Source organism: Spea bombifrons, chromosome 10 (assembly GCF_027358695.1).
Source record: "Spea bombifrons isolate aSpeBom1 chromosome 10, aSpeBom1.2.pri, whole genome shotgun sequence".
NCBI lineage: Eukaryota > Metazoa > Chordata > Amphibia > Anura > Pelobatidae > Spea > Spea bombifrons.
In genome coordinates this window covers 649,591-791,811 of record NC_071096.1, presented here as the reverse complement: position 1 = coordinate 791,811, position 142,221 = coordinate 649,591, and the positions used below count along the sequence as shown (strand labels likewise).

Sequence of the window (142,221 nt, the reverse complement as noted above, 5' to 3'; positions counted from 1 at the left end):
GTAATACGAAGGATTTTCTTGCAGTTCCCATTGTTCTTTCCGCTCGGTTACATCACATCCATTTCTGGCACTCTGGGTAACAAAGAAATTATTCGACTTTCTGCCAATATATTTAAATCCAACGACCAAGCCCCGTTTCAGAGTATCTGCGATCAGGCCGGGAGTCCCCCGAGGGTCCGCAGAATGTCATGTAGCCGGCCCTTTAATAACACCCCCTGCTCTCTGGGTACACGGGGGTCCCGACAGAAAATAATGTAAAATCGTTTAGCCATTTTCTGGAAGATTAATCAAATTACAGCATTTAATAGAAGTATCAGAAGAAAACGAATGGACTTTGATATCACGCCGACGTAGCCAGACGCGTTTCTCGGATAGCCTCGGTTATCCATGGATTTGATGTTATTCAGGTTCCCTGACGCATGATGTCATTCACAGAGTTTGTGGCTCCATATCTCGGGTCAGGGGACAGGAAAGTATCCCTGCCACGTTATCTTCTCCTTGGGACCACATTTTATTTTCCTGCGATAAGGAAATTGGCCGCTTTTTCTGTTCATGCATTTCAGACGTAATCTCCTGGCTGCCATCGGCCTCGCCGTCTCCTGGCGGCTTTTTCGGAATCACCAACCTGATCACGTCTTCTAACACGTCAAACCTTCACGTCCTTTGCTCCGGACCCCAGCTGGGCACGATGACAATGTGTGTTAATTATTGTGTAGTTCAGATAGGAACACAATTCCCAATAATAAGTGCGAGAATCCGTATGTCTCCTGTCGGTGACCTCTAGATGCTACAGAAGTAAAAATACTGGCCTGGGGCTGTTTCTTTTGGGCTTCAGCCCTTTTATTCTTCGGGTTTCAATCTATCTCTATTTGTTTTTGACTTTGTGGGATGAGTTTAGGCGGTCGGCACACTCATATCCTGAACGCTGAGCTGGGTTTTGATAGATGACGCTCATTCTTCACGAGCGGACCTCCTAAGAAGTTGAATCATGTTTCTATCTTTTGAAGATTTGTACAAAGTGGCATTAGTGAGGAGCAGAGAACATCCTCGCTAAACTCCTGTTTGCTTTGACTGCGTTAGATATTTAAGCAGCTGCTGTTCATGTGGGATTCCAGGTTGGATCGGATCCAGACAGCGCTCGCCCCTCGTCCTCCGAATGCTCTGCTGTCCTACAGAAGACCCCGTTACCATCGGCTATATACACTTCATATAGAATACGCGGTTTGCCACGTTTATTTGCCGCAATAACTAATAATTAAAATAATTCACGTTATTCACAAAGAGATGACGGTTCAGGTCTGTTGCTCGGTGGCACGATCCACGTCTGGGCAAGAATCCCAGAGAGGTTTAAGTGAAGCCCGACTGCCATCGCCCCTGCATATAACCAGGCGGCTTAAAACGCAACCTTAGAGCGAGAGGCGACGTTCTTTAATCCGCCTGACACGCAGACATCTTATCCTCTTGGGTGAATTTTATCAGCCAAGAGATAATGCGCGCCCGATAATCATTACATCACGTTCACGAAAAAGCAGGGTTTTCTGTAAAAGTGCGGCTCATAGAATGAGTGCAGGATCTGTTTTATATCAGCCCAACGTATAAACCCAGGAATATGTGGAATTTAAAGGGTCTTTAAGCCTCTACAAGCTCCTAGCGCTGGGGCTGAGTAAAATTCCCCAGACTGCCGATCCGATACGCGCTGTCGGCCCCCGGCCCTCCGAAGCCGTCACTGGTTGGATGCTCTGCTAGATGTTTTCTCTTGTTCCGTGGAAAGCATTTCCGCCGCTTCCGTTGTGTTGGTTTCAAGCCGCTTTCTCCAGGATCTATAAACGCGGAGTCTAGCACGCCGTGTTCTGCGTCTTCTGCGTTTTCCGGGCCAGTTCTCTGTGTTTCTCGGAGAATTTGTTCTATGAGGCAGGACGGTGGGATCAGAATTTCCGCGGCGTGTCCGAGCTTTGCCAGAAAGCCAACTCTTTACTAAAATGCGACTTGGAAAACTCTGCAGATGTTTTCATTTTTTGTTTGTTTTTTTGGCCAAAGTGATTTTTTTTTCAGTGTAAACAAAGAATCTGAAATAAAACTTTACCAAACGTCTTATTAAGAAGAGGGAAGCCGTTTTGCGGTAGGGTTTGGCAGATCACGCGATCGATATACTTTATTGTAAACTAACGAGGAGAGAGAAAGCCCTGAATACAGAAGCATTCTCAGTGAACTCTAAAACCACAAATGAAACTTGTTTGCAACAATATATCAGCCGTGGAATCTGCGCTAAAGTGATTAGAACTCTGCTTTATGGATGGGACAGCGTCACGTCTCCTAGTCTGCAGGCAGTGGGGATTCTGATACAGAAAAACATTAGCTGTCACAATGTTCTGCTGCATATTATTCACTTACTTAGTTCCATTTGGGGATTGTAACTATTCCTCCGGGGAGAAATTCTTCAGACCTTTCATTACTTCTGTCTTTTTTTTTTTAGCTTTTCAATGTTTTTGGATAAATAGGCCACAAGCTGACCTTGTGATCACCTTCCTGGATATGCCGTCGGCAGGACTCTGTATAATTATATACTGATAACGGGTTCCGTCTCGCTGTACAATCAATGCTTTGATGCGAGAAATAAAAGAGTGTGAAGGCCTTGACTCGATGAACGTCTAAAAACTAAAATGCCAGGGAATTTCTTGTAAAAAAGACATTAAAATGCTTAAAAGTCTTGCACAGTCTCCTGTTATGATGCACCCGTAAGGAACAATGCACCGGGGTGGCGTGAACTCTAATGCCCGGAATAATTGCCCTCCCTGGCAGCGTGTAACAAGCTGGCGCGCTCGTGTCTGAACATAATGTCTCCGTATCAGAGCGACCTCGCTTCTGCACATAACATCTGGAGTAGATTTGGGTTTTGTGGCGCATGTTTTGTAAAAGGAATGGCATTTCTTCTGTGATTTTGGGACGGGAAATGTATTCTCGGGAATGAGTAATCCTGTCTGCAGAACAAGGGGAAAGTATGAGGAAATCGCTAGATTCAGCTTATGACCAATTTCTCAAAATGTTATTTTTAAACACAGCGTCTCCCGCCGTTGACGCCGGCGCAGACGGGTTGCTGGGTTTTAAACATCCTGTCCTGAGTATTAGGACTCGGATCTATACCGATACACCGCCTGGCGGGGTTTAGTGAGCGCTTGGGGCAGATGGGTGGTTTTTACATCAGGGCCGGGGTGAATATGATCCGCTCCATCGCTTTGTGGCCTCATTACCTGATCCGTGATTTTTGTCCCGGGACTATTGCGAGTCCTGTATGAAGCCAGGGAGCTTGTGGAGCGGCTCAGTCTCTGTGACAGGAGTGTGAATAGACCGTGAGCCGCGCAGGAATAATCCTCATTCTCCTGTCACTTTAATGCATATTATATGGATGGAGGGTTCACTGGGTGTTAGGCAATAATCGTGATCAACGTGGAGTTCAGAAGGTGTCCAAAAAGCTCTGGTGCACAAAGGGTTAAAATTCCTGGCCCAGCCAGCCCCTTAATTAACCCCTTCAGTTTTATGAATCTAAATAATAAGTACTGTTGACCAAATCTTGTAAGTCGCCTGAACCAGAAGATTTTGATCCGTGGAAGTCTTTTTTTTGATGTCGTGCTTGCCGTGGTTTCTACGGATACATTGTATTTCATTGTCCCCTCTTTTCTCTAGTGTTTAATAATCGGAGGGGGTCCTTGCGGCCTGCGGACTGCCATAGAACTTGCCTGCCTCGGAGCCAAAGTGGTCGTGGTAGAAAAAAGAGACACGTTTTCCAGAAACAATGTCCTCCATCTGTGGCCGTACACCATCCACGACCTCAGGAGCCTCGGCGCCAAGAAATTCTACGGCAAATTCTGTGCCGGGGCCATCGATCACATCAGTAAGTACCCGCTGTTAAAGGGAACGACCCCCCCCTGTACCCAGCCGCGAGCTGATGGGTTCAACGAACATGGAAAGCGCTGAGTTCAACTACAAACTGCCGAGTTCAGTATTGTGAGCCACTGAGTCCTCTGTATTGCGAGCTGCTGAGTCCTCTGTATTGTGAGCTGCTGAGCCCTCTGTATTGTGAGCCGCTAAGCCCTCTGTATTGTGAGCCGCTTAGTCTTCTGTATTGTGAGCTGCTGGGTCCTCTGTATTTTGAGCTGCTGGGTCTTCTGTATGGGTGAGCTGCTGAGTCTTCTGTATTGTGAGCTGCTGAGTCCTCTGTATTGTGAGCTGCTGAGTCCTCTGTATGGGTGAGCTGCTGAGTCCTCTGTATTGTGAGCTGCTGAGTCCTCTGTATTGTGAGCCGCTGAGTCTTCTGTATTGTGATCTGCTGAGTCCCCTGTATTGTGAGCTGCTGAGTCCTCTGTATTGTGAGCTGCCGAGTCCTCTGTATTGTGAGCTGCTGAGTCCCCTGTATTGTGAGCCGCTGAGTCCCCTGCTATTACAAGTTGCCATATTCATTGTTTAGACTTTGCGCTGCTCTGAAAAGCTTTGAGGAACTGGGCACACGAATTCACTGAGTGTTGGATCTCCTGTTTAGGAAGCTCCCGGGTTCAGGGAACTGCACAGCGAGTTGCAGACGCGTTTTACTCTCACTGATGGCAAACATCCTTTGTCTAAGTTATAAAAACAATCCTGTATTTAGTTTTGACGGGTACGTGGAGTGACTTGGAACGCGTTCTTTAATTTAGCAGCAAACCGTACATTTCCCATCCGCCGAAGAACATGAAGTCATCGCTCCATCAGCTCCAACCCTAACATTATTACCACTTCAAATAACCGCGTGCCTCGTTTATCCCGGAGACTTTATAAACATGAAAGATTCATCTTTACAAACCCGTTTAACCGGTTTGGCGGAGAAACACGGAGCTCTGCAACACAACGGGCGTCTCTACGAAACATGCGCGAGAGCCATTCCCCATCCCGGACGCTGTGCCAATTACAATAATGATTTTATTTCGGTTTTTGTATATTATTTGAATATTTCCGGGAAGTGTTTTGTTCTTCTGATGAAGTGTTTTCTGGGTTCCAGGTATCTGGCAGCTGCAGCTCATGCTGTTTAAGATCGCCCTCCTGTACGGGATAGAAATTCACGTCAACGTTGAATTTACGAAGTTAGTGGAGCCGCCGGGAGATCAAGAAAACCAAAGTAATTACATGTTTCATCTGTCTAAAGGCAAACGCCGGTAGCGCCGGTATGAGCATAAAATCCAAAGTACACGAGTTCGTCCGGCGATGATTACAGAGGGAGACGGCACAAAAAGTGTATTTATCCGCAGCCGCCGGCCGCCAGCACGTCACCAAAAGTTTAAGAAACACAGAAACCGACCCCGTAACGTTAGCGAGGAGGCCGTCCATCTAAACATAAAAATAGATAAACGCTAGAATCTCCTTAAATTAACAAGAAGTTCCCAGGAAGCCCAAAGACCTTCTCTCCAGAATTAAAAACTCTAGAAAACACTTTTTATGTCCATAAAGATTATTGGTTATTCTTGTTGATGTTATTTTTGTTTTGGGGTAAAATCCAGGTTTAGTTTAGCATTTAGGGCACACGAGGTCCGGCACAGAAGAGGTTAATGAGGCCGGGAGGTTCCTCGGAGGCTTTGGCCTCCTTTCGGAACAATCTTGCAGGCTTCGGGGAGAGCAGTTTTGACAGTTGCCGGTGATTATGCTAACCGGTTGCGTCAGCGGGCTGATAAGCGTGCAGGGTTTGGCGCGGACGGACGGCCCGTGTCTCGGTGTATGTGCCAGCGTGACGCCAGGACCAGCATTCTCGTCACACGCTGTCCCGCTCACATGAGATAATTTTAGATGGGAGCCGATGGAAAGCGGTTCTAAGGTTTCCCGAGGATCAGAAAGCGATGACAAAATGGAATTTCGGAACATTTTCAAGGATGCAGATTACCGAGAAAATGTAAATGACCCGGCGGGCCACCAGGGGATAAATCGTAGACTGCTAACTGGCAACGCGCAGCATGACCGGCTTCCTCAGAGAAAGCCGTAACGTAGTATTATACGGTGCGTAGAATCGCAATAAATAAAAAAGCAATAAATAAATGATAATAAACAAATACTAAAGACTGGCTTATACATTCTCGATTCATGCAAAAAAATTCCTGCTTGTATATCGGCGTCCCCGGGGTTATTTAAACAAAGGTTTTTAAATTGTGTGTTCGGGGAACAGCCCCCCCCCGATAATTTCTCTGATAATCAAATAAACTATAATAAAACTTGACGTTTTCTTTTGTTTAGAAATTGGATGGAGAGCCGAGTTCACCCCCCACGATCACCCGTTGTCCGCGTTTGAGTTTGACGTCATCATCGGTGCAGACGGACGCAGGAACACCCTGGAGGGTAACAACCTTTAACTATTTAAAGGGACGACAGATACAAACGATTTATTTTACTCATCGGGTGCGGATTTGGAAATCGTGCTTCTTGTTTACTTTCCTTCAACAAAAGCAGGCAGAGGGGGGTATCTGTATCAGAATTAAGAAGGTCTGCCCTGTGGTTAGCACCTGACGGGCCGTCAGCCAGTTGTTTTTCTATTGCTGCCGATCTGTGTTATTTAACAAGGTGTAGCCGGGTGCGGTAAACCTGGGGGTGGATACTCTGCCCAGACATATCCAGCCGCACGGACCGGGTAATGAACCCAAGCAGGCAGATCAAACACTAACGTGGAGAGAGCTCACTGAACTATTGTTGACATAAAGGTTTAACTCTTCGAGTGACGCGGGTTTATTTTCCTGCCATAAACGCTTTTTCTGTAATTTCACTCAAATGCCTCTTCAAAAAAATAGAACATTTTTCAAACTTTGAGTCGAGGGAACGCTTCGTATCGCTGCCAGTCACCCCAAATCGATCAGACAGGCTTGGCTCCCCAGCGGCTCAGAACCAGACTTGATTTTAGTTGTATAAGCGAGCCTTTAGGGGGTCTCTGCTCCCACCACTGATGTCAATTCTGTTTTCAGGGTTTCGAAGGAAGGAATTTCGGGGGAAATTGGCCATCGCTATAACGGCCAACTTCATCAACAGAAACACGACGGCCGAGGCCAAAGTGGAGGAAATCAGCGGCGTGGCCTTTATCTTCAATCAGAAATTCTTCCAGGACCTGAAAGAGGAGACAGGTCTGCCTCCCGCGTAACACCGGGTGCCACATGCGTGTTATATACGGCCAGCCGTGCGACGCACAGAGCAATACACGTCCATGACAGGGACCCCGGTCCGGTGGCTTGCCTGTGGCCCTTTGCAATTCTAACGCGGTCCTGTAAGCTTTGACGTGGCGCCCGTCTGCCACGGTGCCATTTGGTTTAAAGATCCGGGTTGTGTGGGAACGTTATTATTAGCGCTCCGTGCGTTCCCGCGGTATAAACCCATGTTATTACGACTCTGTTATTACAATAAACGTCCTGTAATCACCCGATTCCTCCCTAAAATAAACTTTACTCGCGGCTGCCTTTCATATCTGCAGAGGGGAAGCGGGGACGGGAAATAAGCTTCTCTCCTCACTGTTTTCTCTTCTGTTTCCAGGGATTGATCTTGAAAACATCGTGTATTATAAGGACAGCACTCACTACTTCGTCATGACTGCCAAGAAGCAGAGTCTTCTGGACAAAGGCGTCATTATTAACGTAGGTGTATCCGGAGCCGGCGGCTTCTTCTTATAATGTAAAGCAGTCGGTTAAACATCAGGTTTTCTGCATTTTTACATACATTTGGGACGTTTAAATAGTAGGGCAGGGAGGGCAGCACCCAGCGCCCCTGGCTTTATCTCTGTGCCCTGAGCGGATGGGGATAAACCAGGATTAAAGGAGTTGTGAATGCCAGACCCCGACTCCAAACGACTTCCTTCGGCCGGGGATGGTCAGCTTCTTGGTTCCAAGTCTTTTTATCCAGTTTTAGGTTAGTCGGGGTGACGCCGGTGGGATTTTGCCCTAACCCCTGGGCCAGCGCCTGGCATCCGGCGGATTCTTCTGACTAAAGGTTTTGTGAATAGCACTCTGCCTTTCTTCAGATGCTGAGATTTTTGTTGACGTTATAATTCATGAATCTTTAAATCTTTCTTAATTCTTTGTAATATCATAAAGCCCTCGGTCAGGCTGGAGCGCACGGAAAGTCCTTTGTGCCTCTCTTCTGGCCCATTTGGACAGCTCTGCACGGCACGTTTATGGTCGGAAGGCGCAGGCAGCCCGTTAAGGAACGTAACATTCAGGGTACTTCTCCTCCGCATAACCCGCGTGTCTCGCCTGCAGGATTACGTCGATGCGGAGATGCTCCTCGGCTCCGAGAACGTCGACCAGGATAACCTGCAGAATTACGCACGGGAGGCTGCCGACTTTGCCACCAATTACCAGCTGCCGTCTCTGGATTTCGCGATTAATCACTACGGGCAGCCGGACGTGGCCATGTTTGACTTCACGTCGATGTATGCGTCGGAAAACGCGGCACTGGTGCGGGAGCGCCACGGACACCTCCTGCTGGTCGCTCTGGTCGGTGACAGTCTGTTAGAGGTGAGTAGATCTCGGTGAGAGCGCGTGGACTGCGCGTGACGGGAGAGAGCGCCTCTCCCCACGTAATCTCTGTGTTCTCGAGAAAGCTCAGAATTTTTAGACAGATCAGGTATGTAAACCGCGTCGCGGCATCTGAGATATTCGTGGCAGAGCGGAGAATGCTGCTCGTCGGGTCACGTTTACCTGATGACATCAACGCTGCCGGTCCTGGGCCAGATACATTGTATCTACCAGCAGCGAACGTTCCGATGATCGCTACAGAAGGTTTCTTTAGTGAATACGGAGCAATCGCTTGGCCTCCGTTTGCAGCGGTATCAGGAGGTATTGATTAATCTCTGGAATAATCTCAATGATTATTGGCTTGAGAGAGAAAAAGATGTCCATTTTATTCAAATAAAAAATAGAACAGAACGCTCTTTATAATCATTTAGCGATCAAACCAGAAAAAGACTAAATTACCCCCAAAGAGAAGCCAGGGGTATCGGCTCATCTTGTAAGGTACCCCACATGTTGACTCTCTGTTTTGCAGCCGTTCTGGCCAATGGGGACGGGCTGCGCCCGTGGTTTTTTGGCGGCGTTTGACACGGCTTGGATGGTGAAAAGCTGGGCCCACGGCACCCCTCCGCTTGAGATTATCGCAGAACGGTAAGTGTTGGGTTGTTGGCTTTTTTAGTAATTAAGCCCAAAAGTTATGTAATTCATCGATACCCAGAACATCGCAGACATAGAGACTCTGTTAGCGGATCCCGCGGCTCTCCAAAGACTTAGTTTCACCTTTTTGCATAATCTGTGAATCTGGAGTCACACGGAATGCTAACATACTCCACAGCGCAGTACAATAATTGATCTATTGATATTGAACGTAGAGAACGCAGACCGAGTTAGCAGGGACTCCAGAAGATGGTGAGACGTCTAGAACGTGTGTATTTGGATGGGGTCCTGATGCCGGAGGCGTATATGAAATATATCACCTGATGTATATCACAAGCCGATAATAACATGCATTAAGTTAATGTGCGCTGAACGCAGGGTGGTTCTGGACGCCGGATTTGGAGATGTGAGATGTTCCCAGAGGGCCGGCGAGAGGATTATGAGAGAGTTTGATTCATTCCTGAATCGCTTGTCTGTGGTTATGAAAATCACATGTCAAATATCAAAGGGAAAAAAAGAGAGGTTTGGGATAATATATGTGATTACGGGTTACATCACCGCTTTGTGGTGAAGGAGTAGATTAAAGTTGAGGGAAAATTAAGTGAAAACACAAAGCGATGACATCATGTAATGGACCTCGTGCCGTGTCTGACTCATCAGGACCTCTGAGTCCGGTTAACGCCGGCGTAAAAGCAGACATCAAACGGCGAGCGCATCGCGTGCGTCGAGTAACGCTCTGTTCTCCCACCAGAGAGAGTCTGTACCGGCTGCTGCCCCAGACGACCCCCGAAAATATCAGCAAGAACTTTGAGCAGTACACCATCGACCCCGCGACCCGCTACCCCAACCTCAACTCCAGCTGCGTCCGACCCCACCAGGTCTGTATTCCCGTCCGTCTGCGTCTGGAAGCGTCGCGTCTTTTGAGACATTTAACGGGGATCTTCTGAGTATCTTTACATAAAACCGGAAACATGTCTCGGAATTATAGGGGAACCCTACAAACGTACCATTTACCAGCAGGGTTCTAGAGCCCACTCCAAAGGCACCGAAACATGGTGGACCCGCAGATTAGGGACTCCTAATTTCAGCATATTTGGGTTATTTTTGTAGGCAGATTACCCTCAAATCGTTAACGCTCAGGACTCCCGGAACCTCAAGCCTTGCAGTCACCCTCAGTATTACCGAAGCAGTGACGTTGCCGTCATATTAGGGTTATTGGCGCGTTTATGACGTTCGTGCTCACACCACGGACTCTGCTAGGTCCGGATTTAGGGAACTGCTTCTCCTTCCTGACTCTTTCCAAATAAAGCCCCCCGTTCCCCGGGATGGGTTTCCCATCTGGCCGAGGGTATATTTAACCCCGTCTGAAATCTTCTGCTCATGTTGAAAGGCGCTCCTCGCCCGTACGTCACAAACAACACCTCGGATCAGCAGGAGCTCCGGACACGCTATCTGGACAGCTGCCGCCTGCCATTAATAGCCTTCAATTAACCCTTTAAGTGATTAGGGGGCAAGGATCACGTCGCAAGGTTTAAAAGGGAATCTCAAGGAAGCCGTGTCCAGAAATGTGTCTGTTTCCGCGTTTTAGCCGCTTTCCTGGCCGCTTGCTTAAAGATTGTAAACCCCGCATTCCCAGTCTGAGGCGCTGGTGACACCCATCACACCAAGCCGTATCCCAGTTAAAACGGTCTAAAAATAAGCCTCGGCTTCTGCTTAGCAGTCAAAAAACCTCTGCAGTCAACGGAACTCGAGCCGGACAATTCCAACAATATGAAGTATTCTTAATCTGGAGCAATCACCATGGAAACGAATGGAAGCTTTTTGCTGATTGCCCCTGATTATCACTGATAATGTGTGATGTGTCAGCCATTAACCCTTTTATCACTGTTGTTACTTTTTGCCCAGGTGAAGCACCTATTTCTCACCAGCGAGTTACAGTTGTGCCCCCTGCTGAGGAATAATTCCGTCAGGCGATCGGTGGGCCTGACCAGACACGGTACGTGGGGGCCGTATCCACGCCGGGTCCCGCTCGGTCTCCCCGAGTCCTGTTACTGAGAACCATTTCCGTTTCTGTCCCCCCCCCAGAGTCAGACATCAGACCCAACAAGCTGCTGACCTGGTGTCAGAGGCAGACGGAGGGGTACCGCGGCGTCACCGTGACCGACCTCACCAAGTCATGGAGGAACGGGCTGGCTCTGTGCGCCCTGATACACAGCTTCCGGCCGGATCTCATGTAAGACGTCACGGGAGATCCCCCAGTCTCACTTCAGTCTAATAGGGGGTTGGGGGGTGAGAAGAAGAAGAGGGGCAGATCGAAGGGCATGACTAGGAGAGTACCTGAAGATAGGGGCAAAGGGGCTATTAAGGTCAGAGTGGAGGGACTGGCACCGGGGGCAGCAGATGGAGACGGTGGGGTAAGAAGTCCTGGCAGAGGTGTTCAGGATTAATTGGAGGGGTGAAAGGCAGTGCTGGGGGTAGTTAGCAGGGAGTTGCAATGATGCAGAAGGGTTGGTATTTAAGTAACGAGGCGCATGCGAGTGACGGTTCGCCGGTGAGGGGGTAGCCATTATTGCGATGCAGCAGCGTGACACTTCCGTGTTGTTAGTTAAGTCACGTTAAGTGCAGTAACGAGTCTCTACAGGAGGCAGCGGGGGCAATTCACATTAAAGTGTTGGAACGCGGTGGCAGAAGTGAGCGGATCCCATGCGCACCCGTCATGTGCGTCTGAGGCTAAGCTGAGGAGAGTTACCTCTTAAGACTCGTAACGGGGGGGGTTCTCTTGGGGCCGCTTACGCCTCCATAGGGAATTGCTCCAGGATCGGGGGTATATAATTAACACATTGAATGATTCGGGGTCCGGCTTGTTGTGTGATCTCGGGATTATATCTGGTTTATCCAGTCGCCGAGATCCTTCGCTTAAACCGAGTCACCTCGCCGGCCCCGTTGCCTCCGTCCATCACAGAAAGTATTCCCAGCGCTCGTTTAGAAAGCAGAGCCTTTAAAAAACCCTCCGTTATTAAACACGTAAAAGCCGTCAGTCCTGAGACCTCTAGCCAGCACATTAAGGGTTAATATTTAAGCGTTTGGCCTTCTTGCTATCTTGTAATGTTTTCTGCAGTCTCTCCGGTGTCTCCATGCGCGGACTCCGTGTCCCCCGCGCCCCCTTTCATGTGTTAAACGCTTCCTTCTTGCCACGTGATCTTTTGATCGCGAGCTCCTCGGGGTCCCGTTCCTCCTCTGAATAATTTTGTCCCCTCAGCGATTTCGGCTCTTTGAACGAGGAAGACGCCGTCGGGAACAACCAGCTGGCGTTTGATGTCGCCGAGAGGGAGTTTGGGATTTCTCCCATAACCACGGGGAAGGAGATGGCGGCCACCGAGGAGCCGGACAAGCTCAGCATGGTGCTGTACCTCTCCAAGTTCTATGAATTATTCCGGGTGACGCCGCTGAGACCTGCCGGTGAGCGGCCCTTCTGGGGCAAATCGTTTACATTTCAATGACACGGCCTGAGATCCCCTTCATAACCACGGGGGCCACACAAGAGTATATGTAAGAAGATGCCTGAGTGCCCCGGAAGTCGCGGGTTTCGCCTGGGACAGAGCTGATACAAAGGGGACCGGGCCACAGGAAGGGGCCACAAAACCCATCAAATGGCTAACGAGAGTCTGACATAGAAACATAGACTCTAGATGGCTGAACGGTTCTTATCCGCGTCAGTCGGCCATTTTTCCTGATGTAAGGAGTTTAAACCCCTAGCAGTGTTTGGTCAGGTCAGATAGTGAGGAAACTTTATGTCCAATGTTCCATCTAATTTTTCTTAGGTGGCGTGCGCAGAAAATTTCTCTTGTGCAAAAATTTTCCCAGAGCCAAAGTTATATGCGCACAATATCCGCACCGCATAAAGTATCAAAAAAATATATATATTTTTTTTTTATTGGGAAAAAGTGTTGTGCGCACAACTTTTGGACGTGTGCGCTCTCTAAAAATGCTATGCGCGCGCACAGCTTAGAGGGAACACTGTTTATGTCTATCGCATGTCTGTTTAATTGCTCTCACTGTATTACCCTCCACCACTGCTGCTGGGAGACTGTTCACTTTATCTACTACTCTCTGAGTAAAGTAGAAAATATATGTATATACACTGATCCAGCTCCTACCTGCAGAGTATCTCTCTCCCTGTAGCTCCTCCCTGCAGAGTAGCTCCTCCCTGCAGAGTATCTCTCTTCCTGTAGCTCCTCCCTGCAGAGTATCTCTCTTCCTGTAGCTCCTCCCTGCAGAGTATCTCTCTTCCGGTAGTTGCAGGCTGTGGAGCCTCACGCAGTAATCATTGTAATCCGCACATCTTCCCCTCTGACTAACTGCATCATGTGACCAATAAAGCTGCTTCATACCGGCAGATCCTGTCACATGACAGGAAACAGGAAGCTGGCTCTCTCCTCACTAATAGTGAGTCCAAAATGGAGTCAGTGTTTCTGCAAGTACCCCTTCTACAGGAGAGGGGCCCCATGCAGCAAGTGGGCCCTATCTGGGCTCCCAGATTACCTTGCACAAGCCCAGTATTCCTGCCACTAGGGCCCTTTGGGCAAACACCACCTTGTTAATCCAACCCCGGCCTACAATTAGAATTCCATACATTGACCACATGCACTCTATATATTGACCACGCCCACTCCATACGCTGACCACACCCACTCTATACTGACTGCACCCACTCCATATATTGACCACACCCACTCTATATACTGTATACTCTACTATATATCACATGACCGCAAAGTGTAAGAAAGCCTCATTTTTATTTTTTTATTTCTCACAGACTCCTCGAGTAAAGAAAACGGAAAGAATGAGGACAGATATTTCTCCAAACCATCAAACTTGATCTTGAATAATTACCTCAATTTAACGTTACCACGGAAACGGGTCCCGAAGGTAAGAGCGCAGGCCGAAAGCCGAGTCGGCAGCGGAGATATCAGTCTGTAAAAATAATCCCAGAAATGAGATTTAGCCAAAAACGATGACATTTCTGAAGGCTTTCTTCCCATCCTGAAGCCTTGGGCTGGCTCGTCTTAGTGGGAGTGAGGATGCTGTCATTGCCGTATAATGTTATCCAGCTTGCGGGACTCGTGCCAAACCCCTAATCTGTGTATAAAGACGTATGGATCTGGCAGCCGCCGGCTCGGGCCGGCACGTCGGGGTCGTTCATGTTTATTTATCGCGTTAATGAAGAGTTTGGGAAAGAAATCAGCGGACAGGAGGCAGCCGGGCGCTTTGATCTGACATCATGTGTAAAATAACAGGAAAAGGCACCTAATTCCGCTGTTTGCCGGCCGTTTCCATAGCAACCAAACACTGGAGCCATATCCCTGTATAAGGAAGCGGGCCGTGACCTGTATACATTGTGTCTGAGTGATGTCATGATGCTTTCATGATGTCGGTTATACCGGACGCATTCCACAAGCTGCCGGTAATCAGACCCTCAGACCCGCAGTCTGATTGCGATCGCATTGCATGCACCTCCGCTCAGCCCCAGATAAATCACGCAACGCTTATCTCATGGGGCATTAGTAATGCGAGGCTGTCTCCTCCGCGGCGGGCTCTGTCTCTCGGTGTAGCGGTGGGAGAGCGCGTGTGGTTTTGGTGAAGGATTACTCATCCCTCTGGCATTTAAAGGGTGAATCTGGTTAATCTCATCACGCAGAGTACATGTAATAACTCGAGCCATGTGTGTGTGAAACGCGGGGAGAGCTAATTAAACGCAGGAGACCCTCCGCCGCTGACAGATACAGATGCCACTCGCTGTCCCCCCATTACACTTCTAGTTCTTAATGGTTTGCGGGTGGCCTGGAACTGGTTTAACCCTTTGGGTGACAGTGTGGGGGGGTGCGATACGTTGCTAAGGGTTACTGAAATAATGAAAACACTTCAATTCTCCCAAATCCGAATCGTGAGCAGAGCTCAGAGTGAATTTACTTTTTTTAAACGTTTCTTGTTACTTTTTAGGCTGAAAACAAACCAGAAGAAAGTGATTTGAATAAGAGGAGGCGGAGGGGGCTGCAGTACGCCGATGAGGTGGGTCCCGCATTAATGTGAATTAAGAGACGCTCACATCCCCTCAGCGCTGCACATAGCGTGACCTGGGGGCATTAGCGGGGGCAGCTGGGGTAAATCAATCCCTGTGACTTCATCCTCCCACCCTCCGTATCGCGAGTGGTTGACATGGTGGGTTCTCGGTTTGTCTTCCAGCCGACGAGCTCCTCAGGCGGGGGTCTCAATTTGGGGAGCGAGTGCAGCGACACCAAGGAGGTCATCAATCAGAACAAAGTGAAGTCTATGGCCACGCAGCTATTAGCCAAGTTCGAGGAAAATGCACCCAGTAGCTCCCTCCGCAGACAGGTGAGTCCCGGGGGGTGCAGGCGATGCCCGCAGGACACGTCCGGATGTTTCTAGAATGTGCCGACGGCGCTTTATTACAGGCTACGCGCTTTCCGTACGCGGACTCTTCATACATTCCGGATAGTCATTAAATGAGTAAATAATATCCCTTTGTACAGCGCTGCGGAACCTGATGGCGCTCTATAAACCAATAAATAATAATAATAGGGAGGAGCATTCGTATTATCTGCCCTCTAATGGTTACACAGCGCCGCGGACTATGTTGGTGCTCCATAAATACTTTATTTGGACATTACGGGTAACTGCGTCGCGATTCGCCCCCTGGTTGCCGTTTAGCGGTTAATGTTTTCGTTTTGCTGAGAGCCGACGCTCTAACACAAAGAGTCTCACCCGGCCGCCGTCACTAATGCGCTCTCTGTCTGCTCCTTTTATTGCGACGCATCCATGTAGAATGCTTTAGCGCTTCCTGATAACGCCGCGCCAGACCTCCCTCCTTATGATCCTCCTGTTAACCCTCGCTTTGCTAAACCCACGGATCCAACTCCCCGCCAACCTCAGCCCGAACCCCGAAGGCAGGTACGACTTTTTGCACGAGTGGCGTGAATCGCAGTGACTGCGCGGTGTTCCCGGTGCATGGATCGGCCCTTTGGGCTTCACAATGATTTGCAGTCTGGAGGTAGGAAGGACTTTATTGTTACCCCCTCTGCCAGGAGATCGTTTTCGGCTCCTGTCCTCGCCGAGGGGTTTAGCTTCTGCCCCCCCCCCTGTTTGAGTGAATATTTGTGCATTTGGAGAGTTTGAGATGTAGGAGTCTCTCTCGGGCATAAATGTTCCCTCTAAGGTGAGCTCCTGGGCTGAGCACTTTGCACGCTGCGGTTGGCGAAGCTTTAAAAGTGGGTTCACTCTGATGTTTTTAACGTTCGGGAAGCATTGGTGGGGCGCAGGTCCCCCCCCCGAGACCTCTGTAAGGAATATGTATTTTTTAACGGTGGTAAAGAAACAAGACGTTGACCGTTGGAGTTAGGCCTTCACCCCACTGGTAGTTAAAGGGTTAAAAGATCATCCGTCTCCCAGGGCGATCCTATCCGCTTAAAAACACTTTGCGCAGAGTGAACTCAGTTTTGAAGTGAAACACGGAGTGGCACGAGTGGCACGTTCACCAGCCTGGTGCGAGGAGCCGTTCATTTCCAGTGTTTCCCAGTTTCAGACGTTAGCCCGGAGTCAGTCGGTACTCAAAGTGTCCACTCAGCCCCCCCATGGACCATCTCCTGTGAGCAGGGACCCGAAGCCTACAGCTAAAGCAGACGGCGGTTCCGTGTGTGCAGACGGCGCAGACTCTGTAGCGTCCGTCTATCCCGCCGCGCTTGCCCTGTCTGGTATCCTAGAACGTCTCCAGCACATTGAGGAGAAAGCCCAGCAGGTGACCGGCGCGCTCCGCTCTCCTTCATACTGTACTAACTCGCCGGCCCCCCGTACACCCTCGGACCCTAATTCCACATAAACCCCCAGTGCACCCCGACGCACCAATATATATATATAATAATATAATATTATACCCCGAGGGGCTTCCCACATCCGACAATCACTTATTTATTAAAACCAAACCTCCGCTCTCCTTCATACTATACTAACTCTCCCGCCCCCCCGTACACCGTCGGACCCCCAGGGCAGCCCCGACGCACCAATATATATATATAATATAGCTTTATACCCCGAGGGGCTTCCCACATCCGCCAATCGTTTATTTATTAAAACCAAACCTCCGCTCTCCTTTATAACTGAAGAAGCCAACGGCGGGGATTCTGCTGCTGATCCACACTTTAACCCTTTGCTGCTCGCTCACACTTTGCAGGCTTTGTCTCATGTCTCTCCATTTACTGCACTGTTATTTCCCCTCCCTCCCTCTCTCTCTCTCTCCCGTCTCTCTCGCTATTCTGCTCTCTCTCTATATATTCCTCTCCCCCCTCTCTTTCTCTCTCTCCCTCTCTCTCTCCCTCTCTCCCCCTCTCTTTCTCTCTCTCCCCCTCCCCCTCTTTCTCTCTCTCTCCCCCTCTTTCTCTCTCTCTCCCTCTCTCTCCCTCTCTCTCCCTCCCTCTCTCTCTCTCTCTCCCTCCCTCTCTCTTTTTCGTTCTTTCCTTCTCACTACAGAAAAGATCTCAGTCTTTAGCAAATAGAGAATTTCATAAAAAGAACATTAAGGAGAAGGCCGCTCACCTCGCGTCGCTCTTCGGATGCTCGGATTTGCCGCAGGTGAATATTCGCTGTTACATGAAAATAAAAGTAAGCGGAGAAACATCGGAGCTCCTGCTTCAAATAATCAATATTCTCCTGCGATGATAGGATGTTACTAATGGTAAATTTACCCGGTTTTGGTACAAATAAATCCCATTTGTTATTATAATACTTTCTACGTACGCAGCATTGTGACATCGTGACATCACCCGTACATTGCTATAAGTTAATAATTCTTTAATACAATCAATAATAGCTTTATGTTTCTATCGATACGATGTATGGAGAGAATGTTAATGTTTGTGCGTTTTTCATTGGATGGAAATCATTGGAATGATCTTAGTTTCGTTAAAGGTTTGGATATATTTAAATGTATATATGTTCGAATGACACAAAATGCTTGAATTTTGGGCTTTTTTCTGTAATATTGATGCAGTTTGTAATTATTTTAACGAATCGCCTCCATTATCTGCTTCCACTCCATGTCATAACATTCTCTATACTTTTGCTCTGTACAGAATAAGCTCCCTTCCCCCGACTTGCCCCCTTCTCCAGCTACAATCCCCTACTTTGACCCCAGCGCTCCTGACTCTTCTCCTTCGCTCTCTCCACCCGCCGCTCCCCACGGCTCTCTGTCTAAGAAGGTACTTCTCCTTTAAACGTCTCGCTCGTTGTGATACCGCCGTCTACCTAACCCGAGGCTTGTGACGCGCCGTCCCGGTCCCTCCAAGGGTTAATCTCACTACCCTTCTATTACTTGGAAGTATTGCCCCCGTTCCCGTGAAGCCGGGGTAATGGGGTAAAACGTCTTGCCCCCCGGTTCCCAGCGCGTTATTGTTTGCGACCCACGCGCAGCTGTGGAAAATCATCTGGAAACGCTAAATACAAATGAAATAAAAAGTGTCATTCTTAGCGGGCTGCGGGGGGGGGTACGACCCCCGCATTTACTTATCCTGCAGCTGATATTGGACCTTCATTTTAACCCTTTGTTCCCTGTCTCTTCCCACGTCTCTGGGAGATGGGAGAGCGGCGATCTCTGTGTCTGCGCAGGCTCACAATCTCGTCCGTCTGTTGGTGGGTCACGGGGTTGCGCATGGCTGCCGGCATGGATGGAGTGGATCCCGTTGGGTGACTCTACGGCAGGTCTCTCCGCCTGTCCCTTTAAACGCCCGCTGCACGCTCTTTTTACAGATGATTATAATCCGAACACGTGGGCGATCCGTGTGCTTCCAGAAAGTTCTGGATAAATCCGATTATCTCGGCTCTGGTTATAGACACAAGAGATCGTCATCCTCCGCAGCTCCATCTAACAAACCGCGACACCCCCCCCCCGTGCGATTTCCGTGTCGTGTAACGCGTGTTGGTGTGTCACGCACACGGCTCCTCACCCGGTTTTGTTGCGTTGTCAGGTTCTAGCGCTGAGTGCTGCCTCCGGTGACGCCGTGACTAAGCTAAAGATTGGCTTCCCTGACCCTCGGCAGGTATTGATCGCCGTCGATTGGTTTTGAGAGTTTTTCACGCCTGTTACTGATCAGTTTGTTTTTTATAACATCGCCTGAGTTTGTGGACATCGCGTGTGCAGTTCGCTAACCTTCACTAATTCATGTCCCGGCTGGTTTGTTGGACATGCGCAGCGCGGTTTATATGAACCTGGCTTGGTATTTGGTGTGTGCCGGCCGGCGGCGTGTTTGTTACGTCATTGTGCACACACAGTGGCCGGTGTGTGATACTGTATCTTTCCGCTGATACATGATTAGTCTGCATGCCTCTTGGAACTGCTTTGGAAAGTGGGGAGGGTCCCGCGGCGTGCGGAGGGTCCCGTGGCGTGCGGAGGGTCCCGTGACGTGCGGAGGGTCCCGTGACGTGCGGAGGGTCCCGTGGCGTGTGCAGGGTCCCGCGGCGTGCGGAGGGTCCCGTGGCGTGCGGAGGGTCCCGCGGCGTGCGGAGGGTCCCGTGACGTGCGGAGGGCACGGTGCATCCTGTGGGTAGAGCGGATTACGTCGCGGTGTCTGCGTTCCTCCGCCGTGTTTACCCGGCTCCCGGTCTCATTGTTTGATCAGGAAGCGATTTCTTCCTCCATCGCTCAGCGCTCATCCTGGATGCAAAGAGGAATCGGAGCGGATCAGACGTCCGGCCTCTGCAGACATCGCGCAGGATTATTATGTCATCGCAAAGAGGGGCTTCCTGCATGGAATTATTGGGGTACCCGGCCTTCCGCGGCGTCGCTCGCTTTCAGAATCTCGCTGAATGTTTGCACTCTTCTGGTCGAATGAAATTGGGGGGCGTTGGGATTTATTTGGGGGCTTCGGGTGATACAGAAGGAGATGCTTGTGATGGGGAAATGGATTTTACGGCGGTCCTTTGATGTTTTGCGGGGGATTTAGTGCCGGCCGGACATTATTCTCCGGGGGTCTCGGATTGAATGAATATTTTCTTGGCCCCGTGCAGCGTGTGATCGGCCCCTGCAGGTTCTCCCACCCGTACCGGGCAGCCTTCCCATTATCTGATGAGCCAAGGACCCCCGGACCCCGACGCTCGACTCCTAAATGGTTAAACTCCCTTAGAGACAGCAGCCACACCACAAGAACCCCTTCCTATAAATAATAATGATTAATTATTTTATATTATTATTTTTAGTATTATTATTAATACCAAGCGCTGCCCGCTCCGTGTGACCGCCGCCGGATCTCTGCACCACGTTTCTCACCCCTTAGTGAATCGGACCCGTAGCGGTTGGTGCCGGCGGGATGCGCATGCCGGGGGCTTTTACCACCTAGTTTGTACGTGTGTACGTCTATATGTGCGCACGCGTGGATCGCTTCCTCTGCATGACACTCACACGCATGTGCGCTCGTGGCGTGTTTCACGGCGTGGACTGTATGTCTGTGGAGGGTCTGTTTAGAGGTGGATCTAAGTATAAATAAAGAGCTACTCCAGGGATCCACTAAACCCCCCTTAGAGGTAAGTAATCTTGTGTAGGGGTGGTCTGCCATTGTGTAGGCGTGGCACAGACTGGGTGAGGTGCTTAATGGCTGGATATGGGTGTAGCTGGATATGGGTGGGGAATGGGCGTGGCTAGGAATGTCTGGGTGTGGCTAGGAATGACTGGTTATGGATGTGGCTGGATATGGATGGAGAAAAGGTGTGGCTAGGAATGACTGGGTGTGGCTGAATATGAGTGGGGGAGTGGGTGTGGTTAGGAATGAATGCATATGGGTGTGGCTAAATATGCGTGGGGTGGGGTGGCTAGCAATGACTGGGTGTGGATATGGGTGGGGAAAGGGTGTGGCTAGGAATGACTGGACATTGGTGTGGCTGGATAGGGATGGGGAATAGGTGTGGCTAGGAATGACTGGGTGTGGCTGTATGGGTGGGGAAGGGGTGTGGCTAGGAATGACTGGGTGTGGGTAGATATTTGGGGGCTGGGAATGACCGGATACAGTTTTGCAGAATGACCGCTGCCCCTCAGTCTACACGAATGCTGCGTTGCCCTTTGTACAGCACCGTGGAATATGTTGGCGCTTTGTAGTACATCCGCTGTATCTGGACATTTATATAGAAGAGAACCAACAGAGCCCCGGACCCTGGAGCCGCTTCTGTATTTTGGTCCCATTAACCTGTTCATTCCTGGGTTACTCATTTCCACCTCTAACTGATCATCCACATTCTACGTAAGGAGCGGACAACCTGCAGACTACAACTCCCATGATCCTCCTCAGACAGGTGGATCTGATAAGTCTCTTCTTTCCTTCACCTGTCTTGTCTCTGGGTAGCTGACTGTGGGGAAGGTGTCTCGTGGCGTAGGAGCCGTGGCTGAGGTCCTTGTCAATCTTTATATGAATGATCACCGACCCAAAGCAAAGCCTACGGAGACGGTAAGATCTCGGCGTGTTACGGTAACCTACGGCACACGCTAATTACCCCGACGACGTAGAGACAGCGGGGGGAAACCGGGAGCCGGAGCGGCGACCGAGAATCCTAACGAAAACTGACTTTGTGTTTCATTCAGAAGCCCCCAGATGAGTCTGCGTCGTCTCCTCTTACCGAGTCTCCTACCTCTCCTGCCTCTCTCTCTCTTCCAAAGGTACTTTGTGATTCCACGTGCCACGTCGTCTCGGAGTTAGGCGCATGTCTTCATAGTGGCGCTTTGTAATATTTTCCGTTTGTTATACTCGATATTCGGGTTCACTCTTTGGTTCTGCTTCAGAATGTGCTTTGGTTGTAATAAAGTCATGTTTGCGATTGCGCTCTCTTTAGGGGTCTTCAGACCGCGCTCGGCGTGGTCCGTCGGTTTGTTGTCGGGTTATATTACTGCAGAGTATCTCCCCAGCGGTGCGATTGCTGTGGATTTGTGGCGTTCCCCGCCGTGTGACGTGGAGGACGTGGATTAATTCCGCTCTTTCCTTTTCAGGGGTCTCTGCGGAAGGAATTTCCCGCGGGGATCGGCGGCAGCGACACGTGCTATTTCTGCAAGAAGCGCGTCTACGTGGTGGAGCGTCTGAGCGCCGAGGGCCACTTCTTCCACAGAGAGTGTTTCAAGTGTGCCTTCTGCTCCACGAGCCTGCGGCTGGGGGGCTACGTGTTCAGCGCGGAGGAAGGTGCGTACGCGGCCCGCGCGGGAAGGACAGGGGTCCCGCACTAAACTCCCCGCTATCTGTTCTTACGAGAGCCGGGGAGACGGAGTCGCCATCTTTGGGTTTTATCCCAGCGTCGATCTCATTCCCCTCCCTCTCACCTTTACAGGTAAATTCTACTGCCAGCCTCATTTCACTCACTCGTTACTAAGCAACAAGCAGCGGAAAAGACGGCCTGACTCAAAGACTCAGGTGAGACGGAACCGCCGGTGCTAGAGATAATATCATTAATATTACGATTATTATTATTATCTATTATTATTATCAATATCATTATTATTATTTATTATTATCAATATCATTATTATTGTTATTAGTATTATTAATAGTATTATTATTATTGGTATTATTATTAATATTATTGGTATCATTAGCATTATTATTAATAGTATTATTATTATTATCATTAGTATTATTAATAGTATTATTATTATTGGTATTATTATTATTATTATTAATATTATTGGTATCATTAGCATTATTATTAATAGTATTATTATTATTATCATTAGAATTATTAATAGTATTATTATTAGTATTATTATTATGCCTGGTTCTCATAGCGTCATAAAAAAACACAGCGCGGCCGAATATTCTCCCAAATACAGGAGGTCGCTGGGAGCCGCTGGATGGGGAGGCCGTCTGCGTTGCCCGGAATGATCCGGCGCTTCTTTTTAATACACAATGTTTTTTATTTTTCCAAAACAACGGTTGCTGTGCGCGGACCTCCGGTCCCCCCCCCCCCGCGGTGTCCCACCCAGCAGAGATTTATCTGCTGCTTCCCTGGGTTCTGCGGCACAAAGAGTTTCCGGTCTGGCCGGCAGCCGTTTCCCGCAATTAACGGTTATTTAGGGAAATCTTCCATTCAGACGACGTTTTACAGAAAGTCGTCCCCCGGGTTGGCCCTTCATAGTGCAGAAGGAAGTCGGGGGGCATGAAATGTTTTGCTTCACCTCAGTCTACTGAATCAACGTATTCCTGCTCCTACAAGTGCCAAGACACCTGTGATTTGCAAAACAAGTCCCTAGGTCTTCCCCATGTAATATCCCAAGCTGAGAAAATCTCCATTTCTGCCCCCGACGCCCCGTTATTTTGCGCTTCTTTCCACTTTTGACGCCCGTGTTTCTGCAGGAGGATAAGACATGGAGGAGAGAGCAGGCCACGGCGGCAGAGGTCACCACCGACAGCCCGTACAGCGGCTGCAGCGCTTCAGGCGAGAGCTCACCAGGTACCATGACTTCCTTGTTTCGGAAATCTCTAAGCTGGCCTCTTATGGTGACCAGGGATCTGCTGGCCGCTCCACGCCGCCTGTCTACCTGGACACACGGTGTTCTACACGGTGCCAAGCGCCATATCAGGGACAACGAGCAGAGCTACACGTACATGTATGAGCTGATGAGCGTGGGTCTGCCCTTCCTGTACATGCTGCTCGAGACCCTCGCCCTCATGTACCAGGAAGCCGACCCCTCGCTGCAGCTGATCCTCCAGCAGGTACAAGACACCCTGTGGTCAAAAAACATTTAAATCGCCCCCCGCGGGGCAGATGTAGCCAAGACGCTGATTGATTGAAGAAAATACTGTAGATTTGCACTTTTGCCAAATTTTCTAGTTTACATTTTGCATACATTGGTGCAAACAGAAGTGTGGGGGGCTTAGTGCTTCAGGGGTCCCGCTATAAAGGGCAGGATGTCTCGTTATTCCTGATTGATACCCCATCGCGACATCTCCCTGACTACACAAAGACACGCAGCCGACACAATCCTTTCAATTTCCGCTTTTTCCGCATATTTCCTGAAACGTGAAAATTCATTCGAGGCGACGGGATAAATGTTTACAAAGGCCCAGAAAAAAATGGACGACGTTATCCTTATTCAGAGAATAATGCGGAACAAATACGGCAAAAAATATCTGAAAACGTCGTATTTCTTTCCAAAAATCTCCGAAATCTGAAATATTCCAAATTTACCCCCAAAAGTCGCAAATGCCTTAAAATGAATTTCGCGGACGGGAAATATGTGAATTTACTGCCTGCTTTTTGCTTGCGTTTATTTACTGCCGTAACTCGACTGCCGCTTTTATTATCTCTGTAAATGTTTGATTATGAACTGTGGCGGAATTTTTTAAGGCCAAATCCCGGGATTCCTGTGCCGCGGGTAAAAGCCCGTTTCGCCTCCTCGCATTTCAGCTTAAAGTGCCAAACACTTGCCGATGACATTTCACCCGACGCGTGGCGGTAATTTCATGGGGGGGGGTCTGATTACATTTCACGGAAAAGGCTTTATTTCAGGAAAGTTTAATTTGCACGGGATTATATTTCTCTGCAAAAATCCAGAGCCAGCGTGATAGGAGTTGTAGTTCTTGCTGGCCGCAGCTGACCTGATGTAAGTCACGGTATTCCAGTTCCAGGTTCCCGTTCTGGGCTCTTATTATTAATTTCGTGAATATGAAGGACGATAGTTTACATTTCCGAACTCTTTATACATTTCAACCTTCTTCTGCACAGCCGAGGATGATGGGAGTGTCAGTCCTAACAACAGCTGTGGCAGAGTATTTCTCAAACCCTCTGACTCTGGGAACTTTCATATTTGCTGATTTTGCACATATTTCTTAATTACGATCTTTAGGCAAACTTGAGATATTTAGATAAGGCCCAAACTGTCCGTTTATACATAAAAATAATGCCATTATTATCTTAATTCTGGTGTCGGTGAAACCCCCATGTAAGTTACCCCCGCGGCATTGTTCTGATTAAATCAATTCTGTAATAGAGTGATGTTTCCACCCCCTCCATTAAAGGGGCCCCGCCCACCCCCGCCTCCACCCTGTCCCACCCCGTCTCCATCCCACCCTTTCCCCGCCTCCATCCCGCCCGCTCCCCGCCTCCATCCCGCCTGCTCCCCGCCTCCACCCCGCCCTGCTCAGCAACGCTTTACCGCTTTTACGTTCAGGGTGCAGAACCCTCGCAGAGACCGACGAGGTGCGATTATAGCAGCCGCCAAAAAGTAAATATATACCGCCCGGGGATTTTCTCTGGGAACCGTAACCATTTCGTAATATTGTGCATTTTCTGCGTTTTTAATCCGTTTTTTACATTTTTTTATATGATATTTTCTGTAAAGCGTTATGTGCAGCATTTCACTGTATTATATGCACTGATTGTTAATTCCTCGCCCGGACGAAGGAAGCCACTTTTTATAACGTGCCTTTTACACTCACATTTTCACTTAACTTGTTTATTTTCTTGATCATTTTTGTGTTTTGTTTCGATGCTGAAGTTGTTATTTTGGGGATTTTGGAATGATTTCCTCTCGTTTTGCACTGGAGCAGAATAACCGTCATTCATTGGCAAAAAATAAATAAAAACACGGAAATCGCTGTGAATTTTACAGCAAAACCGGAGAGCAATAATCCGAGCCCCGAGCCGGAGAAGGCTGTAATATTTCTGAACGTTCTGCACATTTCAGGAAAAGGGAACCTAATTCCCGGAAAACTCCCAAATCCAGTCTGTTTCATTTCAAATCCCAGATATTTGTTTTAAAAAATGTGTATTTAGTCCTGAATATTTCAAACGGCGAGTTACCGAATTATTTTCTCTTAAAACGTTCATTTCCAGGATGATAATAAGGTTCATTTTTCCCGTTTCTTTGCGTTTCTGTGATAATGACCGTTTTCTTTGTGATTTTTCATATTTTTCTCCTCTTTTCCTTGGCGATCACTTCTGTCTTTTCTCCTTTTTTCCCCTCTTTTCCGTGCTGTCTTTAGCGTGTTTCCACATTCCAGTTCTAGATCCGCTGCTGGGCTGAAGCATCGCCCCCCGTAAGGTGATATCACCCCCCCCGTGTTATCGTTTAACCCTCTCCTGACCTAACCAGCTGTGCGCTGCCCCCCTAACAGTGTTGTGTTGAGTTTGGAGCAATTTGTGTGCGTCTGTGTGTGTTTATAACACGAATAACATCTACCTGCGGACGTCAGCGCTGCTTGTCTGCGAATCACGAGACCCCTCGTTAGCGCTGCTTGCCTGCTGATCACGAGACCCCTCGTTAGCGCTGCTTGCCTGCTGATCACGAGACCCCTCGTTAGCGCTGCTTGTTATTATTACTAATTATGCTTTCAAAATTCCAAAAAAAGGCCAAAGTTCCAGAATTTCGTTTGGATATCATTTGAGATTTGGGATAAAAAAGGTCTTTTCATAAAAAGTACTGACCGGTAGCTTCGCGCGCATGAGTTACTCACACGTTGTGAAGTCTGTGCCTCTTCCGTATTGCCCGTTAAGAAGGAGACCGCTGTGGTCTGTACGGTGAGTGGCAGGGCGGGAGGGATGTGAACTCCATGCCCCATGAGGTGTGAACGGCACCGAGGGTCCTGTTGCATGTCACGTGTCCTGTTACATGCGTGTAAAGGACCGCTGACACTCGAGCTGCTGAGGACTGCAACTCCCATGAGGCCGTGGGGGCATGCTGGGAATAGTTGTCTGATTTTCACCCCGATATCACTTCTGACTCTGTGTTCAGGAAGGCTTTTTCCATCCCTGCCAGATCCTTTCTTAACCGTAACCCGCGGTGGCAAATTAAACGGGTTTGGTGCCAGGAATTACGGGTCGGTATCAGCTATTGAGACTTAACCCTTTCAGAACCATTAGAGTAAACGGTCACAGTTGGTCACCGTTTGCGGGGCTCCGGGTGCCCAGCGTGCCCCTTATCCGCGTGTAACCGCCGCCGACTGACACTTTTCCCCAAAACACTTAAATACATTTTTGGGTTCGGTTTTCTGCAGCCGACTTCCAGTTAACCCAATCGCTGCCGGTGAGAGTAAAACTGGCTTTATTTCGATGTTTTGGGTGGTTTAGAGCAGATTCGGATATTATCAGACAGAGGCTGGCTTTGCGGGCGCGTAATCCGCTAATTCTCCGTGTTTTCCCCGTGTCCGCGTCTCTCCGCACGTTAATCTCCGCTTGTTGGTTAATTCTGCATGTTTGGGGTTAATAACGATCTCTCGTCCCCAGCCTGTCTCCCCGTCACATCTTCTGCCTCTTCTTCTGTTTCAGACTCAAAATGGACCTTTTCAGCTCATCTCTCTCTCTTTTTTTTTGCGTAAAATCTTAAAATCACGTATTTTGTCAAATGAAGTGATTTTTAAAAACCAGAGCTGATTTTCTGTATCAGACGCAGTGAATTCTGTTCAACTCAATGACCTTCGATCTGTAAAACAGAATAAATTTCACAGTTCAGAACTTTTGTGGTTTTCTTTTTTTTCCGGTTTTGTCTTCTGTTTTTTTTGTTTGTTTGTTATTTTTAACCCCAAAGCGTTAGAATTTATGGGGGAAACGGCGCAGCTTCTAGTAACTAAATTCATGAATTAAACCCCACTATAGTTTCTTCTTATTTGCCAATCACTCAAATTGCTTTGGAGATGTTGGGTTTCATAGTTAATATCTTGGAAGTGGCAGCCTGTGGCAGATCCAGCATTATCTCATCAATTTTCTCTGTCCTGAAGTTTTTCTTTGCAAAGGCTGCATGAACCAATCAACAACAACCAGCAATGGGGAGGAATAATCACGTAGATCCTGAGAAGATATGATACACATCATATTGCGCCCCCTTTGGGCCTGAAAAGGTTAAACGGCTGGACACGCACAGATTGATAAAAGTTACATTATTAAGTAAATTGATAAATCTGGACGCCGAGTATCTCCTTTGTAGCTCCTAAAACCTCTTTGTAAGCAAGGAAGCAGGTTGTGGTTTCCGCTGCGAAACGCATTGGGTGCGCTCCGGTCCTGGCTGTACTCGCCGGCGGTGTGCAGGGATATTGAGCTGCCGGTAAACCCCACGGTGGTTTCTGTCCCTCGGGTCCCGGCTGTACTCGCCGGCGGTGTGCAGGGATATTGAGCTGCCGGTAAACCCCACGGTGGTTTCTGTCCCTCCGGTCTCGGCTGTACTCGCCGGCGGTGTGCAGGGATATTGAGCTGCCGGTAAACCCCACGGTGGTTTCTGTCCCTCCGGTCCCGGCTGTACTCGCCGGCGGTGTGCAGGGATATTGAGTTGCCGGTAAACCCCTCCGTTGCTGGCTTTTGTTTGTCTTTATTGTGTTTTCTGTTATTTGGGGATTTCTGACACAGATTGCTCCGTGTTGTGCGATTGTTCGTTATGTGGAGTGTGTGGCGTCGTTGTGCACGTGGCCTCTGCCCTCCACCCTCTCTGTCTGTCTGTCTGTCTTCTAAGAATACGGATTGTCACGGAAGCTTCTTTTTATACGTTTGGTTCTCGGTGTCCCTCGGCTTTGTAGACGGTGTGCAGCAGGAGGGGATTTATGTCATCTCTACACCCGGAACGTACATTTACATGAAATGCCATCAAAAAGGGTCGTCAAATCACACATCACACAGTCACCCCAACAAGCATTTACAGTACCGGTCCCTGTGTTGGGGTCTGCGCTTTGCCCCGTCCCCTGCCAGATGTTGGGGTCTGCGCTTTGCCCCGTCCCCTGCCAGATGTTGGGGTCTGCGCTTTGCCCCGTCCCCTGCCAGATGTTGGGGTCTGCGCTTTGCCTCGTCCCCTGCCAGATGTTGGGGTCTGCGCTTTGCCCCGTCCCCTGCCAGATGTTGGGGTCTGCGCTTTGCCCCGTCTCCTGCCAGATGTTGGGGTCTGCGCTTTGCCCCGTCTCCTGCCATGTTGTTGCCCCTCACTGCCCTCGGCCCCTGACCTCTGGAAATGGACCGTTTCTGGGCGGCATGAGACGCCGCTTGGCCAACCGACCCACAACCTCTTTACTATACGGGCAACAATCCCAGCCGGGGCCGGGCTGGACGGACTCGCTGACCCCCATCAGATAACATCTTGAGGACCTGCGCAGAAGCAGAAGTGCGTTTCGCGTCTCCGCCGCTGAGGGTTAACGCCGCGGATTAAGAGAAATCTTTCATGTGTGGAAGGCGCCGGGCTGCGCAGGCAAAGAGCCCGAAATACGTCTGACCTTTCTGTTTTATAGAGCGGGAACTTCACTGACGCTGCAGATCTGGCTAATAAAACGGATCTGATGTTCGCTTTACGAGCCATGCGCGGCCCCCGGGACCTTCGCGGGCTTAATAAGGAAAAGCCATTTCATCCCGGCGGCCCCCGGCGGCCCGTCACCGGCCTGTCACCGGCAAGATAATTGTCCAAAAATGATGGAGATCCACGGCCAGCTCCATCGGGTTATTTTCCTACGGATCGCTGTTTACCTGGGGCTCGCCCGGCTTCTCCCGTGATAAGTGACCCCAAAAACCGCGCCCCCCCCCGACGGTTAGACAAAAAGTGTGATTTCACTAATTAGATGATCTTCCAGCGAGAGACCAACCGTGACGGTGATGTCAGAAATCTCTTTCCTCCCCAGTGATTAATCTCCCCCCCGGTAGAGACGCGTGTCCCGCGGGATATATATATATACATTTATTTCCATACCTCCTGTGTCTGTAAACCAGACGGAACCAGCCACGTGGAATTTAACCCCTTCAGCATCACAGCAGCGCAAGGGTTAATGATATCGATGTGTTTGTAACACAGCGATACAACCGGATACAGATTATCCATAAAGTACATTGTCATATTCTAACCACAAACGTGCCAAGTGTCCCTATTTAATCTGGCCAGTCCCTTCCCCCTCCCTTGATGCCCCTCTGTTGTAGGAGCTCAGAGTACTTGCCGGGTATTTTGGCCGTGCTGCTGCGTGTGTTTGGGGCAAGAAGGCATTTCTCAGGCGGTGACTGGTTAGATACGGCCGTATCGTGAAACAGGAGACCCAGAAGACGCTTTACTCGTTAATCAGGAGTCGTAATTCTGGCTGTCAGAGGATGCCGGCTGAGGATGCCGTGTGCTCTTGGCTAATGGAGAAACTCGCGGGGGTTTAGTGACCGGCATGTGAGGATTAACACCGCGCTCCGGGGACACAGCGAGCGCTCATTAGCTGGGCTCGTTGGCATCGCTCAAACAATCCGTCTGCTGTTTATCCCGCCCCGGAGATAATAATATAATATAATTTAATATAATATAATTTAATATAATATAATATAATATGATGATCCGTGGTGCCCAAAGTGTCCCTGCTTTACTTAGAGAGTCTGGGCTGAAACGCGCATGTTAGCCATTTAACTTCATCCCCTCCGCCTCGCTAAGGTTTGCTCTTTCGTGGCCCTGTTAATGGCGGAATCTGTATCGGGATCCATACAGCGGAGCCGATGAGCGGCTGGGGGGGGCTGACGGTATAACCAAACCCAGAGGGGTTCTGAAGAGTGTCATCGCTGTTTAGGAGACATGGGCCCACGAAAGCAACTCCTCGTTTTGGGAACGTTAATGAATATCGGTCGGGTGACGTCTCAGGACTGGGTCATAAGAACAGGGAGTTACTGCCCGCTGCTGCATCGAGGTGCGAGAGCGAGGGTCACCGCGGCAAATAACCCGCGTACCCCCGGAGAAAGCCGCGCTCGGGGAGCCACGGACATCCCGGCCGGAACGAAAGAGAAATCGTGCCGTTTAATTATTAGCATTCCGCGTCACGCGAAGGGTTAAAGCGCTCATCGTGGCGTTTTACGTTTGGGGGAAGCGTTAGACTTCCTGTTTGCGCCGGCTCCGTACAGGAAGCCAGACCCGCAGCGAGCGGCGTGTAAGAAACGTGTTCGCGCATGAAGGGATTAGCGCCGGACAGGAATAGCCCCGGAGATCCTGGAGGTGGTTTAAGGACGAAGCGTTTTATTGCTTTTCTAGGAATGATGAGTGAAGTTCTTATGGAATCTGATATGAGTGCGGCCGATCCGACACTCGAGAAGCTCTGCGGAGTCACTGAGAAAATACTTTATCTCGTAAATCACGGAATTTCCCCCACGTTCGGAATTCTCTATAGAAATCACATCATTTAAAAAGCCGCCGGCGCGACCTTCATGAAATACCCACTCGTGAGGGGCATATGTATGACTGTACGTGAGTGTGAGTGCCACTGTATGACTGCCGCCAGGTGTGAGCGTGAGTGCCGACGTGTTCTGCCGTATAAGTGACTGCGCCCAGGTATAAGCGTGTGTGAGTGACTGGCCCCTGTGTGAGTGCCGGTATGTTCTGCTGGATGAGTGACTGCTCCCCTGTGTGAGTGTGAGTGCCGGCGTGTTCTGCTATATGAGTGACTGCTCCCCTGTGTGAGTGCCGGTGTGTTCTGCCGTATAAGTGACTGTGCCCCTGTGTGAGTGCCGGTGTGTTCTGCCGTATAAGTGACTGCTCCCCTGTGTGAGTGTGAGTGCCGGCATGTTCTGCTATATGAGTGACTGCTCCCCTGTGTGAGCCGTAGAGTGAGATAACTCTTGTAACTCTCAGCATCTCTCCGGCATTCAGGTTCTCCGGGTCTTCGTGGCGATGGTTAGTGTTGCTGTATTAAGGTATCCTGTGGGCTTGATGCATGCTGTGTAACATATGTCACGCCATTGTCCGTGTGCACGACACGTCTCACCAGTCTCTAGTCTAACACGTGTTCAGATCACGTTCCTGTTCACTCCGTGTGTTCGGTAAATTGTCTCCAGCTGAGAAGAATGAGCGTTTCCCTCACTGAGTGTTTCTTGGGGATTTGGCAGATGAACCGACTTCACCTAAGAAATCCAGAAGCGCCGCCGAGCGCCGTAAGAGGAGAAGTTCTTCTGCGTCTACAGAGTGGAGATCTGTCCGGATCGCACCGGGGGAGGACGCCGCCGAGAACAACCTGCTGGCCGTACGCGTTATGGTCCTGAGTGACGAGAGCAGGTAACCGTATAAAACCCGCCTGCTCCTCAAACGATGGCGTGAAGAACCCGACGGTAAAAAATAAATGAGTGCAGCACGAAAACTGCACTTTTTTAGCCAGCAGAGAACCAGTTATAGATTTGGTTACCAAGATTTTAAAGATAGGAGATTAGGAATCAAGTAGAGGAAGTCTGGAGCCCCCTGCTAGAATTACGGCTTATGGTCTCGGTTGGTGGGATGAGGTCCTGTTGGTTGGATGAGTGGTGGGATGAGGTTCTGTTGGTCGGATGAGTGGAGGGATGAGGTCCTGTTGGTTGGATGAGTGGAGGGATGAGGTCCTGTTGGTCGGATGAGTGGAGGGTCCTGTTGGTCGGATGAGTGGAGGGATGAGGTCCTGTTGATCAGATGAGTGGAGGGATGAGGTCCTGTTGGTCGGATGAGTGGAGGGTCCTGTTGGTCGGATGAGTGGAGGGATGAGGTCCTGTTGGTCGGATGAGTGGAGGGATGAGGTCCTGTTGGTCGGATGAGTGGAGGGATGAGGTCCTGTTGGTCGGATGAGTGGAGGGATGAGGTCCTGTTGATCAGATGAGTGGTGGGATGAGGTTCTGTTGGTCGGATGAGTGGAGGAATGAGGTCCTGTTTGTCGGGTGAGTGGAGGGATGAGATCCTGTTGATCAGATGAGTGGAGGGATGAGATCCTGTTGATCAGATGAGTGGAGGGATGACTTCCTGTTGATCAGATGAGTGGAGGGATGAGGTTCTGTTGGTTGGATGAGTGGAGGGATGAGGTCCTGTTGGTCGGATGAGTGGAGGAATGAGGTCCTGTTTGTCGGGTGAGTGGTGGAATAAGGAATGTTAAGCTTGATGATGATGTAATATGTAAAGTCTCTGATTGGTTCCTGTACATATTCTCCAGCTCAGACACGGAAGACACGACTGATCCGGAAACACCGCGCACCGGACAGAAAACCACTCGGTCCAAGTCCTCTGTGAGTGAAAGTCGTCATGATCGTGGGCAAAGTAATGCGTCCAAAGCCACAGACGGTGAGTTGGGGGCCTGGCTGTTACTTCCTAGTTATGGGGCAAATCCTATTCTGTTTGGGATAGTTTTTGCTGCTGTCAGACCCGGTCTGTGACGGGGAAGTAATGCTAATAATGAATGCTCTCGCCGCCTTTATAATACCGGTAATACTAATTCCCCGGTCAGTGGAGCCCTCTGCTGACTGCTTTGGGGTATTACCAGTAGCAAGGAAGCTCATCAGTAACAGCGTACGGCCCCAATAGGCCCCTCCAGGAACCCCTGAGCCAGAGAGGATAGCTGAGCCCTAAACTTCAACTGAATGACCCGTTTATTACTCATAATGAAAAAACACGTGACGATCACGCTATATGTGGAGGGGTTTGGAAGTTTTAATAAATCTGTAATATTTCTCAGAATTGTTTAAGGACTTTTGGATTTTATGCCACGTTATGTCGGGTGATTTAACCGCCCGAGATCCTAACTCCAGACTCTTTTATTTCTAGACCGTGCGGCCGCATCAAACAAGCCGTGGCGATGGAAGAGGATCCAGTCCTGTAAGGAGGTTTATTCGTTTATTTATAAGAGATTTCCAGGCACGCCTGGCAGGGGGCGCTCTAACACAGCCATTCACCGGCTACAATGTGTCTGCAGCACGGAATCCTTTATATTGATAGAAATCAGAATCCTTTGCCTTCCGGCTGCTTAATTTAACCCAAACAGTGAATTAAGTGACATGCGTACTTGGTTATCTGTCCATTCGGTGACGCTTTGGGGTTCTCGACCTGCTGCTGCCCCTCACAGGGTTATTTATTGGCAGCAGACGTCTGTCTCCCTGGGTAATGCACTGAGCCCAAAGGGTTAACAGGGATGGGGTAGCATAATGGTAAAATCTGGGGGATGTTTCGGGATAAATGACCTGAGTTTGGGGATTCTCCACATTCAGATTTCGCGGTTAAACCAAATTTTGAATTATTCTTCTCATTCTTGCACCTTTTCAGCCGCTTCCAATCCTGACTTCCTGTTTAAAAATGTAGAATTATTTTGTATTTTTGGAATCTAAAACTTGTCTGGGGGTTAAATGTTTAACCCCCCCCAACCCTCTGCCTCCTGTCCCGGGTCAGATCGCGGAGCGGCCTCTAGGGGGAGCTCCCGTCTCTTCTGCCGTCGGACCCGCCGCGTTTCTACAATCGCTTTGAGCGAATTCCTGCAAAAGAATGCGAAAAATGTTGCAGCAAATAGTTTTCCTAACCCCAAAAAAGGTCATTTCTTAAGAAGGCACTCATGTGCCGAGCGGCTTCGGAGCGTCCCTGCCGAGCGGCTCCAGTGAAAAGCGGCGAGTCTTCAAAGCAGGTTTTCTCAGGGGCCAAAATGTGGCACTCGGAACGCGCTGCGCGGCGTGCCTTTTTCTGTTAAATCTGCGAAGATAATGGCGACGCTCGTCTGTGAGGAGAATTCCAATATAAATGATATCAGCCGCCGAATACCACCGAAAATCCGAAATATAATCCCTGCTGCGCTGCGGGAGACGACATACCCGGGGCCACTAATAAGAGAGGCGCCGCCACACCCGGGGCCCTTGGTTAGAGAGATGCCAACATGCTTGGGGTTCTTGGTCGAGGAGATCTGAAAAAGGGACCTCTGAGGTCTTGAAAGCCGCTACAAAGTATGCGAGATGTTTTTGAGGCCCGGTGGTGGACGCGCATCCCGCGCTCCGCCACCTTCAGTGCCTCCGCTCTCTTTAAGGTTATTAATGTGGTTAATGAGGTCTCTCCGCGGGGGGAAGCGGTCCGATTGACCCCGGTGTTTTTGGGGCAGGAGGCTATTAAATGTCATTCTTCCGCCACGTGACTCGTAAAGGTGGCCACTCAATTAGATGACGGAGTCCGCAGCTGGAGCTGTCAGTGCGGCCGATCCATAAATCTGCATACAGATAAAAGCCTTTATTCGGCGTCTCCATCACGACGGCCGTTAGGAAGGGATCGTCACCTCGCTGCAAGGAAGCCGGGCTTTGATCTCCAATAAGAGGCCGTCCTGTCAATACGACTTCATTTAAACGGCATCGGGAGAGACACGCGGCCCCCCGAGCCCACCGTGAAAATAATGATTGTGCCGGACCGCGTGGGGAACGTTATCCACACTTTACCCTGTGTTAGCGTGTATGTGTGTGTTTGGAGGGGTACAGCGTGTGTGCGTGTATGCATGTGTGTGTGGAGGGAGTATAGCGTGTATGTATGTGTGTGTTTGGAGGGGTACAGCGTGTATGCGTGTGTGTTTGGAGGGGTACAGCGTGTGTGTTTGGAGGGGTACAGTGTGTGTGTATGCGTGTGCGTGTATGTATCTGTGTGTGGAGGGAGTATAGTGTGTATGTATGTGTGTGTTTGGAGGGGTACAGCGTGTATGCGTGTGTGTTTGGAGGGGTACAGCGTGTGTGTTTGGAGGGGTACAGTGTGTGTGTATGCGTGTGCGTGTATGTATCTGTGTGTGGAGGGAGTATAGTGTGTATGTATGTGTGTGTTTGGAGGGGTACAGCGTGTATGCGTGTGTGTTTGGAGGGGTACAGCGTGTGTGTATGCGTGTGCGTGTATGTATGTGTGTGTTTGGAGGGGTACAGCGTGTATGCGTGTGCGTGTATGTATGTGTGTGTTTGGAGGGGTACAGCGTGTATGCGTGTGCGTGTATGTATGTGTGTGTTTGGAGGGGTACAGCGTGTATGCGTGTGCGTGTATGTATGTGTGTGTTTGGAGGGGTACAGCGTGTGTGTATGCGTGTGCGTGTATGTATGTGTGTGTTTGGAAGGGGGACAATTAAAGTTTTTTTCCCAGATTATAAGAAAAAGTTACCATTTGTTTCTATGACAGGAAATCACTTTTTTTTTCAGCTGAAATAAAGAATTCCGTGAAATTTCTATCAATTGATTAAAATGAGAATAAAATATGCAGAAAGTCTGGTGTAAAAAAAACATTATTTCTATCCGTTTCCGCATTTCAGCGTTTCCGGTCATTAGCGGCAGAAAATCTCACGTTTCCAGCGGCCCCCCGAGCTCCCCGGAGGACGAGGTACGTCGGAAATCTGCGCTTCATGCGTAGATTGTTGGCGCTGTATAAATAAAAGATAATAATAATGATAATTAATAATAATATTATTCCCTGGATGTCGCCCGAACTGCCATAAAGTCGTCTTCTTCCGTGGCGTTTCTGACAGCCGCGCATGCTCCTGTTTGTATATGGAAGGATTATCCGGGCTCGATAATTCCGGGTAATAAGGAACCTTTTGTTTCCCCCTTGTAGGTTTTCTGCAATCCCCCCGAATATTCCACGTCTCCTGCGATGAACGGCCAGGTTTTGGAAGTCCCTGCCTACGTACCCCATCACAAGGGGCTGCTGGACACGGACCCCCCCCACTCACACCACGAATACAGGGGTCATAAAACACGCTACCAGCATGACCCGGAGGGATTAGAGGACGTTACGCCTCGACGTGCCCCAGAGTCTCACGCTGGCCGCCCCGGAGCGTCTGAGGAGCTGCTGAGGAGCCCCTCGGAGGGAGCGGCGGGGAGCGGTCTCCCCAAAACTCAACCGCTCAAGAAGCTTGTCCTTTCCAACGAGGAAAAATCCAGCCTTCTCGATTGGAGCATCTCGAAGCAAGAGCGAGGGGCGGGGAAGAGAGGACCCCCGGCACCTCCCCAAGGGGAGCGGGACCCCCGGGGGGAGTCGGGGAGCAAAGGAAAATCTGCGTTTAGTATTTTGTCAAATGCCATAAAAAGGTCATTTAGCCGATCGTTAAGCTCGGTTCCCGAGAGCCCGAAGCCCCTCTCTGAGTGTAGAGACGGAGCGCTTTCCCCGAGCAGCAGCTACCTCGACGCCGCGTTATTCAGAAGAAGCCGCAGCGAATCGCAACGCCGAGGAAATCCCAGCGACACGGAAACGGACTTCACGTCAAATAATTCCAAACGTCTCAGCGACCCACAAAACGGGCATTTCAACGCAAATAACGGCCTCCTGAACCCCCAAACGTCCGGCCAGAACGCCAGAGCGGAAGACTTCATGCCCAGAATGATGGAAAACTGTACCCTGAAAGAGAACCGGCAGAGCGGCGCGAACCCAGATCCGCCCTTCCGGGGCAGAAGAAACTCCTTCTTCTCATCGTTACGGCTAAAAAAACCCGAAAATGCCTTAAATCCACCAAATGAAACGTGGAGCGTCTTCAGCAGCCTCAGGAGAAAGGTGAACGAAAGGGAGAGTGGAGAAAAGTCGCGCATGTCTAACGTCCCCGTTCCACCTCCTTCGCCCCACGCAGGTGAGGACGAGCCACGGTGTGAATGTGATGACATCATTAGGACTTTATTGGGGTAAAATGTAACACGAGGAACGGGCTGGCTTCCCGGTACAAACAAGCGCGGGGATAGTGGACGCCTTGTCGGGTTTGAGGTCGGGTTGCAGGTATTTATTTCTAACGTTTGGCAGCTTTAAGCGATTTGTTACCCGACCGATTCATTTATTAACGAGGCGTCGGGGTTCAGCAGCAGACCGCCTCTGAATTACCCCGCGACAAGCGCTTGAGAAGAGATGCCGATCGGGGAGATGCTGGCCGGGTCGGCTTTGGCTTTTCCCCCAGTAAACGCTCTCGGAGTACGGCCAGGCCGTTAACGGGCTCCGCTGGGGGGTTGGCGGCGGGTGGATGGCCTCTCTTAATATTTGCCGTCCCTCTAAAGCTCATGTAAGGAGGTCGCGTTCGTCTCGCATCCTCCGCCATCCAGTAGGTGAAGCTCAGCATGCGCAGCCATGTGCCGCATCCATTCCACTGTTGCCGGTACAATGAGGCACTTATCGGGGGCAAGGAGAAACCTTTGCCCCGAGTATACTGTCGCGCACGCGATGAATATCACAATGGCTTCCGGATAAATGCTCGTCCCAGACGCTTTCAGATTGTTCCGCTAAATGCTTTTAAAACAATGCCGGCGGCCTTAGCCTGTGGCCCCCGCGCTTGGAAGATGTTATTTACTTTAGCGAGTGAAAGCGGTGTTGTTCCCATGGCAATGGATATAAAAGGGATTGTAAACGCTGCTATGGTAACTGGAGGAGCCAGACATCGGTCTGCCTGTAACGCTCCGTTACCTTAATGCTGAACGGAACACGTTACACGTGTGTAGCGCCAGCAGATTCCGTAGCGCTGTTACAGTGGGGGACGATATCGAGCAGACGCTTTAAATACGGTGAACACGTTAAAACGATCAGGTAGAGACGGAGAGGAGGGCCCTGGTCTCGTGAGCTTACAATCTATGGTTAGTCCTCGTAAAACGTTAATATTGCAGCGTTTCCGGGGCGTTCTCCAAGCTCTGGGGTCGCTGAGAGGGTTAACGGGGGCATTGGTTAGCGGCGAGGTGGAAGCAGTTACAGAATGAGGGGGTCGGTTGGGGGAGAAGGGGTTAATTAGTGTAAGTGGCGCTCCGGAACGTATAAACGCGGCGTTTGTTTGGAGTGAAGGAAGTCCGGAGCCGCGGAGGGCGAGAACGCGATGGCCGCCGGCTTCTGATGGCACTTTGTGTTTTGCGATCGGCAGACTGCGTGACGCCGGCTTTTACAGCGAGCAGATGTCACGCGTTAAAGATCAGCGCCAGATGCCACGAGCCACACAGGGCTAATCTGTTTAAGAGCGGGCACACGGGGGCTTTTCTGCATTCAATTACCGCGGCGCGGCGAGCGTTACTCGCTGATCACCTGACGCGCGCACGGCTGCAGACCGCGTTTTTAAACAGGCAGCCTAATTAACGTTTACCGTTTACAAACTAAACGTGGCCTTTGCGGCCCCTGAAATGGCAGCCGGGGCCACAGATGTGGAGCATAGGAGACCACTCACCTGTCTGCGGCTTCTTCCCTGCAGGCAGCCGGTTTAAAGGGGGCCGGATGGCCAAGTCGGAGGACTTCGGGAGCTCATCCGATGACGAAGAACGAAAACGCTCCTCATCCTTCAAGGTAACCCTGCCTTCTGCAAATCACACCATCCTCAGCCATCCCAATACCCTGCCATCAGCAGGGCCGCCCCGGGGCCTCACCCCCAGATCACTGTATAGTGAATAAACCCCCGCCTGCAGCTACTAATGTCATACAAAGTGTGTCTGGTTTTACACACTGTGCCCAGGAGCTAGCACTCACTCTCAACCCCCCCCCCCCGCTATGTCTTTCTCCACAGTCCTCACGCACTTCAAAGCACCGGAAGAAAATGGAGAGGGAGGCGAGACAGAAAGCCAAGCAAGAGGAGCTGAAGCGGCTCCACAAAGCCCAGGTAACGCGCATTAACAGCAACGGGGTGAAAAAACAGCACCGAGCAGCCTGTCCCCCGTAACACAATAAATAATAATGCTAATAATAATACTAATAATACTAATAATAATAATAATACTAATAATAATAATACTAATAATAATACTAATAATACTAATAATAATAATACCACTAATAATAATAATACTAATAACAATACTACTACTACTAATAATGATAATAATAATAATACTAATAATAATAATACTAATAATAATAATACTAATAATAATACTAATAATAATAATACCACTAATAATAATACTACTACTAATAATAATACTAATACTACTACTAATAATAATAATACTAATAATAATACTAATAATAATAATACTAATAATAATACTAATAATACTAATACCACTAATAATAATAATACTACTACTACTAATAATAATAATACTAATAATACTAATACTAATAATAATAATACTACTAATAATACTAATAATAATAATACCACTAATAATAATACTACTACTAATAATAATACTACTACTACTACTACTAATAATAATAATAATACTAATAATAATACTAATAATAATAATACCACTAATAATAATACTACTACTAATAATAATACTACTACTACTACTACTACTAATAATAATAATACTAATAATAATACTAATAATAATAATACCACTAATAATAATAATAATACCGCTACTAATAATAATACTACTACTACTACTACTAATAATAATAATACTAATAATAATAATACTAATGCTAATAATAATACTACTAATAATAATAGAGCCTCCCCGCATCAAACGGTCCAGAATATGATGGATCCCAGGCCTAGCGAACAACACAGAACATTATCCACTATCTATAAATAATCTATATTCCTAATCTATACATAATCTATAAATAATCTCTATCACTTTCTATAAATAATCTATACATAATCTATATCACTGTCTATAAATAATCTATAAATAATCTCTATCACTTTCTATAAATAATCTATACATAATCTATATCACTGTCTATAAATAATCTATAAATAATCTCTATCACTATCTATAATCTATAAATAATCTCTATCACTATCTATAATCTATAAATAATCTCTATCACTATCTATAAATAATCTCTATCACTATCTATAAATAATCTATATCCCTAATCTATAAATAATCTATACATAATCTATAAATAATCTATACATAATCTATAAGTAATCATATTTATATAATCTATAATCAATAATCTATAAATATCACTATCTATACATAATCTATATTCTAAATCTAAATCCCGCGCGCTTTTTTATGTAAATTAGAAGGTATTTTTAAAAAGTGTTTCTCTGGGAATTTTCCTGAGTTTTACAGAATCCCCACTGAATTGCGGGGCAGAGATTGAGGGGGGAGATGGGGGGCAGCGATTTGGGGGCACAGAGATTGGGGGGGTTGGGGGGCAGGGATTGATAAATGAAACTCTGTACCGTTCCATGCGCAGACAATACAGCGGCAGCTCCAGGAGGTTGAGGAAAAGCAGCGGGCGCTCGAGATCCAAGGGGTTAAACTGGAGAAGGCGCTTCGAGGAGAAGCAGGTACGTCCGCCGCCGGGTTCTCGGGGCCGCCGCGCAGGATCTGGCCCCTTCCCCCGCAGGATCGCCCGGTGCCAGGACTGCTTCATGGTTTGTGGGACACCTGTGCTCATGCAGGGCGCCCCTTTCAACCTGTCCTGTCGCTGGAGAGATGGTTACACGCATGATTAAAGCCGCAGGTCCCCCTGGGGCCGGAAAGCCGAGGTTATAAGAATAACGCGGACAGCCTCGTCATTCACTCGCTTAACGAGCGAGAACAGCATACGAGAATTTATGTTTAATGCTTAAAACTGCGTTTAAGGAATGGATTTATTGGCTTCTGTTTGACTGAAATTGTTAAATAATGGATGGCTCTGACCTGCTGACCCCAAAGACCCTCTCTAATCCGACGTGCAAATAATGATGAGCCCCCCGGGGGCCAATTACGGCGCTCATGCGCTAAGAGAATTAGGGTTATTGGTTATGAGTTTAACGTTATTACCCCATCTGTATTCAGAGCAGCCGTCTGACACCGTGGCTGCTCTCCGTGGGGTCGCCCGGGGTCAGGCACCGCCACGTGCACACGGCTGGGGGCCGCTAGGCACCTTCCACCGCCTCCTGGGGTGTCCAACCCTGCCCTTGAGGGCCACAGACATCCCTGAGATTTAGGATTTTTTTATTATTGTCATTAAATTAACAGCGAAGGAGGTTTTAGAAATCGCTTGGAAAACCCGGAGACCGGATCGGCTCATTCCTTAACGGCCACAATCCCGATCCCTTCTGCTGAGGGGCTCCTGACTCTTTGGGGGGTCGTATGAAAGCGGTACTCAGTTTCGTTGGCCCCCGCGGGGTATTGGGCTCCAGCGGGCTCAGTTATGGCTCTTTGCTTCTCGAGGAAGGAGTCTGGGGGGGTGGCGGTGTTTGCCGGGAGCACAAGGTTCGCCGCCGGCCCCTCTGTAATATCGCAGCCCCGGCCCTGGTCATTAACCGGTTAAATCCCCGGGGGCAGATGCAGATGAGTCGACTAATTGCGAAATGCATCTTTCCGCTCAGATACAATCGCTTCGGTATAATTGCTGACGGACGACCCAATAAAGCCATCGAGATTCCCGTTAATGGCTTTTTCCTCCCCGGGTCGCTCAGCGATTACCTGTCAAATATTTCTGCTTCTAAATAAACCTTTCGAGTCTGAAAAACCCAACCAGAGAACCGACGACTCCTGGAGCTTCTGCGTCCCAATCTTCTGCAGACATAGAGTCCAAAAACCCACAGATGTGGCTCAATCAGATTCGGAGGGTGCTAGATAAGTGGAACAGCCTCCCAGCAGAAGTGGCAGAGGCTTAAACATGCATGAGATAGACATACGGCTCCTGAATCTAAGACGAGGCCAACGACTTATTAAGGTTTACAACAGGAGGCTAGATGGGCCGACGGGGGCCGATCTGCCTGCAGCTTGTGGGTTTCTGTATCCGTGCCGCCCGCTCGGGGTGACGTAGTACACAATGGGTTAATTTTCCGCTGTTTATTAGATCGGCGCCGGCGCTTCTTGTGATTCCTTTCACATTGCAGGCAGCGATGGCGTAATTATCCAATTACCCAGCTTCCCGAGCGGCACACAATCCACGCCACAATCACGGCCCGGCGCTCAATGGGGAGTCATTTACCGGGGTAATATCCCAGGGCGGGGGGCAAAGCCCAAATGCCACGGGCTCACCGGGTTACTCGTACCCCTCGCACTATTCCCCCAAATGCCACGGGCTCACCGGGTTACTCGTACCTCTCCGCACTATTCCCCCAAATGCCGCAGCAGAATACCGCGTGCTGTTCCCGTGTAACGTGTAACCTTCTCCTCCCTCCTGAGTCCTGCGCCGGTCCTAAAACCAACCTGGCAGCAGGTGATACGTCCTGAACCCCAACCCCAGCTCTGTGCCCCGGCTCACTGGGGCGAGGGGGGCTGATTAACTCCCTGTGGGGAGCGGGGGTATTTGTGCGGGTATTTAGGATGGTGGCGTAATGGGTTAATATCTTTTAATGTTATTTCCGATGATTTTGTTCTAGAGCAGCCACGATTTCACTTCATTCAAAGTTCCGTTTATCGGGGGGGGGCCTCCTTTCCCGTTTTCTTTGTTTTTTGGAGTAAATCATTTGCTGCCCCCCCCCCCCCCGGTTTTGCGACGGCCGCCGTGAAATGCATTATTCATACCTGCGCGGCAAACACCCGGCGAATGCGGCCCAGCGGCGGCCCGGCGGACGCTCATTACTCTCCTTTATTTCTGTAACAGATTCAGGGCCGCGGGGCGAGCCGCAGCTCCTCCACGCGTGGTTCCAGCTCGCCCTGGAAAAGCATAAATTGAGTCGCTACGAATCGGATCTGCTGTGCGTGTAAGTCGCTGGATGAAGGCGGGGGGGGGGCTGCGCAACGGCGGTCTCATTATGGAGTTAAATTGGCGACTTTCTTCTTGCATCGCGCTTTCTCGTTAGCATTCGGCGAGCGAGGAAACCGCCAATCACCGCTGATTGTTTGCTGATTCACGGGAGAAAGAAATAAATAAGAAAAAATAAACGTATTTTAATCTCCAGCCACGTTTACAGCGAATATTATACAAAAACCCAAAAATTCTAAAATTTATATCATTTCTCCTGAAACTCCTAGCCTTCCGATTCATGGCCACGAACGCCACAGAATACCCCCCGGAATATCCAAATTATTACCGGTAAATGTCACTATTTACGAGAGAGAATCGCCTAATTCTGCCCCCGCGGCGCCCTGGCTGCGCGGGGTTAATGAGTGGTAGTGGAGCGCGTGGCGGCGTGGCTGAGGTGGCGGCGTGGAGTGTCTGTCTCGCTCGTTACGAGGTCTCCTCTCCGATGTCTTTCTCAGGGCCAGAGAATTGGACCTCGAGGACCGGCAGAGCCGCCTGGAGCAGCAGCTGCGGGAGAGAATGCTCGTGGACCGTAAGTCTCCGTGACACCGCGCCGCGCACGCTCGCTCGCCCCGATGGCCGCTAAATTCACGTTTTGCACGGCTTTTTCCGCAGCGTCGCTGAAAGGCGAGAAGGACGTGGCTGAAGAGCAGGAAATCTTCGCCGAAATGATGCGAATCGTGGAGCAGAGAGACCGCCTGGTAACCCACGTGGAAGAGCAGAGACTCCGGCAAAACTCCGAGGAGGAGAAACTCCACGGCCTGCCGCTCCCCAGAGAGTGCCAGATGAGAGCGAGCGCACTCAGCAAACGGGTCATTTGATCCCACTCTGAAGGACACTTCCCGCGGGCCACGCACCGGGAAATGCCCTTCCACCCAGGGGCCCCGCGTGCTGCATTTCTCTGGGGACAGAGGGGTCGGGGTGGTATTTGTGGCGATTGGGCCGCTGCGGACGGGGCTAGGAATCGTGGGAATTGTAGTCCCCAGCAGCCAGGCGACGTCCACCGCCCGTTTCCGTAGCAGCGACTGTTTGCGGGTCTCTGTGGAGCCGTGGGACCCCGTGTAATCGCGGGGGGTCTCGGGGAAAATGGTTTTTGGGGTAAATTCTTCTCGTTTGGCGAAATGCGAGGGAAGTTTGAATTTTTAATTTAATCCCAAACGCTATCCTGATCCAGAAAGCATGAATCCGGCACCGGAATAACTCAGAACTCCGGATATCGGAGTGGTGATGTCACAGGTCTTAGTGACATCATCGCGCCTGCTTGAGGGGAGCAGCTACATTGTAAGTTTGCGTTATCGCTGCTGTAGAGCGGAGACAATGTGACGATGGCGTGAAGCTGTGCCTGGTCACGCGTGTCACGCTTCCTGTGCCGCAGGTCCACGTCCCGCCTACCTCACGCTGTTACCGATAGTATTACGTCTCACGTCTGGGCGCCGCTAATCATCTTTAATGTGACGGGAAGGCCTGGCAGGGGTCTGGGGTCTGTGCCCTCCGGCCCGTGGCAGTCAGACTCGGCATTGAAGAGATGCCCCGGGGGGGGGGGGATTGAATTTATTACCCTTACTATTAAAGGGTAAAGGGGCCGTTCTGTGAGCTGGGGGGCTGCTGCCCCCCCCCGCTGGTGACGGGATCTCTTATAACCGGGTTATACACGTCCCGCTCCGTTAGGCTGCAGCCGTGGTAGAGTCACACTCACTCTAACGCCATACACACACACACACACACAGTAACACACACTCACTCTAATGCCATACACACACACAGTAACACACACTCACTCTAACACCATACACACACACGCTCACTCTAACACCATACACACACAGTAACACACACTCACTCTAACACCATACACACACACGCTCACTCTAACACCATACACACACAGTAACACACACTCACTCTAACACCATACACACACACACAGTAACACACACTCACTCTAACGCCATACACACACACACACACAGTAACACACACTCACTCTAACGCCATACACACACACACACACACAGTAACACACACTCACTCTAATGCCATACACACACACAGTAACACACACTCACTCTAACACCATACACACACACGCTCACTCTAACACCATACACACACAGTAACACACACTCACTCTAACACCATACACACACACGCTCACTCTAACACCATACACACACAGTAACACACACTCACTCTAACACCATACACACACACACAGTAACACACACTCACTCTAACGCCATACACACACACACACACAGTAACACACACTCACTCTAATGCCATACACACACACAGTAACACACACTCTAACACCATACACACACACGCTCACTCTAACACCATACACACACAGTAACACACACTCACTCTAACACCATACACACACAGTAACACACACTCACTCTAACACCATACACACACACACAGTAACACACACTCACTCTAACACCATACACACACAGTAACACACACTCACTCTAATGCCACACACACAGTAACACACACTCACTCTAACACCATACACACACACGCTCACTCTAACACCATACACACACAGTAACACACACTCACTCTAACGCCATACACACACACACACAGTAACACACACTCACTCTAATGCCATACACACACACTAACACACACTCACTCTAACGCCATACACACACAGTAACACACTCACTCTAACGCCATACACACACACAGTAACACACACTCACTCTAACGCCCTCACACACACACAGTAACACACACTCACTCTAATGCCATACACACACACACACACAGTAACACACACTCACTCTAACACCATACACACACACAGTAACACACACTCACTCTAACGCCATACACACACACAGTAACACACTCACTCTAACGCCATACACACACACAGTAACACACACTCACTCTAACGCCATACACACACACAGTAACACACACTCACTCTAACGCCATACACACACACAGTAACACACACTCACTCTAACACCATACACTTACACACACACAGTAACACACACTCACTCTAACACCATACACTTACACACACACAGTAACACACACTCACTCTAACACCATACACACACACACACAGTAACACACACTCACTCTAACACCATACACTTACACACACACAGTAACACACACTCACTCTAACACCATACACTTACACACACACAGTAACACACACTCACTCTAACACCATACACTTACACACACACACAGTAACACACTCACTCTAACGCCATACACACACACAGTAACACACACTCACTCTAACGCCATACACACACACAGTAACACACACTCACTCTAACGCCATACACACACACAGTAACACACACTCACTCTAACACCATACACTTACACACACACAGTAACACACACTCAAACGCCATACACTTACACACACACACAGTTACACACAATCACTAACACCATACACTTACACACACACACAGTAACACACACTCACTAACACCATACACTTACACTTACACACACTCACACAGTAGCACCCACTCACTCTAACACCATACACTTACACATGAACGTTCACTCAACGAGGACATTTTAAGCTGAAATTGCATTTTTTATTCCCATAATGTGACTCCGGTGCCAGTAACGTCAGCGCTGGGGTGACAGAGATGTTTTTGCAATAAAATGGGGTGAGTTTGGGGCTTTTAAGGCGTATTTTTAGTCTGTGATTTTTAACTGAAGCTCACTTTTCTAACGCTTTTTCCTAATTCTACCTCTTTTATACATGCCCCCCCCATACACTCCTAGCTCCCCGCGGAGAGTCGGAAGCTGCTCATTGGCTAGCGGGACCATGTGTTATCGATGCTCCAGCGATATATATATATATAGTAATGATCGTTATTTATATTCCGTTTATTTATATAGCGCCGGCAGATTCTGTAGCGCTGTATTCATACCTGGGAACTTCTTCACTCCGGCTACCCGGAGCCTTCCCTGCGGGACGCGGCCAGGACTGCCCGGCGGTGGGCGGTACCATGCCGTCAATGGGCGGTCCTGCTGACGTCAGGGGCGTCCAATTAAAGGGCAAATGGGCGGGGAGCGGGGCATCTCAAGACCCCGCTCTGCGACCCAGAGGATTCAGGTGTTCACCCGGTGACCTCGGGAGAGTTGGCAGGTATGGCTGTATCGTATTATGGTGTGGAATGTATTTATTGGGTCCTGAGGAAGGTTCTGACGCGTTTCACTCCGGGGGGCTTCTGATTCTACATAAAGGTAGTAAAAGTTTAACCCGAAATGAACAGAAATAAATGTTATTCCTGATTATTGAATAAACGTGCAGCTGACGACCCGCTTCTCGTGATTATTCTCGTGTCTTTCCTTCCGTCGTGAAATAAACCTGGAATATCCAGTGGGATGGATCTGATAAAGGAGCCACGCTGAGGGAGATGCCGCGGACTCTGGGCCCCGCACCACTCCTTTCTAGAGAGCTTGGCCCGGCTTTTAGCTGCCGTTGGCCACCATGCAGTAGAGGCGTGGGGGGCATCTGTGTGGTGTGGGGGGCCATCTTGGTCAGCGGTTTAGAAGTCCGGAGAGTTCTCCTTACGGGTCATGGAAGCTCCGCGCTGGGAAAGTGCATTCCGGGGTCCCTTTAACAGAGCGGCGCATGCAGAGCTCCTTCTATCGCAGGACTCGGCGAGCCCCATTCACCCTGCGGTTTGCTCTGTATCTGGTAAAATGCCGGCGCCGAGACCGCAGCTTCCTCCCGCGAAACCCCAAATCCCACTTCCTCTATTACCAATTACCCAAACGCGTGTGCATGCGCAGTACGAGGAAGATTTACATTTTCCATAAGACGTTGAGGAACTGGACAAACATAATAGGGTCATTTGGCAGGTATGAAAGGACTGTCCAAACTAAACAGGGTCACTTGGCACATATGAAAGGACTGTCCAAACTAAACAGGGTCACTTGGCACATATGAAAGGACTGGCCAAAGCGAACTGAGAAACTTGGGAGGTATAGAAGGGCCGGCCAAAGTAAACAGAGACACTTGGCAGGTATGCTGTTGGCTCACAATGACCTCAGACTGTTTTCTGGCGACAATCAGGGGGCGGGGTGATTTTTGGCTATTGATTGACAAGCAAGGGGCGGGCTCTGCTTATTGATTGACACGCATTGAGCGTGTTCTGCTTAATGATGCACAAGCAAGAGGCGTGCTCTAGTTATTGATCGACAGCAGGGTTGATCCTGTTTCCGGCCCCTGGACCCGCCCCTTCCGTTCTCCATCAGTTTCACTCCCTGCCTTTTTCGTACGGTCCGCCGCTGCCATGGCAACGTCCCCTCAGAAATCGCCCTCCACCCCAAAATCCCCGACCCCCAAGTCGCCCCCTTCTCGGAAAAAGGATGACTCCTTCCTGGGGAAGCTCGGGGGGACCCTGGCCCGGAGGAAGAAGGCCAAAGAAGGTGAGGTGGGAAGCTCGGGAGATACCCCGGGGGTCCACAGACACTGCCTGCCCCCACTCTTACCCCACCCCGGTGCACATACACTGGGGCAGCACCCGGGTCACGCTTACACTACGGGTTGTATGGGGCAGCACTCGGGTTACACTATATGCCCCGCGGGGTGTATGGGGCAGCACTCGGGTGAGGGTTACATTATGTGCCCCGCGGGGTATATGAGACAGCACTAGGGTGAGGGTTACATTATTTGCCCCGCGGGGTGTATGGGGCAGCACTCGGGTGAGGGTTACATTATTTGCCCCGCGGGATGTATGGGGCAGCACTCGGGTGAGGGTTACATTATATGCCCCGCGGGATGTATGGGGCAGCACTCGGGTGAGGGTTACATTATATGCCCCGCGGGGTGTATGGGGCAGCACTCGGGTGAGGGTTACATTATATGCCCCGTGGGGTGTATGTGGCAGCACTCGGGTGAGGGTTACATTATATGCCCCGTGGGGTGTATGGGGCAGCACTCGGGTCACTCTTACACTATTTGCCCCGTGGGGTGTATGTGGCAGCACTCGGGTCACTCTTACGCTATTTGCCCCGTGGGGTGTATGTGGCAGCACTCGGGTGAGGGTTACATTATATGCCCCATGGGGTGTATGGGGCAGCACTCGGGTGAGGGTTACATTATATGCCCCATGGGGTGTATGGGGCAGCACTCGGGTGAGGGTTACATTATATGCCCCATGGGGTGTCACTCGGGTCACTCTTACGCTCGAGGGGTTTTTCTGGTTTTGAGGATGATTCTGATAATTCAGTAAATTTGCTCTCTGATGATTTCTTTATAATATTCAGTTACTGAGCTTGCAAGCTTTTTCCTCCCCAATTCTCCTCAATAAACAGGCAGTTTTACTGCTCTGAGGGGGCGTCTGTCTGGGGCGTCCGTCTCTCCTCAGCCGCCGGGCGTTCTAATCCGAGCAACCGGAACGTTCTCCGCGTTCTACAAATGATGTCATTTATTTCCACAGGACGGGAGATCCTGCTGCGCCAACGTCGTCTGTTCTCCATATTTAACATGCGCATTCCACCCCCCGGCGCACTCCCCCCATCCCCCCCCCGGGCGCACTCTCCCCAACCCCCCCCCCCCCGGGGCGCACTCTCCCCCGGTGCACCCCCCCTCACGCACTTTACCCCTGGCGCATTCCACCCGGCACGTTTTACCCGGTGCACATTTTACCTGGCACCCCCCCCCCCCGGCACTGGATAAATGAGTAGCGAGGATCACCCCGATATCGCTGCGCTGCCCCTGAAACGTCAGCCTCTGAGTGGGGCTATTCATGCCTTGAGGGCATTTAAAAGAATTCATGTATTAAGTTAGGAGATCTGAGCATCATGGGAGTTGTAGTCCCAGCGGGTGGTGCAGGGTTTTAGCTGCATCTGATTCTCTTTCGGAGCGTTTTTGGTGCTCTGTGTGGTAAATTCTGTACACTGGTGAGGTTGAGCCCCCCCCCTCGAGTCTCGCAGGTCACGCGAGGGGGCCCCCCCCCCCTCGAGTCTCGCAGGTCACGCGAGGGGGCCCCCCCCCCTCGAGTCTCGCAGGTCACGCGAGGGGCCCCCCCCCCTCGAGTCTCGCAGGTCACGCGAGGGGGCCCCCCCCCCTCGAGTCTCGCAGGTCACGCGAGGGGGCCCCCCCCCCCTCGAGTCTCGCAGGTCACGCGAGGGGCCCCCCCCCCCTCGAGTCTCGCAGGTCACGCGAGGGGGCCCCCCCCCCCTCGAGTCTCGCAGGTCACGCGAGGGGGCCCCCCCCCCTCGAGTCTCGCAGGTCACGCGAGGGGGCCCCCCCCCCCTCGAGTCTCGCAGGTCACGCGAGGGGGCCCCCCCCCTCGAGTCTCGCAGGTCACGCGAGGGGGCCCCCCCCCCCTCGAGTCTCGCAGGTCACGCGAGGGGGCCCCCCCCTCGAGTCTCGCAGGTCACGCGAGGGGGCCCCCCCCCTCGAGTCTCGCAGGTCACGCGAGGGGGCCCCCCCCTCGAGTCTCGCAGGTCACGCGAGGGGGCCCCCCCCCTCGAGTCTCGCAGGTGACGTGAGGGGGCCCCCCCCTGAGTCTCGCAGGTCACGCGAGGGCCCCCGTCTTCACGCCCCCCGACAGACTCAATGAGGAATGGGTGGGAGACGCTTCGGCGTTCAGGTGACAAGAAGTTGCCGGAGAATCTGGCCTCACGATCTCTGAGCCTGGGGCTTTTCTGGCTTTCCGTTGGATCCTTCAGTCCATTCCTTATATTCTGCATCACAGGAGAAGGACCTCCGAGGTCTCTTATTCAGATATAGTTATTGAATTCTATTTTCTGCAGGGCCAACTCAGTGCCTCCTATTGTTTAAGTAGCCAAGGGTGACCCTGTGCAATGCATGGTGAACTCTCCTGCCAACTCTCACCTTAGTGAATAAACCTTGACGAGAGCCTTGTGGACGCGGAAGCACCGGCCGGCAGAGAGGTTTCCCGAAAACTATTATTGGAGACCAGAAGTTTCCGGAGCCTCTGTGGCCCCGCGGAGTTATTATTTAAAGGCGCAGTTCACGTCACGGCCTGCTCAGGTTATGGGGGCGCTGTCTGCGGGAAGGGCCGGGGCCGCCGTGCAGCGCCCTCTGCGTTGTGTTAGTGGCAGCCACGCGCGGTGGAGCGGCTGTGAAGCGGCTGTGAAGGGGTTAAGCGTCTCCCAGTGACGGGCTGCACGTTGTTTGGATTACCGCCGCTGCCGCCGCCGCTGCCTCTTTTACCTTTTATGGAAGAAAGTCAGGAAAATTCACTCCAGATGTACGGAGGATTTCGGGCTGAAGCGGATCTTCCCAGAGCGTGTTCTGCGTCACGCGTGACTCTTCGCATGAAAATAAGAACCCATCGCATCTCTGATGTCAGGGGAAAAACCCGAATGAGTCGGCCCTTAACCGGCCCTTGAGTGGTGACCCTGACATTCAGCCTGCTGCCCGCACCATACTCTCTTCCGCTTCTTCCTATTCATTTCCAACATTTTGAGTCAGATTTTATTTCTTCTTCCCAGATCCGGCAGATGGTCTTCCTACAGTGTGCCGGCGGGCCGTACGGCGGCGTGTGCCGGCGGGCCGTACGGCGGCGTGTGCCGGCGGGTCGTACAGTGCCGTGTAGCGACGGCCCGTACAGTGCCGACAGCAGCCACTCACGTTCGTTGTGGCGCTAGCGGCTCGGTGTTACGGGGAACAATCCTTTTTTGTGATAACGGTAACTCTCTGTACCGGTCCTCGGCACGTGGGGGGGGGGACTTAGCCGTGATGGTCGCCTATCGGTGCCGTGGTGCATGTGGCTTTATCCTGGTGCCGTGGTGCATGTGGCTTTATCCTGGTACCCTGGCCCCGGTGCCTGCACCCCACGCTCTGCGCATGTTTTATTGTGGGGACAGTGGGCGACTCTGGGGTTATAAAGGAAATGCGGAGATAAATTTAGATTCCTCAAACCAGTAAAACCAGTAAATATGGGATTCCGGCTCCGTCAGCAGAACCGGGAATTTCTCACCTGGAAGGCAATTCGGCGAAAAGTCACTAAAAATAAAAAATGGTTTCAATGCAGAGAACGTTGGTAACGATCCGGAGCCTTCAATTCTTGGACTACAATGCCCATCATACTTCGCTTGCCAAACTATGATGTCCTAACCATCCCTAGCGTGTGAGCCGTCATTTTACCCCAATGCATTTAAATACCCCGCGCTATACCTGTAAAGAGGGGTAGCTACGGGGGAGACTGCTGAATGTGGCGCGGTCACCATGGAAACCAGTGAAATGAATGAAGAATACAATGGTCCAGGTTACGGGATCCGGGCATCGCTCGGTGGGAAGGGACCGGTACCGGGTAGCGGAGCGCGTTCGTGACGCCCGGGTGCTTTAAGGACGGGGCGTGAGCTCGGAGCGGCCGCTCGAAATCCGCTGACCGCGGCAGACTGAAGGAAATGGAAACTCTGCATTTTGCTGTTTGGTGTCAAATTCTAAGAAAATGTCTTTTCCAGAAGTCTGCTTGGCAGCGCGCGCCGTGACGTTCTAGACGAGCAGTTCCTGCGCTTTCAGAGTCATGAACTCCAGAGTCATGTGGAGCGTCCCCGAGGGCCCGGCCTCTGCCATGCGGAAGGGTATCTGGGTTTGTTAGATGCCCCTCGGCACCCACTTGAGGGGGTTTCAGGGCTCCTGTGACAGTCTGAGGGCCCAAACCCGACGGGGCAGGTCACATGATCACAGGTCACATGTTACGTGCCGAGATGTTCTTGTCACCATGGAGCTTACTAGATACGGCAACCAGGCTCCAGATTTCAAATTAACCTAAACCTTCTAAACCAATCACCAAGTAGCCGCGGATCCGCCGGACTCCCCGATATAAATCTCTGCGGAGCGGGGAACGCACCTCGTGGGGTCACAGACTCCTACGCCCCGCTGCTGTTAAAACGCGGCAGCGCCCCCTACAACCACGATGATGAATCGAGAAAGTGCTGCTGGCCTTTGTAGCAAACGATGAGTTAATTCTGAGGGCATCCTAAGGACTGAGACGTTGGACTTCAATTACTGCCATACATGCAAAGTGCATGATGGGACTTGTAGTCCCCCAGGTGTGGGGGGGCGTAGTGGATTCTTGTTCTGTGAGTTGAGGGTAAATGTCATTTCTTTGGTTTCCTGTAAAATTTGGGGCTGGGCGAGCCCCCCCCCACGGACGTTCTCTGTGCCTGCGCAGCTTCCCGGGAGCTGCTGCCTAATGAGGGATGACAGTGATGAGGACCGGAGCGGTAATTACGTTTCCTCCTTTTGTACGCGGAAAGCCTTTTAAGCGAGGATTGGGTTCTATTTATCCTCTCTGTTTGTGAAATGAGCTGATGTGAAGTAACAGTTACCGGGTGCCGCGCACGCGCTCTGCCGGGGGTAATGTGTGGGTCTGACGCCGGCGACGCGTGGGTGGCGTAAGGTGGACACAATGAGTGTCTGATGCCGTCCCCGGGGGCCAGACCCGCATCCCCCGCGCCCCACTAAATGGTGTAACTGAGCGGTTATGTAGCGAAAATCCCGCTGCAGGACTGCTCAGAGCCCAAACTTACTACAAAACCTCGGCGCTCTCTGCTTCATGAACTTCTTGGCGTCTCCGGAGGCCGCCGTGCGCTGTGGAAGAGACCGATGTGACCTGCAGGAAGCATCTGTCTCGCAGTGTGCCGGCGAGCGCGGTTCACAGGCGGAGATCTGATAGAGTGTGACGGCCGCCCCGGTAACCTGCGTTAATCTTGTTGTCTCGTTTCATGGCATTAATGTTTTCGCTGTCCCCGGAGTTACGGCCGCTGCTGGCGCTATATTATATATCTATTATACGCGGCCCCGGCTCGCTGCAGACGCGCGGGAGGCTGGGCTGGTCACGCAGTCTCCTGTGGCCCATATTAAATAATCCGGCAGCGACTGCGCGCTGCCGACGTCGGCTGCACTGTGGGATGTGCTGAAGCTTCGCTCGCCGGGATCTGCAGGCGCTCTGCGCGGTGCCTTCGCTGACGGTGAAAACCATGAGAGAGCCTCGGCTCGGGGACAATGGGCTGCGGTGCTTTGTGTTCTAAAGGTACGATACTGTGAACGGGGGGGGGCGGGGTATTATCGCGCATCGGGGGCATCTGTCTGGGGAATAATAAGATGCGTTTATCTTCAGCACCGGCACAGGTTAAAGTGAAGAGAAGACGGGGGGGTCGGTTCCTACTGTATTTATGAACTTGGTGACAATAAACGGCCTCCTTGGATTGCGTGTAACGCTTCCAAAAAAGCCGGTCCGTGTCCGGCCCCCGGGGCCATTTATTCAACGTTCGTTCCTTTTCTTTATTGTCGCAATCTTTATAAATTATTCATATCGATGGAAAAGCTGCCTCCCGATGTCGCCTGTTTCTGGTCCTTGGACGTTTTAATCTTCTCGGAAAATAAGCGCCCGCTCAGCGCGGTCTGAGGACATGACACGTAGGGTCAGCTTATTGTTTGGGGGTCTGTGGTGGTCTTCATGCTTTACGCAGACGATTAGCCCGAAGGTTTCACCTCTTACAGAAGGCAGAGACGGGGTCGGCGGCTCTAATCTGACAGCGGATTCTGGGTTTCTAGGATATTTGGAGCTTTTAAACACAGTTTGCTGCATTTAACCCCATAATTTCCAGGCTTCCGCATTGAATCTGCTCCTGGTGTCTCCATCCCATCCGGCGTTAACAATTATCTGATAATTCTCGCTGATTTCACCGTAATTCCCTGATACCGATGTCATTGGTACAGAAAGAGGGGAAGGATAATGCCCAGCGTGGGTGACGCTCTCTACAGTATTGCGTCGCTCTTATTAGCAGGAGGTCGAATTATTGGGAAATAGCAGAAGCAAACATCCCATTCCCCGAAACCAGCCGAGAATCGCCTCCGCGCGGCCCCTTCCGGCACCGTTACACCGCCGGCTCTTTCACCCGCACCGACGGCTTCTATCCGGAGTCTGATATCATTATGGGATATTTTGTTTCTCGGGAAACGAGCCGGTGGCCGCCATAATGGCTCCTCTCGGTTGTGTGGCGAGCTGGGAGCTGCCGTGCGGCGCTCTGCCTGTTGGCACCGAGTCAGCAGATAATGGACAAAATAAACCATTTCCTGAGATTCAGGTTAATGAGAATTTCTGCCGTTCTGCGACTTTCGGCTCGCCGGGGTCCCTGGGCTGCTGGAGGCGACTCGGGGAAAATCTTCCGTATACATGGAGGGCTGTCGATCTGTTTAAAGCCTTTATTCAGCTACGGTTTTCACAGCAATTACATTGCAAAGCATTACACGCCGACCGCACGGTAAGGAGAGAGTCATTGCGTGTCAGGAGCAACGCTCGTGGATGTCGGGCCGTCTCGTTAGCGCGGCTCCCCGGTGCTGATCGTCGTTACCGCGTGGCGCATGCGCCCGGTCCTGCTCTGCACGTTGGGTTCGTTCACGTCTAATTCTCCGTTACATTGTTTCTGTTCCGTAGTCTCTGAGCTGCAGGAGGAAGGAATAAATGCCATCAATTTACCCCTCAACCCAATACCCTTCGAACTGGACCCGGAGGACACCATGCTGGGTGAGTGAGCACTTCGGCACGACTCGCAGGGCCGCGTCTCTTTACAAAGCCGTTATGTGGATTTTCTTTCTTTTTTGTTGCGAAGAGGAGAATGAAGTCCGGACGATGATTGAGCCGTACTCGAGAAGCGACCCCAGACTGCAGGAGCTGATGAAGGTAATTCGCGAGGTTCTGTCATTCTGCTGACACGCATGAGAGGTGAAGCCTCGCACTCCGCGCATGGAGGCCCCATCTCAGCCCCCCAGCGCTGGCAGGCACAGGGCGACCGAGGGGGGGCTTCAAACTGATTAATAATCCATTGATGAAGTAATCATTAGGACCGGACACCGGCCCGGGTAACCCTCAGCTGCAAAGCTTGGGGCCGGGAACGATCATTATTCAAGCGCTAATCACCCAACAGAAACGCCCCGTTCGGGTAATCCGTCTTTAACGAGGGCATCTCTTACTGGAAAATCAATTCCGAGACCGTTCGGGAAAATCTCTCCTTCCAGGCTGTCTGTAAAACGTATTGTAGAAAGAATCAAACTTAAAAAGCTGTTTATTGGCACCCATATTGCCATGGGAGGGGCGCCAGTTGTAACCCTCTAGCTCTACTACAATACTCAGCATCCTCACCTAGGGTTAGAGGAGTGATAGTCTGAACAACAAATAAAACTACACAATAAACGTGTTCATTTTTGCCCAACTATATTCTGTGACCCCCCCCCCCGGGCTGCCCTTGTTTCTGCTGCTTCGCCTGTAGTGTATTAGCGTGAGTGTGTGTGCTAGCGTGAGTGTGTACTAGTGTGAGTGTGTACTAGTGTGAGTGTGCGTGTTCCTCCTCCTCTGCCCTGGGGGGGGCACCTTCTCTTTTTGGGGGGCAGTTGCCGACGGTTTTGCTTTGTATCCCCGCGCAGGTCCTGATTGACTGGATTAACGATGTGCTGGTGGGAGAGCGAATCATCGTGAAGGACCTCGCCGAGGATCTGTACGACGGGCAGGTGCTGCAGAAACTTTTCGGTAAGAGAAGACTCCACGAGGCTTCGCGTTGTGTTATATAAGCTGTGCGTCGGTGTCACGTATGTCTGTGCGTGTGTTACTGTCTCTGGTGTCCGTCCGCTCCGTGTGTCACGCCACTCTCTGGTAAACGTTATCTGACCCTGGCTATGTCGGCCCCCGGCAGCCAGGCTCGGAGGTTCATCTATTAATCCCTTTGTTGAAAAGCCTCAAACATTTGATCGGAGCGGCCCGGTCTGCCCTAAATACGCGGTTCATTGATTTCCAGACCAGGAGAATAATGCATCCGGGCTCTCAGCCTCTCCGGCCCAAATGGCTCTTTGGCTGCGCTCTCCCCTTTCATCTTCCTATCTGCGAGCCGAGCGCTCGGATCCACGGCACTTCTGTGCTCTCTATGCTGCGCGTCTGGCTACTGGTCTATTCTGGGACCGTGGCCTTTGTGTAGCTCTTATGAATCAGATGGTACGGAAGGACATTCCGTGACACGGAACCGGCGCGGAGCGAGCACTCAGAACGGCTGTGCTCGGGTCCATCGCTCAGCTTTAAATCCACAACTATTTGATTTAAAAAAGTATGTTTTTCATTGAGTTGGATGGAAATTCTCGTTTTTATTCCGTTCCGCAGAAAAGCTGGAAGGCGAGAAGCTCAACGTCGCAGAAGTGACGCAGTCAGAAATCGCGCAGAAACAAAAACTCCAGACGGTGCTGGAAAAGATCAACGAGACGCTGAAACTGCCCCCCAGGAACATCAAGTGGAACGTGGACTGTGAGTAACCCCACAGAACGAACCCCCGCTGCATCGTGCCGGAGCTCCTCGTCCACGCGGGGGCTCATTACCAGTCTCTTTATTTCAGCTGTTCACGCCAAGTCCATCGTGGCCATCCTCCATCTCCTGGTCGCCTTGTCCCAGTACTTCAGGGCTCCGATTCGGCTCCCGGACCACGTCTCCATCCAAGTGGTTGTTGTGCAGGTACAGGAACTTTCTTCTAGATGAATAATAATGATTAATGATATATTGGGGGGTGACGATGTCGGGCGCCATCCTGTCAGGACCTCGGTAAATGAATTCTCATTAACGATTGGCCCTCGGAGACTGACGGATAACGCTGATTAACCGGACGGTGACCGAGCACCTGAGAGGGGTGCGTGCGTTAAATGATACTCGGGGGGCCAGAGGTCAGAGCCGTTCCCGTATTTAAGCAAATACACAAAGCACGTAAGAGGCCGATTACATGGCGGGACTTGTTGGTAAGACTGATGATTTGCGATGATTTTGATATTGAATGCCCTTTAGCTGCTGTGGCTGTAATATTAAACCCAATATGGCTGCCCCCCCCCCCCGGGTACCGTGTTTGGTAGATTGAATTCATTCGCTGAGGCTTTTCCCGTTTGTTTGGTGGCAGAAGCTGGACGGGATGCTGCAGTCGCGGCAGATCCAGGAGGAGATCACAGGAGACACAGAGTATGTGATCGGTAGAAGGCGCATGTTTGGGGGGAGCACGGACATTAACGGGGTTCCGGGGGCTTCTTCCTCCACCTATTTACACGTATCTTCTTATATATATCCGCCGAAACGTTCCCGATTTCACGCTCTTCATCCCTTTTTGTCTTCGCAGAGCCTTATCAGGAAGACACGGTGAGTTCACTAACAGCCCCCGACTTTGTTCAGATAATATAATAACGGGGCAATGGATGGTTTATCTTCCGGCACTTTCCGGACACGGATATCGGGCACTGCAAATCTGGGGGGAACGATGGAACGTCCATGAAGAATTCTAATGGTTTTTGTAAAGGGACTCTGTCACCTAAATATGTAAACGGAAAATAAATCTCCATCGTTCGAACGGACTACTAAACAAATATAAAACCTAAAGAAAAACGGCTTTGATTTGTGCCGCCGCCTTAGTGACATCAGAGTTCTGCCGCATATGCAAATTAGCTCTACTCCAGTACCAGCTTTTATTCGGGTAGAGGGTTAATGTCTGTTGTTTCTGTCTTTAAGAGCGTGATGCGTTTGACACCCTCTTTGACCACGCTCCAGACAAACTCAACGTAGTGAAAAAGGTATTTATTTTGGTGCTAAAACCTGTCATTGAACCGTTAACCCTTTACTCAAACTGAAATGCCCCTCGTGCGTTTCCTTGTTTCAGACGCTCATCACATTTGTTAACAAACACCTAAATAAGCTGAACCTGGAGGTGACGGAGCTGGAGACCCAGGTGCGACCTTACATTTCACTTGGGGTCCCGATTTAGTGGATAAGCCCCTTTTGTAGCTTTATCGCCCCCATAAACTGCTGTGTGGATAACGTGTCTTGCAGTTCGCGGATGGGGTGTACCTCGTGCTGCTGATGGGGCTCCTGGAGGGCTATTTTGTGCCGCTGTACAGCTTCTTCTTGACTCCAGACAGTTTTGAACAAAAGGTAACTGTTCCGTTTGCCGGTTCCCGGGCCGGGCGAGGGGACGTGTGCCACGCGGTGACACGGCTGCTTTTACACGCTACGGGGGGGGGGGGGCTATCCTGGACCTGTGGCTGACTGATGTTTCTCTAATCGCCAGGTCATCAACGTCTCGTTCTCGTTTGAGCTGATGCAGGACGGGGGGTTGGAGAAGCCGAAACCTCGTCCGGAAGGTGATTATCTCTGTAACTTACGGCTTTTATACGAAGAAATACCGCGGTCCGTCCTGTGACCGTTGGGGGGATTTTAATGAGAAATTTGTTCTTTTTCTAGATATTGTGAACTGTGATCTGAAGTCCACGCTGAGGGTCCTCTACAATCTATTTACCAAATACCGGAGCGTGGACTAGGGGGGCCATGCAGGGCCGACGTTCCACGAAACACAATTCCATCCTTACTGCGGACATGAAGGGAACATTTAAATGTCTAAATTCCTCCATATTTAAGTATTTATCCTGAGCTAAAACATGTAACTCCTACTTAGTTTATGTAACATTGAGCACTTAACAGAATCCCGAGGTTTTATGAGCAGTCGGTTTGGGGCTAAATGTTGAGATTTGTTTCATTGGAATATTTATTTATAAGAAATAACCGTGAATAATCTCCTGCTGGCACCGGTTCTGCCCCTTGAGAGGTTAATTGTTAAAACATTTGATTTTTCTGAATCTTTTTGGAAGATTAAAAACTTGCAGGCGCCGTTCCTTCGGGGAAATCGTCACCTGTGCCAGAACGGGGGGGGGGGGTCAGCCTAATTGGGAGCGCCCCCTCCACGTCGTGAAGGGTTGGTGATTGGCAGGTCCCGGCGTAAATCATGATTTTTAACTCCTTCTTTTAACTTTTAGAACTTTCCTTCTCCAAAGTTGGTTAATATTTAATTTATTTTAATGTAACCAGTGGTTTCCATTCCGTTTCTTCCATTCCATGTAGATCCAGGACAGATATTAATTGGAGCAGCGCGGGGGCCGCAGAGGTCCAACGGTACGGTTACTGATCCGGTAATTCTAGAGTAAAGTGCTAAAAGTTTACCTGTCTGTCCCAGAACTTCCCGTTATACGATATATATAATATAAAATATATATAATATACGATATATATAATATAAAATATATATAGGCCGCCAGCTGCAATCTGTGACCCAAACAGTACATTGCGAGCCCCCGGGGGTCCCGTCTCTTCGCTATGGTCCCGAATCCTAATATGTTTCTGTCGGCGTGTTCTGCCTGCGCTGCACACGGTACTGTTTTACACGGATACAGTTGCAAAGTATCTTATTTATTTACACAATTAGCCTGTAATATGATCACAAATGACTGCATTTCCCATCATCCGGGAATGTTTTAACCAGTAAAAAGCAGTGACTTTTTAAAAATCCCATTTGTTGTCAAACGGAGGACTCTTTCCTCAAAATAAAAATGCTATTTTGGTTTATAAAAACCCCAATTGCCAAACAGCTCTGACTTTGCAACACAGCATCTTACCTGTTCCAGGTAATGAAAGTTAACCCCTTCTAATTGTTAATGAGTAGTAGATGCAGTGCTTCGTACCCTGTAATTGTGGGTTTATCCCGGGCTTGTATCGTTTTCACCCGTGACATTGTCCTCTGATTCCCTGTATTGTGTAAATGTGTGCGTCGCTGCACTTTTAGTATTCACTGCCGCCAACTCCACGTCTTACTCACCTCGTTTCATGCAGTTTAATCGCCAAAATATCCGCCTGCCCTGTGATTCAGAATCTGTAACGGAAGTTTGGAAAGGACACAGTTTGGGAAGCAAACGTACTATTCTGTAACCGAAATCCGCTGAATCGAGCAAAAAAGGGATTTAAAAAGTAATAATGATATAAATCCACCGCTTTTTAATCCCTTCAAACGTAACATGTTATATTTACACGGGGGGGGGGGGGATTTCCATAAACCTCCCACTACAGAAAATACCCCAACCCCCCCCAGCAGATGTTTTAACAGGAATTCTGGTCCAACTTCATTTCATTCCCAGCTTCCACAACGAGTGGTCTCTGGAGAGTCTGGGGCGCGGACCCCCAACTGTCTTAAAATGCTTTGCTTGTCTGCATATTTTTATACCGTCCGATCTGTATTTACGAATATTTCTGAATTTGTACCTTTTATTTTGCTATTATACGAGTGAAATCTTATATTGTATTCCTATCACCAAATATGCCTTTTCACGAGAAATAAAGAGCTCTATTCATTGATACGGTTTGCGGCGTTCCCTTCCGCAGATTTTTCTTTTTCTTATGGTTCGAACCTTTTTTATGGTTTATATGGTCACATGACTGCTGTGCTTCCGGCAAACCTTAGGAATTATTTCTGAGAAAGAATCTGCTTTTTTAGCCTAACGATTCATTCAGTGACAGTAGAAATTCGGCAGAGTAGGTGGAACAGCAGCTTTATTCCTTGCGATGCCGTTCTAGTTTCTGTCTCTGTGCTGGATGAGCAGCTTTATAACCCGCAGGATCTCTATAATAAGACAGACTTGGGTAACTAGGTGAATCATGCAATATGTCATCACATTGTTTTCAAACGGAGGAGCTCGGCTAGTAACTGGCGCCGTCACGCTGGAGTAGAAGAGGGGTATGTGCCCTTCAGCACACCGTACAAAACCCGACCCCAACCCCACCGAACACCATTGGGATGAACTGGATTGATATAATATGATATAGATACACTGTCTGCGGACGTTATTATCTAGTATATGTATATATAATATTCTATACACACTGTTGACGGACATTATTATCTAGTGTGTGTATATATATATATATGTAATATGATATAGATACACTGTCTGCGGACGTTATTATCTAGTATATGTATATATATAATATGATATAGATACGCTGTCTGCGGACGTTATTATATAGTGTATATATATATATATATATATATATATAATATTATATACACACTGTTGACGGACATTATTATCTAGTGTGTATATATATATATATAATATGATATAGATACGCTGTCTTCGGACGTTATTATCTAGTATATATATATATAATATTCTATACACACTGTTGACGGACATTATTATCTAGTGTGTATATATATATATATAATATGATATAGATACGCTGTCTGCGGACGTTATCATCTAGTGTATATATATATATAATATTCTATACACACTGTTGACGGACATTATTATCTAGTGTGTATATATATATATATATAATATGATATAGATACGCTGTCTGCGGACGTTATCATCTAGTGTATATATATATATATATATATATATATATATATAATATATACACACTGTTGACGGACATTATTATCTAGTCAGCCATTTCAGGACCGGCCTGGGCTTCGGGAAAATGCCCGGTGGGTCAGAAAGCAGCGGCGCCTCCCGGGTATATTTATCGCGGCCACCGGCCTTGGCGCCGGAGCGGACTGTCATCCCCGGTCTGTTACAGAGTCCCGGGTCTGGAAAGACACGACTGACGAGTGAATAGAAGGAATCACATTGTTGGCCGGGTGACTGTAAGACGGGGAGGAAAAGTTTATCCATCTCTCTTATGTAATAAACCAGCAGTCCGTGTCAATGATGTAATCGCCTCCCAAATAACCGTTAAATTACAATAGTAATAATACGGGCCAAATGTCAGCCTGACTGCGCTTTTCCCTGCGGCTGATGCACGAGGCCGCGATGACAGCGAAATGCCTGCCTTTTTGTCTTTTTTTTTTCCTATTTTCTGCAATATTTTAGGGCCCAATTAGGTGAATCCATTCCATGTCGTTATCTGGAGATTTGCCTTCATTAAGTACAACGCAATCAGAAGCAATGAGACCTCGCACCGGCAGGAGCCCTTCCGGCAGCTCGAGAAGCTGAAAGCCTTAAACGCGCTTAGCGGGGAGAGCCGAAAAATTAAAATTATCGCTCCAAGAATCCGCAGCTTAGAAACCGACAAGAAACAGCGCCTCCCGGGGACTCAGGTAACACTGCTTCACAGAAAAGGTTGTGGGTGCAGGTACTGGCCTCCCAGCAGAGGCTGAGTGTGTCAGGCAGGGACTGCACCCTCACATTACTTGGAATAACCCTGCGATGAGGTGCTCGGGCAGGGCGGCCGCGCACGCATTCTTACACGTAAGGATACTCGCTTTTACTTGTAACGCATAACGGCGAAGACGTCGTCGCTCTTTCTACTCAGATTTCCCAAAACGAAGGAACCCGAGGGGGATCCGGCTGAGATCCGACTGATTTGGGAAACGATGAAATGCGATCGCTGGATTTTAATGCGTTCAAGATGTTGCAGACAGGATGTGAGTAAAAGGCTGACGTCTGCGAAAAGAGTCAGCTCCCCGAAACAACCCCGCCGTCAAATGTTACACATCGGTTACTAATACCCGCCATATTACATACCCTCCATACTGCCCCCAGTGCCTGGTATATCACATACCCTCCATACTGCCCCCCAGTGCCAGGTATATTACATACCCTTCATACTGCCCCCCCCCAGTGCCGGGTATATTACATACCCTCCATACTGCCCCCAGTGCCTGGTATATTACATACCCTCCATACTGCCCCCCAGTGCCAGGTATATTACATACCCTCCATACTGCCCCCAGTGCCCGGTATATCACATACCCTCCATACTGCCCCCCAGTGCCAGGTATATTACATACCCTCCATACTGCCCCCAGTGCCCGGTATATTACATACCCTCCATACTGCCCCCAGTGCCGGGTATATTACATACCCCCACATACTGCCCCCCCAGTGCCCGGTATATTACATGCCCTCCATACTGCCCCCAGTGCCCGGTATATTACATACCCCCTATACTGCCCCCCAGTGCCGGGTATATTACATACCCTCCATACTGCCCCCCAGTGCCGGGTATATTACATACCCCCATATACTGCCCCCCAGTGCCGGGTATATTACATACCCTCCATACTGCCCCTCAGGGCCAGGTATATTACATACCCCCTATACTGCCCCCCCGTGCCAGGTATATTACATACCCCCTATACTGCCCCCCAGTGCCGGGTATATTACATACCCCCATATACTGCCCCCCAGTGCCGGGTATATTACATACCCTCCTTACTGCCCCTCAGGGCCAGGTATATTACATAACCCCTATACTGACCCCCAGGGCCAGGTATATTACATACCCCCTATACTGCCCCACAGTGCCAGGTATATTACATACCCCTATACTGTCCCCCAGTGCCGGGTATATTACATACCCCCTAAACTGCTCCCCCATTGCCAGGTATATTACATACCCCCATATACTGCCCCCCAGTGCCGAGTATATTACATAGCCCCTATACTGCCCCCCAGTGCTGGGTATATTACATACCCCCATATACTGCCCCCCAGTGCTGGGTATATTACATACCCCCTATACTGCCCCCTGTGCCGGGCGCTGACTATTGTATATAAAGGATATATATGATAGGGGAAGGGACTCCGGGGTCCTGGAGGTCATGTGATGTCTGGTAAGAGCCGAGGGACGCCGTGGGGCCAGCCGTGCGTTTCCTTGGCTCTTTTTGGCCGCCGCATATATATATAAATGGTTGGTTTTTGGTGGGTTGGGGCGAGGGCCGAACGTCACTTTTCCCTGACACGGGGCAACAAATTCGGGTAGATTCTGCCCAACCATACACGGCTTTAACAACTTAACACCTCGTGTTACCGGCGCCCGGATGGGGGGCAAATGGGTGCGTGGAGCTCCCGTGGTGTTCTATTGCCCCCTCAGTCCTGTTATTTGGCAGCTACCGGTAAGGCGGCTCTGTGTGCGACGTGGTGCTTGTTGAGGCCTCACAGTGATGACTTTCCTCGGCAGAATACATTTTGTGAGCGGAATTAGTTAAACTTCCCCAGGACGGGGTTCTGGGATTGTCTCGGAGCCAAGACCATTAATGTTCATGAGAAGATTTGGAAAGGGGCCACATTCCTATGGGAACATCACCACGGCGGGGTCTGCGAGCCGAACGCGCGGGGGATGCCGGACACGGCGCAAACCATCGCATCAGAACCGAGAACACGGACGAGGGAACCGGGGAACACAAAGACAAAACAGAACGTCCCAGGAGATCCTGACAATCAAACAGCAGCAAAACCTACAGCCAAGAAGCCTCAGTAGTCCTAAGAACGGGACGGCCGGTGTCGGCCTCTCTTTACTCGCAGCTCACGGCGTTTAAAGGGACAGAGAAGCCTCACGACATCGCCGAGCCTGCGGGAAAAGAGATTCAACCCAAATTAATCCTCGGGGGCCGGGGAGGGCCAATGTTATGTAATTGCCTCGGGTCACGGGGTCACTTGGAGGAGATAGAGGCTGCTAGGATGACAAAGCTGCCCCAGGCCGTATAAGTCGGGGTAAATCAGAGTAATGAATGAGCCGCAGCGTCGGGCTGTGACAACGCGCTTCACCGCTGCTATACGCCGAAGACGTACGTCGAGCGTGGATCCGACCCCAAGCAGATCTCTGATATTTTGTCCTTTTCTTCTGATTACCTTTATTTAGATGAACGAGAAGTGGCCCCTGCGAACACAAAAAGTGCCCTCGCACGCCAACGGAGAGAAGCCCCCCACACACTCGCTGCACGAGTCTCTCTCACACCTACGGTGGGGAAAGGCGAGAATGTCGGGTACAGAATACATCTTTCCAGCTGCAAACGCACCCTCGTTTAACTAAAACAGGTCATTTTGGGGATGGAGACGTCTCACCGCCCGCCGCAGGTAAACACCATCACCTAAAACCGTCTTCATCACATTAAGGCCGGAGTTTTGGTCTCCGGGGGCCGGGTCCCTGTAACCACAGACAGTATGGATCCCTGCCGTAGGGGCCGGACGTATAGAGGAAGCTGCTGTCCGGGGCTGATCGTAGTCTAAAGATACATATAACATTTTTTCAGCTAATAAAGACTTTATATGATTTACGGGGCGTTTGATCTGCATCTCATCTGCGATTTCCAACCTTGTGGATTTTTGTTGCACTTTGACGTGCGGGGAACCTAAAACATGCGCAACCAAATCAGGTTATCCAAGCGCCGGCTCATCCCGCAGGAGCGGTCACTTCGGGGCTCGGGGACACATGCCGGGTTTCTTTCTCTCACGTTAGAAGGATCGTTACCCTGGCATATAGGGCCAGGAACAGCTATGGCAATTCAAGGGCAAAACTGTAAACGTTGAGCGATCACCATGGAAACCAATGGAAATGTTCCTACTGATTTGCCTACTTTTACTAGGCCTTTGTAATCATAAAAGTGGGGACTCTATGGGGTTAAAAAGTATTTTTATAAAAGAAAAACATGCAACCACCTGATTAATAAGAGCCAGATATGTATCTTATTACATCACGTTACATCACACTCGACGTGAGAAGCTGCCTCACAAAATACTTTGTGGCAAATAAGAAAAGCAGCTCTGAGGATCCCGGCGAAGAGGACAGACAAGGAGACCTCTGTGATCTCCCGGCTGCCAGCACACTGGCTGCATTTAACACCCTCTCCGCTGGGTCCTTCCCGTGTCGTCACGGATGATCTGCGTGTTTACCAAAAAACACGAACCGCAAACGCACAACACCGAGCTGGAAGCAAACGGAAGCAGCTTTAGAGTTCTCAACAAGGCCGTTTCTGGGTTGGGGAGCGAGAAATGCCAAAGAAAAGCAAACGATGTTCCAAGAGGACAGCTACGGACTCATGTCGGGGGACGTCATCTCTGCTGCCCCCCGTAATACCGAATACGATGACATGGAGGCCAAGAAGAAAGGCAGCGACACCATGTGATGGAAAGGGGCAGAATATCTTCTGGGGGGGTGATTTTCCAATATCTAGATCCACGAGAACTGAAAAAGGCTGGGAGGAAAGAGTGTAAAGGAAAAGGCTGGGAGGAAAGAGTGTAAAGAAAAAGGCTGGGAGGAAAGAGTGTAAAGAAAAAGGCTGGGAGGAAAGAGTGTAAAGAAAAAGGCTGGGAGGAAAGAGTGTAAAGGAAAAGGCTGGAAAGAAAGAGTGTAAAGAAAAAGGCTGGGAGGAAAGAGTGTAAAGGAAAAGGCTGGAAAGAAAGAGTGTAAAGGAAAAGGCTGGGAGGAAAGAGTGTAAAGGAAAAGGCTGGAAAGAAAGAGTGTAAAGGAAAAGGCTGGGAGGAAAGAGTGTAAAGAAAAAGGCTGGGAGGAAAGAGTGTAAAGGAAAAGGCTGGGAGGAAAGAGTGTAAAGGAAAAGGCTGGGAGGAAAGAGTGTAAAGGAAAAGGCTGGAAAGAAAGAGTGTAAAGGAAAAGGCTGGGAGGAAAGAGTGTAAAGGAAAAGGCTGGAAAGAAAGAGTGTAAAGGAAAAGGCTGGGAGGAAAGAGTGTAAAGGAAAAGGCTGGGAGGAAAGAGTGTAAAGAAAAAGGCTGGGAGGAAAGAGTGTAAAGAAAAAGGCTGGGAAGAAAGAGTGTAAAGAAAAAGGCTGGGAGGAAAGAGTGTAAAGGAAAAGGCTGGGAGGAAAGAGTGTAAAGAAAAAGGCTGGGAGGAAAGAGTGTAAAGGAAAAGAGTGATCTCTACGTAGATGTGAAATGATTGCGATCCTCTGACGCCTCCGCTGTCTTTACTGCTTCAGCTATCAGTTTGTAGGCTTTTAAAGGCCGAAGTGACCTCCCCACTAGATGGCGATATGAGCTGGGAAGGGAGCAGACCGTGGGGGGGGGGTATAAGGGGCAATTCCGGTGCAAATGTATATTATTTCTCAAGCAAAAAAAATTTAATGAAAAAGAGGAGTCAAACCCCCAACTCAACCCTGCAGAGAATTATTCCACTGACGTGAAAACGCCTATTGTTGGGCGAATGTAAAGGACTTTGTGTTTTGGGCCTTGGGCACACAGGGGTCCCGCGGAGGTCTTCACGCGGCCACCAAACTGCCCCATACTAAACACCCTCGCCTGACCCTTGTTGGCAAACAACACGAGTAACGGATACGGAGAAGGAGGCAAAAACCCCCAAACTTTTGGGAGGACGGGAAGCCCGCGTCCCGGCAGCAGCGGCGTCCCGGCAGCAGCGGCGTCCGCGTTTCTATTAACGCCGGGACTCTGGAAAGCATTAATAAGACTTCAGGAAAATCTCTCTGTTCTTTATTAAAATCTGGACGGCAGCCATTCGTGGATCTCTCCCCACATGGGATTTAATTATCTGCAGCGCCGAGCATTGTGAGAAGTTTCCACGAAGCCTTCGTCAGGACCAAGGTCAAACTTCTCAGAGGGGGCAGAAAGAGTCCCCCCCCCACACACTTCAGAAAACCGACCCCTTTTCCTTCATTGGATTTCAGAGGATCCTCCTGTTCTAGAACCTCGCCACCATCTTTAATAGTCTGACAACTGGAAAGGGTTAATAAGACTCTTGTGGCCGTTGGGGGCCGCTTACAGCTTTTAGGGGGATTAGACTGAAGGGCCACGCGTGTCACATCACACGCTTATTCCTAACGATTCCTTAACGACCGGTGACGGGGCCACGGACTCCTCTCCTGTTCTGCAATCAGATTGCAAGCTCTCCGGAGAAGGACCTAAAACACGTGAAAAGGCAGATTTTTCATGTCTGCCCCGAGGAGCTTGCGGCCTTTTCAACGTAAGCGAGGGCAGCCCCCCCCTGTCCGTAGGCAGCAGAGAACACAGGCAGCTGCGGCCCCCGAGGGCTTCAGCTGCACATGTAAGTGAAGTATGTCAGGGTTTAAAGGGACAGCGAGAATCGTCTTCATGTTCTGCAGATCCGACACGAATCGGGCACCACAAGAAACCATCCCAGGACACAAAAGCCACGGCGTTACTTACTGGAATGTTCTGGAACCCGGACGACGAGGGGTTAACGCGTGGAATATTGTGGAGGCGAGGCTGCGGAGCGCGCTCTCCTGGGCTCCCATGCTTTGTGTTCTTTGGCTGAAGTGGTCTTCAGATAGGAAAGTGTCACGCCGCTCCGTCTGCCGAGAGAGACCACGAGAAGAAAATAAAGCGGGAAGTACCCAACATGTACAGCTGCCCCGGCTGGGGGTAACGCAGCGTCGCCCCTTCCAGTCCTCTGCCCTGGCTGGGGTAACGCAGCGTCGCCCCTTCCACTCCTCTGCCTCATGTGCATTCATGGCATATGCTCCCCCACGACTCAAGCAAGAGCCCCCGTGGCTTCCATAACATGATTATTACATGAAAAACTTACGTGGCAGGTTTTGGTGACAGGGGGGCTATGTGGCAGGTTTTGGTGACGGGGGTGGGGTTACGTGGCAGGTTTTGGTGACGGGGGTGGGGTTACGTGGCAGGTTTTGGTGACGGGGTGGGGGTTACGTGGCAGGTTTTGGTGACAGGGGGTGGGGTTACGTGGCAGGTTTTGGTGACAGGGGTGGGGTTACGTGGCAGGTTTTGGTGACAGGGGGTTACATTGCAGGTTTTGGTGACAGGGGGAGGGGGTTACGTTGCAGGTTTTGGTGACAGGGGGAGGGGGTTACGTGGCAGGTTTTGGTGACAGGGGGGTGGGGTTACGTGGCAGGTTTTGGTGGCAGGGCGTGGGATTGGCGGCTTCGTGGCTGCTGTACGGAGGCAGTTAGCGGATGCCCCGTCTGTACACCGTGTATAATATTAACGCCTCCGGCTATCGCGTGGGGCAAACGCTGGTCACTTGACTACTCGATAAGGAGAATGGACGAGGTCACATCGGTCCCGGGGACGGCGGATCTTCAGCAGAACAAAAATTACATTACAGGGTATATACAGGGGGTAGGGGGATCTACAGGCGGCAGGAGGGTATATACAGGGGGTAGGGGTAGCTATAGGCGACAGGAGGGCATATACAGGAGGCAGGGGTATCTATAGGAAGCAGGAGGGTATATACAGGGGGTAGGGGTATATACAGGGGGTAGGGGTATATACAGGGGGTAGGGGTATATATAGGAAGCAGGAGGGTATATAAAGGGGGTAGGGGTACATATAGGCGGCAGGAGGGTATATACGGGGGATAAACCGAGGACCGATTCCCCTGACAGCTCCCGCGCTCTGGCCGCCACGTGATCAGAGCTCCCACCCCCTCCCTTCTTGGGCTTCACCGTGACGTCAGGGCGCGGCCCCTGTATGCCCGCCCCGGCAGCTGCGGGAGGGAGGAGCGTGACGTAATCTGGCACCGCCCTCCGCTTTCCTGACGTTCATTTCATTCCTGTCCTCATTCCGCGCATTCCGAGCATCGCTCGCACTCACACTCCCACTCACTCTCAGCCAGCCGGGGCCCAGCGGCGCCAGGGTGAGATGGGGCCGGGAACCGGGAGGGCTGGGGTAACCCAGTGGGGAGGGGCTATCAGCTGCTCGTGGGGTACTTTGCATGCTGAGGTAAATGTTTTGGGGTGTTTTGAGTGTGCCGGGGCAGTTCTGGGGACACTTGGGTCTCTGCAGGGGCAGTTCTGTGTCGGTGCAGCAGTTTGGGGCAGTTTGCCGGGTGAGTTCTGGCCTGGGGCAGATGTTGAGGGGTGTTTGAAGTGCTGAGGCAGGTCCGGGGGTAGATGTTTAATGGACTTGATTCGCCTGTGAGGTAAACTGACTGCTGGGGCAGATCTTTGTGTTGTTAGCTTTCTGCGGGGTAAGTTTTTGGGTTGGGGCTGTGGAGGGTAGGTTTGGGGGCAGATGTTGGGGTAGAGTCTCTCAGGGTGAGTTGTGGGGCAGTTAGTCGGGTATTATCCGCCTGCAGGGTGAGATGGGGTAAGCGCTAATGTGGGGAGCGCCGCGTTGTGCCGGTAGCCCTGATTTGAGGGTAATTGTTGCAAATGACCCGTCTGGGGTAGGAGATCCCTGAGGAGGTAGTTGGGAGGTGATCTGACGAGCGGCAGCCTCCTGAGTCACCGAGCGGCTCTGACATTCGCTGCTCCAGAGAAAAAAAAAAAGAGGCATTTTTCACATTTTTCCAGAAGAAGGAAGAACTTCTGAGCAGCCGGGAGAACCTGCCCCCTGATGCAGACTGCCCCCCCCCCACATACCCCCCGTACCCCCCCCGTCTCCCGCACTCGCCCTGCCTGACGGCTGCATGGGGCAGACATGAAAGTGAGAGATGTTTTCTTTGCCCCCGTCTCCAGGGCCCGTCCCGCCGCTCCTCTCCGAGTGGAAAAGAGTCCGGAGTCAGCAGAATCCCCGGCGACGACTTGGAGCAAATCCGACAGGATTCCGCCCGGAACACCCCCCTCCCGGTAAGAGAACAGCCCTGTGTTTTTGCCCCTCGTCTGCTTCTTCCGGGGTCTTTTACCGTGCCGTTAGTTTGTAAGCTCTGTATAGAAGGGTCTCTGCGGCCCCCCCGTCCGCCTGTTGCCGCTCCCCCAGCTGCATTAAGTTAAAGCCCCTCAGAGCGGGGCAGTTGCTGCACGGCGCGAGGGTTTTACCCCCGTGTGTTTCCGTACGCGGTCCGTGACCCGACCCCTAATAACGTCTTCTGTTCCGGTGTCTGTTTTGGAAACGGGGATGGTTGGGACCCCCGACGTGCCGCTTGCCGTGCGTTTAACCCGCTGTGTGCCGGAGCGCAACAGACCGCAAAAACCTTGCCTTTTACTCGTCTTGTTGCAAACTAATCAGGACTTTGCTTTGAGCTCACGCCGTGGCCCGCTGTGCCATCTCTGTGCCCGGCGAGGTCTCTGTGCCCGGCGAGGTCTCGGTTCTGTCTCTGTGCCCGGTGAGGTCTTGGTTCTGTCTCTGTGCCCGGCGAGGTCTCGGTTCTGTCTCTGTGCCCGGCGAGGTCTCTGTGCCCGGCGAGGTCTCGGTTCTGTCTCTGTGCCCGGCGAGGTCTCTGTGCCGTCTCTGTGCCCGGCGCTCTCTGTTTTATCTGTTGTGGTTGTTGTGGATTTATGTGTTATTGGAGGTTCCGTGAGTTTGGCTGCAGAGCTCGCTCTTTATTATGCGGATTGTTTTCGGGGGGGTTGAGTCGCGGCGGGTGTTACTCGCCCGTTTCTTTTTTTATTTATATAAAATGTATTTAAAAGGTTTTTTTTCTCCGTAATGCCGAAGCGTGTCCCCCGGGGCCGCCCTTTGTGTGCAATAAACAAGCGCCTGGATTTATTTGCAGCCGTAAAGTCGTTGAGCGTTACCGCGGCCGCCGCTTCTGGAGAGACACCGGCCCCCGGCTGCTCCCGTTTCCTGCTTGAAGTATCAAAAATCTCCATTTAAGGCGATTTCACCGTCTTGGTTCTTGGACGGGGGGCAATCCTGAGATCCACGGAAAGAAATGCTTCTGGAAACAGGTGTTCTGCCGGCTGAGGGTGATGGGTTACTCGTGGTTTAGTGCTGGGTCGGGGTTTTCGTTATTTGTCGTCCTGAGTCCCGGGCTGTGTTCAGCGACGCCGTCGTGTAGCCGCTGTGAACGCGTTAAGGGCCGTTTTCCTGCGCGTTTCACTGCGCGCTCCGCAGAGACCTCTCTTTATTAAAGATATCCGTGTGATTTTAAGGCCGGGCCCCTGGGCGTCCGTTCTTTTCCCGCAGGTCGCGCTAATTGTTGTGACCCGTCTCATCTGTCCTGATGACGCATGTATTTCCCAAACGCTGGTTTAGCGCATGTTGCTCGCTATCTGCGCTGCCCGCGCTTTTGGTTGATTTGATGACGCGTTACTTGGCTCTGTGGCCCTCGGCTGGGGCTCTGTAGATTGTGAGCTGTGTGGTTGGAAAGGCATTGATTCGGATTCCTTACCGATCCTAATCCTTTGTAAATAATTTACGGTAACGAAGAGGAGACGTCGCAGGTTAGAAAATGAAGAGCTTGTCGCATGGACTGACGATAATCTGCTGTTAGCGATATTACGCAGATCAGCGGCTGTTACTAAAACAGATTGTTGCGTGCAGTAAAATGGATTTTAATAATAATAATGCATTTGTCGCATTACCTGTTGCATGCAGTAAAATGGAGTTTAATAATAATAATGCATTTGTCGCATTACCTGTTGCATGCAGTAAAATGGAGTTTAATAATGCATTTGTCGCATTACCTGTTGCATGCTGTAAAATGGATTTTAATAATAATGCATTTGTCGCATTACCTGTTGCATGCAGTAAAATGGATTTTAATAATGCATTTGTCGCATTACCTGTTGCATGCGGTAAAATGGAGTTTAATAATAACGCGTTTCTGTTGCATTACCTGTTGCATGCGGTAAAAAACAGATTTTATTAAAAATATAATACTTGCCGCATGCAATAAAATAGAGTTTAATGATAATACTGCATTACCTGCCGCATGGAGTAAACCGTATTATTAATAATAATGCATTACCTGTTGCATGCAGTAAAACATTATGAATGATGCAGACCGGATGGGCCTACTGGTTCTTATCTGCCGTCACTTTCTATGATGCATTTTCCGTTGCATTACCCGTTGCGCGCAGTATAGATTTTAATAATGATTCGTTACTTCTTGCGTGCGGAACGCGTTTCCCCTCTTCTGATTGGCTGCCCCTAAATCCTGTGTGAGAATAGGAGGGTGTTTAAGCCTTTTTTAAGTAAAAATCTGTTAATTCACGAAAAGCCTTTTAACCAAAACTGAACATTTTCCCGAAGGGGGAGAATCACCGAATTATCAGTCCCTAAACTTTGGAGCGTGTCGGGGGCTCGCGTGTCGGGGGCTTGCGTGTTGGGGGCTTGCGTGTGGCGCCTGGCGCTGCAGCCTGTTTGACGTGTGTGAGGTTGGCGCCCGGGGCTTTTCTCTGCCTCCTTAGTACCCCCGGTCGTGGTCTCCTGGAGAGAGCGTCGTGATTAACCGTGTGGGTGCTGCGTGACTGCAGGACTCCCCGCTGGATCCCGGCTGCTCATTCTTTCTTGTTCCGGACCTCGCATTAAACTCGTGTGACCCCGCAAACGCCGGTCGGCTGCATTCTGTAACTGGGGAAGGGCCCGCTGTGGGGTTAATATCCCTAGGGGCCCTGAAAAGAGCGCTTTCCCCTAATTCCATAAAGCTTCGTTTAACCCCTTGAGTCCTGTCGCTGGCTGCGTCGGGCGCCCTTGGAGCCCATCGGCTGGGTGTTTATTCCTGGGTGCAGGGCATGCGTCTTTCTCTCATTTTAAATGCTGGCAAACATACTACTTATGGAGATTTCCTGCGTTGCATGGCCTGCTTACGACTCGTTACTTTGTAACAGGTGAAATGTTTCCGCGTTGGGTTGCGTGTTTTGTGAATGAATGGCCCCCTGTGCGTTTTTGGGGGATGTGGGGGGAAAAAAAAGCCCCGACTTGATCTGCCGCCGGGAGGAGAAGGCGCCCGGCGCAGGATAAAGAGGCCAGGTGTCTTTTCAGCTCGCATTGTCTGGATCCCGGCTTTGGCTTCGCTCATTAACCCCTTGAGGCGCCGAGCTGCCTGTAACAGCCTGTGGTTTCTAAGCATATTTATTAGCATTGGGGGGGAAATAGTGTTACGAATGCGATTTCTTTCTTTTCTTCTTTTATTTAAATCCCCGTTCTTGTATAATCCAGAAAACTCTCTTTGATTGTTAGCTTGTTGAGAAAGAGCCTTCTGTGTCTGATGTCATTTTTAGTCGTTATGTTGTTAATATCGGGGCTTTTACTTGGAAATCGCATGTTTTCCCCTTGAATGGAAAGCCTCTGCGTTACCGTGCCGACCCACCAAATTTCTCTACTAATTGGTGCACCGGTGACACACGGAGGGTTAAAGATATCAGGGGGAGGGGCAGTAGACATGAGCCTGCTTGGGGCGCTTAACCCTTTTGGTACCAGATGAGCATGTGTGTTAATGCTTCACATGCGAAGGGTTAAGTAGAAACAGACATGCAGATCTGGTACTTTAGAAGTGAAGTGGTCGTTGCATTAACCTGTTGGGTGCCAGGGGCTACCTCGTGCTATATACCTGTGAGGGGCTAGGTCTTGTTAGTGAGCCGGGGGTTAATATGGAGTGCAGTTTTCTTCTTGGCGCGGGAAGGGTTAAATCTGCATTGCTGATGAATCTGACATCTGGCGACTCCTTCCTTACCTGGAAAATAATAAACATGCGAGCAGCGAGCCCACGGTGACCTTTCAGATGTGGAAATGCGACGGGGACGGCCCTGCGTGTTCCCGGGGCGCCGGCCGGCAGCTTCCGCCCGCTCTGCCGCCATATGCTCCATACGTGCTGCAGATAAGCGATCGGCAGATTGTGAGCCCTGCGACGCGCTGCGGCCGCTGCCACCTTTTTGTGGCTGGTGCTTTGGTTTGGGAGGACGGTCTCCGGGAGAGGGAATAGAGCGAGAAGCTGCGTTTACGCGTTCAGCGTCTATTTTCACTTATTTGGCAGATTTTCTAAAGGTTTCGGTTATTATCTTGGTCAGAAACAGAGGCTGTCCTGAAAAACGGCACAGGGGCCGAAAGACAATCTAAAGCAGGTTTAATAAATCCTTCTAAACGTCTCTATCTGTCGCAGCTCTCGCTCGCTCTCTATTTATTTAAGGAGGGAAGTCTAATTCTCTAAGATTTGGGATGCTGTAGGAGGAAGACGACACGATCTCCTGACGTGTCGCTGGAATGCGAAACATGGAGCCCCGTTTGTCCCGAGACTTCCAAAGCTGCCGACTGCCGCCGAGATCCCCCCAGCTCTGGCTGGCATCTCGGACCTTCTAGCCGTCACTTGTTGGGGTCGCGCGGTTATTCTACCCCTAACCCCCCCGGCATGTTAATGCTCACTGCCCCCCCCCCGGCGCCCTGTGTGTCTGGGCTTGTGTTTCGTTTCCGTAGCTGTGACTTGTGTTCTGCGGGACTCTCGTCGAGCTCTGTCCCCCCGAGCGTCTCTCTCTTCGTCTCTCTCTCTCTCTCTCTTCTTCTCTCTCCTCTCCCCTCTCTCTCATAAAGATGGATGGAAAATAGCCTGAGGCTATTGTAATCGCGGGGTCCGTCCCGGTGTGTTTGCCCCGCCGCGCAGGGCCCCAAGGGTTAAAGAACCAGTTTGAAAAGTCTTTCTCTTTGCCCCTGAATAAACCCCTCTGCAGCCCGTCCTCGCCGTCGCGGTGCAACCAGCAGCCGCTCCACGCAAAACGCATCAAAACAATTTCCTAATAAGGAAAACTCCGGCTTAGAGAGGAGTAAAACCTTTAACACTTTGCTGTCCGGAGAGGAGGCGACGTGTCTGGGAACCCAGCGAAGCTCCGCTCCGGTTTCTTGCGTCCCGTTAGCTGCTTCGGTGCAGCCGATCGAACGCATTGTTTACAGAAGTCATGCCAAGACTCGGCGGATGAAAGGTGCGCGTTATCTCCTGCCGCATGTGCGTGGCGGCGGGCCTGATAACACCGGCACGGGAGGGTTAAACCCGTTTATTTGCCTTCTGCTGGAAATGAAGCATAATGTGATGTTTTGGGGCGGCCGCTGCTGGGCGGTGGATGCGGGCGGCCGGTGGGGTCTGGAAAGGGGCGCCAGGTTTTTTAAAAATAAGTTTGGCCGCAAAAAAATGTTTGACACGGGAGAGGCGAGCGTGGCTCTCGGCAGCGGGGGGCGTTACCGAGCGTTACCGTGTGATAGAACACGGCCCACCCGGGCCCCCGCTGGGGAGTTCTGGGATGTCTCTTCCTATATGTTTGTATGAAATGTACCCCGCTGCGGACCCTGGCCCCGTATCTGCCGTATAAGGGGGTCCTTAGTTTCCTCGAGCGGGGGCCGGGGGGCCGCTTTCCCTCCTGCCCCGAACTCAGACAAAGGCCGATTTTCCTTTGTATGGAGAAGGTTTGCTTCCCGCCGGCAGCCAGCGGCAGCTTCAGCGCTGGACGGGAGCCACTGACGTCATCCTAACCAACTGCCACCGCGCCGAGCCACCGAGGCTGCCAGCCAGACGCACTTCGACCTCGGCTTTCCCTTAACTCCTTCCTGCCCCCCCCCCGGCCCTATCTATTAACCCCGCGTTCACGAGCTGGACCTCGCTGCAGACGCTTCAATTCAGCGCCTCTGTCATGTTTATTATAAGAGCGCCGTCGGGTTTTGGTTGGTGCCGGTATCGGCCGAGTCTGCCCCCCGGTGATGTGATGCTTCCTGTTCGCTGCTTTGCGGTGTGACATCATGGCGATGGTGTGACGACTTCCTGTTGGAGGGAAGCAGACCCTGCAACCCCACTGAAGCGTTTCCATGAGTCGCGTTTTACAGATGGCATCCGCTATATGATTTATACAAGGCCCAGGGCTTTATGGGGTCCCCACTCCTGCGCTCTCACAGACATGGCCGTGCCCGGAGCTTGCCGTGTTCCCCCCGTACAGCGGCTGGAGGGAGGACAAGTCCCATCATGCCCCACGGAGGACGTGACGGAACTTGCAGCCAGCAAAGGCCCAGGGGACCGCAGCTATCGGCGTTAACCCCCTGCGTACCTGAACGCACTTGAAACAAGACATGGGGATTTGTTCGTTGGATGAAGGGGGTAGATAATAAAGTGCAGGGGGACCGTGAACTGATTGGGAGGGCAAGAGGGGCCGATCCTGCGTGAGGGGAACGGAGCTGGAACGTTTCGCTTGTCAGAGGTTCTAGAGTTTATTTTAATCGACATACGTTACAGCGTCCTGTGGCCCCCACCGTGTCCCGTGACCCCCCCACCGTGTCCCGTGCCCCCCCCCCTGTGTCCCCCTACAGAATTTACAGACATTTGTCCCGAAAGTGAGAAATATTGGAAATCTGCCTCCGACGTGATGAGTGGCGCCGTGAATGAATATTAAGAGGGAATGGGGAGTCAGGCAAGCTCTCGGGGTTAATACCCCAATCATACGCAGGCAAGCTGCATAACGGGCCCGGGGTTCTTTCTGGACGGGGGAAATGGTTTAAAAGGCCGGGGGCAGGTTATTGCTCGGGAGTGGGGGGGTAGCGGAGGGTTACTGCTGGGGAGCAGGGGCAGGTTATTGCTCCGGAGCGGGGGGGGTAGCGGGGGGTTATTGCTCCGGAGCGGGGGGGTAGTGGGGGGTTATTGCTCCGGAGCGGGGGGGGTAGTGGGGGGTAGCACGCGTTGAGTACGGAGTTTGTGGATGCGGCCCCTTGTTTTACGCAGCTGCTCTCGAATGAGTATCGTTTCTAAATAATGGATGTCGGCCTCTACTGTTGATTAAAGTATTTTGCGGCTGTTTGTCTGCCGAATGCAATAATTATGGAATAAAAACCATAACCCCCCCCCCCCCCCGCTGCGCGCTTCTGAGGGCTTTCAGCTCATTTGGCTCCGAAGCGGATTCATTCCTGACTGCGAGAAACGTTACAGCGAACGCCGGTATCCGGGTCCCGTCTGACTGCGCCCCTGCGCTTGGGGGGATTTCTGGTTATTTGACAGCCTCCAAAGTTACAGATTTCTGTGATGATCGCTGTCAGAGTGCCCCGGGTGCCCAGCGGGGGCTCCGCAGCCATTTGTCACCCGGATCACAGAACGTCTTTCCACGAAACCACAACGCTACGTGACGGCCATTCGTTAAAAGACTCATCCGTATCCGCGCCGGTTACCGGGACGTCGAACCGCCGCTCCGATCGTTTACCTGGCCGTCCTCTGCGGTGCCCGGCCGCCCAGCGGGTGTGGAGACCGAAGCTCTTCTACTACCCAAAAAAGGGTTTTATTATAAAGAAAGATGTTCTTTTCTAAACGCTCCGTGTATACAGAGCACCGGCGGCGGCACGCGGGACGCACCGCTACAAAATAAAGCCCCGTATTAAGAAGTAAACGAAGCGGGTGCGTGATCTCTGTCTGCGGCCGGTTCTAGATCTGATCGGGAATTCTGGAGCGCTCCCGCGTGGTTCTCGAGCAGTAAACCGTGTAACGCGCGAGCGCCGCGGCCATTCAGGAAACCGCCGCCAGTTCTTGGCTCCGACCCCAAAGAGGAAATCCAGGTTTTGATGGCTTCCTCTCTGATTCCGCCGCCCCGTTTCTGTATACAAACGGCGAGGTGATGATGTCATAGCAAAATAAAGGGTTTTTTCCTTGCGGGTGGGGAGTTTATTTGTTGAAATCTGCTGCCTGCAGGGGCGGTAGGACCGCCGGTCCCGTGGTAACGTGAGGGCATTTATTAATAATAATAATATTTCCTTGTAGAGAAGGAGCGGACGCTGGGCGGCGGACACGCGTTTCGCTTTAAACTCCTAACCCGAGAGCCTGTCGGACGTCCCTTCATCGCATGGCGCGGGGGTGGGGTTTGGGGTGAATGAGCTGCTTCTTCTCCAGGTTATTTGCCCTACATTGGGGTAAAAGTTACTTTCAGACCAAATGAACCCCCCCCCGGTGAAATGGCCGTATGTAACCCCCCCCCCTCTGATATACACTTATTGTGCTCCTAACGCTGCTAATTATTGCCATTAATTAATGCGGCTAATCCCCCCCCCCGCCATTGGTCTTATTAAATGGAGATGCGACAAAAAAAGAAGTCCCTTTGTCCTCCCCGATCGCGCATCAAACGCAATTAACGGGGGTCTGGACCCCACGGTGCGGACGCCACATAAAGCCGGTATTGTCTTCCATGAATACCCCGCGCCCGGTTACTACGGGCGAAATAATGATTTAAAGGACGCCGGCGCGTTCGGCAATCGCTTGTTTACGGCATGATTAGGAGTATAAATTAGAACGGCTTTCATCGCTCCGGCCCCGGCGGACGGCTTTTAATTGAACGCGGGTGTTTGAAAGAAAAAGGTTTAACTTGTAATAACTGAAGCTCGGGGGGGGGGCGCTTTCGTTCTCTAGTGACTGTATCTCGGGACTCGAGGCGCATCGTACGTATATCGCGTCCGCGCAGCACGGGAAGCCGGCAACTAAGTATACATAAAACGGGCCGAAAAACTCATAAATGTGTGAAAACAATATAAAAAAAACTTCCGGGGGAACGGCGGGTGGGATTCACCCATCCCCCCCCGGAACGGCTTGTCATGAAACGAATCCGTGCCGTCCGTCACTTGCTGTTTGCGGAGTGCGACTCTCTAACGCGCCCCGGCGTTCCCCGGCCCGGAGAAGCGGTTTGCGCTCGGGGTTAAAGGTCGCACGGAGGGCGCTTGCTTGTTTGGGTCGTGTTCTGGGTGAGCGGGACGCGCTCCGCTGCCTTCGCCCCAGTTGGTGTAAATCTCGCTTTGCTGGTGTGGGGCACGAGGGGTTAACTTTGGGTCGTTGTCTCGACAGTGTTTCTGGGGAGCATCGCTGGAAGGCGCAGCCGTGTAACCACCTGTCAAAATCAAACTCTCATCGCCTGCGACGTGGACGCAATCTGCCACGTTGTTTCGTAGAAACGATCCTTACTGTTTAAACCCCGAGCGGATTCTTCCAGATCCGCCTCCCAGCAGCTCCACGCGAAGCGGGTTAAAGAGGTAGTCTTCAGCTGCCTGTTGCCCTGCGGTGGTGGTTTTTAGCCCATCATGGTGCACGGTGGGCATCGAGGGGCCGGACACGAGCCGCGTTTCACCGTATTGCCTGGGGGGGCTTTTAATATTATCACAGCTTGTAAACGGCTCGTGTAACCGGCAGCTTTCCGGGGGGGGGGGGGGGCTGCGCTTTGGCTGCTGCTTCCTCCTCCGTGGGTTTTTTTTGTTGTTGTTGTTTTTAGCAAATATTTGTATTAAAGTTTTTTTAAATGTTTGTAACCAATAATATTATTTGATGCATAGTAACTACAAAAGCATTTCTGAATTTAACGGCATAGAAGGGGAGGAAAAACAGGGAAGGGGGGGTTTCGGCAAAATACATGTCATACGTGCCAAAAAAAGACAAGAATATTCAATATGTGCAAAAGAACGGCAAATCACAAAAAAAGAAAAATTCTAAACCTTTAAGGATTATTTATTGCGATGGCGTTTAACCCCATCTTCCCCAGAACCCCGAGATGATAATAATAAATATAATAATAATAATTAATAATAATGAATAAATGTAATAATTAATAACATGCGTAATCGGCCCGGTTTTGGAACGTTTTGTTATTCGCCCCCCGATAGCCGGGACGTTGGGGGATTTCCAATATCTCGGCAGAAGCGATGGAGTTAATAACGCTTAATAATAATTTGGTGAATCCGCTAAACCCATTATCCTAAACTCGGCCCCATTTAAGGGGTTAAACGCGGTTTGGCCCCCGAGCTCCTCTATTCAGCGGAAAGCTCGTGTTTTATTCATTCGTTGGGCGCTTTGAAGCTGGGACAGAGCGAAAGGTAACTTCAAAGCGCGGGGATGGATTTTTCCCATCGCGGCACAAATCGCTTCCTCCGGATAAAGCTGCGATTTAATGAAACGAGAGGAAAACGCCATGAATGGAGAGGGCCGTGTGCTCCACGGCAGGCTGCGCGGAACACTGCCTGGACACTGAAGGGTTAACCGGAGTGATGTCACCAGATAAGGGTTTGGCGGATCCAGTGATTGCGAAATGAGTTCCAATGAAGAGCCTTCCGAGACCTGTGCAGCAAGCCGACTTCCCGATACAGCTTTCTAGGCGCTGGGAGTCTCCGGGGGGCCGAGGCTCGTATCGCGCGGCCCGCGTGCGGTGTATATATAATATAATATAAATAGAACGCGTCTCCGGGGGCTCGGCAGGTCGCTGAGAAATCTACTCTTACAATAAGTCATTGTGCTGGAACATGAAGGACGCGGCCGAGGTCTCGAGTCCTACACCGGTATATATATATATATACACGCGTCCGATGTCTCGAGTCCTACACCGGTATATATATATATAATATATACACGCGGCCGATGTCTCGAGTCCTACACCGGTATATATATATATAATATATACACGCGGCCGATGTCTCGAGTCCTACACCAGTATATATATATATATATAATATATACACGCGGCCGAGGTCTCGAGTCCTACACCGGTATGTATATATATATAATATATACACGCGGCCGATGTCTCGAGTCCTACACCAGTATATATATATATATAATATATACACGCGGCCGAGGTCTCGAGTCCTACACCGGTATGTATATATATATATAATATATACACGCGGCCGATGTCTCGAGTCCTACACCAGTATATATATATAATATATACACGCGGCCGATGTCTCGAGTCCTACACCAGTATGTATATATATAATATATACACGCGGCCGAGGTCTCGAGTCCTACACCAGTATGTATATATATAATATATACACGCGTCCGATGTCTCGAGTCCTACACCAGTATGTATATATATAATATATACACGCGTCCGATGTCTCGAGTCCTACACCGGTGTATATATAATATATACACGCGGCCGATGTCTCGAGTCCTACACCGGTGTATATATATATAATATATACACGCGTCCGATGTCTCGAGTCCTACACCAGTATGTATATATATAATATATACACGCGGCCGATGTCTCGAGTCCTACACCAGTATGTATATATATAATATATACACGCGGCCGATGTCTCGAGTCCTACACCGGTGTATATATATATAATATATACACGCGTCCGATGTCTCGAGTCCTACACCGGTGTATATATAATATATACACGCGGCCGATGTCTCCAGTCCTACACCAGTATGTATATATATAATATATAATATATACACGCGGCCGATGTCTCGAGTCCTACACCAGTATGTATATATATAATATATAATATATACACGCGTCCGATGTCTCGAGTCCTACACCGGTGTATATATAATATATACACGCGGCCGATGTCTCCAGTCCTACACCAGTATGTATATATATAATATATACACGCGGCCGATGTCTCCAGTCCTACACCAGTATGTATATATATAATATATACACGCGGCCGATGTCTCCAGTCCTACACCAGTATGTATATATATAATATATACACGCGGCCGATGTCTCGAGTCCTACACCAGTATGTGTATATATATAATATATACACGCGGCCGATGTCTCGAGTCCTACACCAGTATATATAATATATACACGCGGCCGATGTCTCGAGTCCTACACCGGTATGTATATATAATATATACACGCGGCCGATGTCTCGAGTCCTACACCAGTATATATAATATATACACGCGGCCGATGTCTCGAGTCCTACACCGGTATGTATATATAATATATACACGCGGCCGATGTCTCGAGTCCTACACCAGTATATATAATATATACACGCGGCCGATGTCTCGAGTCCTACACCGGTATGTATATATAATATATACACGCAGCCGATGTCTCGAGTACTACACCAGTATATATATATATATATATTATATACACGCGGCCGATGTCTCGAGTCCTACACCAGTATGTATATCTGTGTATATCCTATATATATATATATATATATATATATATATATATATATATATATATATATATATATATATATATATATATATATATATATATATATATATATATATATATATATATATATATATATATATATATATATATATATATATATATATATAGCCGCCCTAACGTTGTTTACAAAATATTAACCAATCAGACGCAAGTTCTGTGAAACATCTATATATTTATTTATTTTTTTCTCCTGAACGTTTCGCTCCATACGTTAAATTCCGGATTGTTTGTCCCGTTTGGTTGTTTTCAGTAAATCGCTTTTCTCGTTTTCATTTTAAACCCCCAGGCGTACGGAGCCATTTTGTCTGTCTTGGCCCCGCCCCCTTCTCTGCCTCCCAGAACTTCTGAAGCACCCGTAATAATTAGAATTTACGCGCCCCTCGCACCCGTGTCTCGGGGTTAAAGGTCGCACGTAATAATTAGAATGTCAAAGGTTACGAGGCGTTACAAATACACAAAAATCCACAAATATTTCTGTCCGTGTCCTGTGCACCTTATTTATTGTAAATCAAATTACTGAGAGGGTGGTAGATAAGTGGAACAACCTCCCGGCAGAAGTGGTAGAGGGTGATACAGTGAGGGTATTAAACATGCATGGGATAGACATACGGCTCCTGAATCTAAGACGAGACCAACGACTGATTAAGGTTTGAGTCGTTACAGCAGGAGAAACGGGGGGCCGATGGGGGTCGATCTGCCGGGGGTTCTGGGTGTTGTAGTTTCAGTGCACCGGCCGTCGTATTCTCGGGTCAGGGAGATTTGCCGATTTGGAGGAAAAACCTCCGCAGCAGAAAAGCAAATCTTTCGCCCTTTTTTTGTTTTTCCGCCCCGCTCGTTCTCCGGCGTTATCCGGGATGCGGCTTCGCTGACCTGAGTTCAAGTGCAAGGTTATTTTTTGCTGAAATAAGTGCAGCGGGGTGCCGTGCGGAGGGCGTGCGCGGAGCTCCCGGGGAACCAACCGCATGGAGAATTAAACTGGATTTTCAAGTCGGTCCTGAAAAACCCTCTCATAGCAGAGATTGCAAGCATTCCACGGCATGCGCGATCTCCGGCCGCGAGTCAGCTGCTGCACACAGGCGCTCGTTCCTGCCCCTCGCACCCGTGTCTCCGCTCGCACTCCGCTCGTTCCTGCCCCTCGCACCCGTGTCTCCGCTCGCACTCCGCTTGTTCCTGCCCCTCGCACCCGTGTCTCCGCTCGCACTCCGCTCGTTCCTGCCCCTCGCACCCGTGTCTCCGCTCGCACTCCGCTTGTTCCTGCCCCTCGCACCCGTGTCTCTGCTCGCACTCCGCTCGTTCCTGCCCCTCGCACTCCACTCGTTCCTGCCCCTCGCACCCGTGTCTCCGCTTGTTCCTGCCCCTCGCACTCCGCTCATTCCTGCCCCTTGCACTCCGCTTATTCCTGCCCCTCACACCCGTGTCTCCACTCGCACTCCGCTCATTCCTGCTCCTCGCACCCGTGTCTCCGCTCACACTCCGCTCATTCCTGCCCCTCGCACCCGTGTCTCCGCTCACACTCCGCTCATTCCTGCTCCTCGCACCCGTGTCTCCGCTCGTTCCTGCCCCTCGCAGGCGCTGACCTCTGAACCTCGCCTCCCGCTGCTCCTGGCTTTCATTCGGACGCTTCCCGGGGGCTTCGACGTTCTGCCGTATCGGCGGCTCGGACTCGCTTCTGCCTCTTTGCCCCGTGAGGGCGCCGCGTGATGTCATTTTACTGGACGCGGTTCTGTGCGTAGAGCTGCTCGTGTCGCTCCGGCGCTGTTACCTCTCAGGTGAGTTTCCTTTTTGTTCTGCTGGCGGGGCGAGTGAGGCCAGCGCCCCCCCCCCCGCGTTCTCGATTACCAGCGATGTGAGGCGTAGATAAGGGGGCCGATCAGACCCTTATATTGGGGGGGGGCTGCAGGGAAGAACCAAACTGGCTCATGCTGCTTATTTAGCCTTCTGGGCGTCTGTTGCTGTGTCCCCCCACCCGATACGTACTACTTCGGCTTTAAAAGCGATTGCGAGTCCCCCGGCAGTGGATAATAAATACCGGAGCCCGCAGCGGATCTTGGTTTTCAGCCCTCCTTTGAATCCCAACTCCCAGGACTGCAAGTAACGCGGAAAATCCAGCCTGTCCGTGGGGGGCCGCCTGTCGGTGGGGGGGCGCCTGTCCGTGGCGTCTTTCAGCTGTTATCTCTCGGATTGCTAGCTCCGAAGCCCAGATTGTGACGCAGCAGTCCCTGTCTCTAGGAACGCGTTGGATGTTGGTTCTAGGAGTGGTGGCCCCTGAATGCCACGCCGCGTCGGCCCCCTGAATGCCACGCCGCGTCGGCCCCCTGAATGCCACGCCGCGTCGGCCCCCTGAATGCCACGCCGCGTCGGCCCCCTGAATGCCACGCCGCGTCGGCCTCCTGAATGCCACGCCGCGTCGGCCCCTGAATGCCAGGCCGTGTCATATCGTGGTCTGGCTCAGCACACGCAGGCTTAGGTATGAGTGAATGTTTTGGTGATTTTATACCGGCTCTCTAATAGTAACCGTCCTTGCCGCTGACCTCCCCACCCACGCTGCAGGGCCGGGATTAGGCCCCCGTGGACTATTGCCGCTGCCTGCGAGTGGAGACAGAGGCCTGGAAGTTGAGTTCTGGATCCTTTACCTAGAAAAAGTGTGAAATGCCCTGAATCTGTGACGCGCAGCCTGCTGCGTACCGCGCATGTACATGAACACGTCTGGCCACTTAGCTCTCCCCGTCTGACAGCTGCACACGGTTCTGAGCAGACACGTTCATGCGCAAGGTTCGGAAAAGCCGCAGAAAGCCATCAGAATTCCCCTAGTGGGGTATGGCATATATTGGGTTAACATCGCATCAAATGGTTGGAGGGGTTTAGGCGTAAATATTGGTGAGTGAAAATGGCCTTTAATGATCGGCGCATGCGCGGTCGGCCCCCGGGTTACCGCCGGAGTCGCTGTCGGTGATGCCCCGCGGGATTTATTGGGGCCGCGGCCGCTCTCTGATCTGCAATAAAACAATCCGTTATATAACGCCGCTGTGAACATGCGCATCGTTTGGGGTCTCCTGTGCAATAATGTGCAGGGAAACGCGCAGCGGACGCTTCCTGCTGCCTCCGCGCTCTCATTAATGGAGTTTCAGGGTAACCCTGGGAGCTTACGCTCTAATTCTGAATGAATGATAAAAGCCGACCGGCCCAGAAATGGGTTTATTTGCCGCTTTCTATCGTTTTCCCTGTTTTGGGGTTTTTAATATCCCGTTTTTGTCGCCCCGATAATCTGCGCTGTTCCCCTAAATCCGGTGCGAGCCGCAGTAATTAATTATATTAGAGCCGTTACCGGGAGACGCAGGTTCTCCAAAATGCGAATCCACCTGCATGCGGCTTCCCGGCATCGCAATTATGGCTTTAATAACAAAAATAGGTCTTCCCGCTAAAAGCCTGCGCGGGCGCTCGCTGCAGATGGTAATCCGGCATCAGCTGTGCCATTACCGGTCCGTCTCCGCGTCTTCCCAACAGCTGGAGCCGCCGACTTCCCGCTAAATGGCTTTTACTGCGGCAAAAAACCTGAAAACGGACAAAATAAGCCGCCTTCCTCCCGTCGCATTCGCGGGTTTGACAAATAATTGAACGGCGTACAGAGAGCTGCCTGCGCGGCGCCGCTCCCCGCGCCGGGTAAACGCTTTCAAGGCCGTGCGGAATAAAGGAAAAGATTTTCTTTGTACGCTCCGTCCGAGACGCCGCCGGTCCTGGGAGACGCGCAGCAGACGCGCAGATCCCGGGAGATAAAAGGCTTTGATAAACAGCCCGCAGGTTGAGGTGGGGAGAGGTAACGCGCGGCGCATGCACGTGGCATGCCAGGGGTGCGTTGGCGTTACGGCTCCGCGGTATCCGGGATGCGTCTGCGCAGGGGGGGCTGGTTGTGGAAACCGATGAGATTCTCACGGCGGGAATCGCGGGACTTTTCGTTTGTCTCGGGAGCGTTATCATTGCTGCGCTGTAATAAAGCGACGGCGAATCCTGCAAAGTAAAGGCTGCAGAGAGATTTATTGAGGAAAAGCAGTGGATGGATTTCATGCGACGGGCGCACCCCGCATTATTACTGCGCCTTTACAGAGAGGCTTCTCGATGCAATCATTTCATCAGCTGCATGCGTGGCCCCGTGAGCGGCCCTGAAGGAATACGGGGTCCGGCCAGCCGCGGCTCCCTGGGGTTTCATTAGATTCTTTTTTGTGCAGTGTCTGTACTTGAATCATTCCTATCATTTCTGCCCCGTGCGCTCTGCATCTACCCCGTCGGTGGAGCAGTGGCCCCGTGCGCTCTGTATCTGCCCCGTCGGTGGAACGGCAGCCCGTGCGCTCTGCATCTGCCCCGTGCGCTCTATATCTGCCCCGTCGGTGGAACGGCAGCCATGCGCTCTGTATCTGCCCCGTGCGCTCTGTATCTGCCCCGTTGGTGAAGCAGCGGCCCATGCGCTCTGCATCGGCCCCGTGCGCTCTGTATCTGCCCCGTCGGTGGAGCGGCGGCCCATGCGCTCTGCATCTGCCCCCTGCGCTCTGCATCTGCCCCCTGCGCTCTGCATCTGCCCCCTGCGCTCTGCATCTGCCCCCTGCGCTCTGCATCTGCCCCCTGCGCTCTGCATCTGCACCCTGCGCTCTGTATCTGCCCCCTGCGCTCTGTATCTGCCCCCTGCGCTCTGCACCTGCCCCCTGCGCTCTGCATCTGCCCCCTGCGCTCTGCATCTGCCCCCTGCGCTCTGCATCTGCCCCCTGCGCTCTGCATCTGCCCCCTGCGCTCTGTATCTGCCCCCTGCGCTCTGTATCTGCCCCAGCTTTCGCTTCTCCGGGTGTTAATGAGCTGTCGTTGGATGCGCTCGTTAAGGCAGGAAATCAAAGTCATTAAAATACCAGCGCCCGGCGTCCGGCCCGCAGAGCTCGCGCTTTCCTTCATTTGGTGAAATAATTCAGCGGCTTTTCTGTATCTCCGGGAAACGACGGCGTTACCTGCCCCCCCCCCGATGTGATTGTGTTATAGAGAATGTAATGGGGGTTTGTGTGTGTGTGTGCAAATATAATGTATATAGTGTGTGTGTATATATATATATATGTGTATATGTGTGTGTGTATATATGTGTGTATATATGTGTGTATATATATGTGTGAGTGTATATATATATGTGTGTGTGTGTATATATATATATATATATAGTGTGTGAGTGTATATATAGTGTGTGTGTGTGTGTGTGAGTGTATATATAGTGTGTGTGTGTGTGTGTCTGTGTATATATAGTGTGTGTGTGTGTGAGTGTATATATAGTGTGTGTGTGTGAGTGTATATATAGTGTGTGTGTGAGTGTATATATAGTGTGTGTGTGTGTGTGAGTGTATATATAGTGTGTGTGTGTGTGTGTGTGTGAGTGTATATATAGTGTGTGTGTGTGAGTGTATATATAGTGTGTGTGTGTGAGTGTATATATAGTGTGTGTGTGAGTGTATATATAGTGTGTGTGTGAGTGTATATATAGTGTGTGTGTGTGTGTGTGAGTGTATATATAGTGTGTGTGTGTGTGTGAGTGTATATATAGTGTGTGTGTGTGAGTGTATATATAGTGTGTGTGTGAGTGTATATATAGTGTGTGTGTGTGTGTGAGTGTATATATAGTGTGTGTGTGTGTGTGAGTGTATATATAGTGTGTGTGTGTGAGTGTATATATAGTGTGTGTGTGAGTGTATATATAGTGTGTGTGTGTGAGTGTATATATAGTGTGTGTGTGAGTGTATATATAGTGTGTGTGTGTGTGTGAGTGTATATATAGTGTGTGTGTGTGTGTGAGTGTATATATAGTGTGTGTGTGTGAGTGTATATATAGTGTGTGTGTGAGTGTATATATAGTGTGTGTGTGTGAGTGTATATATAGTGTGTGTGTGAGTGTATATATAGTGTGTGTGTGTGTGTGAGTGTATATATAGTGTGTGTGTGTGTGTGTGAGTGTATATATAGTGTGTGAGTGTATATATAGTGTTTGTGTAGAATAAACCCTTTATCTTTATAAAGTTCTGTAACTATATAACACAAATAACTCCGTTACCTGATCCGTTTTGTTTTATTTTGGGGGGGTTCTTTATGCCCCCCGGCCCTAACCTGTCATTTGTGATGTTCGTGTATTTTGGGCTAATGGGGGAAGAGCTTTGACCGGAGGGGTATATACGGCTCGTTACTGTATCCGTAATGTATATACATTTACCCTAAAGGTATCCATACGTTCTGTTGATAGATTTGGCCCCCGTGGCCCCTGGGGTTGTTATTTAGCTCTGTGTATTTAATCTCCGGCAGGAATCTGCGGCATGTTCTCCGGTTTTGCGCATGTTCTTGATGTTCCCCGCGCTGTAATGAAGCCGCCGGTTATGTAATAATTGCCCTCATTCTTGTGGTTTTGTAGGAAGGGGCAGCTTTTGTGGGGTGAAGGCGAATGCCCGGAGCTCGCGAGCCTCGGCTGGCACCCCGTCTGCCCCTGCGCGCCGAGCCTCGGCTGGCACCTCGTCTGCCCCTGCGCAGGGGCTGAGCGTCTCGTCCTCCTAACGGCACTGGATCGTCTGCTCGGCGGTGACTGTCAGACACGCGTGTGCGGTGGGGGGGGGCAGCGATTGGGCATTAACCCCTCGTGGCTGCTGCAGAGCTTAGAATATCCCCTCGTTGCCTTTCCAGCTGCGACGTGAGTTCATTCCCTGTCTCTCGCCGGTGCGTCCAGCTGCTCTAACGCGCGCCCCAAGAGCTTGCAGTCTGAATATTTCCCGTAAACGCGTAACTCTCGAGGCGGTTATTCCTGTATCCGGTGCGTGTGATTGGCCGCGTCACGGGACGGTTCTCTGATGCACTTTAACGTCCCGTGTTCTCTGTTCCAGGTTTCCTTCTGTACCGTGTCCAGGCCTCGGCTTGGAGTTCCCAACCGCAACCATTGAGCCCGGCAACTGGAGCGGCAGCGAAAGTCCTGCCGAAGACATCGAAAGAATGAGCGACTCGGCGGATAAACCCATGGATAACGACGCGGAAGGCGTCTGGAGCCCGGACATCGAGCAGAGCTTTCAGGAGGCGCTCGCCATCTACCCCCCGTGCGGGAGGAGAAAAATCATCCTGTCCGACGAGGGCAAAATGTATGGTAAGTCTGCCAGCCGGCGGCTCAGTGCGGTGACTGGATGTGCGCGGCTGCTTCCTCCGGCACAAAGCGAAGTCTCACCGTTTACTTGGCGGCTCCCGCAGAACTTTCTCATAGAGGTCGGGCTCCTGCGCGCTGCGCGTCTCCGCCGGGGAAAGCCGTCGGCTGCTCGTAGCGCAGGGGTTTTACTTCTGTGGAATGTAAGATTTAAGGAGGGATGTAAAAAATACAGGACGGTCGCTCGAGAGTGATGTCCCCACTCAGTAAAGTATAACGCTTCGGTGGAGGGCCCGGGGGCTGCTTTGGTGGAGGGCGTGGGTTACCTGGGGGCTGCTTTGGTGGAGGGCGTGGGTTACCTGGGGGCTGCTTTGGTGGAGGGCGCGGGGGCTGCTTTGGGGGAGGAACTTCTTTGGGGCAGAACGACTTCCTGCTCATACCCTTGGTCTGTACGGCAGGCGGCTGCTGCTCGATGCTCCTGAGGAAGCAGATGAATTACTTGGACCTCTTTGGGGTCCTCGGGCCGCGTGAGTGACGTTTATGGCCATTAACCCCCCTTCCGTTGGATTAAAGGGCCTTGTACTGAAGGCTCTGCTGGCGCAGAGGATTAACCTCTTGTGTGCCATAGTCTGCTGCAGAACGTCCGTGGAAAGGGCTGCGCGGTTTCTCGCAGGTTTCTCCGGGAATCGGGCAGGTGGCCGGAATGGCACTCTGAGGGCACTCGGCTGAGGGGACCTCTCCTGGGTTGCCGTGTTTCTGTGAGATGCTTTAATGCTAATCACTCAAACACCCGCTCTGATAGTTTTAGACCCCCAAACTTTCCAAAGTGCAGGGTAATCGGCCGGCGGGTTCGTGGGGTGAGTGGATGCACGCGGCCTGCGCGGCTGCTGATGTATGTCAAAGGAGCCTCCGAAAATGGCATCTGCCGCAGTCCCCGTGGTTTGTATCCCACGAGGCCGCGATCAACAAAACCCAGAACAAAACATCTGCGCGGGGTTAACTCCGAGAGCAGCTGCAGACGGTCGCTGCCTGAGCTCCGGATCTGATCGGGAGAAGCGTGTGTTTGTGTATTACAGCGTCTGTCTATGTTTTATATAGTGTGTGTGTAGAAACACGCGCTCAAAAGTTTGGGGTCACTTAGAATTGCTCTCGGTTTTGGCAGAAAAGCACATTTTGCCGTTAAAATTACATGAAGTGGATCAGAAATCCAGCGCAGACGGGGTTAATGTTGTGAATGACTATTGTAGCTGGAAACGGCTGATTTTTTTTTTTAATGCAATCTCTTCATAGGTGAACAGAGGCCTTTATCACTCCCATCACTCCTGTGCTCCAATGGCCCTTTATCACTCCCATCACTCCTGTGCTCCAATGGCCCTTTATCACTCCCATCACTCCTGTGTTCCAGTGGCCCTTTATCACTCCTCTGCTCCATCACTCCTTTATCGCTCCCATCACTCCTGTGTTCCAATGGCCATTTATCACTCCCATCACTCCTGGGTTCCAATGGCCCTTTATCACTCCCATCACTCCTGTGTTCCAATGGCCCTTTATCACTCCCATCACTCCTGTGTTCCAATGGCCATTTATCACTCCCATCACTCCTGTGTTCCAATGGCCCTTTATCACTCCCATCACTCCTGTGTTCCAATGGCCCTTTATCACTCCCATCACTCCTGTGTTCCAATGGCCCTTTATCACTCCCATCACTCCTCTGCTCCATCACTCCTTTATCACTCCCATCACTCCTGTGTTCCCATGGCACGTTGTGTTCGATGATCCAAGTTGAAGTTTAAGAGGCTAACTGATCGTTAGAAACCCTTTTTGTAATTATTACAGCCAGAAATGTCCTCGTTAAGAATAATTGCCCTGAAAATTTAAATTGATTCCTGAGCTGGATCCGTGTGAAGCCACGAGACCGGATCCGCTTGGCCCGGGCCTATCCAGGACTGGCTGCGCAGAGGGTGATTGGCCTATGTGCCCTGCGTGCTGGGAGAGGTCAGGGGTCAGGGGGCCCGGGCCCGCAGCCTGTTCAGAGACGCTGCTCGCGGTAATGAATTCTTGCCCTGTTGCAGGGCGCGGGTTTAGTGAATGTGGCTTTCCCCGCCGTCAGGAACAGTAGGAGATTGAGGAGGGAAGCGGCCCTGGATGGAAGGGGGAGGCAGATGGTCATGCGCTGATACCAGCTGTGCTCCCTCCCCCCCTTGCTGGGCAGGGTGAGGTAATGGAAAAAAGGACCCCCCCTCCCATGGAGGCAGAATCCTCGGGGTGTTTCGTTTGCAGCTGTCATGTGACCTTCGCAGCCAAATGGAACAGAATGTCGGCAAAACAAATAGCCGAGCCGACGGCCTCTCAGCTGCTGCTGGCACACGGCAGGCGATGCTTTCCTGCTGGAGACTGGCTGAGCGATGCCCCAGAGCCCGGGGAGATCAGCGCATAGAAAGGCCCCCGCGCTGCTTTATGGCCGGCTCTTCGCTGCCCCCCCCGCGCTGCTTTATCGGCGGCTCTTCGCTGGCCCCCCCGCGCTGCTTTATCGGCGGCTCTTTGATGCCCCCCTGCTTTATCAGTGGCCCTTCGCCGGCCCTTGTGCGATTTCTGCTGTTTTTAGATCCTGATACTTTACTAGCCAAGCGTTTGGGGATTCATCGCTCCTGCGCGAGTTCATGCAGAGCCGGCGCTGTTAGAAGATGGCACTCGGCCGGGGAACACCCCGGTAATCACAGCCCTCTACATAATATATAGGCATTATCAAAATAACCCATTGTGTGCCAGAGCCAGGCCGTCCCTGGCCATCTTTCACTGGGTCAATGCTTGAGGAGGGGGTGTCACACACCAGGGGGGCTGGAAAGATGCCATCTGATCCTCCACCTGGGGGTATGTGGCACGGGGCGCAGTCACATGATATGCTGGTAATGTAAGAACTTAATTTTGTCCGTATAACGTAGTGAGGGCCGAGCGACGGACAATGGAAAGGAACGGAAGCTCCGCTATAGATACAAAGTGAATGTGCGGGCGTGTGAATGTGTGTGTGCGTGTGAATGTTCATACATATAATCTATCAGTGTGTGTAATGTTACTCCGCCAAGTGTGAACTGACCTTGTGATGTCACTAATCTTTCATTATATGATGTCACAGGTGTCATTTCCTTAAAACACAATACTTTTTTTTTTTTTTTTTTAACCTTTCCTAAAATGGCCTGAAAAACACTTGAAGCGAAGCCCGCTGGGGATTAAAGGGTTTATATGAAGTTGTGTAGATGGGGTGTCCGCCAGCTCAGAGTTCTGCATCTTTTTTTCCTTTTTCTCTGCGATTCATGGCTGATGATTGGATAAATAATGTTCCCCGTCTGCGTCATGGCGCGTCTTTTGCTGAATTCTCTGAATATTTTGCGCATGGCGGCTCCGGGATATTGGAAAGTAGAAATGGGCGTTTGCGGTTAGTGAATTCCAGATGTGGGGGGTCAGGGGGATTATTCCCCGGCGAGTGCTGCCCCGGTGCCGATATACATGAGCATGCGATATTGCCCTTCGCCCGTCTCGTCCCGTCTCGCAGCGACCGCATGGCATGGCGTGAAATCGGATCCGTGTAGAAGAGTCGCAGACGTGGTTATCATAACTGGAGAAAGACGGAGCCGAGGCACGGAGAGCGTAATAAGGCTAAATATAACGGTGGGAGGATTAGGGGTAACCGGAGACGGGGACAGTGTGTCCGCTGCACGGACCCCCTCCCCCTCAGTGACTTATTACCCCTCGCTGCACGGACCCCCTCCCCCTCAGTGACTTATTACCCCCCCCCCGCTGCACGGACCCCCTCCCCCTCAGTGACTTATTACCCCCCCGGACCCCCTCAGGGCTGCACGGACCCCAGAGCCGCGGATACGTCGTGTTCTGCGTGTCGTGCCCGTCAGTCGGGGTGCTGCTGGGGTTATGATCACTTTGTCTATACTTACCAAGTGTCCCGCAGTCTCTTTCAGCGCTCTCTCCCCTCTCTCGTCACTCAGTATGAGGGGATCGCAGGGTTCTACAGCCCCCAAAAGCCCGTTAAACGGGGTAAATAAAACCTGTTATTCTTGTAAATGCCCCGCCTCCAACCACACCCACCCACCAGTGCCCCTTTTGCCCATTTACATGTTTTGAGGGGTGGCTCGTGTTTGCGTTTTCGGAGGTTTAGGTTCTCGTGTAAGCTGGGTGACCGAGCATTAATTTACCCCGGGGTGGGGGCAGGACGGGTCCAGTTCTGTCGCATTCCTCGCCCCGTCTGCCATTATCGCCTTTAATACTTCCGCCTGCGTGACACGCGGCGCTGCCTTCCCTGATACACATACACGCCTCACACGCATGCACACATACATACAAACATATACACACCTCACGCATGCAAACATACATGCATGCATGCACACCTTACAAGCATACATACATACGCACGCACGCACACCTTACACATCTATAGTAATAATCCCGCACGCAGCACCTTCCATTCTATTAATGGTTAATCTTTGCGTTTTTTTTCGCCCGATATTTCCTTGAATCTTCTGTTTAACCCCTTCCTGTCGCGCTGTTTATTCTTTCTTCGTTATTTTGCGAGTAGAGGTCAGAGGGTGGCCCTGTTACACTATAAATCTGAGGATCTTTTGCTTTGGGGGGCCGCTGAGCCCCTGCTGTTCCCCATTAAGCGGATGAATGAACCCCACGTCGGCCGCTGGCAGTGACTCAGTGCGATTATTCATTCATTCATTACGCTTTGTGCACCGAGGCCGGGGATATTGGGGGAAATCCCAAATGAGCCACTGCCGCTTCGCGCCTTAACCCTCAGAGCGCCAGGCCGTGTGAGCCGCCGGTTCGGTCTGGGTTAACTCGTCGCGCTCCGCGTCGCAGCACAGGTGTCGTGTTAATGGGGAGAGATGCGCTTTAATGAAGTTTGCCGGGCGCTGCGGACCCGGCGGCTGCTGCTGTGAATGATTGTAAGAAGAGCGGCCGTTACGTGCTTCCTGCGGATTAATTCCAGTCTCTGCTCGTCAATCATCATTAGCTGCCGGGAGCCGAATCCATGTATAGATTATACAATTCCTTCACAATTTGTGCGTCTGGGTATAGAAGAGGCTCCGTGACTCTGCCTGTTTGGCTCGGATTAGCCCGAGGTGTGCGCTCGGTGGATTGGTTAAGAAGTTGGGCAGTTAAGTTATCGTATTGGGTAAAAGAGCGAGCCGGCAAAGGACAGGGAGCTGTGTATGTGCACCCCCCCGGGGCAGCGCTCTCCCTCCTGTAATTATTATTATTCTCATTGCTATTAATAATATTTAATATAGCGGAGAATATTATTGTAATGTGGTCTTCGTGGTGGAGCTCCTGGCCGACGTCCGCGGCCCCCCCACCAGCTGATGCCAGAACCGGAGGAATTCTCGTTTCTTTAATAATGTGCAGTAAAGAGACCCCTCGCCCCTTCTCTCTTTGGTCATTAAATGGGGGTCCCGGACACTTTGCTCACGTGATGTGCGACCCTGCCGCCCCCCCCCCCACACACACACACGTGCAACCCATTCCCTGTGTCTGGAGTCAGAGTTCCCTCCAAGCTGTCCAAGTGGCCCTTTGGCTTCTAACGAAGTGGCTGCGATGGTGGCTGTGCTGTTATATGACCGCTTCATGCGCGACACTCCACGGCTCTGCGTCATGCCCGTTAATCTTCCATTTACAACAGCCCCCCCCCCCCCCGCAAACTACCGGTTCATCCAGGAGTATCGCTCCGGTCCGTCAGGAGGGGGATACAGAATCCAGTCATCTCTTCATTATTATAATCGCCCCCCATGGGGTATAAACCCGCTATTCCCAGTTCCTTGTTAAATGTGGGTTCAGGGGTACGAGCCCCGAGTGTAAGTTTTGCCAGTGTGAGGGGGCTCTGTCTGCGAGCTGCCGGTCTGATGGGGGGGGACTCGTTTGTAACGTCTCTGCTGAAGGCGGCCCCGGTAATTGGGGGTGATGTGAGAAAATCCCAAAAACCCCCCATTTACTAAACCGGCGCGAGAGGCGAATGTAATAATAATTTTACCGCGTGCCGCCGGCTGCTAGATTAAGGAGAAGCGTGGATCGGGCTCCGCGGTCCGGCGCGTGGATCGGGCTCCGCGGTCCGGCGCGTGGATCGGAGTCCGCGGTCTGGGCTCCGTGGTCCGGCGCGTGGATCGTAGTCCGCGGTCTGGGCTCCGCGGTCCGGCGCGTGGATCGGGCTCCGCGGTCCGGCGCGTGGATCGGGGTCCGGGGCCGGTTTATTTCACCGCGAGCCGCGTCCCGATGATCTGCCGTCATTTCCCGGCCGCGGCTTTCGCTTTATACTTTTAAAGAATGATTAAAATGTTTTGTAGTTTTTCCGCCCCGCGGCGTTCCGCGAGCTGAGTGAACAGTCCGGTATTTCAGATACGAGGGACCGGCCCCTGTCTGCCCTTAGGCTGCTTCCCTTCCCTTCATGCAGTTAATTAGCATCTGTCGCCATGGTAACTGCCTCATCCTCTGAAAACATTGGCTTGTTTTGTCGTTTAGCCGCTCGCAGCGTTTTCCTGAAGGGCTTTGTGTTTGGGTGTTGGGGGCCGCAGCCGGACGGCACGCAACGCGACGCGATAACTACGCGGATTGTGTTATTGTGACCTTTTCTTGGGAAGCGTTCTTTTCGCTGCCTGTTTAGGGACAGAAGCGGGAATAAAAACCGGCCGAATCAGCGAAGGTCCTGAAGCGGGAAAGCAAGATGGCGGCCTGTGGATGAGAGCTGCGGAGAGGATGCCGACCCGGCCCTCCGGGGGCCACACTTACTCTCCCGCATTATTAGAATTGTTTTATCCCGGGAGAAGCTCTGATCTCACTTTATGACTTTGCCTCGGCAGAGGTTTTACACAGCGGTCTCTTTATCGCGATGTGTCTATAATTATTTCTCTATAATGAATCTCATGCGTTCAAGGCTGTGAAAAAGGTGAAAAATGGCCGCCCTCGTGGTTGCCCCCGATCCTCGCACGTTTCTGGAGTGGCCCCGGAGCGCACGCCGCATCCGACACGCCGCATTATCGCATGAGGAGAGATTGGGGGACGTGAAACGATTACATTTTCGGAGGTTTAGGTTCTCGTGTAAGCTGGGTGACCGAGCATTAATTCACCCCGGGGTGGGGGCAGGGATGAGTCCAGTTCAGCGGGAAGCCGCGGATCCGGTGCGGAGCGGGGACGCCGGGCTCACCACCCCCCCCCCACCCGGTGTATTTGGGGCGTCCTTATAATCTTTTGCCCCAGCAGTTTAAACCCCCCCGTGGGGTCACGGTTCACGCATAGCAGTTGTTGGTAAAGCATCATGGGAGTTGTAGTCCCCAGACTGGCGCTGAAAGGGTTAGACACGGAGGGCTTTCGCTTTCATTCGTGGTCTTTTCGTGGGGGGCTCTTTGGAAAGGTCGCTGCGCCGAGGGTCTTTGTTGCCCGTTGTGAGGGGCAGTAAGCGGGTTCGCTGCGTGGCGCGGCTCCGAGCCGCTCGCATTGTAACGAGCGGAACGCGCACAATAATCCCTTGTTTAGCGATGTTTGCCCCGCGGGGGGTTCATACCCACGCACACAGATTACCGGCCACAGACAAAGCAGGCGCTTGTTCCCGGCGGCCCGATGGATGCTGTTAAATGTCAATAAAATAACCCGATGTTGTCAGAAAGCCGCTGATTCCGTGCCTCTGAAACGCTATTTTCTGTATTTAGCCAGCTTTCTGCTTTTACTTCCGTTAACGAGTCGAGGTTTCCGCCTGGTGACCGCCCGGCAACCATCCGGCCCGCGCCAACAACACGGCAAACAAAAAGTATACTTTGTGCCGGAAAACCTGCGGCTCCCCAGAAAAGCGTTTTTAAAGAAGGAGAACCGGATTATTGTGACCGGGGCGTCCGGGGATCGCCCCGGGGTGAAGGGGTAGGATAGGAACGAGTTGCCCTCTGTGGCCGGGGTGCCCGGGGCTCATGGTCCTTCGTGGGGATCGCCGGTTATGAAGCCGGTTCGCCTGGCAGGAGTCTCGTGGGGTAAATCGCGGGGTTTACTGCCCCAGCCGCGGGCGAGCGTTTGCCCCTCACCTCCCGTAGAGCTGTGAAGCCGGTCTGGCCGCCCGACAGGCTGATGACTCTGGAGTCCTGCGCCGGTTCCTGCCTGCTTGGGTTGGTTGTTGTCTCTTCACGGTGTCACCAACGGCCCACAATAGCTTCACCTCTGTGTCTAATACCCCCCAGAGGGCAGATTCCTCATCACAGCCTCTGACAGGGGGTAATTAACCCTATGGTTACTGTGAGGGCTGCAGGGGCCGCCGGCCAGGCATGTTTCTCGGTAGCGGGAACACGCATTGCTCAGACAGCGCTTCTTACTGCGATGTTTGATGCCATCTCTGCCGGGTATCGGATGACTCTGCGATGATGGTGCCGGGCGCTGGGCATTAACCGGCTTAAACCTGAATAGATCTGCCCCCTCTCCGCTCGTTTAAAGGCATTTCCCGCCGAGCGCCGGACGCGGACCCCCCGCCGGGACACAATATTGAGTTTTCTGAAAAAGAACCCAACCTGTGGCATTAAGAGATTTTAAATACAATAAACGGCGCGGTAATCGCAGCCACTTAACGGCTCAAACGCGGCTCCTTCCCTGCGCCCGAGGCTTCCGCCTTTCCCGGGTAATTGTTTCTCGCTTTCTAACCTTTTGTGTTCGAGGTGCGGCGTTTAGAGCGAGCAAACTCCCATCACTCCCGGCAATCCGTGCCCCGCTGCGACTGTTAACCCTTACGGAGACCCCGAACCTCCAGCCAATCAGAGCGTTAGAGATTTTTAATGTAATGTTTGTGAGACCAGAGTGACGAGACAAAAGCCCCTGTTCTGCAGAGCTTACAATCAAAGCATCATGTGAGCCGGCAGGCGCGTGTCGTAGCCGTGGGGTGGTTTGGGGGTACGGGGTGATTTGGGGGTACGGGGCGGTCGGAGAATCCTTTGCTGGGAGGTATAAAGTAATTATTACATTAATGTTAATCGGATTTTATCGGGGGGGGGGCGCCGCCGCCGATCGACAGCCGGGGGTCTCGTCTTTGATCCCTGTTTGGAATAACATTCCTGCCGGCGCCTGTCGGACCGTAATGTGGGTGCAGCTCGCGCGGAGGGCGGCGCGGGGGTCCCGTCTTTATAAATCCCCCCCCCGCCGGCCGATCACGAGCGAGCGGCTTATTGCCCAGAGCCGCGTGCCGCTTCCTTTTTAACAGCTGATAATAAGTTTGGCTTTTCATTTGCACCGACCGCCGATCGCTAACGAGTTTCCATCTCCTTCAAGCACCGGATTGATCGCAAGAGATTGAAATTATTGATTTAACCCCGCGTGTGATTGGCGCGGCGGAGTCCCGCCGGTACAGGCTTAGCACGTTACAATTGCCTGCGTGCCGTTCCTCGGGGATCGCTGATAACCGTCACGCGGATTCTGATCCGCCCCGATTCCTGGGAAATTGCCCCCCGTCGGGGTATATGGCGTCGGGATGGACTGGTGAGTGCGGTTGATAGATCGCGTTGGGAATCGCCCCCCGGAGACCCCGAGCCGCCCGCATGCGGAAGGCTTTCTAAACACGGAGAGGTGTTGGCTGCCCCCGGCCGGCCCTCCGGTAATGAGGTTTATTGATCAGCGGCCGCCGGCTGGGAAAGGGTTATTTAATCTTTCCTCGCGTTTGAGGGGCGTTAATTCCTGGGGGTGAAGCTGCTGTTCCACTTAACTTTCTTGGGTCCGAGAAACGCGCCGTCCGCTCCGTGGAGTTTTTAAGCTTTTATTGCTTTTCACAAAAATCTGTATTTTTAATTATAAATCAACTGGAATAAAAATCCACGGACGGGGTGAGCGGTCAGGAGGGGGCAGGGAGGGCAGAATCGGTGCGGGTAATAGCGCTCGCCCGCCCCGCCGCTGCCCGTGTCGCCCGCCGTGCCCGGGTATGACGCCGTGTCTGCGGACGCACAGAGGCACTTACTCCGTGCAGCGCCGCGCATAGGAGGCATCGCCACGGCAACTTCCTCAGGACCGGGAGGAAAGTGGTTGCTAGGAGACAGCACAGAAGCCAATAAAGTCCTAAACCAAGACAAGGGGCAAGATAACGAGCAGCTCATTCGTGATCTCTTCATGGACTAAAACCTTCTGAATACAAATAAATCCCCAAAAACTGCCCCGGCCCGTCTTATTCCGGTGATTTTCCGTCCCGTAATCCGCCATCCATATTCCGAGCGCTTCCACGTGAATTCTGACACGAGGCGTGTGCGTGACGTGTGCCGCGGACCCTCTCGCTATTTGTATAAAGGGGTAAAAGCCGCCCGGATAACCAGCTCTGTGCCTGCGGGGATCGTCCTTGGGCCGCGGAGATCGTTTCCGGCTGAAACGCGGCGTTTTATTCAATTTGAGGCAGACAAAAGGCACGAGAATTACTGCGGCTTTATTGCCGCCACCACCTGAAGCCTCCCTACGCCGTGGCCTTGCTGCCGGTGCGGCACAAACTGCGAGCAGCGCCTGCGCGTATCCGGGGGCAACCGTTACAAAAACCTTTCCATCCGCAAAAATCACTACCAACAAGTAGCGGGAGCCAAGTGACGGCTCCTGGCGCGTGTGCCAAACGGGGCGAGAGATGCCCTGCCTGCCTCTATTAAAGGAAAGGGGTGCAGTCACCATGACAACAATAACGCTTTTGTGCTGACGGCTCCGTTTTGTGCGGAGGGGCATTTCCCGGCTCTTCCCGAGGCGCTCTCGCCCTTCCAGGGACGCGTTTACTACGCGGGGAGGTCAGAATCGGGTCGGTTTCTGGCGTCTTGCTGGTGGGACCCCCATGAAATGCCGCGTAATCCCCTAAACCAGACCCGAGGGAAGCGTATTTACTGATTTCTGGGCGCTGCGGTTTTATGACCAAATTGTGTAGCGGCGCAATCGCTGACATGCATGATGTGTATGCGCAGCGGGTTCGCGCATGTGCCGCAGCTTCTCTTTGCCTGCGTGTTGCAATCATTCTCAAGCAGCTGTCGGCTGGACGTGTTTTTGGGGGGTATGGGGTAGTTTGCTGCCCTTCGGGGGGGATTGAGTGTGGCATTTGGGAGCTTTGCCCTGATCGGCGCGTTATTTCGGCAGTGTCACATGACCTCCGGAAGGGACCTTCTCTCTGCACCAGAACCCCAAAATCCAGTGAAAGGGTATCTGGGGGTAACATGCGGGGGTAACATGCGCAGGCCGAGAAATAAACACCACCCTTTAAATATACTTGGTTACTGGGGACAGGGAAATGTTACCTGTGCTAAAGCAGGGGGAATTTTCTGGTCTTTAATGGCGTTTTTCTTTCTTTCAGGTAGGAACGAACTGATCGCCAGATACATCAAACTCCGAACGGGGAAGACGCGGACCAGGAAGCAGGTAACGCGTTACGGGTATCGCTCGGGGTTAACGGGATGTTTTTTCTTTGGAGTCCTGGCTTTGGGTGTTTTGGGGGGTTTTCCAGCTGTTGGGGACCCCGATATCTGCTGCCTGTGTATTTGCGGCTGTGCGCGGACCCCTCGGTTCTCATTCTTAGATCGATTCCTCGTTGTTTCCGAAGGCCCTGTCCGCTCCGCGGTGTAAGCGTAGTCTGCGCAGGTGAATGTGCGCATGCGCCGGCGGTATTCCTGCAGGAGGAGCTCCCTGGGCTGCGCCCCCATAACGCGCAGCAAAATCCCTGTTTAGTGCCAAAGGGCCGTGCGACGCGAAGCGGGGGTCTTGGTGAATCAGAGCGTAAGAAACATAAGCGTTTCATATAACCCCCCCGCCGACGGGGGAGGGGAACTGGGTGTAAAAGGCCGGTTGTGTGTTCTGTATATACATGTGTTCTGTACTCTGTGTGTGTGTTCTGTGTGTGTGTTCTGTACTCTATATGTGTGTTCTGTATATATGTTTGTACTGTATGTGTGTTCTGTATGTGTGTTCTGTATGTGTGTGTTCTGTACTCTATATGTGTGTTGTGTTCTGAATATATGTTTGTACTGTATGTGTGTTCTGTATATATGTTTGTACTGTGTGTGTGTTCTGTATATATGTTTGTACTGTATGTGTGTTCTGTATGTGTGTTCTGTATATATGTGTGTTCTGTATATATGTTTGTACTGTATGTGTGTTCTGTATATATGTGTGTTCTGTATGTGTGTTGTGTGTTCTGTACGTGTGTGTTCTGTACTCTATATGTGTGTTCTGTATATATGTTTGTACTGTGTTGTGTGTTCTGTATATATGTTTGTACTGTATGTGTGTTCTGTATATATGTGTGTTCTGTATAGAGCTTCTCGTCGCGGTTCTGCGTCTCCCGTATATCAGTACCGTGCCGCTGCCTCTCTCTCTCCTCTGGGTTCAGAAGTGATTCTGGAGCAAAGTCTTATCACTATAGCAACCAATGGAATCTTCCTGCTGATTGGACCAGTCTATCCGTTGCTATGGTTATAAGACCATCTAAAAACTTTTAAAACTTTAGTTTCTTACATCACACCCAAAATGTCTTCTTAATGGACTGAATGGGTTTGAAGTACGTATATGTAGTATTCTTGTGGTCTGGCTCGGTCTGCGCATGCACTCTCCTGCCGGCAACGCAAAGAAAGCGAGAGGCGAATCGTCTCGGCCCCCAGATCCGGAGCGCCGGCTTTAAGCTTTTCAACTAAAAGGGGAGCCTCGCGAGATCCATCACTTCGCCCTCATACACAGCACAGAGTATACAGGAGGGGTCCGGAGCCCCCGACACCCAAACCAGCATTCATAAAACTCCCTATTATCAGGGCTTGGTTATAGGAGGCGGTTATAGCAAAAAAAGCATGATGTCACTGACACAGCAGCCAATAGTCTAATGTAAGAACATTTGATTCTACTGGTTGCTATGGTGATTCCACTTTTCAATCTTTACCCCGTAACGCTCAGAACGAAAATAATCCCCACATCCGATCCTTAATCACGCGGCAGGGAGAGGGTTAAACGCTCGCTTTGCTGTAATTTTAAGTTAAACCCGACTTACGGCGGCGCTTGTGGTTCATACGGCGAGTTCTGTAACGGGATTGTTTACCGCGCATGCCGTTTGTTTATATTTATTGTTTATTTCATACGGATGTTTAGGTAAATCTATAAAAGTGGTGTGTGTACGGGGTGTGTGTATGTGTGGTGTGTATGTATGTACAGTGTGGTGTTGGTGTGTATGTATATACGGTGTGGTGTTGGTGTGTGTTTATGTATGTGTGGTGTGTATGTATGTACAGTGTGGTGTTGGTGTGTATACGGTGTGTTTATGTAGGTGTGGTGTGTATGTATGCATAGTGTGGTGTTGGTGTGTGTATGTATATACGGTGTGGTGTTGGTGTGTATACGGTGTGTTTATGTATGTGTGGTGTGTATGTATGTACAGTGTGGTGTTGGTGTGTGTATGTACGGTGTGTGTGTATATATGTACGGTGTGTATGTGTATATATAGTGTGTATGTACGGTGTGTGGTGTTGGTGTGTGTATGTACGGTACGGTGTGGTGTTGGTGTGTGTATGTACGGTACGGTGTTGGTGTGTGTATGTACGGTGTTGGTGTGTGTATGTACGGTACGGTGTGGTGTTGGTGTGTGTATGTACGGTGTGGTGTTGGTGTGTGTATGTATGGGGTATGTATGTATGGTGTGGTGTTGGTGTGTGTATGTACGGTGTGGTGTTGGTGTGTGTACGGTGTGGTGTTGGTGTGTGTATGTATGTACGGTGTGGTGTTGGTGTGTGTGTGTGTATGTATGGTGTGTGTGTGTGTACGGTGTGGTGTTGGTGTGTGTATGTACGATGTGGTGTATGTATGTACGGTGTGGTGTTGGTGTGTGTGTGTATGTATGGTGTGTGTGTGTGTACGGTGTGGTGTTGGTGTGTGTATGTACGATGTGTTGGTGTGTGTATGTACGGTGTGGTGTTGGTGTGTGTGTATGTACGGTGTATGTATGTACGGTGTGGTGTGTGTGTATGTACGGTGTATGTATGTACGGTGTGTGTGTGTGTGTGTATGTACGGTGTGGTGTTGGTGTGTGTAAGTACAGTGTGTATATGTGTATGAACGGTGTGGTGTTGGTGTGTGTATGTACGGTGTTGGTGTGTGTATGTACGGTGTGGTGTTGGTGTGTGTGTGTGCGGTGTGTGGATGTACGGTGTGTGTGTATGTACGGTGTGCGTGTGTGTGTGTATGTAGGTTGTGTGTATGTACGGTGTGCGTGTGTACGGTGTTGTGCTGGTGTGTGTATGTACGGTGTGGTGTGGTGTTGGTGTGTGTATGTACGGTGTGGTGTTGGTGTGTGTGTGTGTGCGGTGTGGTGTGTGTATGTACGGTGTGGTGTTGGTGTGTGTATGTACGGTGTGTTGGTGTGCGTGTGTACGGTGTGTTGGTGTGCGTGTACGGTGTGCGTGTTTGCGTGTATAGATATATGATATATAGCGATTCCCCCGTAAGTTTAGTGAAATCCGTTGCTCCGCCGACTCCGTAGAAATCACAGACGGGGGTTTTATTTGTTGGGAATAAAGGGCCGATTGGGTTCTCTGTGAAGCGCCGCGGGGGCCGCGTCCCCCCCAGTTTGTAATATTCCTCCGTGGCCCCCGTGCCGGCCCCCGGGGATAGTGTAAGGTGTGCGATGCCTCTTGTGCCGTGTGTTTATTGTGTAAATCTGAACCCGTAGGTGTCTAGTCACATACAGGTCTTAGCAAGAAAGAAAGTTCGAGAAATCCAAGCCGCCATTAAGGTACGTTTGAGCTCGCCCGGTTTATCGGGCTTTCCGTTTCCATGGTTACAGGCGTTTTTTTTCTCCTTTGTCTCCTTCCCTCCCCCACCCTGCAGGTGTCTAGCCACATTCAGGTTCTTGCCAGAAGAAAATCTCGCGATTTTCATTCGAAGCTGAAGGTATGCGCTTCTCTGCTTTGGGGCTTGTGGTCGCTGCGCGTTTGGCTTGCGCTTCGCCATGGTAACGGGGAATGCTCGCCGCTCTCGTCCCTGTAACCCACTTTCCTTTGCATGCGACGGCTGCCTTTCTTAATACCTGCTTCTCTTCCTCTGCAAGCAATCGCCGCGGAAACCCACATTCTATCCAGAACCGGCCTGTCCGGTCGGCCCTCGTTTCACACCCGATACTTCATGGTTAACCCTTTACACGCCCGCTCCAGGTTATGGATTTAGTGGCATTAAATTCTTTGGGAAATCGGATATAAATATATATAGTTTAGTTATCGGAAAGGCGTCGCAGCCCCCGCTGTGTACGAACCGCACCGCCGATGCCCGCATGTAGAGGGGCCGATTAGCTAAGCGTGGCGGCGTTAGATACACACCTGCATGATTCGGCCGATTCCCCGGTGTTTCTGAAGGCCCCGTCTGCTTAATGGTGTAATAACACTTTGTACTGTATCAACGCTCTTAACTCCTTTGCTGCCAGAGGCATGCGTGGCCCCCTGTAGGCCGTGCGAGGGTTGGGGGGCTGGCATGGCAATGCGGCGGCTGGCTTTTCCTGAGACTGGCTCTCAGTGATTAACCCCTTAAGCCTGGAATGCCATTGGCGGCGGCCGTGTCCTGCAGTAACACGCGTGTAACCAGCTTGCATGGGCACCTCACACATGCTGCACGCCAAGACCCCCCCCCGACTCCGTGGCTGATGTCTCTGTATACATAGGGTTTAACCCTCTCAGTAACACAGCGTGTCCAGCGCGGCCCCCCTCCCTCTCCCCGGAACTGTTCAATGTGTTATTATGTAGCCATGTGCAATGTTTGGAACCTTCGTGTGCGACCCGGTATCGGCTCCCCTCCCCCGCCCCAGTAATGGGAAAAGCTTTGAAAAACCCCCTTTGATGTGAATGGAGTCTTAAGCTTTTGGAACACAATAAGCCGGATTAATTACCGCTCATTAGGCCGCGAGTCGGGCCGGCTCTCAGCGAACATTCCTCCCCTCGCTGCGGCCATCGCCTGGCGGAAAGAGCCGAGCCGAACATCTCAAGTGGCTGCCTTTTGTGTGGCAGAAATGTGTGTTTTCTCTGTAAATTGGTAATTGCTCCGGTGTGTCCAGCGTATGTTACAGGGAGGCGCTTTGTGCCCTCGCCCCGTAGGCTAACGATCGTTTTGCACGGAAGCGTCGCAGGGTATTAAGAAAGGTTTCCAGATCCCGTCGTAATGTCTGCCGGATGCCGCGGTCAATTTCTAGTCGTGTTGTAGAATTGCGTATTGTAACATGTATGTGTAACGTGTAACATGTAACATGTATGTATAACCCTCCGCGCATTCTGTTTTATTTGGCAGAGGTTATAAATTGCAGTTGGCAAAGTATGTAAAGCTGCGGGGGGGGCTGGGGGGGGCACGGCGGGATCCATCCGCGAGCCGCAGAACTGGAACTGCATTTAAATCCACGCGGTACCGGCTGAACCGGGCCAGACCTGGTTAGAACCAGGCCCGGACTGGCCATCGGGCACACCGGGCATTTGCCCGGTGGGCCGGGCCACGGCAGGGCCGCACTGACTTAGGGGCTGATGGAGCTGTAGCTCCAGGCCCCTACCCTACCTACGGCCGCATTAACGCAGGGCATAAGGGGCACCTGCCCCTTAAGCCCGCCGCAACTGCGACCGGGTCCGCCACTCTAAGGGGCCGGGAAGTCCCCACCAAGGCCGGCCTTACGGGTCTGCGGCCGCACAGAGTTTAAATTAAAACATCGGGGTTTTTTTTTAACTTTATTTAACATCCTCCATGTTAAATAAAGTTTTTCTAAGTTGAAAAAAAAAAACCCCGATGTTTTAATTTAAACCCTGTACGGCCGCAGACCCCTAAGGCCGGCCCTGGTGGGGGCTTCCCGGCCCCTTAGGGCAGGGCCGACCTTTGGGGTGTGCGACCACCCTCCAGGGGGGGGGGCGGCGGCCCGCACTGGGTGCCGCCAACTTGCGGCACCCGGCACCCCTCCAGAGACGGACAGTAATGTCCGCCGCTGGAGGAGCAGGCTCGCAAGGGAGCGGTATCGGAGGTCTTTGACAGACCTCCGGTTCCCTTGAGTGATTTTAAGCCGGGTTCAACCCGGCTCAAAATCACTCAAGGGAGCCGGAGGTCTGTTAAAGACCTCCGATACCGCTCCCTTGTGATCCACGCGGCAACAGCTGCTGTGCGCCGGGGTTTGTTGTCAAATCCCGGCGCACAGCACTGAAGCCGCGCCCACCGCTGTCCGTGCCCTCTGACCCGGAAGAAGACAGAAGAACTGAAGAAGAGGAAAAGAAGCTGAAAGAAGAAAGGAAAGGTAGGAAAGCATTAAGTGAGAGTGGATTGGTGTATATGTGTGTGTGGATTGGTGTATATGTGTGGCTTGGTGTATATGTGTGGCTTGGTGTATATGTGTGGCTTGGTATATATGTGTGGCTTGGTATATATGTGTGGCTTGGTATATATGTGTGGCTTGGTATATATGTGTGGATTGGTATGTGTGTGGATTGGTATATGTGTGTGGATTGGTATATGTGTGTGGATTGGTATATGTGTGTGGATTGGTATATGTGTGTGGATTGGTATATGTGTGTGGATTGGTATATGTGTGTGGATTGGTATACGTGTGGATTAGTGTATGTGTGTGGATTGGTATATGTGTGTGGATTGGTATATGTGTGTGGATTAGTGTATGTGTGTGGATTGGTGTATATGTGTGGATTGGTATATATGTGTGGATTGGTATATATGTGTGGATTGGTATATATGTGTGGATTGGTATATATGTGAGGATTGGTGTATATGTGAGGATTGATATACGTGTGGATTAGTGTATGTGTGTGGATTGGTATGTGTGAGGATTGGTGTATATGTGTGGATTGGTATGTGTGTGGATTGGTATATATGTGTGGATTGGTGTATGTGTGTGGATTGGTGTATATGTGTGTGGATTGGTGTATATGTGTGTGGATTGGTGTATATGTGTGTGGATTAGTATATATGTGTGGATTGGTATATGTGTGTGGATTGGTATATGTGTGTGGATTGGTATATGTGTGTGGATTGGTATATATGTGTGGATTGGTATAGGTGTGGATTGGTATACGTGTGGATTGGTATACGTGTGGATTGGTATATATGTGTGGATTGGTGTATATGTGTTTGGATTGGTGTATATGTGTGTGGATTAGTATATGTGTGTGGATTGGTATATGTGTGTGGATTGGTATATGTGTGTGGATTGGTATAGGTGTGGATTGGTATACGTGTGGATTGGTATATATGTGTGGATTGGTATATATGTGTGGATTGGTAAGTGTGTGAGAGTGATGGGTGTTATGCTGTACCATTTCCAATGTCTTTTTTCATGATCTAATTATGCTCTAAAAGTACATCATAACTCCCATCACTCTATACTGTTCCATACAGTGGCAGAGCTGGGAGGCAGAGGCCTTGCACCCCCACCACAGGACTCCTGAAAGGTAAGTGAACTTCAAAGAGGGAGAGGGTAGATAGTTAGGAGGGGGTAGTTGCGGCGGGCTTAAGGGGCTCTGTGTTAATGCGGCCATATAGTACCAGTCAGTCCGGTCCTGAGTGGGCCTATTTTAAGGTGGGGGCCTGGAGCTGCAGCTCCATTAGCCCCTAAATCAATCCTGCCCTGCCACAGGCGCCGTCGCAGTTGCTGCTTGCTTCGGCAACAAGGTAAGTAGGGTGAGGGAGGTGGGTGCAGTGAGAAGGGGCAGAGGGGGGTTAGATAGTGATAAAGGGGGAGGGGATAGATAAAGGCGCTACATATTGAGAAGTGGGGAAGGGGGTTACATAGTGAAAAGGGGCAGATAAGATGAAGAGAGGGGGTAGTGTGAATGCGTATGAGAATGAATGAATAAATGTGTGGATGAATTGTGTGAATGCGTATGACAATTAATGAATTCATGTGAGGATGAATTGCTTGAATGATTTGTGAGACTGCATTAATGAATGTGTTAATGATTTGTGTGAATGATTAAATGCAAAGGTGGCACATGAAGGGTGGGCTTTAACAATAAATAAATAAATATGGGCTGCTCAGGCTTAAATGCCCGGGCCTATTTTTTGTCCCAGTCCGGGCCTGGTTAGAACTGACTCGTTTAACCATTTAGTGGTGGATCCTTCGGCCCGCGCTGCCGGAGGGGTAACTCGCGGGGGGGGGGTAGGATGTTATGGCTGCGGATTTTTATCCAAAACCCAGTAGTTTAATTCCGGCTCCTTTACTAAAAGGTCTCGATCTGCCGAACGGCTCGGCTCCGGCTAGTAAAGGGTTTATACGTCGGGTCGGACTTTGCCAACCTGCGCTTTATAAACCTCGGCTCGTTCCTTGCTGTGAATTTGGCTTTCATTGGTTTATTTTCACCACCCCTTTAACTCACCGTTTGTATTGTATTCAGGTGACAAACATGGTAAGTGGATCACGCGCCCCCCAGCCCCCCGCTTTGGCGAGTAACTCGCTGCCGCCCCGTAGTCTGTGACCGGCGTGAAGCATGCGAGTCCCGCCAGCATGTCTGCCGACTTCCCCGCTCCGCACGGCTTTAGCCTTTCCCACCGGTCTGTGCCGCTACATGCGCTCTGTTCTGCCCCGAGCGAGCCGCCGGCTAACCCCCTGCACCGCTCATGGGCGAGCGTTTGGGCCACCGCCAACTTACTCAGTGAAGCCAAAACATACGGCCTCGCCTTACCGGGGACTACTGGCTATCGGCATGGGGACCGGCGCGCTCCACGCTCAGCTGCATGTCGGCCTCATGATTAATCCTCACGCTTGTAGATGCGCATGTCCAGTCCGATAACCGCATGCAAACTTATATTAAAGGATCAAACGGCCAAGGACAAGGCTCTGCAGCACATGGCAGCGATGTCGTCGGCCCAGATCGTGTCCGCCACGGCCATGCACAGCAAACTGGGCCTCCCGGGGATCCCACGGCCGGCCTTTCCCGCTGCCCCAGGGGTGAGTATGCGAGGCCACGAGAATGGCCCCTGTCCGGCCCAGGACACAGAGCTTTCAGCCCCTGTGTAATGTATAGTATAATCAGTGACCGGCCTCCTGTATAATGTATAGATAAATCAGTGACCGGCCCCCTGTATAATGTATAGATAAATCAGTGACCGGCCCCTGTATAATGTATAGATAAATCAGTGACCGGCCCCTGTATAATGTATAGATAAATCAGTGACCGGCCCCCTGTATAATGTATAGATAAATCAGTGACCGGCCCCCTGTATAATGTATAGATAAATAAGCGAGCCGGTCCCCTGTATAATGTATAGATAAATCAGTGACCGGCCCCCTGTATAATGTATAGATAAATCAGTGACCGGCCCCCTGTATAATGTATAGATAAATCAGTGACCGGCCCCTGTATAATGTATAGATAAATCAGTGCCCGGCCCCCTGTATAATGTATAGATAAATCAGTGCCCGGCCCCCTGTATAATGTATAGATAAATCAGCGAACCGGCCCCCTGTATAATGTATAGATAAATCAGTGCCCAGCCCCCTGTATAATGTATAGATAAATCAGTGACCGGCCCCCTGTATAATGTATAGATAAATCAGTGACCGGCCCCTGTATAATGTATAGATAAATCAGCGAGCCGGCCCCCTGTATAATGTATAGATAAATCAGCGAGCCGGCCCCCTGTATAATGTATAGATAAATCAGTGACCGGCCCCTGTATAATGTATAGATAAATCAGCGAGCCGGCCCCCTGTATAATGTATAGATAAATCAGCGAGCCGGCCCCCTGTATAACGTATAGATAAATCAGTGACCGGCCCCTGTATAATGTATAGATACATCAGTGACCGGCCCCTGTATAATGTATAGATACATCAGTGACCGGCCCCCTGTATAATGTATAGATAAATCAGTGACCGGCCCCTGTATAATGTATAGATAAATCAGTGACCGGCCCCCTGTATAACGTATAGATAAATCAGTGACCGGCCCCCTGTATAACGTATAGATAAATCAGTGACCGGCCCCTGTATAATGTATAGATAAATCAGTGACCGGCCCCCTGTATAATGTATAGATAAATCAGTGACCGGCCCCTGTATAATGTATAGATAAATCAGTGACCGGCCCCTGTATAATGTATAGTATAGGGAGAATAAATAAGTCGTCGCCGGTTAGTTTTAGTAAACGGCCCCGTCTGGGGTTTTTCGGACGATTGTTATTATTATAGTTATTGTCCGGCGTGGCCCTCGTGGGCCCTGTCTGGTGTATGCGGGCGATGAATTAACCCTGTCCCGTGTGTTTGCCCCGCAGTACTGGTCGGGAATGATTCAGCCGGTGCAGCCGGGATCTTCACAGGAGTAAGTCACGTGACCTCTATCATCATTCCAGGGCCATGTGACCTGTATTAAGGGGCCACGTGTAGTAAATGGGCTTGTTGGCGGGAGTGTGTCCGTGTGGGCCGTGACGTTGTGACGTTTTATTCTTTCAGCGTAAAGCCGTTTGTGCAGCAAGGTTACCCCATACAGTCAGCGGTGACGGCGCCCATTACAGGTAACATGCGCGGTGCGCCCCCCGCAGACACCTATTTATTTTATATAGCACCATCATATTCCGTAGCGCTGTACAACGGTCTCAGGGGCCGCTCCATGTCATCTGTATCCCCCTTAACGCTTCGCTTTGATGTTAACGTATCGGGGAAGAAACCTCCTTATTTAGTGAATTTTGGGATCTCCGAATAAATATTACCCCCCCCCCCGTATTTAACCCATTCATAATCCCAGCACCGAATACTAAACGCTGACCGTGTTTTGTGCCTCCAAGGTTTCGAGCCGTCGGCCGCTCCGGCCTCCTCCGTTCCCGCCTGGCAGGGCCGCTCCATCGGGACCACCAAACTGCGGCTGGTAGAGTTCTCTGCGTTCCTAGAGCAGCAGCGGGATCCGGACGCGGTAAGTGCCCCTCGGAGGCTTCACCTACCCCCAGCTACTGCCCCTTCTTAACACATCCCCTGTTATCAAATACCCCGGGAGGGTATGAAGCGCACAACGGACGGCAATCGCATTATATGCCGTAATCGGTCGCAGTTGCCCCCCCCATTACTCACCACCCTTAAGACCACCGTACTCCTCATGAAGGGGGGGGTCACAAACACGAGGGGCGCAGCTCTTACCCCGGTCTGTTGCCCCCTCCCCATCAGGCAGTGTCACTTCTGGGCTGAAGCACCTGTCTCTTGGCAGACCGTCCCGCCAGCTGCCCGGCGACCTGTCAGTACAGCGACCCGGCAGAGGTGGCATTCTGTGGATCTGCTTCATGTTAAATGTTACATTGTAATAAATGGGTATTTCTGGGCGGCGGATCGGAGCGGGACTGCGGCTGCCGACTCGAGGCCGTTCTCTGCCGGGAGAAATGAAAGTTACCGATCGGCCGGATTTAAAGGGGCGGCGCGATAGTTTGGTGTGAAGGTCACTCGATTCATTTCCTGCTCACTTTTTGCCCCTAGTTGCAGGAATAATGCCCCCCAGCCTTCCCACCTACCCGACCCCTGACACATTATACTGCCCCCCAAGTGCCTGGTGTTTAACCCCGTGCTGCCCTGTTGCTAGGATCCTTAAAGTTTGGCCCCCGGTGTAAAGTGATCCCATGTTAATCCCTGGGACCGTGGCTGCTGACCCCCTCCTGCCCCCTCCTGCCCCCTCCGTGGCCTTGTCTGCCTTTAAAAAGAACTATTTTAAAATCCTGCACGGCTATTTCAAGAAAGGTGGGATTAGTGCCTGCGCGGCCGCGATATCCGACACTCTTTACTCGCCTTGTCTGTCAGAGGCACACATGTGTTCCCTCATCTCACGTCCCGTATCAGTGTGTCCCTGGCACGGCATCAAACTTTAACCCCCAAAGGCTTCACGGCCTGTCCTCAGGCCCCCGCGGGGCAGAAAGTTCCAGCGCATCCCCCCCCCCAGCGCTCCCAGCAGCTCGAGGTCCGTTCCGGGAGCAGCAAAAGGGATTCGCGACCCTGTGTAGGGTCTTTTAGTAGCGGGTGCGGGGTGTATACAGTGCACGGGGCAGAGCCGGTGACTGGCGGTGACTGCCGGTAACCCGCCGGTGACTGCCGGTAACCCGCCGGTGACTGCCGGTAACCCGCCGGTGACTTTCTTCACCTCTTCCCCGTTTGCTCTCTTGCAGTATAACAAGCACCTGTTTGTCCACATCGGTCAGGCCAACCACTCGTACAGCGACCCGCTGCTGGAATCCGTAGACATTCGCCAGATTTACGATAAATTCCCCGAAAAGAAGGGGGGGTTGAAGGAGCTCTTCGGGAAGGGCCCCCAGAACGCCTTCTTCTTAGTAAAGTTTTGGGTGAGTAACATTATTATTATTATTATTCCTGTGTGACAGCCGTGTGCAAGCCCCCCGGTGACAGAGCTCAGCCCCCCGCACATAGCTGTTGGGGTAATTTTTCTTCTTCTAAAGCACCAGCATAGGCTGCGGCGGTGTATCACAGGCCGTCTGTAATATTATATCTGCTCTAGAACGCAGGCTCACCGAACTCCACCATAGCCAGGAATGAGCTGCCCGGTTATCTGCTGCCCCCTAGTGGTCGTGAAGATAAAACTGTCGGGAAATGTCTTGGAAGCTGCCGCGTTGTCGCGCATGGACACCTCCATGCGTCCTTTCACTCGGTAGAGATACTCGGGACGATGCAGAGGCAGATCTATCTTACCGGTACTCTGCATTCTGCCCGAATTCGACAGAGGCCCCCCCCCCCGACCGATCTGCCGGCCGTTTGGATTTTCCGGTCCGGTGGATTAATAACCCCGGATGGTGGAAGAATATACCCCGCCTGTGTGATTGCAGGAGGCAGATGTTTGCCCCGATTAGCGAGATAAATGGGCCGGTAATGGAGGATTCGGTGAGCAGACTCCCAGCTGCCGTCGGCCGTCAGTTTCACGCAGAAGGTTGCCGGCGCGATCTCCTTCCACGCAGGGACTTTGTTATTTTTAGTGTTTTTTCTGCCATTTACGAGACGACAACATTGAAGTTTCCGGCGGCCGCGCTCGGCGTCCTATTTCTTTCTGTGTCAGAACAGTCATTATCACCCAATTCTTCTCTCGTCGCCGGCTCCCTCCGGCCCCCGAATGTGTTTTCTCCGCTCCGCGGGCTGCCCGGCAATCGATCTTTCTTAAGCATGGAAGAATCTGACACGTTTTAGACGGCGTTCAGCTTCTCCTCCGTCGCCTCTTCTTGTATAAAGCGACTGGCAGTCGGTGGCGCGTTTTGCTGCAATCACGCAGTAATCACACGGTGTAATTGGGCCGCAGGCGAGGGGTCCGGCGCGAAGCCCCCTCCTCCGAGAGCGGAAGGAACAGTCTGCGTTCAGAAAGCTCTCTTACTACAAAAGGCCGTGGGTTTCGGTTTTAACCCATTGCGGGTTAAAATGCCGAATGACACGCGGCCCGGCTCTGGAACCTCGGTGTTCTATGTGCAGCTCGCGCAGGAGCGCACACGTTACACGCATCGCATGTGTTGTAAAAGACCATTTTTTGGGGGTCCGTTTGTTTCCGAGTGTCCGCGGTCAGCGCGTTCACTGAAATAATGTAACGACGCGTTGGAGGAAAGGCTGCGCAGAGCTGGCTGCGGCTCCAGGATCTCCACGCTGGGTCTCCGCGCTCCTCGGGGGTCTGCAGGGGGTCCTGGCCTAAAACTCACAGCAAAGCCTCGGCTAAATGACTCGATGGCGGCCGCGATCAGCGTTTCTCTCCTTCTCTTTCAGGCGGATTTAAATTGCAATATCCAGGACGACGCGGGCGCGTTCTACGGCGTCACCAGTCAGTACGAGAGCTCGGAGAACATGACCATCACCTGCTCCACCAAAGTCTGCTCGTTCGGGAAACAGGTCGTCGAGAAAGTAGAGGTAAGTCAGGTGCAACTCCCACTAATCTCAGCCCCCGCAACACAGTCCCGGGATGCATTGCTCCCCTCCCCCAGAGCCATCCCAGCATGCCTTGCGGCACAGGAGTATGGATAACGCACCCGGTGGGGCCGGATGGGGGCCAAGCTTTAAACACCCTTCTCAGCGACCCTTTGCAGAGCGCGCTGCGCACGCCCGGGGGTTTCGGGGGGAGTTTGTAACGCGCTTCGCTTCCTCCGCAGACAGAATACGCGCGGTTCGAGAACGGGAGGTTTGTGTACCGGATAAACCGCTCCCCCATGTGTGAATACATGATCAACTTCATCCACAAACTCAAACACCTGCCCGAGAAGTACATGATGAACAGCGTGCTGGAGAACTTCACCATATTACTGGTACGGCCGTCCCGGGAAACTCCCACCACGCTCAGCCAGCTCACCCTGGGCGATTATTAACTGCCACTCAGAGCGCATGGGGGGTTGGGGGCAACTGGGCTAGAAAAAGTTGGCGAAAATACTGAAAGGGGTGGTGGATTCATGGAAGGGTCTCCCAGCGGATGGTGCCGTAATGTCTGCGATGTGTGATTTGATCCATTCCCCGTTTTAGGTGGTAACGAATCGGGACACGCAGGAGACGCTGCTCTGCATGGCGTGCGTATTCGAGGTGTCCAACAGCGAGCACGGAGCACAGCATCACATCTATCGGCTCGTCAAGGAATGAACGAACCTGCGCGACTCGCACGCGTTCCACGTCGACACACTAAAAACTTCACAAAGGAACAGACTTTAAACCTCAACACTAAGGTGGCAGCTCCTGGGCCCCGCCAGCCAGCATTTCTCTGCTTATTTCAGTGAAGTCATTTTTAATATGTTTATAAATTAATTGTAGCTGTGAAACATTACAGGAAAGGTTTTATTTCTAAAAAAAAATAGAAAAAAAATGTATATATATAAAAAAAAAACAGGAGAACTCCCCTGGGGCAGCGAGCTGTGCTTTGCAGCGCAAACACAGAGCTAAATCACCCAGCACTGACATGGTTAATGGGTAGTGAGACTTAATGCCGCATTTTGAATTGAATAGCGAGCCATTTAGCGGTTTTGGTGCAGAATTGCGCAACATTCAGACCAGACGGACAGCCCGTGCAATAGCCCCCTCCCGGAAACCACGCTTTTTACATTATCGGGCGGGTGAGGTGGGAGACACTACAGCTGGCTTCTGCATGGGTGGGTTTGTTTAGTATTAAGACCCGCCCACGAGGAGTCTCTTGCCCCCCTCTGTGCACAGAGCTGTTTGGACGAGGCAGGCAAAGCGACTCCGCGCTGCATGAATGTTACACGCGATTGGAAAGCGTCGCACTACCCGAGGGAGAGGCGTCAGACGAATGTAATTCTCTAAATTATTTTAAGGAAAAAAGTGGGTTTCTTTCTCTTTAAAACCAAATGTTAAATATATTCTCGGATGTGCCTGAGGAGGCGGGAATTTTATATTTTTCTTATTTAACTAATATCTCAGTCCAGAACGCTTTATCAAAACCGGTACGACTGTCTGAACCAGCCCCGTGGACTTCACATATCGGATAGAAGGTGTACTGTAATCACAGTTTGTCGGTGAAACAAAGTTTATTTTGCAATAAATCTAATTTTTTTTTTTATATATTTTTATTAATTTACTAATATTTTGTGCTTTTCAGTGTTTGGGTTTTAATGCGTAAACCTCAGGTTTGGGGGATGTTGCTGGAGTGAAGTTATTTCCATCTGCTGTTAATTGGATAAATGAAGGTCTGTCCAAACGCAGCCCCCCCCCACGATATTCCTTTTGGGTGGTTTATCTTAATTTATGAAATTAATGTTTTCATTAAGACCCAACGCTGTACCGGGCAGTAACCGGCCCTCCGATAACCCCCCGTTAACTTCTCCAAACCCCGGACCCCTGGTCCTGCCAGCTGTGCCTGTCTGGGGGGTGCTGTAGGGCCCGCTCACGCTGCGTGTCACTAGCCCTGGGACCCCTGCTGCGTGTCACCAGCCCTGGGGCCCCAGTCACGCTGCGTGTCACCAGCCCTGGGGCCCCAGTCACGCTGCGTGTCACCAGCCCTGGGGCCCCAGTCACGCTGCGTGTCACCAGCCCTGGGACCCCTGCTGCCTGTCACTAGCCCTGGGGTCCCCGCTCACGCTGTGTGTCACCAGCCCTGGGACCCCTGCTGCCTGTCACTAGACCTGGGGCCCCAGTCACGCTGCGTGTCACCAGCCCTGGGACCCCCGCTCACGCTGTGTGTCACCAGCCCTGGGACCCCCGCTCACTCTGCGTGTCACTAGCCCTTTGGCAGATGCTAATTTCACTCCAGCCTGCCCCCGGCTGAGGATTTTAAGCTGCCGGCCGTCGTAGCCAAACATTAGGCTGTTTTTTTATTGTTTTAAAGCACTTGTATTTCAAGTTTAAAAAGTTTTTTTATTATTTGTTTATAGTGCACTGTTTTAAGTGGTTAATTTGCATTTTGAAAAAAAAAAGCTTTCCTATATTGGTAACACTATTGACCCTTTGAGTGCTAGAGTGGGGTAGGGTGTTTGCCCCTGCAGCACTCGAGGGGTAAATCCCGGCACATTATGTCGTGTTTTTCTCTGAAGGAGGTCATTCATTTCCTTTAAGTATTTATAAACTCGTGTCTAAAGAGCCTTAAACCCTGTCTGTCCGCTATTAACCCTACGAGAGTCGCAGCGTTTGATTGGTTAATAAACGTGTTCTGTAATCCGTGGAATCCTCTGGATTCCCAAAAGATCTCCCGTAATTCACTGTTTTTGAGAACTGCCAAAGCATTTCAGAATGCAGTGCCTTAGAGCGGTCGCTCCGTGTACGGAATCCCGCGAGGGCCGCTGAGTAACGTCCCTCCGCATGCGCGGCTGCGTCAGGCCTTTCTGCCCCGTCGGGGTAAATTCATACCTTAGTGTCACGGTTTGGAAGCCATACCTGGCCCAGACCGCACAGGAGGCAGCCTGTAATCAGAGACCCTCCGCAGCCTGTGGGGGTTTATACAGCACCTGCCGTCTGTCCCACATCCAAACCATAAATCCCGTTATTCCCTTGCAAAGCGCGTGCCGGCCCCTGCGGACGCACAAATAAACAGAGAATTCAAACACGTAGCAGATTCTTTTCACCGTGGATTTCCTCCACTACTCTCAGCCCGTCTTATAAAACCCCATTGGCTCCCGCAGAGGATGCTGCCCCCCCCCATTGTCGCTTGTTGAACGGTAATGATTACGGCGCGTAGTGGGTTAAGTGTCCGGCTATAGATTATACATACCCTCTGCCACCCCCCATTTTAACCCATTGTTTGGATTGTAAAGCTGATAGCGAGCTGTTCATTATGATAGTGCCTGTATTCAGAAAGCCCAATCGCTGAGCGTGACGTGCATGCGCGGCTTGTGCCCAACACCCGTAGCTGCTCTGAAAAACTGACCAAAAGATACGGCGCCCCCGTCTGACGTGCCTTTCCTTCTACAAATTCCGGCTGCCATTACTATAGAAATCTGGAGACCAAAAACATTTCAGCCATCACCGCGATGCCTTCGTCTGGATGAAACCTCTAGGTCTCTGCGCTACGCCCCCCCCCCGCAGTACATGCGATACGTGCCCCCCCGCAGTACATGCGGTACACAGGCCCCCCCGCAGCACATGCACTATATGTGCCGGGGCCGTGCCTGGGATTCCCGTTCCGTGCCAGCAATCAGTTAGAGCGGGATTGCTTGCGGCGTGTACCTGCGCGCCGCGTCTACTTAACCTGCGCGTTTTACGTGCTTTTTATTGCGTTGGGGATTACTTTGGGTTTCGGGGGGAGTTTGTCCTCGGAAGCTGGGGGTCACTGGGGTAAAAATCCAGCTCTGCTCAGTTAGACATCTGTGACCTGCCTTAATCAGAGTATCACCGGTCACACACGCTGGGCTCTAGTGCTGGCTCAGCATGATGGGAGTAGCGGTGGAGCGGGCGGAGGGCCGCGGTATCATGCGCGGGTAGACGCCGGCGCTCAGAACACTTTCTGCCAGTTTTTAGACTAAAAGACGACTCGTTTTACCGGCATCACAAACGTCGTTTCTCGGCCCCACTGAAGGCCCCGCGCTTTCTGTCCGCTAACCTGACTGATTCTGCGGGTTTTATACTCTTTTTGCCTTTTTTTACGTCCGTTGGCGCGGCGCTCGCTTTTTTTGTCTCGGTAACGTAGGATCGCGTTCTGTATGATTAGCCGAGGACCCTGGGAGAAATAACGGCGGCGGCGGTGGCTCCGAGGGTCCTCTCTCCTTCACCCCTTTCTCAGCCGGAGGAGATCCGGCCCCCGCGGCCAGCGCTCCTCTTCCTGCGAACGCTCTTTATACGTCTCCGAGTTTTGTTTTCTAGGCGGCCTCGATTTTGGCCAAAAAAATAAAAAAAAAAATTCAAAATGTGCCTGAAATAAAGCGAAAAGAATTTTCTACGTTTAATAAACCCGAATAGCCTTTAATTCCGAGTCCTCGGTATGTTGCGTGTAAACGTGTTTCCCTCTCGCCTTATAAAGTGTTTCTCCGTGTCGTGTAATAAACCGGTTCCGTGACGTATGCGTGTTCATGTGCGGTCCGTGGTTTATTGGATATTGCACTGCTGCTGGTTCTGTTGATGGAAAAAGCTGCTTTGTCCCCTTTTTAAATCGGAAACGGAGGTTTTTTTTAATGTTTTTGAGATTTCTGTAGAGGTGATTCCGTCACGGCCTTTAGCAGTCCGATATTTGGGTTATTTTTGTAACTTTTTGTATGTCTTTGTGTAGGTACTGGTACCTGTTTGTTAAAGGAAAAAAACAAAAACCTATGTTTCAAGTGTTTGGCTTTAAAGTGCGTAATAATTCTGTAGGAAGATTCTAGGGTTTGTGTGCAGAGACTTTTTCTAAACGGTGCTTTGTTTAAGAAAAACTAAATAAAAAGAAAAAGGTGTATTCAAGCTTTCCGCGGTACGTGTCGTTCATATCTATGCCAGTTAAAGTGCAATTATTTCATCCCTCTCTCAAATGCTATTTTTGTCGGTTCTTGCAGGTGTTTCGATGTCTTTGACAGATTTTTATGCCTTCTGGATAGTGGTAGATTTTTTTTGTAGCTTTTTAGAGAAAAACAAAAAAAAAACAACTTTGTATTCTTTACTGAAAATAAAAACCTTGAAATTGTCCGCGTGTCCGCTGGGGTTTTTTCATTGGAAATCCGTCCGCGACCGCCCAGCGCGGGGGGGGGGGCAGTTATTAAATGAAATCTTATCTATATTTTTTTATTTACTTTTAATCATTTTTTATTAGCCTCTGTGAAGCGGGGCCGGAGCATATATAGAGACGTAATCAAGTTACAAATGTGCATCACACAAGCACACAGCGGTGCACACGGCAAAACGATACAATGTTGCGCATGCACAAGCAGCGTATAACGTGGACAAAGCAGCCCGGTCATGTAATAACGAGTATCGAGCCTCACAGAGGTTTCGTTTTGTGTTATGTGAGAAAAGTAAGTCGGAGAGAGAAGGGAGAAAGATCCGGAAGTGGGAAAAGAAAAGAGGAAGGGATCAGGAAGAGGGAGATGTGGCTAATTAGAGATGGCGCAGGGCCGATCGGACGGTAACGTCTGTGTGTACAGCCAGCCATGGCCCCCAAATGGCTTCAAATTTGGACATCTCTTTTTTCAATTTGGCCGCAAGTTGTTCCATGACACCGAGGTCCCAGACAGCGGACTGCGCTTCGGCCGAGGTAGGCGGCTTCCCCTTCCATCTCCTTGCAATCGTGGCGCAGGCGCGATGGAGGAGTCTGTGATTCTGGACCGATAATCCCGGCTCTGCGACGTCCATCACCGGCGTTCCACTGAGCGGGAGACCTACGGCTTGGGAGAGCTTGTGGAAGGATTCTCGCCAAAGCACTTGGATGGATGTTTACTGACTGACTGACGGGGCGTGCAGGCAAGTACCCGGTCTTACTGACTGACTGACGGGGCGTGCAGGCAAGTACCCGGTCTTACTGACTGACTGACGGGGCGTGCAGGCAAGTACCCGGTCTTACTGACTGACTGACGGGGTGTGCAGGCAAGTACCTGGTCTTACTGACTGACTGACGGGGCGTGCAGGCAAGTACCCGGTCTTACTGACTGACTGACGGGGCGTGCAGGCAAGTACCCGGTCTTACTGACTGACTGACGGGGCGTGCAGGCAAGTACCTGGTCTTACTGACTGACTGACGGGGAGTGCAGGCAAGTACCTGGTCTTACTGACTGACTGACGGGGCGTGCAGGCAAGTACCTGGTCTTACTGACTGACTGACGGGGCGTGCAGGCAAGTACCCGGTCTTACTGACTGACTGACGGTGCGTGCAGGCAAGTACCTGGTCTTACTGACTGACTGACGGTGCGTGCAGGCAAGTACCCGGTCTTACTGACTGACTGACGGTGCGTGCAGGCAAGTACCCGGTCTTACTGACTGACTGACGGGGAGTGCAGGCAAGTACCCGGTCTTACTGACTGACTGACGGGGCGTGCAGGCAAGTACCTGGTCTGACTGACTGACGGGGCGTGCAGGCAAGTACCTGGTCTGACTGACTGACGGGGCGTGCAGGCAAGTACCTGGTCTTACTGACTGACTGACGGGGCGTGCAGGCAAGTACCTGGTCTTACTGACTGACTGACTGACGGGGCGTGCAGGCAAGTACCTGGTCTTACTGACTGACTGACGGGGAGTGCAGGCAAGTACCCGGTCTTACTGACTGACTGACGGGGCGTGCAGGCAAGTACCTGGTCTTACTGACTGACTGACGGGGCGTGCAGGCAAGTACCTGGTCTTACTGACTGACTGACGCAGAAAGTGCGGGATGTGGAGATTGCGAAATAGTTCCATGGGTGGAACATGCAGCGGCTCAGGTTTGAAGCGGTGTGCCTGTATGTTGATGAACCGGTAGGCCCAGTAGACGGGAGCCGCTGGGGACCGACCTGCGGGTAAATTCCATGCATGTAACTTCCGTGTAAATTCCATGTTTCATCTCTAAAATACGCTTTATGTGGGCGAGCGAGAAAAAAAGGTGTTCGGCGCATGAAGGAAAGGATCCTCCTGACGAAGCCCCTGCCTTCTTTATAAGAAAAGCGAAACCCGAGTGACGTACTAGAGCTCTGTCCCGTGTAACACGTCTCGATACACGCGTGTTCCCTGTGACATGAGAGGTGTAAGGAGGAGTGACTCCAACGTCTTCCCGGGATCTCCTGAACTCTGGACTCTGGACCAGGGCCTTGCCGTATCCGCGAGGTGGGGAGACGGGCAGACAGGTGACATTCCCCCCCCTCCTCCTACAGCAGGTGAGCTCACCTGGATCACCGTGGATCCTCCGCGCTCCGACCCTCTCCTCCCAGGCCGGTGGACACCGTAAGTTACGCTGTATTTCGGTTTTGTGGGGGCCGAGCGGGGGCTGGGATCTCACAATAAAACGCGGTGTCCCAGAAAACGGCCCCAAACCTAAAGCCGTAGCACCAGATCCCGAATACTCCGATATACTCAGTCCGGCCCCAACGTTCCCTAACTTTTTAACATCAATAAGACGCTTTTGGGTGGAAACGGATTTGGCCGGATTTCTAGCCTCGTCTGTGATTACGCGTCATGCGCAGGTTTTCCAGGTCAAATCCAGTGAGAAATGTATTTTCAAGTTTTTACATAATTAGGAATTCAAAGTAGAAAGTTTGGGTTTTTGGGGCCGTGAAGGGTTATAACACGGAATGCGTGGCTCTTGGTGATGGGATTTTATTGCCACCAGAGGCAACTTCACGGCTGCAGGAGACCCCGAACTTAAATTCACTGCTGAAGATTAACGGCCAACGATGAGAAGGCCCGGTTTATGGAAATTACTATTTGGAGGTTTCTTCATTTTCTGGCTGATCATCAATTTCAATCAAAACCCAAAGAAATGCGGCTGCGACAGAAACCGGAGTCTGGATCTGCCGGTAATTATAAAGAAAACGAGACGGCGCATGCAAGATCTGTTCTTCCACTGTATAATGTATAAATAAATCAGCGACCGGCCCCCTGTATAATGTATAGATAAATCAGTGACCGGCCCCCTGTATAATGTATAGATAAATCAGTGACTGGCCCCCTGTATAATGTATAGATAAATCAGTGACTGGCCCCCTGTATAATGTATAGATAAATCAGTGACCGGCCCCTGTATAATGTATAGATAAATCAGTGACCGGCCCCCTGTATAATGTATAGATAAATCAGTGAACGGCCCCCTGTATAATGTATAGATAAATCAGTGACCGGCCCCTGTATAATGTATAAATAAATCAGTGACCGGCCCCCTGTATAATGTATAGATAAATCAGTGACCGGCCCCTGTATAATGTATAAATAAATCAGTGACCGGCCCCCTGTATAATGTATAGATAAATCAGTGACCGCCCCTGTATAATGTATAGATAAATCAGTGACCGGCCCCCTGTATAATGTATAGATAAATCAGTGACCGGCCCCCTGTATAATGTATAGATAAATCAGTGACCGGCCCCTGTATAATGTATAGATAAATCAGCGAGCCGGCCCCTGTATAATGTATAGATAAATCAGTGACCGGCCCCTGTATAATGTATATATATATAAATCAGTGACCGGCCCCTGTGTAATGTATAGATAAATCAGTGACCGGCCCCCTGTATAATGTATAGATAAATCAGCGAGCCGGCCCCTGTATAATGTATAGATAAATCAGTGACCGGCCCCTGTATAATGTATATATATATAAATCAGTGACCGGCCCCTGTGTAATGTATAGATAAATCAGTGACCGGCCCCCTGTATAATGTATAGATAAATCAGCGAGCCGGCCCCTGTATAATGTATAGATAAATCAGTGACCGGCCCCTGTATAATGTATATATATATAAATCAGTGACCGGCCCCTGTGTAATGTATAGATAAATCAGTGACCGGCCCCCTGTATAATGTATAGATAAATCAGTGACCGGCCCCTGTATAATGTATAGTTAATCAGTGACCGGCCCCTGTATAATGTATAGATAAATCAGTGACCGCCCCTGTATAATGTATAGATAAATCAGTGACCGGCCCCCTGTATAATGTATAGGTAAATCAGTGACCGGCCCCCTGTATAATGTATAGATAAATCAGTGACCGGCCCCTGTATAATGTATAGATAAATCAGTGAACGGCCCCCTGTATAATGTATAGGTAAATCAGTGACCGGCCCCCTGTATAATGTATAGATAAATCAGTGACCGGCCCCCTGTATAATGTATAGATAAATCAGTGACTGGCCCCCTGTATAATGTATAGATAAATCAGTGACCGGCCCCCTGTATAATGTATAGATAAATCAGTGACCGGCCCCTGTATAATGTATAGATAAATCAGCGAGCCGGCCCCCTGTATAATGTATAGATAAATCAGTGACTGGCCACCTGTATAATGTATAGTTAATCAGTGACCGGCCCCTGTGTAATGTATAGATAAATCAGTGACTGGCCCCTGTATAATGTATAGATAAATCAGTGACCGGCCCCTGTATAATGTATAGATAAATCAGTGACCGGCCCCTGTGTAATGTATAGATAAATCAGTGACCGGCCCCTGTGTAATGTATAGATAAATCAGTGACTGGCCCCTGTGTAATGTATAGATAAATCAGTGACCGGCCCCCTGTATAATGTATAGATAAATCAGTGACCGGCCCCCTGTATAACGTATAGATAAATCAGTGACCGGCCCCCTGTATAATGTATAGATAAATCAGTGACTGGCCCCCTGTATAATGTATAGATAAATCAGTGACCGGCCCCCTGTATAATGTATAGATAAATCAGTGACCGGCCCCTGTATAATGTATAGATAAATCAGTGACCGGCCCCTGTGTAATGTATAGATAAATCAGTGACCGGCCCCCTGTATAATGTATAGATAAATCAGTGACCGGCCCCCTGTATAATGTATATATATAAATCAGTGACCGGCCCCTGTGTAATGTATAGATAAATCACTGACTGGCCACCTGTATAATGTATAGTTAATCAGTGACCGTCCCCTGTGTAATGTATAGATAAATCAGTGACCGGCCCCTGTATAATGTATAGATAAATCAGTGACCGGCCCCTGTGTAATGTACAGATAAATCAGTGACCGGCCCCTGTATAATGTATATATATAAATCACTGACCGGCCCCTGTATAATGTATAGATAAATCTGTGAGATGCCCCCTGTATAATGTATAGATAAATCAGTGACCGGCCCCTGTATAATGTATAGATAAATCAGTGACCGGCCCCTGTATAATGTATAGATAAATCAGTGACCGGCCCCCTGTATAATGTATAGATAAATCAGTGACCGGCCCCTGTATAATGTATAGATAAATCAGTGACCGGCCCCTGTATAATGTATAGATAAATCAGTGACCGGCCCCTGTATAATGTATAGATAAATCAGTGACCGGCCCCTGTGTAATGTACAGATAAATCAGTGACCGGCCCCTGTATAATGTATAGATAAATCTGTGAGATGCCCCCTGTATAATGTATAGATAAATCAGTGACCGGCCCCTGTGTAATGTACAGATAAATCAGTGACCGGCCCCTGTATAATGTATAGATAAATCTGTGAGATGCCCCCTGTATAATGTATAGATAAATCAGTGACCGGCCCCCTGTATAATGTATAGATAAATCTGTGAGATGCCCCCTGTATAATGTATAGATAAATCAGTGACCGGCCCCTGTATAATGTATAGATAAATCAGTGACTGGCCACCTATATAATGTATAGATAAATCAGTGACTGGCCACCTATATAATGTATAGATAAATCAGTGACCGGCCCCTGTATAATGTATAGATAAATCAGTGACCGGCCCCTGTGTAATGTATAGATAAATCAGTGACTGGCCACCTGTATAATGTATAGATAAATCAGTGACCGGCCCCTGTGTAATGTATAGATAAATCAGTGACCGGCCCCTGTGTAATGTACAGATAAATCAGTGACCGGCCCCTGTATAATGTATATATATAAATCAGTGACCGGCCCCTGTATAATGTATAGATAAATCTGTGAGATGCCCCCTGTATAATGTATAGATAAATCAGTGACCGGCCCCCTGTATAATGTATAGATAAATCTGTGAGATGCCCCCTGTATAATGTATAGATAAATCAGTGACCGGCCCCTGTATAATGTATATATATATAAATCAGTGACCGGCCCCTGTATAATGTATATATATAAATCAGCGAGCCGGGCCCCTGTGTAATGTATAGATAAATCAGTGACCGGCCCCCTGTGTAATGTATAGATCAATCAGCGAGCCGGGCCCTGTGTAATGTATAGATAAATCTGTGAGATGCCCTGTGTAATGTATAGATAAATCAGCGAGCCGGGCCCTGTGTAATGTATAGATAAATCTGTGAGATGCCCTGTGTAATGTATAGATAAATCAGCGAGCCGGGCCCTGTGTAATGTATAGATAATGAGTGTCAGTCCCGTTGGTTTGTGATATTTGCCGCGTGTTTCCTGGTTTCAGGTGTTACAGATTCTCCAGCGAAGCGCTCGGCTCTTTGACGTGGAATCCGAGGCGTTGGGGGCTCTGGGGGTCCCGTATATCCGCCTGCTGGGCTCTCCCCCCGCTGACAGGCGTTAGTATTTCCTCTCAAACGCTGCTCGGTAAACGAGTATTACCCGGGGGGGTCGGTTGGGGTTGGGGGGGTATACAATAAAAGATGTTATAAATGTTATTTACGTTGCAATTGAAAATGACTCTTTTATTATTATTATTATTATTATTAGTAGTAATAATCCGGATGGGGGGGTTGGGGTTGGTGGGGGGTGTACGGTGTGTGGGGTAGGTACGGCGATTCGTGGTGCTTGTGTACGGCCCGGGGGGGGGTTGGGGTTGGTGGGGGGTGTACGGTGTGTGGGGTAGGTACGGCGATTCGTGGTGCTTGTGTACGGCCCGGGGGGGGTTGGGGTTGGTGGGGGGTGTACGGTGTGTGTGGGGGAGGTACAGCGATTCGAGGTGCTTGTGTATTAACCGGCCCGGGGGGTCGGTTGGGGTTGGTGGGGGTGTACAATAAAAGATGTTATAAATGTTATTTACGTTGCATGACTTTTTTATTATTATTATTATTATTATTATTATTAGTAATAATCGGGATAACACACAGGTTCCGGAAGCATTCATCATACAGATCCGGTTATATCCAGGACATCGCCGGAATAATCAGATTACGCTACTTCCCAAAAACGACTATTTCCATTCCTTTGATTCTGTGTTGTTTTGGGGTCTTTCAGGGTTCCTGACCGTCGGGATTTCTTCAGTCAGGAGGAAGAAAGGAGACTACCTGGAGAACACGATCCGATCGCTCCTCGGCCGCTCGAGCCCGGAAGAGCTGCAGCAGCTGCTGATCGTCATCTTCTTGGCCAACGCCGATCACGTTTTGAATCTCGAGACGGCGGAGAGGCTCGCCGACCAATTCCAATCGGCGATCGATGCCGGGCGTATCGTAGTGATCAGCAGCCCCCGCGAGGCTTATCCAACGTTAGAGGGTCTCAAGCGGAACTATAATGACTCCCCAGAAAGAGTCAAATTCAGGTCAAAGCAGAACATAGACTACGCTTTCCTAGTAAACTACTGCGCCAACCTGTCTGAGTATTACATCATGCTGGAGGATGATGTCACGTGTGCCAGTAACTTCCTGAGCTCTATTAAAGCCTTCGTGGCCTCTCAGAGCACTCCGTGGACCACCGTCACATTTTCAAATCTGGGCTACATCGGGAAGCTCTACCACAGCGCGGATCTCCCCAAACTGGCGCGGTTCCTGCTCTTGTTCTATGACGAGATGCCCTGCGATTGGCTGTTAGATCATTTCCTCAGATCCAAAGCGCAAAGTCACATCATCCGCGTCAAACCCTCTCTTTTCCAGCACGTGGGAAGATTCTCCTCCTTCCAGGCCGACTGGAATAACTTAAAAGACGTGGACTTTGTGGAAAGTGTTAAAAAGTATGGCGACGAGCCGCCCGCCACCTGCTTGACGAGCATGCAGGCTTATCTACTAAACGACGCGGGAAATGTTTGTAATTCTGGTCGGGGATTCTTTTGGGGTCAGAACATAAAATCTAATGACTCTTTCACTATGATTTTTCATGAACCGGTAAACATTAAAAAAATCCATGTAATCACCGGCTCTCCGGATCACCCCGGCGACATTCTGAAAGTGGGTCACCTGGAACTGGGGCGACAGCAAACGCAAGACAAGAAAAGCTGCAAATTCTTTACAAAAATCGGGGATTTTCATCATGGAGAGCTTTCCGTTTCCATGGACGACGTCTCAGGAGAAGCGATCGGCTGCCTCAGGATACTGGCCTCGGCCTCCCAAACGGAGTGGGTGATCATACAGAAAGTGGGGATCTGGCTCAGCAAAGACTGACGAGAAAACAGTCTAGAGGGGGAAATCCTGCCCATCGCTTTTATTTATATAGCGGCAGCAACGTGCGCGGCGCGTCATACAATACCTACGACAAGATTAGAACAGACAGGCCAAGATGAACTGACACATTAGGCAGGGAGGGCTCGGCTCGCAAGCTCACAATCTAGTCGTTGAAAACATTCCTAGACACTCCTTACCAGAGGGACCTTTATAAACAGCCGTGAGCACGAAGAACCGTTCCTACGAATGATATTTAAACCAAAGCATGGGTTACGGGTATTGTCTGAATAAAGAAATAAAGTCAAAGTTGTGTCTGTGATATTACGGTAGAAGCGCAGGGAGCAGCTCGAGGGGTTTTCCTTTAGAGGGATCGGCATCGATATCACGCAGGTGAGACTGTTCTGGGATAACTGCAGAAAACCCGATGTTTGTCATGAAATAAAACATTTCTTTCAGTTTATTTCATGGAAACGCAAATGGTGAGAAGATGAGAAAGTGTCTGCTTTCCCGGGGTTAGGATGGCACGTGTCACACGCTAACAGATAGACGGTATTATCTCACTTCTGGCATAAGACCATCACTCAAAGTGAGCTGCTACTCTGTTAATATGTACAAAGCCGAGAGCATGCGCAGAGTCGGACAGGAAAAGGAGAGAGAGATCTACACTAACCCTGCGTTAGCATTTCCCATCCTGACTGCAGCACAGCGCATGCCAGAAGTGTTTGCACTACTAGGAATGGCCACAAGATGGCAGCATCGGCCAGAGCAACGCACACATTCCATGTCGCGATTCTGATACATTGTTAATAATAAAATAATAATAATATTAGTACCGTTAATATATCGCTGTGAGAAGCGCAGCGGTATAATAATATAATAATAGTATTGTTTAAGTATCGCTGTGAGAAGCGTTGCGGTACATGAATAAGAATATTATTAATATAGTTAATGTAGCGCCGTGCGAAGCGCAGTGGTATAATAATAGCGTAATATTAGTATCGTTAATGTATCGCCGTGAGAAGCGCTGCGGTATAATAATAATAATATAATATTAGTATAGTTAATGTATCTCTGTGAGAAGCGCCGCAGTATAATAATAATAATATAATATTAGTATCGTTAATGTATCGCTGTGAGAAGCGCAGCGGTATAATAATAATAATATAATATTAGTATAGTTAATGTATCGCTGTGAGAAGCGCAGCGGTATAATAATAATAATATAATACTAGGATCATTAATGTATTGCTGTGAGGAGCGCCAATATATTAGAATAATATAACATTATATTAGTATAGTTAATGTGTTGCTGTGAGAAGCGTCGCGGTATAATAATAATAATATTAGTATAGTTAATGTATCGCTGTGAGAAGCGCGGCGGTATAATAATAATAATAATATAATATTAGTATCGTTAATGTATCTCTGTGAGAAGCGGCGCAATAAAATAATTATAATATAAAACTAGTATCGTTAATGTATCGCCGTGAGAAGCGCAGTGGTATAATAATAATATAATATTAGTATAGTTAATGTATCGCTGTGAGAAGCGCCGCGGTATAATAATAATAATATAATATTAGTATAGTTAATGTATCGCTGTGAGAAGCGTCGCGGTATAATAATAATAATATTAGTATCGTTAATGTATCGCTGTGAGAAGCGCACGGTATAATAATAATAATAATAATAATATAATATTAGTATAGTTAATGTATCGCTGTGAGAAGCGCGGCGGTATAATAATAATAATAATATAATATTAGTATCGTTAATGTATCTCTGTGAGAAGCGGCGCAATAAAATAATTATAATATAATACTAGTATCGTTAATGTATCGCCGTGAGAAGCGCAGTGGTATAATAATAATATAATATTAGTATAGTTAATGTATCGCTGTGAGAAGCGCCGCGGTATAATAATAATAATAATATAATATTAGTATCGTTAATGTATCGCTGTGAGAAGCGCGGCGGTATAATAATAATAATATAATATTAGTATCGTTAATGTATCGCTGTGAGAAGCGCCGCGGTATAATAATAATATAATATTAGTATCGTTAATTTATCGTTCTGAGAAGCGCCGCGGTATAATAATAATAATATAATATTAGTATCGTTAATGTATCGCTGTGAGAAGCGCCGCAGTATAATAATAATAATATAATATTAGTATAGTTAATGTATCGCTGTGAGAAGCGCTGCGGTATTATAATAATAATAATATAATATTAGTATCGTTAATGTATCGCTGTGAGAAGCGTCGCGGTATAATAATAATAATATAATATTAGTATAGTTAATGTATCGCTGTGAGAAGCGCGGCGGTATAATAATAATAATATAATATAATATTAGTATAGTTAATGTATCTCTGTGAGAAGCGGCGCAATAAAATAATTATAATATAATACTAGTATCGTTAATGTATCGCCGTGAGAAGCGCAGTGGTATAATAATAATATAATATTAGTATCGTTAATTTATCGTTCTGAGAAGCGCCGCGGTATAATAATAATAATATAATATTAGTATCGTTAATGTATCGCTGTGAGAAGCGTCGCGGTATAATAATAATAATATTAGTATAGTTAATGTATCGCTGTGAGAAGCGCGGCGGTATAATAATAATAATAATATAATATTAGTATCGTTAATGTATCTCTGTGAGAAGCGGCGCAATAAAATAATTATAATATAATACTAGTATCGTTAATGTATCGCCGTGAGAAGCGCAGTGGTATAATAATAATATAATATTAGTATCGTTAATGTATCGCTGTGAGAAGCGCACGGTATAATAATAATAATAATAATATAATATAAGTATAGTTAATGTATCTCTGTGAGAAGCGCCGCGGTATAATAATAATAATATAATATCAGTATCATTAATGTATCTCTGTGAGAAGCGCACGGTATAATAATAATAATATAATATTAGTATAGTTAATGTATCGCTGTGAGAAGCGCCGCGGTATAATAATAATAATATAATATCAGTATCATTAATGTATCTCTGTGAGAAGCGCACGGTATAATAATAATAATATAATATTAGTATCGTTAATGTATCTCTGTGAGAAGCGTCGCGGTATAATAATAATAATATAATATTAGTATAGTTAATGTATCGCTGTGAGAAGCGCCGTGGTATAATAATAATAATATAATATTAGTATCGTTAATGTATCGCTGTGAGAAGCGTCGCGGTATAATAATAATAATATAATATTAGTATCGTTAATGTATCTCTGTGAGAAGCGCGGCGGTATAATAATAATAATATAATATTAGTATAGTTAATGTATCGCTGTGAGAAGCGCTGCGGTATAATAATAATAATATAATATTAGTATCGTTAATGTATCTCTGTGAGAAGCGCTGCGGTATAATAATAATAATAATATAATATTAGTATAGTTAATGTATCGCTGTGAGAAGCGCTGCGGTATAATAATAATAATATAATATTAGTATCGTTAATGTATCGCTGTGAGAAGCGCCGCGGTATAATAATAATAATATAATATTAGTATCGTTAATGTATCGCTGTGAGAAGCGCTGCGGTATAATAATAATAATATAATATTAGTATCGTTAATGTATCTCTGTGAGAAGCGCTGCGGTATAATAATAATAATAATATAATATTAGTATAGTTAATGTATCTCTGTGAGAAGCGCCGCGGTATAATAATAATAATATAATATTAGTATCGTTAATGTATCTCTGTGAGAAGCGCACGGTATAATAATAATAATATAATATTAGTATAGTTAATGTATCGCTGTGAGAAGCGCCGCGGTATAATAATAATAATATAATATTAGTATCGTTAATGTATCTCTGTGAGAAGCGTCGCGGTATAATAATAATAATAATATAATATTAGTATCGTTAATGTATCTCTGTGAGAAGCGCCGCGGTATAATAATAATAATATAATATTAGTATCGTTAATGTATCGCTGTGAGAAGCGCACGGTATAATAATAATAATATAATATTAGTATCGTTAATGTATCGCTGTGAGAAGCGTCGCGGTATAATAATAATAATATAATATTAGTATAGTTAATGTATCTCTGTGAGAAGCGCGGCGGTATAATAATAATAATAATATAATATTAGTATAGTTAATGTATCGCTGTGAGAAGCGCCGCGGTATAATAATAATAATATAATATTAGTATCGTTAATGTATCTCTGTGAGAAGCGTCGCGGTATAATAATAATAATAATATAATATTAGTATCGTTAATGTATCTCTGTGAGAAGCGCACGGTATAATAATAATAATATAATATTAGTATAGTTAATGTATCGCTGTGAGAAGCGCCGTGGTATAATAATAATAATATAATATTAGTATCGTTAATGTATCGCTGTGAGAAGCGTCGCGGTATAATAATAATAATATAATATTAGTATCGTTAATGTATCGCTGTGAGAAGCGCTGCGGTATAATAATAATAATATAATATTAGTATCGTTAATGTATCGCTGTGAGAAGCGCACGGTATAATAATAATAATATAATATTAGTATAGTTAATGTATCTCTGTGAGAAGCGCCGTGGTATAATAATAATAATATAATATTAGTATCGTTAATGTATCGCTGTGAGAAGCGTCGCGGTATAATAATAATAATATAATATTAGTATCGTTAATGTATCGCTGTGAGAAGCGCTGCGGTATAATAATAATAATATAATATTAGTATCGTTAATGTATCTCTGTGAGAAGCGCTGCGGTATAATAATAATAATAATATAATATTAGTATAGTTAATGTATCTCTGTGAGAAGCGCCGCGGTATAATAATAATAATATAATATTAGTATCGTTAATGTATCTCTGTGAGAAGCGCCGCGGTATAATAATAATAATATAATATTAGTATCGTTAATGTATCTCTGTGAGAAGCGCCGTGGTATAATAATAATAATAATATAATATTAGTATCGTTAATGTATCTCTGTGAGAAGCGTCACGGTATAATAATAATAATAATATAATATTAGTATAGTTAATGTATCTCTGTGAGAAGCGTCGCGGTATAATAATAATAATATAATATTAGTATCGTTAATGTATCTCTGTGAGAAGCGCCGCGGTATAATAATAATAATAATAATAATATAATATTAGTATCGTTAATGTATCTCTGTGAGAAGCGCCGTGGTATAATAATAATATAATATTAGTATCGTTAATGTATCTCTGTGAGAAGCGCCGTGGTATAATAATAATAATATAATATTAGTATAGTTAATGTATCGCTGTGAGAAGCGCCGCGGTATAATAATAATAATATTATATTAGTATAGTTAATGTATCTCTGTGAGAAGCGCCGCGGTATAATAATAATATAATATTAGTATCGTTAATGTATCGCTGTGAGAAACGGTGTATGAATAAGATAATAATAATATCTTTTTCATATTATATTACTCATATACTACAGCGCCTCTCACATACATCATTGATACTAACATTATTTTTATTATTGAGCCATTCTGTTAAAAAAAAAAAAAATCCGGTGGAAGCGGAGCAGTCGCAGGTCCGGTTCCATCGCTTGCCGTGGTTAATGGCAGGTTAAAGGCAGTACAACCCAAACCATCGTACCCCAGCAGATGCGCAGCACAGGGGTAGTAGCGAGACACTCTGCCAACGGTTCGGCTTTATCAAGCCATATATATTGATTGTAAATCTCTGTAACTTGCGCACTTTTGCCCCCGCGAATTTCAGGGTAACTTGATTTACAATGCTTTCTAGGGTACGGGGCCGCCTCTGCTTACATGCGCAGGCGTACGGATACTTGTACACAACCATAAGTTTACACACATGTAAAGGCTGTCCCTTTAATTCTATACATTTGTATAACAGTGTTTGCCACCTGTGCTGGGTGTCCGTGCAACTACTGCCTGTGCTGTTCTTTTTGGAATTTCCTTACAATATCCTTCTTCCTCCAGAGCAAAGAGAAGCGTCTGCTTAGACCCGGCGATGGCCGTCGTGGACGATCTCGTGTGTTCCTCAGCCCGACTTACACCTTGGACTTGGAGAAAGAGCCGAGCCGCAGAAAGGCGTGAAGACTGAAGGAGCGCCGGCCCGGTGATGGATGGGGCAGTTCTTGGCTGACTGACGAGGCCGGCGTGGTTATAAGTGACCTATTATGTGGACGTTAATGTGTAAGCCCGGCTCGTAGCCAAAAGCCCGGAGAAGAACAATCACGGTGATGAATGGGAGACCGCGTTAACCCGTTAATTGCTGCACCGAGAGGCCGTGTCCGTCTGCAGTCACCACGCATGGATTCCTGTTACTCTGTAAATTAAAAATCGACTTTTCCGAGCTATATTGCCCAATAACCCCCCCCCCCGTCTAGTCGCCATTTCTCCTGCTATAAGAACTCAAACCTTAATGGGTCCGTGGCTGAGAAAGGGTAGCGAGGGGGTCCGGACGCCGAATGATTTAAGTGCATCGGACAGCTGGATATGCGGCCGACCACATCCCCCCAATCTGCTGCTGGGTGCGTACGGAGCGATGGCTGCCACCGGTACACCGGACATTACCTCTCTGTGTGCCAGGCGGCTGGTCCAGGCCTGGCCCTTCCTCTCATCTCAGATTTACGAGCGCTTTATCCCTACGGCGCATATCTGCTCCTTAATGTACTTGTTAGACATCCAAAGGACCTAAACGGTGTCAGTCATGAAACCAGACCCCTGACACGAGTGTCTGCGCCCAGGAGGCAGCGTGGGTCGGTATTTAAACGCAGGCGATGGGTGCCAAGTCAATAGAGAGAACACCAAGAACTGCGCGGGGGTGCAACGGCGGGTTCAACGCTCTACAGGTCTCCGACCGTTTACCGGAAACGAGCGGCACTTAATAAAACCTGAGTGTGCGCTCACAGGATTCACCATCAGCCTCATCAATTAGATTTTCTCATAATGAGTGAATTTATCACAATAAATAATAATAAAACTAACATGTTTAAGACAATAGAAGCATTTCCAACCCTCTACATATCACCCCCCTCACGTGTGTACATATAACAAACATGTACATATCACCCCCCTCGCATGTGTACGTATCATAAGCGTGTACATATCACCCCCCTCGCATGTGTATGTATAATAAGCGTGTACATATCACCCCCCTCGCGTGTGTATGTATAATAAGCGTGTACATATCACCCCCCCTCGCGTGTGTATGTATAATAAGTGTGTACATATCACCCCCCTCGCGTGTGTACGTATAATAAGCGTGTACATATCACCCCCCTCGCGTGTGTACGTATAACAAACGTGTACATATCACCCCCCTCGCGTGTGTACGTATAATAAGCATGTACATATCACCCCCCTCGCGTGTGTACATATAACAAACGTGTACATATCACCCCCCTCGCGTGTGTACGTATAAGCGTGTACATATCACCCCCCTCGCGTGTGTACGTATAATAAGCATGTACATATCACCCCCCTCATATGTGTACATATAATAAGCGTGTACATATCACCCCCCTCGCGTGTGTACGTATAACAAGCGTGTACATATCACCCCCCTCGCGTGTACGTATAATAAGCGTGTACATATCACCCCCCTCGCTCACCTGAGCCGTCAGAGGTGAAGATGTTCTTAAATCTCTGCATTCATCCTGTGAGACGCAGATTATTTCAGGATTAGTTTTATTTACAAATAAAATGGGAAACATCATATTTATTAAACAATCCAAAGGTATAACCCTCTAGCCGGGGGCTGCAAGCCCCTTACACCCCATTATTATTTAACACCCCATTATTTTATTTCACATTACCCCAATACTTTATTATTTACCCCATTTTTTATTGCTTACACGCCAATTTTTTTTATTCATCCCCATTATTTTACATTATTTTATTACCCCGTTATTTTTTAATATTTGTTTTGACTGTCGAAATGTTTAGTAAGAGAATAACGCGCAGTATTAAAAGTTCTGGAACAAGCAGCCGTAAATTAATCCAAAGGATGCAAAACTTGCATTCAGATTGTTAGCTCTGTGGGTCAGGGGGTGTGTCCTCCCTATTACGCGATAACTATTTACACCAGATTTTCACTTAAATGGTCACATTTCACCATCAGAGAGACACACGTGGAGCAGGACGGTCTATTACACCCCTCGCTTTATTCATTTATCTGCCGGGGTATAAATCAGGCCAAGTGAGGCAATTAAAGCGAGCCTTTGTGCATCGCGGGGCACGGGGCGCAGGTATTCTGCCCCGAGGGGATCATCTCACATCCAGCAAAACTTCATTAAAAAGCCCCAACGCTCCGTACACATATAAGGAGGAAACGCACGGGAATCGGCGCCAAGCGTCTACAATGCTTTATTGTATGGAGAGAAATTATCTGTATGAAAAGGAATTTATTCACAAAGCCCACTTTAACCGTTTGGTTGAAAAGAAAAATGTAAAATAATTGAAAAAATATAATACTGAAAACTCCACTGAGAATCTCCAGGGGTCCTGCCGGTCACAGCACGGGGGGCCACGGTCAGTGCAGGGTCAGGGCAGGCAGCAGAGCTGCCACCACAGACACGACCCTGGCCAGACACAGGATGAAAGCGGGAATTTATACTAAATCAGGACAAACCAGGCATGTGACCAACGCTCAAAAAACACCAAAAATCCGTTTCTGCCGCATTTGGCAGGGAAGGAATCCCCCGAGCGCGCAGATCTGTTCACCGTGCCGCTTCGTTGGGGTCATACGACATACAGCATTGCTCTACCTCTAAGGGGAGATGGCATATTCACCGCGACCTATCCAACCAAATCTCACCTGTCATCGGACAACCCGAGAGACAGCGCTTCGGTCAGAGACGCGTTCGAGACCCTCGTATCTTAGAGCGGTTACCAACCACACAAACCAGGTCTATAACCCAAGGAGGCTCTTCGCTTCTTAAATATGTCGAGAGCCGTCCAAGCGCACAAAAAGCCTGTAATGGATGTGATTAACATTCTGTCTCCAGGCGACGTCCGCGAGACGCAGAACAAACAGGTGAATGGGAACGGCATTATAAGCGGCTGGGGGCTGGGGGCATTGCGAAAGCAATAAAAAACTGGGGCAAAAAATATAATCTAATATACAATACATCAAAATATACATATTCCAAGGGGATTCAGTCCTAGCCCGCACCCAAAATCAGTGGACAAAAGCCTGAGGCTGATAGGAGTTGCGTATCCATCACAGAAAGGTGTGGCGGATCCATCTGTCACTATCCGGCGCACAGCCGTAAAAACATGCGCAACACAGGAGCACCGAGTTTGCAGGTAATCCTCCTACAATGAAAACATGCGTCGGCCAAATTAACGACATCATCACATCCTTTGAGTAATTCCAGGATTTTACGGCCCGGCGTAACGTCCAACACCAGCTTTAGGTAGATCCCATTAGACACGCAAAGGTCCCTTTAGCCTTTCCATATAATACATATAGAGACCCCCGGCCTTTCCATATAATACATACAGAGACCCCCGGCCTTTCCTTATAATATATATAGAGACCCCCGGCCTTTCCTTATAATACATATAGAGACCCCCGGCCTTTCCATATAATACATATAGAGACCCCCGGCCATTCCTTATAATATATATAGAGACCCCCGGCCTTTCCTTATAATACATATAGAGACCCCCGGCCTTTCCATATAATACATATAGAGACCCCCGGCCATTCCTTATAATATATATAGAGACCCCCGGCCTTTCCATATAATACATATAGAGACCCCCGGCCTTTCCTTATAATACATACAGAGACCCCCGGCCTTTCCATATAATACATATAGAGACCCCCGGCCTTTCCATATAATACATATAGAGACCCCCGGCCTTTCCTTATAATACATACAGAGACCCCCGGCCTTTCCTTATAATACATACAGAGACCCCCGGCCTTTCCATATAATACATACAGAGACCCCCTGCCTTTCCATATAATACATACAGAGACCCCCGGCCTTTCCATATAATACATACAGAGACCCCCGGCCTTTCCTTATAATACATATAGAGACCCCGGTCTTTCTATATAATACATACAGAGACCCCCGGCCTTTCCTTATAATACATATAGAGACCCCCGGCCTTTCCTTATAATACATATAGAGACCCCCTGCCTTTCCATATAATACATACAGAGACCCCCGGCCTTTCCATATAATACATACGGAGACCCCCGGCCTTTCCATATAATACATACAGAGACCCCCGGCCTTTCCATATAATACATACAGAGACCCCCGGCCTTTCCATATAATACATACAGAGACCCCCGGCCTTTCCATATAATATATATAGAGACCCCCGGCCTTTCCATATAATATATATAGAGACCCCCGGCCTTTCCATATAATACATACAGAGACCCCCGGCCTTTCCATATAATACATACAGAGACCCCCGGCCTTTCCTTATAATACATACAGAGACCCCCGGCCTTTCCTTATAATACATACAGAGACCCCCGGCCTTTCCATATAATACATACAGAGACCCCCAGCCTTTCCTTATAATACATATAGAGACCCCCGGCCTTTCCATATAATACATACAGAGACCCCCGGCCTTTCCATATAATACATACAGAGACCCCCGGCCTTTCCATATAATACATATAGAGACCCCCGGCCTTTCCATATAATACATATAGAGACCCCCGGCCTTTCCTTATAATACATACAGAGACCGCCGGCCTTTCCTTATAATACATACAGAGACCCCCAGCCTTTCCTTATAATATATATATATAGAGACCCCCGGCCTTTCCTTATAATACATACAGAGACCCCCGGCCTTTCCATATAGAGACCCCCGGCCTTTCCTTATAATACATACAGAGACCCCCGGCCTTTCCATACAGAGACCCCCGGCCTTTCCTTATAATACATATAGAGACCCCCGGCCTTTCCTTATAATATATATATATAGAGACCCCCGGCCTTTCCTTATAATATATATAGAGACCTCCAGCCTTTCCATATAGAGACCCCCAGCCTTTCCTTATAATACATATAGAGACCCCCAGCCTTTCCTTATAATACATACAGAGACCCCCAGCCTTTCCTTATAATATATATATATAGAGACCCCCGGCCTTTCCTTATAATACATACAGAGACCCCCGGCCTTTCCTTATAATGTGTTATTTTTTATACCACGCATCGGATAACATTTTACGGATGATTCCCAAAATATTTATGGAAATGAGACTAATTTTCTTAAAGCCGCCCGGGGACCCCATTACCATTCGGCAGGAAATCTTCGTTTTATTTATCAGCCTCAAATATTTATGAGAAAGCGGCAAGTGAAATTTCCACCGATCCATCTCACGTTTAAAGCAAGTTCAGGACCTCGGACATGTCACCCGATCCCCGGAGGCTTTCACATCAAAATGCTCCCGTATGATTACTCCATTAACCCTCTGACCGCCAGGCCCGCTCACAGCCGGCGTTTATTGTATCAGATGACGTTTTTAGAAATGTTATCTCAGAAGAGACCGACGTGACGGGTATCAGTGTCAGATTTTTTATTGCTCTCACAATTAAGGACATTAGGAGAGGGAAGTCTCATCACTCGCTTTACTGCCTGACTTATCTCTATAAAACAGTCCGAGAAAACGGTGACTTTTTATAGATCGAAACCATAAAAGTTTTCATTAAAACGGTTTACCAGCTCTGCGGGATGAATCATTTTTCTCGATAGACTAGAGCGCGTTTACCATCGCAGACGCAGGACTCTGTGCATCTTCTGCGTTCCGGTTTCTCTCCACGAACAGATTTGGAATTCCCTTCATGTTTTATTTATTTTTTTGACACTGATCGCTCTCATCCAAATGTTCAGATCTGACCCAAAATGGCTTTAAAAGTGCAGAGGTCTCTCACGGAATCGCTCTGATCCCAAAGAACATCTCTACGTCTTACACTTAGACGGCACGATGTTAACGATCCACGCTAGCCAGAGGTTACAATAAACCATCCCAGACTCTCTGCCACGGAGGAATCGCATCGCAGAGCATCCCAGGTGTCAGGGTACCTCAGACCTGCAGCTCTGACCTGGAAATCAAACTCTACAGACAATATAACATAGGGGGGCATGAAGGGCTTATTACCCCAGTAAAGGGACAGCAGGCGACAGATCCTTTAGGTATCAGAGAATTATATCAAAGGGAACTTAACTGAATACAATATAACAATAAATATAATAACAATACAATCTTACAACACTATAAGCGCGAGCGCGGGAGGCTGCTGAATGGGGGGGGGTGAGAGGCTCCAGAATGTGAGTGTGAGATTCTACTCCCGAGAGCTGGTTCCAGGACCTGCAACAGGCTGTGGAGTAAGGGGAGAGTCCGGGGGCGGGGCTTCTGGTCACATGTGTCTGGAGGAAAAGCTGCCACTCAGAGCAGAGCAACATCAGAGTGAGAGAGAAAAGGGTGCAGGACAGGTCTGCCCCATCACTGGGGAAAACTGCACCAGGAGTGAAGACAACTGCACCAGGAGTGAAGACAACTGCACCAGGAGTGAAGACAACTGCACCAGGAGTGAAGACAGTGTTGTCTTCTTAAGGACAGGGGGCAACTGCACCTGGAGGGCAACTTTATCAGGAAAAGGGACAGTAAACTTCAGCCTGCTCCAGGAGGGCAACTTCTACCTGCACCCAGGGGACTTTCTGCCTGCCCTAGGTCAGCATCCCTCCCTACCTCTGTGGGGTTGTTCTGCCTGGACCCTATGGGTTAGCTGCCTGGGGTGGCTCTGCTGTTCTGACTCTTTTTAACCCTTGGGGTATCCCCAACAATGGAGGGCGATGAGGAATGGAAGATCTCCGTGTGGCTCTGCCAGGAGGAGAAGCTGGTGTCTGGACTGACCAGGAGCACCACCTGTGCAGAGGTGGTCAGGGTCTTGCTGGATGACCACAACCAAGGGCAGCACCCAGGGGGCTCCATGCTGCTGGGACCCCCACACTCCTACTGCATAGTTGAGAAATGGAGGGGCTTTGAGAGAATCCTGCCCAACAAAACCAAGATCCTCAGGCTGTGGACAGCATGGGGCGAGGAACAGGATAATGTGAGGTTTGTGCTGGTCAGGAATGAGGCTTCCTTGCCCAACACTGGCCCCCGGAGCGCCGAG

General features: G+C 49.9%; 5 protein-coding genes and 1 long non-coding RNA gene across 15 annotated transcripts in view; all 6 read left to right on the top strand.

Annotated features, from left to right (window-relative positions):
• Positions 1–27,638, top strand: part of MICAL2 (microtubule associated monooxygenase, calponin and LIM domain containing 2) — a 45,319-nt gene extending 17,681 nt beyond the window's left edge. Inside the window, exons 3-28 of one of the 4 annotated variants that reach the window (XM_053448958.1) lie at positions 3,682–3,889; positions 5,027–5,143; positions 6,247–6,348; positions 6,966–7,121; positions 7,525–7,625; positions 8,247–8,504; positions 9,034–9,149; positions 9,907–10,033; positions 11,061–11,151; positions 11,241–11,388; positions 12,415–12,614; positions 13,972–14,084; positions 15,156–15,224; positions 15,399–15,548; positions 15,999–16,124; positions 16,750–16,968; positions 17,697–17,798; positions 18,299–18,424; positions 19,190–19,261; positions 21,554–21,655; positions 21,790–21,864; positions 22,192–22,378; positions 22,524–22,606; positions 23,546–23,642; positions 26,177–26,235; positions 27,459–27,585. In XM_053448958.1, coding sequence (XP_053304933.1) covers positions 3,682–3,889; positions 5,027–5,143; positions 6,247–6,348; positions 6,966–7,121; positions 7,525–7,625; positions 8,247–8,504; positions 9,034–9,149; positions 9,907–10,033; positions 11,061–11,151; positions 11,241–11,388; positions 12,415–12,614; positions 13,972–14,084; positions 15,156–15,224; positions 15,399–15,548; positions 15,999–16,124; positions 16,750–16,968; positions 17,697–17,798; positions 18,299–18,424; positions 19,190–19,261; positions 21,554–21,655; positions 21,790–21,864; positions 22,192–22,378; positions 22,524–22,606; positions 23,546–23,642; positions 26,177–26,217 — 3,186 coding nt within the window. In that variant the 3' untranslated portion in view covers positions 26,218–26,235; positions 27,459–27,585. Of the gene's footprint in view, positions 1–3,681; positions 3,890–5,026; positions 5,144–6,246; positions 6,349–6,965; positions 7,122–7,524; positions 7,626–8,246; positions 8,505–9,033; positions 9,150–9,906; positions 10,034–11,060; positions 11,152–11,240; positions 11,389–12,414; positions 12,615–13,971; positions 14,085–15,155; positions 15,225–15,398; positions 15,549–15,998; positions 16,125–16,749; positions 16,969–17,696; positions 17,799–18,298; positions 18,425–19,189; positions 19,262–21,553; positions 21,656–21,789; positions 21,865–22,191; positions 22,379–22,523; positions 22,607–23,545; positions 23,643–26,176; positions 26,236–27,458 lie in introns of all 4 variants that reach the window. The other 3 variants (XM_053448960.1, XM_053448957.1, XM_053448961.1) reach the window with 3 other exon arrangements.
• Positions 27,639–48,690: 21,052 nt separating this feature from the next.
• On the top strand, positions 48,691–60,001 carry PARVA (parvin alpha). Its single transcript, XM_053448988.1, has 13 exons — positions 48,691–48,891; positions 55,887–55,976; positions 56,062–56,132; positions 56,873–56,975; positions 57,597–57,737; positions 57,826–57,941; positions 58,375–58,433; positions 58,588–58,607; positions 58,974–59,035; positions 59,122–59,190; positions 59,292–59,393; positions 59,530–59,602; positions 59,703–60,001. Exons 1-13 carry the CDS (start codon positions 48,756–48,758, stop codon positions 59,777–59,779), a joined length of 1,119 nt encoding a protein of 372 aa, XP_053304963.1. The 5' UTR covers positions 48,691–48,755; the 3' UTR covers positions 59,780–60,001.
• Positions 60,002–70,543: 10,542 nt separating this feature from the next.
• On the top strand, positions 70,544–117,225 carry TEAD1 (TEA domain transcription factor 1). 6 transcript variants are annotated; one of them, XM_053448970.1, is made up of 15 exons: positions 70,544–70,658; positions 71,482–71,592; positions 90,501–90,754; positions 102,084–102,148; positions 105,435–105,497; positions 105,593–105,655; positions 110,122–110,133; positions 110,541–110,675; positions 112,000–112,046; positions 112,178–112,239; positions 112,510–112,634; positions 113,866–114,039; positions 115,454–115,594; positions 115,834–115,986; positions 116,198–117,225. In XM_053448970.1, the coding sequence occupies exons 3-15, from the start codon at positions 90,607–90,609 to the stop codon at positions 116,309–116,311; spliced, it is 1,302 nt and encodes a 433-aa protein (XP_053304945.1). In that variant the 5' UTR covers positions 70,544–70,658; positions 71,482–71,592; positions 90,501–90,606; the 3' UTR covers positions 116,312–117,225. The 6 variants fall into 6 exon arrangements, with proteins under 6 accessions (XP_053304945.1, XP_053304949.1, XP_053304948.1 ...); XM_053448974.1 differs by lacking the exon at positions 105,435–105,497; XM_053448973.1 differs by lacking the exon at positions 110,122–110,133.
• Positions 107,844–108,013, top strand: LOC128467354 (uncharacterized). Its single transcript, XR_008345710.1, has 2 exons — positions 107,844–107,882; positions 107,927–108,013. It is a non-coding gene; the product is annotated as an uncharacterized LOC128467354 (long non-coding RNA).
• A 5,694-nt stretch (positions 117,226–122,919) lies between the features above and the next one.
• On the top strand, positions 122,920–129,355 carry LOC128467474 (alpha-1,6-mannosyl-glycoprotein 4-beta-N-acetylglucosaminyltransferase-like). 2 transcript variants are annotated; one of them, XM_053449130.1, is made up of 4 exons: positions 122,920–122,986; positions 123,372–123,558; positions 127,147–127,258; positions 127,914–129,355. In XM_053449130.1, the coding sequence occupies exons 2-4, from the start codon at positions 123,436–123,438 to the stop codon at positions 129,047–129,049; spliced, it is 1,371 nt and encodes a 456-aa protein (XP_053305105.1). In that variant the 5' UTR covers positions 122,920–122,986; positions 123,372–123,435; the 3' UTR covers positions 129,050–129,355. The 2 variants fall into 2 exon arrangements, with proteins under 2 accessions (XP_053305105.1, XP_053305106.1); XM_053449131.1 differs by lacking the exon at positions 122,920–122,986 and having other exon boundaries at positions 123,329–123,558.
• A 12,270-nt stretch (positions 129,356–141,625) lies between these two features.
• RASSF10 (Ras association domain family member 10) overlaps positions 141,626–142,221 on the top strand; it is a 1,821-nt gene continuing 1,225 nt past the window's right edge. The window contains exon 1 of the mRNA XM_053448987.1: positions 141,626–142,221. This exon is cut by the window's right edge and continues 1,225 nt beyond it. Within this exon, the coding sequence (XP_053304962.1) occupies positions 141,889–142,221 (333 nt within the window). The 5' untranslated portion in view covers positions 141,626–141,888.

Coding starts and splice junctions, on each gene's coding strand:
- LOC128467474 (XM_053449130.1), top strand. CDS start 123,436: ATGAGAAGGCCCGGTTTATGGAAATTACTATTTGGAGGTTTCTTCATT. Junction 123,559..127,146: donor ACCGGAGTCTGGATCTGCCG/GTAATTATAAAG, acceptor TCCTGGTTTCAG/GTGTTACAGATTCTCCAGCG. Junction 127,259..127,913: donor CTCTCCCCCCGCTGACAGGC/GTTAGTATTTCC, acceptor GGGGTCTTTCAG/GGTTCCTGACCGTCGGGATT.
- TEAD1 (XM_053448970.1), top strand. CDS start 90,607: ATGAGCGACTCGGCGGATAAACCCATGGATAACGACGCGGAAGGCGTC. Junction 105,498..105,592: donor AAATCCAAGCCGCCATTAAG/GTACGTTTGAGC, acceptor CCCACCCTGCAG/GTGTCTAGCCACATTCAGGT. Junction 115,595..115,833: donor AGGTCGTCGAGAAAGTAGAG/GTAAGTCAGGTG, acceptor CTTCCTCCGCAG/ACAGAATACGCGCGGTTCGA.
- PARVA (XM_053448988.1), top strand. CDS start 48,756: ATGGCAACGTCCCCTCAGAAATCGCCCTCCACCCCAAAATCCCCGACC. Junction 57,942..58,374: donor TCCAAGTGGTTGTTGTGCAG/GTACAGGAACTT, acceptor GTTTGGTGGCAG/AAGCTGGACGGGATGCTGCA. Junction 58,434..58,587: donor GAGATCACAGGAGACACAGA/GTATGTGATCGG, acceptor TTGTCTTCGCAG/AGCCTTATCAGGAAGACACG.